Source organism: Talpa europaea, assembly GCF_964194135.1.
Source record: "Talpa europaea genome assembly, chromosome: 8".
Taxonomy (NCBI): domain Eukaryota; kingdom Metazoa; phylum Chordata; class Mammalia; order Eulipotyphla; family Talpidae; genus Talpa; species Talpa europaea.
Window position 1 is genome coordinate 71,344,555 of NC_140075.1, and position 121,896 is coordinate 71,466,450.

Here is a 121,896-nt window from a genome sequence, read left to right on the forward strand (position 1 = left end):
AATAGTTCTGTATTTTTATTATGGTAGTGGTTACACAAATCTATCAAGGTATGATAAAATTGTGTAGATTTTTGTACACACATACACGCAAATGCTTGTAAAACTGGTAAAAGCTGAATAAGTCTGTGAATTGTACCAAAGTCAATTTCCTGGTTTTGATATTATACTACAGTTATGTAAGATGCTACCGCATTGGGGGAAACTGGGTGGAACATCTCTGTACTAATTTTTCAACTTCCTGTAAGCCTATATTTCAAAAAAAAAGGGCAATTGCATAAAGTATTACTTTAGTAGTGTGAACATCTGTCGTATTTTCTACTTATATCCCTTTTCTGGAAATTTCCTTCTCCCCCTCCTCAGGACAGAGGTGGAAGTTAAGGTCTTTCTAAGTGGTCCCAAACTTAGATGACGGTTGATTATCCGGGGTGAGTATTTGTCCTGATGTGAGTGAATTAAAGTCTTTTCCTAGGAATGTGTCATTTGGATTGAGGGAGAAATGTCTCTTTTCATAGGCTATACCTTGTAAATTTAAGAACTTCCAGGATGTCCTGCTTTCCATCATGTTGTTTAGGAAAGCAGAAGAACCAGGCCTGTGGAGAAAAGGTGGAATAAAGTCGATGTACAAAGGAAGGGAGAGACAGGAGAGGTTCCTTATGTGTAGCTGAATTCCTGTCTTTGGATTCTGTAAAATACTTCTGTAGTCTTAAAATAAATCCACTTTCTTACCAAAGCAGGATCTATTTAGATTTCTTTTACTTGCAACCATAAAAAGAATACTAATTAATGTATCTAAGAAGATGCACCATGTTTACCTTGAGGCTTACATTTAGAATATGTTTTCTTTTTCAATTAAAGAAATATAACTTTACAGTATCTAACACAAAGATTTTCCACTTCCCCGCAGTACATTCACACAGGATGTACTAAAGAGCATTTAAAGACCACTTAAACTACCTCTGTTGTTTTCAGGTGAGAAAACTGAAACCAGAGAGGTTAAGGGAATTAGCCAAATTCATGTAGTCAGTTACTAGAACAGCCAGAACAACCACCCTGTCTGTCACCTTCCTGACTTCAGTATTACATGTCATGTCCTGGAGGGTAACTCCAGGATACTCCATTGAGGATTTTATTTGCTTGTTTTTAGTCGTACTAACTGTATAATAATGAATCAGAATGTGGTTAACAAGGACCTGCTGGAGAGATCAAATGAATAAGGCATAGGGAATAAGGATATAGTTATAATTATAGGCACTCAATACTAAAAAAAACTTTAATATTTTCATAATTAGTCACAGACATTCCATTTGTCACTTAAAACAGATATACATATATTTTTTGAGAATAAAAGGAAACAATTTCATGACTGGTTACTCAAACACCTTAAATAGTGAGTACCTAAAATTGAGGGAAAACTTTAAGACTTTATTAAACAGGATGTCAATACTCCGTTTGACGTAAACTTCCTGAGAGGTGGAGGTTTGCTCTGAAACTTCCTGCTTGGTCATAAAGGGGAACAAGGTAACTGGAACACATTAGTCTTTCTCTCTCAATCTTGTCCCATGTGGTTGATTAACAATGCTGATTTGGGATTATTGTTAAATAACCAAAGTCTTCAAGCACAGCATTGTGCTGATTGTATTTCAGGAAGAACCTATAAGGTGAGAAAGAAGTTATGTTGTTAAATAAAGAGAAGTCTGATAAACACGTGATTTGCTGGAAGACAAAGCACGGAATAACAAAAGTGTAATTTTCAGTTTTCAGTTTTATGTTCCCTTAGTGGAAGTAACCGCTCTTATCACTGCACGCACACCAGCCACCCAAACCTGTAGCTGTTTACTTTTTGAGGAAAGTTTTCTGCCACTGTCCATTGTGTCCCAACTCTCTATTAGTGCTTTGGATAACACAGCTCTGTGTTATGTGTACATGTAACTCGCACTACTCTTATTTTCCCCTAAGGTGACAGACTGTCTTTTTTTTTTTTTTTTCAGTGACTTTTCTGTAGAGGGCATTTTAATATTTGATTCCCCACATTTGGGGAATCCAGCTCTATCACCAATTGAGGTATGTATGCCCTTGTCCTTGGTCTTCATTTCCTAGAGGTGAATTCTCTAGGAGTGAAGACACCCAACCCCTCTTTCACATATTTGAGACCTCAAACCTTTTGGAATAGGGCAAAGAAACATATTTTCTCATCAGACAGTTATCAAAAATAAATGAATACCTAAAATAAATCTAAAAAAAGAAGGAAGGGGGCCTCCCTGGTGGCGCAGTGGTTGAGCGCTGGGTTGCGAAGCCGCCGGCGACCTCTGAGGCGCCGGTTCGATCCCCGGCTGCTCCCCGGCCACTGGCGGAGGGTCCCACATGGCGCGCAGACCTCTCCTGCCGCCCGCTGCTCCCCTCAGCAGTGTACTTCGGTCCTTCTGCCTGCTCTGCTCCCCGCTCTGGTTCTGGTGAATTCTCTCACCCTCCCACGCTTCTGATTGTACCCAGTGCATGTATAAACAAACAAACAAATAAATAAATAAAACATGCCTCTATTAAAAAATAAATAAATAAATAAATAAAAATAAAATAAAAAAATAAAAAAAGAAGGAAGGAATTAGGAGGTACTTAAAGAAAAGAAGGGTGAAAGGAAAGAAGGGAAGGAGGAAGGGGAAAAAGGGAGGGAAGAAAGGATAAAAAATAAAGACTTCTCAGTCCCTTAAAATGTTCTTTAGGGAAAAGGGGACCAATAGGGTAGGAAAGACTTCATTGACCTTTATCTCAAGTATATTTCTTCTAGAGTACAGCCCTGGTACTTTCAATTCAGTTGACTTCCCAAAGTCCCCACTCCTTTTTAGAACATTTTTCTTTCTTTCTGGCCTTTTAGCATTGCATCTCTGTAATACTGTTTTTGCAAAGAATTATATCATACCCATGGTTTTGATATTAATATCTGGCATACTATTAATTTACACCCCTATCCAAATATGCAGAATTACACCCTGCCAACTCTGTCATAGAGGCTAATGAAGGATAAATGCATTTAATTTAATTTAGCAAACACTTGTTAAATAGGAAACTATACTGATTGGAAGTTCAATCCTGGTACTTGTGAAACTATAGTAAATATCAGACATTGACAGCTGATATTGAAGAGATAGAGACAATAAGTAGATGCTCAAAAAGTGATGACAGGAGAGATTATATCCAAAAAAGAATGATGGGATTCTAGCAAAATAGCATTTCTTTTATTAATTATTTTTTTTTGATTTGGCAAAGTGAACTTCATTTGGAAGAAAAATTACTGTTATTTTCTTTGATGACACAATGAATACCAGGTTTTCAATCTTAAAAGTTTGATAAACACAGAAAAGCAGAAAGAAAATAAATCTACCTCTGAGGTACTATATATTTTGGCATATGCCATTTAACATTTTCATTCACATATGTATTTACATACATGCAAATAACACACACAATTAGGATCCTATTCTACGGGACACTACGGCCTCATTTTTTAACCTTTAAGAATCTTAGTGAATATTTGTTCACATTTTAAAATATTCTATATGGGGCCTCCCTGGTGGCGCAGAGGTTGAGCGCTGGGTTGTGAAGCTGCCTGCAGCCTCTGTGGCGCCGGTTCAATCCCCGGCTGCTCCCCGGCCACCGGAGGAGGGTCCCACATGGTGCGCAGATCTCTCCTGCCGCCCACTGCTCCCCTCAGCAGTGTGCTTTGGTCCTTCTGCCTGCTCTGCTTCCCGCTCTGGCTCTGGTGAATTCTCTCACCCTCCCGCACTTCTGACTGTACCCAGTGTTTGTATAAATAAAATAAATAATAAAAATAAAATATTCTATATGTTGCTATCAATTCCAAAGTATGGATGCTGTACTTAATCAATCTTAGTTATTAGACATTTGTTTCCAATTTTTGACCATTATAAACATCACTCATACTTAAATTGTTTTGTAAATATCAGTTATTTTCTTTTTTTTTTTTTGAAAAATTGAACTGCTTAGTCAAGGTATGTAAATTTTTTAAGGTTTTCATAATACTCATCACCATCACATGAGGATTTCCTATTCTGATGGGAAGGACTTTTCTAAGGGTAAAAATATCTCTTATTTGAAGGCCTGGTTTGTTTTGAAGATGCAGAAAATTATAGAACAGAGATTTTCCTCCCTGGTATACCATCCCAGGAAAGAGACACTGTGCTCAACCCTGACTACCTGTCAGTTTGACTGGGAAAAGGTAATTCATGTGAGACACAACATGTAGATCAAAGACAAGAAAAGTTTTTGGCAATTCTTTTCGAGTCCAGTATGCTTTTGCTAAATGCCTTCCATGAAAAATTCAACAGGCTACTACAGGTGGATAACATAAGACCTGCTTATTCAAATTTCCCCTTCCAAAGTAATAACTAATTTTGTCATTTGCATTTGATATTTAAACAGAAAGACCAGGTCTACTCAAAGAGTTTCTTTTTGTACTTAATAGTAAACTATATAACATTTATTAAAAGAAAGAATAAGAAGGACCTCCCTGGTGCCGCAGGGTGTTAAGACGCAACCTATGAAGCTATCTGCAGCCACTGCAGTGCAAGTTCGATCCCTGGCCAAGGAGATACCCATATGACACAGCAGACCCCTCCTGACTTGCCTGCTGCTCCCCTCAGAAGTGTATTTCAGTAGATTTGCCTGTTCTGCTACCCACTCTTTCTCTGGTGAATCTCTCACCCCCCTGAACCTCTGGCCTGTACCCCAGTTCTTATATGCATAAATAAATAAATCTTAAAAAAATGCTTTTAAAAACATAATAAGAATAAGAAAAGAAAGTGGCATTAACTTTGAGTGTATGCAGGAGAGTTAATCCTGTCCTGTTTCAATGAGGCTGGCACAGAGAATATGTCTCCATCTTTAGTGTAGTGCACCCTATCATTGAGAAATTTCAAAGCTGTTATGTAAGATGCTGATTTTATAATATACAGATATCACAGCTATATTGTCTAATTTGGTAAGACTCAAAAAAAGGGATAAGAAAAAAAAAGGGAATAAGAGTATATTGTCATTTTATTATAAAACTGTATTAGGTGATAGAAAGTAACACATAGATACAGTATTATAATAATCTTTGGTTAATAATAATAGGTCATGTGTTTTTTTTTAAGATTCATTCATTCATTCATTCATTCATTCATTCATTTATTTCTTTATTTCTTTATATATGCACTGGGAACAATCAGAAGGACAGGAGGGCGAGAGAATTCACCAGAGCCAGAGCGGGGAGCAGAACAGGCAGAAGGGCTGAAGTACATGCTGAGGGGAGCAGCGGGCGGCAGGAGAGGTCTGCGCGACACGTGGGACCCGCCTCTGGCCAGGGAGCAGCTGGGGATTGAACCGGCGCTGCAGAGGCTGCGGGCAGCTTCGTAACCCAGCGCTCAACCACTGCGCCACCGGGGAGGCCCTAGGTCATGTGTTTTTGAAAAATATTATGTCAAGCAAAATTTCAGTTGATAAGATATTTTTACTTGCCAACCTCCCATCCCTTTTCTCCCCCCGCCATGGAATGTATACTTCATAAAATCTACTAGTTACTGGTTTGTCAGTCTTATTCATTGCTGCATTCCAATCCTAAATAGTTCCAGATATGTGGTAAAAGTTCTATAGATATTTTCTGAATGAATGAGAAATAGGGACATAACGAAAAAAAGTAAAAAATGGCACAAGTTCTAAAAGTATCCAGCTCTAAAAGAAACCAGATTTGTCAATAGAGTTGCAATCAAACTCCAAATTTTAAAGTGGTAGCATGAATTACTGATTCATTGAATAGATATAATTAGATATTGATAGTAATAATTAAAGCTTGGAATGAGTAATAAAGGCAAAATGGGGTTCATAATACCAGTGTCAATGGTAGCTCTTGGGATGCTGACTGAATCTTTGAAAAAGGGCAGACCATCAATTCATGTGGACAGCCATTTAAACCTAAGGAGAACAGAAAAGGTAGTAACCACAGGAACAATTTCTCTTTTCTGATTTTGTGGACTTCTTTTGAACTTTTGTTTTTTCACCTTTATGATCTCAAATGTAAAATCTCACTCTGGAGGGCCTGAATTACAGATCTTTGATAAATGACTTACAAAGTTTTAGGAAAATTAATTATAGTTAATTAATTACAGTTAGACTTAATGGAAGCTTAGAAAACACTCCTTTTTTTTTCAGATGACTACTCTATACACCTTTTAAAACTTGAAATATTTTCCAAAGTCTTAAATATCAAAACAAGACAGAAGGACTTGGTTTTTCAAGCCTCATTGTTATTATGAAATATACACAGCTGAAAGTTTATAAGGTATAGATATAAGCTTTGAGGAATAATAACAAAGGAAATATCTATATGCCCACCAACTTGAGAATAATTTCTTGAATTAACTATTTATGAGAATTGTCAAATTGGCTTGTCTCCAAACTTCCCACAAAATGGTGGTATTTGAATAAATAGATAGGCCTGTTTAAATCCATAGCTCTCATAGTTTCTACTATAGAATACTTGTTTCCAGAAGTGACTACAGGTACTACAGAGCTAGGAATATGTGATTTTTCAGAAAAATGAGAATGAATCAGGTACTTATGGCTTGTAAAATTAGAACTGCATAGTTTTTAAATGGAAGAGTATCACTGGAAATAGTTCAAGATTAATTTCTTTTTTTCTTTTTTTTTCTTTTTCAAAGATTTATTTATTTATTTATACAAGCACTGGGTACAGTCAGAAGTGCAGGAGGGTGAGAGAATTCACCAGAGCCAGAGCGGGGAACAGAACAGGCAGACTGACAAAGTACACTGCTGAGGGGAGCAGTGGGTGCAGCAGGAGAGATCTGTCGAGCCATGTGGGACCCTTGCCGGCAGCCAGGGATTGAACCGGCGCTGCACAGGCTGCGGGCAGCTTCACAGCCCAGCGCTCAACCGCTGTGCCACCAGGGAAGGCCCTAAGATTAATTTCTTAACTCAGAAGTGAGATCATAACACAATGTCTTGGCAAATATCTGAACTTGACTGTGTAAGGCATAAATCTCAGATGAATATTAATGTCTTCTTTAGTTGAGTGAATTTTGAGTTAAGGATAAGTTAATATTTAGCAAATAGAATCTGTATCAGTTATCTATTGCTGCATAAAAAATGACCACTTAGTGGCTAAAAGGAATAAAATTTTTATAATTTTATTTATAATTTATAATCTCACAGAATCTATATGTAAGGATACTGGGCACGGCCAACTTGGATCTTTTGGCACCAAAGGGTTCACTGTCTTTACTGTCTTTTGAATACCTGACTGGAACGGTGGACTCACTTCGACCTCACTCAAGAGGATTTTGGTAGCACTTAGTTCCTGTCAGTGTGTGGCTCTGAGGGACTCAGTTCCTCATTGGTTGTTGACTGGAAGCCACCCTCTGTTTTTGCTAGGTAGACCTATCTCTTGGGCCATTCACAACATGGCAGTCTTCTGCATCAAAACAAGCAAGCGAGAGAGCAAGCTAGAGAGGAAGGTGGAAGTCTTAGTCTTTAGTTACGTAATCTCAGCTATGACATTCCATCACTTTTGCTATATTCTTTTCATTAGACACAAGTCTCTAGGCCCAGTTCACACACAACGAAGATGTGAAAGTCAAGATGTGGGCATCATTGAGAGCTTCAAAAGAGTCTCAAAAAATTGCTTCTGGTGGCGCAGCGTTTGAGCGCTGGGTTGTGAAGCTGCCTGCAGCCTCTGCAGCACCGGTTCAATCCCTGGCCACAGGGTGAGGGTCCCACATGGCGCCCAGACCTCTCTTGCCCCACCCGCTGCTCCCTTCAGCAGTGTACTTCGGTCCTTCTGCCTGCTCTGCTCCCCGTTCTGGCTCTGGTGAATTCTCTCACCCTCCCGCGCTTCTGACTGTACCCACTGCTTGTATAAATAAATAAATAAATCTAAAAGAAAAAAAAAAAGAAAAAAATTGCTCCTGGGCAATTTGCACCCTTACATAGTAACATTTTTGTTGTGCCTTCCTTTTTTTCAGAGGAAGCCTTTTGGATTCTTTTCAATCATTGACATGAATGCTGACAATATAGCTTTCAGGTGGTCCAGGTCCAAGCAGGCTATTGGGGAGAGTGCTGTATAACAGCCCCTTTTCAGTTTCCTCCCTCTTGTGAAACTGCTGTGTTTGAAGTGTTCTACATCTTTTGTTGATCCAAAGTGATTATTTTCACTTTTGAAAAATGTAAGATAACTAATCTGAGGCGATTTAAAAAATATTTTGGAGGAAATATATTTATTTTCTTTTAAAATTAATTTCTTCTGATTTTCCTTCTCTGCCCTGTCATTCTGTGACTCTTGCTGGAAAATATACTTCTTTTTAGCTTCATTAGCATAATAACTGACAACTTGAAAATTAAGTTTTGTGTCCAACATCTTTGTAGGGTACGGAAAAAAGTCAGGCTTTTCTGCCCTCCTGCCATCAGGATAGATGACGGATCCTTGCGGTCCTGAATGCATGCCTGATGGCGGGCACCTGGAGTAGGGTGTGGGCATAGGTAGATGGGATTCACCTGGGCTGAGACTGGGCTTTTAAGGCGGTGACACGGGGACGCCAGCAGAACTCAAAAGAGAAGCGGAGAAAGAAGTGGCAGAAGCCGAGAGAGAAGCAGAGAGAAGGCCCAGATAGAGTGAAGACTTGCTGGGGGCTGGGAGGCCTGCCAGCCTCCCGGCCCCCCAGTACCCCTGCCTCCTGTGTACCTGGTAATCTAAATAAAAGACCTGTAAAAGCCACTGAGGACTCTGACTCCTTTACCCGATCTGCTGGATCTGAAAACCTGCACTGTGGTCTTCCTGACCTCTACAATCTTCTATAAGTTTAAGCAGAATTTTCAAATTTTACTATGAGCAGATTTTAGGCAGAAGGGTAGGTTTTTAAGAAGTTGCTGGTATTAGAATCTTCTCAGTACCTACAGCTGTGAAATAAAGACACAATAAATGATTTAAACATTTTTAACAAATTTTCTAAGTCCTTGAGGTGATACTTAAGTTGTTTAATTATCAGCTAGTGCTACATTTGATTGTTTTTCTCATATTTCAATCTTTCATTTGAGGCTTTTTTCCTTTTCCACTTTTCAGCTTTCTCTTGTGAAATGATTTTAAAAGCTTAAATGTTGACTGTTTAACTAAGAATATATAGGGAAATAAAAAATTTATGGTATGACTACCAACAGAGATAGTGTAACAGGGAACAAAATTTGTCTTTCACCTAAAATTATCTTAGAACTGGGCAAAATACATGCAGTAATAGTCTTCAGATATCAGACTACAGCCAGTGTAGGAGTGTCAGACAGTGATTTTTCAGAGAAAGAATCCCACAATTGCCCCTGGCTGCAGGAGGTTTTCCAGGCTTCAGCATAAAGAGGAGAAACCCAAAGAGAGCTCAGTGGCCTCTCCTTGTTGAGGAACAAGTTTAAAGATCTGCAAGTGAAACCATCAGAATCTCCTTTGGTGAAAACCAAGGAGAGAGGCCTACAAAAGAACCCTGAAGAGTTCCTCTTGAGGAAATGCAAACGGCCAACAGGCATATGAAAAAATGTTCAACATCACTTGTAATCAGGGAAATGCAAATCAAAACTACAACGAGATACCATCTCACACCAGTGAGAATGGCACATACTAAAAAAACTAGCAACAACAAATGTTAGCGAGGATGTGGAGTAAAAGGATCTCTTCTGCACTGCTGGTGGGAGTGCAAACTGGTCCAACCACTATGGAGAGCTGTGTGGACATTCCTCAATCTGCTAAAGATGGAGCTTCCATATGATCCAGCAATTCCACTCCTAGGTATTTACCCAAAGGACACAGAAACATTAATTCAAAAGGCACCTGCACCCCTATATTTATTGCAGCACTATTTACAATAGGTAAGCTATGGAAACAACCCAAATGCCCAAAAATAGATGACTGAATCAAGATGTGGTACATATACACAATGGAATATTACTCAGCAATCAAAAAAAGATAAACTCATGCAATTTGCAGCAACATGGATGGAGCTGGAAGGGATCATGCTCAGTGAAATAAGCCAGAAAGAAAAAGAAAAATACCAATGGTCTTACTCAAAGCAGGAATTTAGAAAACTTAAATAAGGGACGAGGAAAAAGACTAATTATAATAAAGTAAAAATCAAAATCAACAAGCAACTATAAACCAGGGACACACTACAAGGGGGAGAGAAGGAAGTAGGATCAAAACAAGAGTGGTGGGAATAGTATGGGGACTATAACCAAGATGAAAATGCATATATTGTGCAAAAATGAAAAATGATGTAAGAAATACATAAAACAAAAAAAAATTAAAATAAGAGTACCTGTTGAGTCTTCAAGAGTAGACTGATCAGTACAGGTATGTGAGAAAACTACCAAATCTGGAGAAAGAATCACTGTGAAAGAATAAGCAAAACAAAACTTGGAGTCACACAGGGTCAGGAATAATTTGTGTTTCAGCTAGATTTAATGGAAAGACCACCTAACATGTAGGACATGATACTTCCCTCCAATATATATGCAGATAGCATGAAAAGAGACTCAACATCATTAGTTACTAGGAAAATTAAAAACAAAAGTGAGATACTTCTACATATCCCCTGAAATGCTTAACATGAATAAGACTGACCATGTGAGAACTGGTGAGGATGTGGAAGAACTGAAACATGCAAATGCTATTGTTTGAAGTATAAAGTGATACATCTACCTTGGAAAGCAGTCAGTTATTAAAAAATTTAAACAGGGCCTCCCCGGTGGCACAGCGGTTGAGCGCTGGGTTGCGAAGCTGCCCGCGGCATCTGCGGCGCTGGTTCGATCCCCGGCTGCTCCCCGGCCACCGGAGGAGGGTCCCACATGGCGCGCAGACCTCTCCTGCCGCCCGCTGCTCCCCTCAGCAGTGTACTTCGGTCCTTCTGCCTGCTCTGCTCCCCGCTCTGGCTCGGGTGAATTCTCTCACCCTCCCGCGCTTCTGACTGTACCCAGTGCATGTATAAACAAACAAACAAAAACTAAATAAATAAATAAAAACATGCCTCTATAAAAAAAAAAAAAAAAAATTTAAACATACTTCTCATAGGACACAGCCATTCCAGTCCTTAGTTTTTACTCAAGAGAAATGAAGGCCTATAACTACATAAAACCTTATACACAAATGTTCATAGAAGCTTTATTTGTCAAAACTGTAAACAACTCAGCTTATCAGCTAGTAGAATGGATTTGAAGGACATGTAGTATGTTTATACCATGGACTTCTTACTATTCATCAATAAAAGGGAATAAACTATCGAGATATGCAAAAATGAGTGTATATTAAAATCCTTATGTTGAATGAGAAAAGTTAAAAAAGTATATATGGTATGATTCCATTTATATAAAGCAAACTGCTGTCATGACAGATCAGATCAGTGATATCTCACCATAGCTGAGTGAATGCAGGGGTCAAGAGAGCGATGGATGACAAAGATAAAACTCTAGAGGCGATGGAGATGTTTATCATTTTGTTTGTGGAAATAGTTTCAAAATATATCTTGGTTCCCTGATTACAGCTTGTTGTATATTGATTATACCTTGAAAAAGCTATATAGTTTGATATCAATATTAACATAAGATACAGTACTTGGAAGAATTGTTTAGGTTCTAAATGTATATATTAATAAAACCCAACACATTCACTTCTTCCAGCTGTTTCCCCTGCAAAAATTGTAATCCTTTTGCAGTGACCAAAGATAGATTCATTTTATCAGTGACACCTTTTTCCTAAGAGTCATTCTGACCCTTCAATTTGATGTATATACGCACCTACTAATTATAAATACCTATAATTAAGTTTCCCAGCAAACTCTTATTAAATGTAGAGAAAAAAGGTCAGCATACTCCATTGCTTTTAGGTCTGCAGGCTTACTGGTTATTTTATGCAACAGATATTGTTTATGATATAACTTACTTTTTTAAACCTCATTAAAAAACTATCATCATTGATTTTGAGGCAGCCTTCTATCTTTTAGATGTTGGCTAGCCAGACATGTTCCTGATCTTCCTTCATGTTTACAATCAAATGTAAAAGTTATCTTTAGTGAAAAAAAAAAAAAAGTGCATGAAAATTGTGGGCATCCATCCATGGTCCCCAAAGGGCTTGTATGGCAGAAGGCAGAAGACCACTGGTTTACAGTGTTTTCAGAATTATAACATTTTGACAAGGGTGATAAGGGGGGAGGTGCAATTGTATGGGGAATATAACCAAAATGAAAACGCATACATTGTGCAAAGATGAAAAATGATGTAACAATTATATAAAACAAAATATTAAAGAGTTATTTTTGGATGTAATGCACATACCATAAAATACAAATTTTCAAACATTTAAAGTGTACAATGCAATGATTCTTAATATATTCACAGACTTGTGTAACTATTACCATAATCAGATTTTATACCTTTCATGACCCCACCCCCAAAAAGACCCCTGTAACTATTAGTAGTAATTTCCCATCTTCCTTCTCCCCTCCCAGCTCTAAGCAACCACAAATGTCTCTATAGGTTTGCCATGGTGTAGTATGTATCAACACTTCATTTCTTTTTATTTTGAATAAAATTCCCCTGTATGGAATTTTACATTATTTATTCTTTTTGTTTATCTATTCATCAGTTGGTGGACATTTGTATCCTTGGCCCCCTTTTTTTTCGTGGTTTTATAAATAATGTGTTATGGATATTGTGAACATTCTTTTTTTTTTTAAGATTTATTTATTTATTTATACATGACTGGGTACAGTCAGAAGCGCAGGAGGGTAAGAGAATTCACCAGATCCAGAGCGAGGAACAGAACAGGCAGATGGACGAAGTACACTGCTGAGGGGAGCCGTGGGTGTGGCAGGAGAGGTCTGTGGTGCCATGTGGGACCCTCGCCGGCGGCGGGGGAGCGAACGGGTGCTGCAGATGCCGCGGACAGCTTCCCAGTACAGTGTTCAACCGCTGCACCACCAGGGGAGGCCCCTGAACAGGTTCTTTATTGGATGTGTTTTCTTTTCTTTTGGGTACATATCTAGAAGTGGAAATGCTAGGTCATATGGTAACTCTAACATTTTGATGAACTGAAAAATGTTTTCCAAGACACCCGTTCTCAACATAAACCTGAGGTACTTTTCAAGCTTCATTTTGTCCCATAAATTATGAGTCCGCGTTGCCAGAATGCAGAAATGTGTGTGTGTGTCGGGGGGGGGGGGCACTTTATGCTCCGTATATAAAGTGCTCCATTTGGATGCACCAAATATAATTTTTCTTTCTCTAAGAAAAGAGTTGGGCTAATTTATCCTAAACTATCTTTTAACACCAAAAGTCTGTACTCCTCTGAACTCTTTCATCTGACAACAGAAAGAATGGCTCTCATTATTTGCACCTTGCCGTTGGACACAAATAATGATGTCTATTTGCCAAGGAAAAATAAACAAAGCTGGAATCCAAAAACTGAGTCATTGTTTTAAGTAAATCATTTATAGTCTCTACTAGTTGCTCTTTTTCCTGTAAGCCAAAACTTTGACATATTTTCTTTGCTTTCAGTTGTTTATGAAAAGTTCAGATATTATTTTACAATGCATGAGCAACTTAGTAAATGAGGAGGGAAAAGGGAAGAGATTCTATATAGATTACTTTCAATGTAAAAATAGAATGATGCTAATAATTTCCACTTATGATATTTTATTCATTGCATTAACCAATAGTTACAATATTAAAGTTATGTTGTCCATCTCTTTTTATTTAAAAGTCACAAAGTTTGAACAATGACATGATAGTCATTTTCCCCCTTGGGTAAGTGCCCAACAGATTTACAATCACAACTGTAGTTCCTACTTTTGACAGTTGGTCAAGCAATTCTCACATTGATGAGGAAAGCAAAGGCAAGAGGTTTCTCTCCATTAAGATCTGTTGATTTTGTGGCTAATATTAGGCTATGAATTAAAAATAAAAAGGCAGCATAACAAAAGAGCACAGGCTTTGGAGTTCAGATAGAAAATATGTTTGAATCTTGGTTCTGCCATTTATAAGCTGTACAACTTCTGGAAAATTTCTTACCTTCATGGAAATGTAGTTTACTAATTTGTTAAATGGGATTAATAACTCCTACTTCATTGGGTTGCTGTCAAAATTGCCTCATGTACAGAATGTCAATAAATGGCAAGGTTTGTTTTTTTTTTCCTTGAGGGCTCAGGATTAAATACATATCTTCCCAGCTTAGAGATCTGTCTGATTTAGGTCTGTATGGAAGAATTTTAGTAGAGCCTATTTAAGAACTGATTTCATAGCTTGTGATCTTTTCCTACCATTAGATTCAGCTAAGATTTTCCCTATATATCTTTTTCTTCATCTACACAAATACATTTTAATTAATCCAAAATCATTTTACTTCTAGAAGTAAACTGGGCATTTTTTTTTCTTCATCTCTCTCAACAAAAGTAGAAATTTGAAAACACTAAGGTGTTTTAGAAAATTTAACAGATGGTCATTATTGTTAACAAAGAACAACTTGAATTTGAATGCTCTTGAAAATGAGGATCCTTGATACAATGATGATGATTCTGTCAACTTTCTTGGGACAATTTTCTTAAGAGGAGAAAACTAAAAACAATTCCAATTTAGATTCTATTGATGCCTTTTTTCCATTTGTGTACCTCAAAGTGTTTATCATTCAGTTAATGTACAAAATAATCCTGTGAAACTCATGGTCAGAAAACATTAACTTATTTTATAAGTGGGTAAACTCTAGCCTAAGGTGGTTGAGTTGCTTTAGGCATCTGGACAAGTCTAGGGAAGTTAGCAGCAGTCCAAGTTCCAAGTACTGTTTAATTAATGTTGTATCCAGGAAATGAGTGCCTCTTGAAGTAATCTTTTACTGTACTAGCATGTCCCCAGTGAAATCCTAAAGTCCTATCTCCCCCCGCCCCCAGATTCTTATTTACATGAAAAATGTTTGGAACTATATGCCCCTTCCATTCTTTTCTTCAATGCTAATATCCTTGTCTTGTATGTACGTGTGTGCGCGTGTGTGTGCACACGTGTGAGAGAGAAAGAGGGAGAATCTCACGCTTGGCAGGTTTTTTTTTCCCCCCCCGAGTGATGGGTTATTGTCCTAATTTTTGCCTCCTAGCATTCCTTCTTTGACTATATGCTTAATACTTACCTATTTTATGCTGATATTTTAAGATTCAATCAGTGGGTTTCTTGCTATTATCTTTTAACATAATGAATTTGTGGTAAGGCCTCATTTATTTTTTTATTTCTTCAAAAAATGTAATGAAAAGAACCTATTCACGTTGAATTTCCCAATCCTCTTAAATCTTGACTCCTTTCACCCTCTCTCCCGTTAGTTTATTCCTATTGGCTCACCGGACCACTACACATTGATTTGCCTCTTGTCTTCTGCCTTTAATCAACTTAGACTGTTTCCAGAATTTTATCCTGACCATATCAGTATGCTGCTTAAAATCTTTTCATGGCTCAACTCTGACCCTCAGAACAAAATGTGACCTCCTTTGGTTGGCATATCATGCCTTCCTGATCTGGCATGTGCTGCTTCACCAGCCTCATGTAACCCTACCCTGGACTCCAATCATACTAAAATACTTACTATCCCCTATGCCTCTGCACATCCTGTTCTCTCTACCAGGAACATCTTCCCTTACCCTGTATCTAAACTAATGTATCCTTTACCCTCATTAAAGTTGTAAGTCCCTTCAGGGTGGAACAAAGTGTTCCATTTTTGTATTTGCAGAGGCTGGTTGGGCTAGATTGCCAGAGAGAAGAGTAATAGATGTTTGTGTAATTACTGCAATAATTGAATGGCTCTGAAATTCACCATCAACAGAAAATAACATGTCTAATGATGATAAAGTTTCCATGAAATATTGAAATGTTTAAGCTCTGGTATCCCAATGTGGGAGCTGGTTGGGAACTCAAGGGCATGTGAATTAGTAGAGGGGTTTGGAGGTTGGATGAGGTGATGAGGTGACAAAGAGAAGCTCTATGAAGTTAATTAATTTTAACATAACATTGGTAGAATAAAGTCCGAAAGACCTAATAATCAATTTTGTTTTGTTTTCTATCAGTTTAACTCTTTCATCAAATCAGTCATGTTTTTTATTAGGTAAAGAGCTAAATAATTTGGATATTTACTGTAATCTATGTTCTTAGTTACTTGAGTACCATTAATATGAAAAATGTTTTTCTTTTCCTGTAGTTTTTATTTGGTGCTGAAATATGAAAATATCTACCCTCCTTCCCTTCTAGCCTTCTGAGAAACTCTGCATGGTCACTGGTGGGTAGAGAGTGAGGTTGAGGCCAATTTCTCCTAAAGAAAGAAAGTAGCCTTTTTTATGGCTAATGATTATCACCAGACAAGCATATATGTATTTTAAAATTAGGTTAAATTATTCCACACACAGAATACTAATCCTGGTGTACAATTTCTCAAAATCCTATAGTTGCAATTTTGCCTCAGGTGTTTATTTAAAAATGTGTTAGGCATATACATGTGTTTATCACAAAATATTTTAGACATTTTTTCTACTCCAAGTGAAGAGCTGTAGTTTATTTTAGTATGTCTAAAATCATACCAGTGACAACAGCAAACTATTATTTTTTTCTCTAACTTTAAAAGCACATCTATGGAAACCACTTATATTGTACTCTGGGCTATATTCTACTAATGAAAGCTAAATATTTTTACTTTATAGGTAAGGGGCTGAATGATTTGAAATTTGGTTTACAAATAGACTTCTCCCCTCAAGTGTTCTCACTCCTTCTGTCCTGTCCAGGGCATTCTAGAATGGGAATTTTGGCATTCAACCAGAGCCGTAGCAGCAGATTTTCCTTTAGAGGTTTACGTTTCTAAGCGGCGGTCAATAAACAGTAAGCGGCGGTCAATAAACAGTTAAGGCAACTAGTATTCAGAATTTAGGATAATTTTTCAAGGATATGTACAGCATACAATGAAATTCATTAAGTGTTACATGTTTGTAATTATGTGCCATAGTGCTAATGAACTTTTTTTTTCATGGATGACTACTATTTTTGTCTTATATAATGCTCTATATACTAGTTGGCACTATTTACTGTGTTTGAAACTTAGATGTCTAAATCTACAATAAACCAACAAATATGCTTTTTTATGGGTAAAGTTATCACACAAATAACAGCTACAGATGATTTAAAAACATTTAATTTTCTCTTGTATATCTTTCCAAAATCTCAGAAAATAGGCATAGCCTTCTGGAAATGTCCATTGTTATGAGAGAGGCTACCAGGTGATACTGACTTGCTAACTCTGCTCTAGCTTCTTTTCAGGTGACTAGAATGATAAGAATGTTTAATAATTTAGTAGGAATGCATAATATGTAACAAGGAATACGTAATAAGGAATTAGTGAAATGATAGCATTTATTGTGATATTTAATATTATACCAGATCCAAAAGTTCAGATCCTTTCCATATGTTCTCACAAAATATGCTTTTCTGAGTGGAGTAGCTTTCTCATTTTCATCTGATCATTTTCTTTCACATGTTTCAGAAAGCTATCTTGGCTCCTTAAGAGTGCTGAATATGCTTGATATGAATATTCTCTTTTTCTTTTAATTTTTATTTATGCATTTAAGAGCTGGGGCACAGGCCAGAGATGTGGGGGAAGTGAGGGTGAGAGGATTCACCAGAGACAGTGGGGGACAGAACAGGCAGATTGACAGGAGTACACTGCTAAGGGGAGCAGCGGGTGAGTCAGGAGAGGTCTGCTGCGCCATGTGGGTTGCTCCCTGGCTAGCTGGGGATAGAACTCATGCTGCAGAGGCTGCGGATTGGTTCACAGTGTGGTGCTTAACCCCTTGTGCCACCAGGGAAGCCCAAATATTAATTCTTTTAGCAAGAAATTTGCCCTTTGCAATTTATTTATAATAATGCCAATTGTATAGTGAGTAACATTATGGAATATTCTAGCTTTGCCATGGTAATAATAGCAGGGCACTCTTTTTTTTAAGTGTATATCCTCTTGATGTCTACAATATGGTGAATATTCTTGTAGTTCCCCATGTATGTGGTCAAAGGAATAGCTTCATGTTTTTTAGAAGGCCTAGAGTAGTCAGTGGGTACCTCTTCAGTTTCCCTTGTATTTGGAGTTTTGCTGAAAAATGGCGGTTCCAGCAGAAAGGAACTGTCACTACAAATTCTTCATAAGCATTCATAAGCAAAATGACAAAAAATACATTCAAAAGATACGTCTCCAAAAGATTTTGCCATCCTTCAAAATGTGGTTTAGTTTTATTTTAAAAAGTAATTTAAGGGCCACCCTGGTGGCGCAAGGGGTTAAATCTCAGCCCTATGACACCATCAGCAGCCATTGCAGCACGAATTTGATCCCTGGCCAGGGAGCTAACCCACATGGCCCAGAAGACCTCTCCTGTCTTGCCCGCTGTTCCCCTCAGCAGTGTATTTCAGTCCGTCTGCCTGTTTTGTTCCCTGCTCTGTCTCTGGTGAATCCTCTGGTCCTCCGCACCTCTGACCTGTATCCCAGCTCTTGCATGCATGCATAAATAAATCTTAAAAAAAAAAAGTAATTTAAGTATAATACACTAAACATGAGATTACTGGAAGCAGTCAAGTGCTTGAGTTTTCATGTTACATTGTATTCTTTAAAATGATTTGTTTTTCCTGATTTCAAAAGAAAATCTTTATTAAAAGATGGAAAACATGGAAAAGAAAAACCACCAGTAACTGTTACACCTAGATATAATTTCCATTCATATTTTGGAGGTTATCCTTTAGTTTTTTTTTTCCTAGCAAGTACAATTATTTTTTATTTTAGTCCTTGAGCTGACCTATTCACATATAGTTGTGTACAAGGAATCCTAGAGAATAAAGATCTAATCAATGGGATACAATGTAAGCCTCCTCCACCCTTCTTCACAGAAGATGCTACTTCTGGTCTTTTTAAAAAATCTATCTGGACTTAATATATATATAGTGTGTGACTAAATTAAGACACATATTTCTATTTTAAACAGAATAAAGGAAACCCAATTTTTTTCAGATAAATATTTTAATTAAATTATCACACAAAGCAAACAGAGTTGTATATATACATATACAACTACTTAGAAATATGTAAGCACATGTACAAAGATTAGAAAGGAATACATAGAAAAATATGAATAGAGCATTTGGGTTATAGCTCTTTTTTGTTATTTTGTAATATACTCAAACAAAACATTATACGGCTATTTTCCGTGCTAGAGAATCTTATATAAATGTATTTGTTCGAGAGCTTCCCTGTCAATATCCTTTTCTGAGTATACATCATAGTTCAGAGGTAACTCTTCAACCCATGGAGATAACTGTATATTAATCTGTGGGGGAAAAAAGATTGTAAACAAATATGAAAACTGCAGTGATCTTATTTTCTGAAATTTCAAGAAATCATGACTAAGTAATTGAACAAAACAGATTTGTAATGCAATGAGAAGGACTAAGTGCTACATAGTGCCACATGATTAGTTCTTTGTTGTACTAAATGGAAGGTCTGTGGATTCAGTGATTTGAAAGAATAAAGAAAATAGGAAATAATTGTCTTTAATGTAACTCATTTTATAATTATGTAAATAATAAAAACAACTAAATAACTGGAATACATATACTATAGAAAAACTGTTCATATGTGCATAAAAATGGTGCTAAGGGGTTACATGAGAGGGGCTGATAACTTTCCAAATCTTCATCAGACTCATCCCCTCTTAACAAACTTGAGTCTCTATGCCACAGAAATTCTGGAGCCACCAACGTATAAATCTTTTTAAAGTTTCCTTAAATAGGAATGCAATAAAGTTCTTTAAGAGCTTATGTGTAAGGACTTTTTTCATTATATTCATTCCAAAGGTTAACTACAAAGATTTATTTATTTAGTATGAAAACTGTTATTTTGCTAAGTAAAAATGACTAATATTATTTCAATATATATATATAGAAATTATAAGTTAGATACCACATATTTAAAAAGATATTTTTTTAAGTGAGCTTTAGCTAATTGAAGAGATTTTTTTCTTACCATGTAGTTTCAAACTTAAATAGCTATATATAGTTATAACCGTTTATATTCCTTACATGACTATTTTGTATTGTGCTCCTGGGGCTTGTGGTATTTATGTGCTAAGTTTAAAATGCATTTCAAATTGAAATGGATTTCTTATACATGTAGGAAATAGCAATAAGGCTGCTTTAAAAGGTAAGCTTTTAAAAATATGGAAAAGTAAGGTAAAATCATATCACTTATAGAGTGAGAATTTCACAAGGAAACAATTAATTGAGGAGACGAACATCTTTTTCTTTATATATCTCTGGATTATTTCTCTTACGACAAATGTGACTTACTTTTGTGTGACTGATGTAAATTTTTTAAAGGTATTATTGATGATTGCTTAAAGGAAGAAATAGATACTTAAAGTTGACAGTGCTTCTACATAAGAAAAGACTACTACAGAAAATTATAATAATACTTAATACATTAAGAAATACAACAATATCTTTCATGTAGGGATATCAAAAAGCTTTACCAATACAATTAAACTTTATGTGAGGATCAGTTTATTAGATAGAATCTGATTATTAAATATTAGCCTTATTTTCTATTTAGAATCTAAGGAACAAGGAAATGGTTTGTGCAGATTCCAAACTGATCTAGAAGCTAAACTGGGCACAGTACCTGGGTTTCTAGTCTACTAACTTGAAGTCTTAAAGTTTGTTCCTTTTGTTCAAAGGAGAAAGGATACAATGTGGATATTCTAGGCCTCTTACAAACATTTAATAGCATTTGTTAACCTGAAGTATAACCCCAGAGTTGGAAAAATTGGATGAATTAAAGGAACCTATCTATATCAAGAGAAGAATCACAATTTCAGAGCTCTTACGATGACTGAACAAACCAATTCTTAAGTCACAAAGTGTAGTTATTCATTTTATTATTTGTTACTACATTCAGATTAAACATTTCTAGAATATTGCACTAGCTGCCAGAAAAAAGCAAAGTTTTAACAACAGAAATGCTGGAAAAGAGGTTTACATACCTTTAGACCTGAAAGAGAATCTTCAAGGCTTGGTACTGTCACTAATAATGACCCTTGTTTTCGTACATTATGGCTGATATATTCCCAGGCTCTAAAATGCATTAAAAACTTGTATGTTAGGTTTTTCCAGACACCAGAATTTTTTATGCGTGAGATGCCTTTTTTATGGTCTACCACATTCAGAAAAAAAAAAAAAATCGTAATCCCCAGTTTGTGAGAGCACTGCTTATATGATGCTTTTAACAACATTTATTCTTCTCACTGAGACATTAAGTCATCCTATTAAAGGGAGAGTGGGAACCCTTCACCTTTTAAAAAATGTATGTTTATTGAAGTAACAGTTTACCTCGCTGTGTATGTTTTAGAGGCACAGGTTCACACCTCTACAAATGGATGTTACAACACCCATCACCCAAAGCCCCAATAATCCTCCCCCATACTCCATGAGCCTTCCCACCAGCCCCTGCCACTTTCTGGTAGTCTAAGTTCTGCAGTCAGGTTTTAAGATTTTGTTTTGATTTGGTTCTGACTGTTCCTTTGCTTTGTTTCTGTATAATCTACATATGAGATAAATCGTACACCACAATTTTTTAAAAATGAGGATGACAAAAGAAAATACAGCATAGGTGGTGTTCTAGAAACCTAATTGAACAAAAAGTCTCCCTGTTAGAAACAGAACAGCAGGAACATACTAGAAATTGGTAAATTGGTCCCTGTACGGGTAATGACAAAATTATGAAGTGACAGTATTGAAAAGATTTAACAGGATGGGAATTTTGGTTACTACAAGGTTATCATGAGTAAGGTCAAAACTCAGTTTTTAGAGTCAAAACACAAAGAAAGCTGGATCAGCATTTAAAGCTCCTTAAATTCTTTACGAAGTGTGTCAAAACTGATTCAAGAGAAAGGGTGGGGGGGAGAGGCAGAAACTGCAAAGGATGGAGATGGGGAAGACCCTGGAAATAGGTCATGGAAGCCAGAAACCAAGCACAGACCTACAATAAGAATATAATATGTAGATTAGATCTTTATAAATAACATAAGGAGTGAAATCATGCTTTATCTGAATGTCAGAAATATTCAACAGAAAGATTTCTGGATAATATAGGCACTTGAGAAGTTTAGGGACTCAGCTAGGTTTAAAATGCAATGGAATGCCATGTGTGTGTATGTATGTTAGTGGGCAGCGTCTATCTAACCATCTCTGATTAACCTTCAGTGCATACATGCACTGGATTTTTACCCTGTGCATGAGTCTCAATAGTGCCCCACTACTGGGGAACAACGGTCAAGCAAAGCAGGAATGTGCATCCCCTGCAGTGCAGCTGGTGGACTGTAAACTCATATGCGCTGATTTAAGTTATAGCAATGGCTACTTAAGTTGTATACATTTTGCTGTTTATTAGGAGAAATGATGAAAATGTTCTTTTTCTCAGGCTAGATTTAAAATCATGCATCCATGTTAAAAAGTTTAAGTGTCACTGAGCATGATCCCTTCCAGCTCCACCCATGATGCTGCAAATGGCATGAGTTTATCTTTTTGATTGCTGAGTAATAGTCCATTGTGTATATGTACCACATCACATCTTCCTGACCATTCATCTTTTTTTGGGCATTTAGGTTGTTTCCATAGCTTACTATTGTAAATAGTGCTGCAATAAACATAAGGGTGCAGGTTTCCTTTTGAATTAATGTTTTTGTGTCCTTTGGGTAGATTCCTAGTAGTGGAATTACTGGATCATATGGAAGCTCCATTTTTTAGCAGATTGAGGAACATCCACACAGCTTTCCATAGTGCCAAAAAGAAAAAGAAAAATACTGGATGGTCTCAATCATAGTAGGAATTTAGAAAACCCAAATAAGGGCTCAGGAAAAAGACTAATTATAATAAAGTAAAAATCAAAATCAACAGGCAACTATAAACCAGAGACACACTACGGGGGGGGGGGGGAGGGAAGGGGGGAGAAGGGAGTGGGATCAAAACAAGGGTGGTAAGAATTTTACGGGGACTATAACCAAGATGAAAATGCATACATTATTGTACAAAAATGAAAAATGATGTAAAAAACACACATATACACATATAAAAAAAGTGTCACAGGGCCTCCCTGGTGGCACAAGGGGTTAAGCAATGCATTACGAAGCAATCTGCAGCCTCTGCAGCACAAGTTTGATCCCTGGCCGGCCAGGGAGCAACACACATGGCATAGCAGACCTCTCCTGTCTCGCCCGCTGCTCCCCTCAGCAGTGTATTTTAGTCACTCTGCCTGTTCTGTTCCCCACTCTGTCTCTGGTGATCCCTCTCACCCCCCGCATCTCTGGCCTGTACCCCAGCTGTTGTATGCATAAACAAATAAATCTTTAAAAAAAAAAGTGTCACTATATTTGGGCTAGAGCTGTTTGTTGTTTTGATGTGGTTTCTTAAAAATGACATACAAGTTTATTTAATAAGAATGAAGCTGAGTTCATTGGCATAGCACTTGTTCTTTATGTTGTAAACTGCAGTAATTATATCTGTTTTAGCTACCTACTAAAAAAATATAGAGGGTCCTTTTTAAAAAAAAAAAAAAAAAGATTTATTTATTTATTTATTTATACAAGCACTGGGTACAGTCAGAAGTGTGGGAGGGTGAGAGAATGCACCAGAGCCAGAGCGGGGAGCAGAGCAGGCAGAAGGACCAAAGTACACTGCTGAGGGGAGCAGCAGGCGGCAGGAGAGGTCTGTGTGCCATGTGGGACCCTCCTCCAGTGGCCAGGGAGCAGCCGGGGATCGAACCGGTGCTTCAGAGGCAGCGGGCAGCTTCGCAACCCAGTGCTCAACCACTGCACCACTGGAGAGGCCCCTAGAGGGTCCTTTTCAACTAACAATAACTCTGCGAATATAAGGTGTCAACCCATAGTGAGATCTATCTTTTCTGAGTACACATTTTCTATTATGGTTAAATATCTCAGGTTTTATTTATATAATAACTCCTTTAGTAGTATCACTTTATTTGTCCTCAGATTCTGATTAAGATTATACATCTCTGGAGGTATGAGCTGTGCCTTCTATCTTTTTTCACTTACTACAATATAAAATTAATATAAGCAAATGATTGGTTTTGTCAGGATTCCAATATCAGAATGCTTTACTACATCTTCTAAACTTTCTTCTGTATATTGTCATTCATGATGAAGATATCTATGAGAAACTAACCTATCTATATTTAGAGTTCATTGCCCTAGGTTAATTTAGGTAAAGTGACTAAGCTAAAACATGTGGGCAATACCTATTCAGTGAATCATGTAGAGTTCAAGAATGAATTTACCAAAAAGTTTTTATAACTAAACAAGCAGTATTTCCAGTATCAGCTTTACCCGTAGCTGTCAACATTGTTTAGCAATCAAAATCTTTCTATTATGAACCTCTGAAGAGTTTAATGTTTTATCTTTTAATTTCATATTCAACATAAACTTGGTAATATTTCACTCTTCAACAATTATGTAATGTTTTGGCTACTGGTCATAACTTAAAAAGATAAAGAGCTGGGCCTCTATGGTGGCCTAGGGGTTAAGACTCAGTGCGGTCACTACTGCAGCCTGAGTTTGATCCCTGGTCGGGGGGCTAACCCACATACAGTGCAGCAGACCTCTCCTGTCTCCCCCGCTGCTCCCCCCAGCAGTGCTTTCGATCTGTCTGCCTGTTCTGCTCCCCACACTGTCTCTGGTGAATCCTCTCACCCCACACCCTGCACCCGTGGTCTACACCTGAGTTGTTTTACACATACATACACACAAAAGATAAAGAACTAATCATATATTGTCTACAGAAAATTAACCTTAAAAGGCTACTATGATGGGGGCCTCCCCGGTGGCGCAGCGGTTGAGCGCTGGGTTGCGAAGCTGCCTGCGGCCTTTGCAGTGCCGGTTCGATCCCCGGCTGCTCCCCGGCCACCAGAGGAGGGTCCCACATGGCGCGCAGACCTCTCCTGCCGCCGGCTATTCCCCTCTGAAGTGTACCTTGGTCCTTCTGCCTGCTCTTCTCCCTGCTCTGGCTCTGGTGAATTCTCTCACCCTCCCGCTTTTCTGACTGTACCCAGTGCATGTATACACAAAACGAACAAACAAACAAATAAATAAATAAACATGCCTCTATTTAAAAAAAAAAAAAAGGCTACTATGATGAAAACAACTTTGTTCATGTATTTACTTCGTGACCAAAAATCATCAGCTATTCTGGTTAAGTTCTGACTACATATGATTACTTTCTCTTAAATCAATTTCCTTTTAACTACTTAAATTGTTAATTTCATAGTGACCTTACCCTGGTAATTGTGTGTGTGTGTGTGTGTGTGTGTGTGTGTGTGTGTGTGTGTGTGTGAATGTCTGTAAAGAGAGAGAGAGAATATAGAAGATGAAGGTGGGCAGAATAAAGAGATTTAGCTATTCAAATTACATAGCTTTCAGGTTAATATTTTTATACTTTGTTTTATATTCATTCACAGGCATCTTTTCTATCATTTTGTGATAGGATAACATATGACTTTTTTTTAGAGAAAAGAAAACTGGAGCAGAAAAGAGTAAGTACAAAGGAACTGTTACTGCATCCCTGACTGCTAAGCAAATGGCTGTGTCATGATATCATTTTATATCTGCCCCAAATTAGATGCAATATTTTTAAAAGTTAGACAAAGTTTATTTTTGTATTTGTTTTATACAGAACACATTTCCTGATTAATGTAATTTCATAGTTGAAGTAGTTTTTAAAAAGTTTAATATGAATACATTTTTACCTTACCAATCCCTTTTCACACTTTGCTGGATATATTCTAACAAGATTTATTGCTTGAAAAAATAACATACCTGGCCTGTTCCGCCTCATCAAGAAAATATTCAAAGACATTATTCATTATAATAACATCAGCATTTTGCAGCAGAGAACCCTGGGTACAGATGTCTGCATGAAGCACCTAAAGAAGAATGAGTTCACATAAGATAACAAAGAGTATATTACATAACCACATAAGAAATATCTATTGGTTTAATGATGTTGTGAGATTATGTGAGAAGACAGCACATCTTAAAGTGGGAGAAAAAACAGAATATGGGAGATGCTTAATATCTATTTAAAAACATAAACTTGGTAAGATTTGTTTCAGAAGACTGTTTTGGGCTATTTATTTAGATAGCCATCACTTTATTTTTTGCCTATCAGTTCAGCTTTTTCTACTATCATACTACTTATATGAGTCAAAGGACCTAGGCTTAAATTCCGGTTCATCATCAACTATGATGAACTATGAGAACACTTAGGTAATCAGTATTCTCATAAATAATATATCTGATTCACAGGATCAAATAGGACCACATAAAAATTTAAAAAGTAGGGCCTCCCCGGTGGCGCAGCGGTTGAGCGCTGGGTTACGAAGCTTCCCGCAGCCTCTGCAGTGCCGGTTCGATCCCCGGCTGCTCCCCGGCCACCGGAGGAGGGTCCCACATGGCCCGCAGCCCTCTCCTGCCGCCCGCTGCTCCCCTCAGCAGTGTACTTCGGTCCTTCTGCCTGCTCTGCTCCCCGCTCTGGCTCTGGTGAATTCTCTCACCCTCCCGCGCTTCTGACTGTACCCAGTGCTTGTATAAATAAATAAATAAAAATAAATCTTTAAAAAAAAAAATTTAAAAAGTAACTAATAAATTACAAAACTATGCAGAGTTAACTAGCCTTGTCCAACTCTTCATGTAAAATTCACTGATTATCTATCCAACAAAGAAAAAATAATTTATTTAAAAACTGTACTCAGGGCCTCCCCGGTGGCGCAGCGGTTGAGCGCTGGGTTGCGAAGTTGCCCGCAGCCTCTGCGGCGCCGGTTCGATCCCCGGCTGCTCCCCGGCCACCGGAGGAGGGTCCCACATGGCCCGCAGACCTCTCCTGCCGCCCGCTGCTCCCCTCAGCAGTGTACTTCGGTCCTTCTGCCTGCTCTGCTCCCCGCTCTGGCTCTGGTGAATTCTCTCACCCTCCCGCGCTTCTGACTGTACCCAGTGCATGTATAAACAAAACAAACAAACAAACAAACAAACAAATAAATAAATAAACATGCCTCTAAAAAAAATAAATAAATAAAAAATAAAAACTGTACTCAAAACAATAACTTAGGCTACTATTCCCAAGTCTTGCAGACCACATGAAAGATAACAGGAGGAATCATTTGCTCAAAAGCAAATCAAACAACTTTTATTTAAAAAAAAGTTGGGGCCACTCCTGGTGGCGCAGTGGTTGAGCGCTGGGCTGCGAAGCTGCCTGCAGCCTTTGCAGCGCGGTTCGCCACCGGCGAGGGTCCCACATGGCGCGACAGACCTCTCCTGCCATGCCCGCTGCTCCCTTCAGCAGTGTATTTTGTCAGTCTGCCTGTTCTGTTCCCCGTTCTGGCTCTGGTGAGTTCTCTCACCCTCCCGCGCTTCTGACTGTACCCAGTGCTTGTATAAATAAATAAATAAATCTTTAAAAAAAAAATAAATAAATAAAATAAAAAAAGTTGACCTTGTGTTATAAGATTACTTTCTAAATAAGCAGTTTGTTCTTATACACATATAATATTCAGATTGTTTGAAGTCTGAATTTTAAAATATTTTCTTTTTTTAAAAGTAATAATTTAAGTTGGCTTGGAACCTCTGAGAAACAGCTTTGACATGTTCCTGAACACAAAGAGAAACGAGTCTAATCAGTTTGGACTTTCCAAACATATAGCTTAAATATGAAATAGGAATGCAAATTAACCTACTGATAACCAAGAAAGCGTTCACACAGTTTCCACTTCTGTTCACTACTCCCTGGACCCCCACCATAGAATAAAAAGAATTAGGTGGATCAATTAATTATGACAACCAACACAGGTACCTTAGAGGTCTCAGGGAATCCAAGGCATGGCCCTGGACAAACTAGAATGCAGACAATGCAGAAGCCACTAAGAAACCAAAATCTATTTAATCAGTTTTTAACTGGCACTACCTATGTACAATATACTGTGCAGGGAAACATACCATGACAAATGATATATAGTATCTGCTCTCAAATATGTTATAATCTAGTAATGGGATCAAACATTGTTTGATATGTGGAGAACTCTATATAAGTGCCATCAAAGGAATAAGCAAATATGAATGAGGGAAAGATTACCTTTAGCTTGAAGGAAGGAAGGATTTAAATCAATGGACCTTCTATGTAACAAAGTGGATAAGACACATGCACATACACTTGTACTCTCCTGAAACCCCATTATATTAACAGCATAGGGGTTTTAAAAAGGCAGCATATACCCACAGCGAGAATGTGAAGGAAAATAAAAGACCTAAAAGTTTGTAAGCCAGAAACAAGGTCATTCAACAGTGAAGCCCACTGTGCATAGAATCCTCTAATCAAAACTCCAATCGGTTTTTTTGTTGCTCACTCTTAAGCATAAGCAAATAATTAAGGATTCTTAGACTTCTGAGGAAAACCCTGTTAAAAAAGACCAAACAAGAATAAAAACAAACAAATCAAACAAAAACAAAATAAAAAACAATCCCATTTACACTTGCATCAAAAGCATAAAAAAACTTAGGACTAAATTTAACCAATGAGATGAAAGGCTTATCACTAAAAACTATCACTAAAAACTATATGAAAAAAAATATGCAAATAAATAGAAAGATATTCTGTGTTCATGGATCAGAAATGATATTGTTGACATTTCCATACTTTCCAAGAAATCCATAGATTTAATGCAATCTTTACCAACATTGTAATGGCATTTTTCAAAAAAATAGAACAAACAATACTAAAATTTGTATGGAACCACTCAAGACTGAGAATAGTCAAAGCAATCTAAAGAAAGAAGAACAAAGCTAGAGGCATATACCCTGACTTCAATCTATAATACAGAGCTATAAAAATCAAAATAGTATGGCACTGGCATTAAAAAACAGATACATAAATCAATGGAACAAAATAGAGCCTAGAAATAAATCCACACAAATATGATCAACTGTCTAATAACAAGGAACCAAAAATAAACAGTGGGGAAAGGATGGTCTCTTCAATAAATGGTATTGAGAAAATTGTCCAGTCATATACAAAAGAATGAAACTAGAATCCTACTGATAACATTCACAAAAAATTAGCACAAAATGGATTAAAGACTTGAACATCAGCCCTGAACTAAAACTCCTAGAAAAAAATAAAGGTGATATAAGTTGTTGACATCAGTCTTGGCAACGATTTTTTGGGTTTGACACCAAAAGCAAAAATGTGGGACCACATTATATTAAATTACTTCTTAGCAAAGAAAACCTTCAACAAAATAAAATAGCAACTTATTGAACAGGACTAAATATTAAATCCTGTATCTAATAAAGGGTTAATAACCAAAAATATAAATGCCTACAACTCAACAGCAAAAAAGCACAAAGCAATCTGATTAAAAAATGGGCAGAGGGCCTCCCTAGTGGTGCAGACGGTTGAGCGCAGCACTGTGAAGCTGTCTGCAGCCTCTGCAGTATCAGTTCGATTCCCCGTTGGCTGCGGAGCAACCCACATGGTGAGCAGACCTCTCCTGTCTCGACCGCTGCTCCCCTCAGCAGTGTATTTCATCAGTCTGCCTGTTCTGTTCCTCACTCTGTCTCTGGTGAATCTTTATTAATGTTTAAAAAATATTAAATCAATTCAATCTGTTTCTATAAATAGCAACCAGGAATTGATTTGAAGATTTTCAAGTCCAATGCAGAACAGATTTGGCTAAGCTGTACTATACAATGGATAACAGAATATAAATTTAAAGGGGTACCTTTATTCTGTCAGTGAATTGGTATTTTTTTATGACCATTTCCTGCAACTGGCAAAAGTCTCCATTCAATTCTACTCCATATAGTTGCAATGCTGAACTGTAAAGGTAACCCTAAAATATGAAGATATATTATGATATGAATGAATGAACTTTAATTGTAGCTTTATTTTTATTTGAAAATTTAAGTCAAGCAAAAATAGAATTCAATAAAGTAAAAATAAGATGAAAGATAAATATGTCACCTTGTAATTTACGTAAAACTTATAACATCAAAACCTTAAAGACTAAAGAATCAATATCTTGATTGTACTTTAATTTCCCTTATTTACAAATAGTTATGTTTTTAAAAATTGATTTCTTATTCTTCCTGATAAAGCTGTGCAGTCAACAAAGTTGGAAATGAGAAAAGTGATCACGTAGATTCTCACATATTCTCTTTCTGTAATTTGTTAGGAAGTTACATGAAAGGACAGCAAGAAGGTAGTTAAGCTATGGGGAATATAATGGAAAATCATACAGAGTCTGACACTAGTGGAAGGTGACCAGAGGTATATGCTTTTTGGCTTAGGGAAGTCAATCTGGTTATCTGTCAAAGTTAACCAACCAATTAGGTATCAAGCACAATCGAGAATTGATTATATATGTTATGCAGCTATTTTTAGTGGCAGTAACAACAACGACGACAAAAATCTGGAAGGAAACCAGAGTCTGCAGCTCATTTTACATTAACTAATACCTGTGTGAAAACCAAATTTGTAATTATAACTTATCAAGGATTTTAAAAATATGTTTAACAGATTATATGTAGGTATTCACAAAAAATATACTGACTAAATCAGTGATATAAAATAGAGAAAAATGGTAGTATGTTTAAATTTATTAATGCTGCCACTATAACTGCATAGCCACAAATATTTCAGCTTTATACATTTCTAACAAATCAGAAAACTGACAAGAGCAAACAAAATATGGAAAACAATCAATCTGCCAATATTCTCCAAAGACCATTTGGCAGACTTTATTTTCTATTGTGGTTATTTTTTCCTAATTGTGGAATAAAAGTCTTAACACTGAAAAATAAACTAAGCATTAAAGAGTTAACTGTTTCTGTTTAGAGCAGGCAATGATGCTGGGAATTGTTTCTGGCATGAGCCTCTACTGCTGCTGGCCACATGTCTTTAACAAGTCTACTAATGACAACCAGAGACATTATAGTTTTTTTGATAAAACCATTTAACAACTTTGATCCAGAATAATGGAGCAAGATGTGTATTTGGATATCATTGAATTTGCTCATTTACAGGTGAGGAACCTGAGGTCCAGAAGTATTAGGTGAATTGGTTATGTCCATACAGTAATTTCCTTGTTGAAGTAAAATTTGCCAGTTATGACAGTTCTTATCCAAGTTCAGTATATACTATTTTAGGATAGTACAAAGAAAAAGGAGTTAGAAGGATAGTAGTGACTGACAAAATAGTAAAGTATTATGAGGGGTCACTTGCTTCTGTTCTATTGCTATCCCTTCTTTTGTGTTGTAGAGAAAAACTAGTAAGGAAAATCAGAGCATTGGTCTTTGAAATTTCAAATGTAATTATTACCATCAAATAAAACTTAAATGCTTATCTATGCTATATTATTTTACCCTTAGTATTCTTTCACTCTAATAAATAAAGCCAAGCTGTCACCTTGGATGGTGGCAGGCAAAACTGTTGCTAGCAGGAGAAGAAAGTATTTTCCAAATGTTGAGTATGTCCGCAAGCTGGACTTTACCCCATAAAGGACTGTGCCAAGCCTGGAGCCAACGTCAACCAAGACCTTTCCCGACAGATCAGGGAGTACATGGTGATAAATGAACTTCAACTCCATGAGAGAGAAGGAATGAGAAATAAATCCTGGAGGATTAGAACAGAGTGAACATCATATTTTGCCTAGGTATTAATAATTCCATTCTGTATTTCTAATTCTTTCACTCATATTATATAAAGCATATTTCATGTGTTCTTTTCTTAATGAAGTCATTCAAAGGTTATTTAGAAAAAAATTAATGTGATAAATTGACATTCATTCATTATGAGCTGAATTACAGAATAAATGCAAAGTCTCTGACATTTAAAAGACCTTTAGGGAACAGCCACCCAGATGCCTATCCCTACCTCTGGGCCTCTAATTTCCTCTTGCTGACAATGTCTTTAGTTTTTCCCTTCTCCTCTTCCCTATGACCAGTTGTTCCTTGGGACTGCTACCTAACTCCCATACCATCTGGCTTTCTCATCTTACCCCAGAGCCAGCCTTACAACTGCCACATATTGCTGCATAGACTGTAGCATAGGATACGAATCCTCACTTTTGGAGGTGTGCGATGTGGCAGTCAAGGCCAACCTAGAATTTGCTTTCTTGTGGCGTCCAGGAAAGGGGTTAAGGTTCTTCCATAAATTGCTCTTATATCCCTTAGTTTAATGGCTAAAATTCCTAACATAGTATCTGTGATAAACTATCTAGAAAAGGCAGAGTATGTTTTTTTTCCCTTTTTTTTTTTTCCTGATTTGGAGTTAACCCAAAGACTTAACTATTTTGTGAGGAAGGAGGAAAACTTCAGTCATACTATAAGGAAGCAAGCTGGTTAATCCTTTGGAAGAAAATAAAGGATGTGACTAGGCTTCAGAGGTAATTCTTGAGTGGTGGGATATAACTATCAGTCCTCATCTACTTTGGAGCCTCTTTGTGAAACTAGTGTCTTGGGTTGGATTCCCCACGTGGATTTTGTACTAGACAGGCCTGTCCCACAGGGAGGGAGTACCTCACATAGGGTTTGTTCAGATTCATTATATTCATCATCTGGGTTGGCCTAGATATCCAATCACTATTTACAACCTGATTTTTATGGGAAAACACATCCTAATCTTCACAATTTTTTATTTAGCAAATATAGTTCTTCTTTAAATTTCTCTATATTAGATCTGATATGGCATTATAATACACTTTTTAGTTTTCTATTATTCTTGTCTTAGTCCTTCTATTTTGTGAATTTCACCTATTTCAAATGGAAATCATTTAGTATTACCTAGAAATAAAATCTTAAACCAGCAAATCAGAGACATTTAACCCTAAATTATAATATAGGTACAATATATTTGTGTTAGCAACATGTTACAATTTGGTAGTATCTAATTCTTAAGACTGATGTCACCTAAGATGAGTAATATGAGCACAAGATTACTTAAATGGAGGGGTAGCCCACCCGAAGCATTAACTATAAATCTAAGTGAGCAGGGAGACTGAAATAACATGTCTAAAGCAATAGTCTAGACAGTCATATCCAGTTTGAACAAAGTATATGTTTGCAGAAGAGTTAATGTATTAGCTGTATGGGAGTCCAATTTCCTACTTGGGATAGAGGTGCAACATCTGAGGGGCAGAGATACAGGAGACTTTCTGTCACAAGAATTGTTTTCTGTTATGTACTAGAGATGCTGCAGTGGGTAGAATCATGGCATGAAAACGCTCTTTCTCAAGATGATCCATCTCTATTCTCTGAGTTCATGCTCATCCAATAATAGATATTACTATTTAACTTCTCAAGTAGAAGTTTTTATAGGGAGAAGTTTCAGCATCCTGAACAGTTACAGTTCTCATTGTTAATACACCACAGGCATTGTGGTTTATATATCAATCTCTTTTGAGGATGGGAAAATATGAGTCAGTTTCCCAGAACTCAGTCATTTCTGATTAGTTTCTGGACCTGAAAAGTCACCTCTGATGAAATGGTTTCTGTGAGAAGCAGAGATGTGCCCTAGAGACATCAAGTGGCCTACTTTTCCTAGAAATATTTCTATTTAGTCTCCCTAATTGTATTATTTGATAACAGCCATGCATAAGATTGGCCTTTTGCTTTCAAAAAACATTAAATGACTTGGTCAAGAATTTGCATACTCATGAAAAGTAAGGAAAAGTACACACAGAGTCATCAGCTCTGCAGCCTTGAACACCTACCTAAAGGTGCCGTCTGGTGGGAGCCACACACCATGCAGTAGTTTCTGCTCATTTTTCCTTCCTCACATAATGAATCAATAAAGTCTTCATCATAAAGGAATGCATCCACGTGAACTGTGGGTTCTGGCTGTTGCTGTATCTAGTGGAGAAAAGAAAAACATCAAAAGAAAAAGTACAAAGAGCTCTCTTTTTATTGCTAAATAAGGCAAAACATCAGTGGTTCACATGCTAAAATTCTGAAGCAACAAGGCACAGAAACTCAAGTTTTGTTTATTGAAGTCAGCAACTTTGCTGTTCCTTCATTTTATTTCTGAGACACTAGCGACTTTTTGATCTGTGATGATGTGAAATATGGCTATAAACTATATATTAAACCTTTGTTGAAAGGAGAATTTTGATATGATCTTGTCCATCTTTACAAACAAAGAAACTAATACCCAGAGAAATAGCTCCAAAGAAATGACACTATTTAGTAAAAGGGGGAAGAACTGATACTAATAACCATCTTTTGAGTCCTACATGCAATGACTTACTCATCAAAATACTTATCTTTACCCAGAGGAAATGTTTTCAAACAATAAAATATTAGTAAAACTTCAAGTTTACAAATAGTAATAGCCCTTTATAAATATTGGTGGCACATGATTTGCAAGTGGCTACAATGAAAAAAAAAGTCTGATTCCTTCTTCTGTAACTACAATAAAGAATCAAATTAACCATGTGGAAAAATTACATTTACAGCCACATTTTTTTTTTTAAATTCATTCTTTTTTTTTCTTTTCTTTTTTTTTTTAAAGATTTATTTATTTATACAAGCACTGGGTACAGTCAGAAGCGCGGGAGGGTGAGAGAACTCACCAGAGCCAGAGCAGGGAGCAGAGCAGGCAGAAGGACCGGGAGCAGCGGGCGGCAGGAGAGGTCTGCGCACCATGTGGGACCCTCCTCCGGTGGCTGGGGAGCAGCCGGGGATCGAACCAGCGCTGCAGAGGCTGTGGGCAACTTCGCAACCCAGCGCTCAACCGCTGCGCCACCGGGAAGGCCCACATTTACATCCACATTTAAAAAAATTTATATTAGGTCTCCCTGGTAGTGCAGGGGGTTGAGCTCAGCGGTGCGAAGCTGTCCGCAGCCTCTGCAGCACTGGTTCGATTCCCGGCTGGCCAGGGAGATACCCACATGGCGCAGCAGACCTCTCCTGTCTAGCCCGCTGCTCCCCTCATCAGTGCTTCCGGTCTGTCTGCCTGTTCTGCTTCCAGCTCTGTCTCTGATGAATCTTCTCACCCTCCCAAGCCTCTGGCCTGTACCCCAGCTCTTGTATAAATAAATAAATCTTTAAAAAAATAAAAAATAAAAAATTTAAAAAATTGTTATAAGCTTGTAAAAATCAGGTATGGATGTAGACAAAGACCAGAAGAAATTGAGGAAGATAAAAATAGCTTATTAGGATAGGGAATTATGGGCTGACTATTAACATACAATGAATACTTTTTCCTCATTTCATATTGGTGGTCTTTCATGGTAGAGAAGACTGATTTATTAGTAACTTCCAAGCTGAATTACAACTATTTCTTTCATTTTTTACTCCATGCATTATTTTCCTTTGAGAATCCACTCTAAATGACTAAATGTTTATTACTAAGATTTGCTAACTATTCACAATATGCATAGCATTATTAAAAATGTACAGTATTTAGCTCTCTGCGCAGGAGTTTACAGGCTTAAAAAAAAAAAAAAAACCCACATTGAGGGCCTCCCCGGTGGTGCAGCGGTTGAGCGCTGGGTTGCGAAGCTGCCCGCGGCCTCTGCGGCGCCAGTTCGATCCCTGGCTGCTCCCCGGCCACCGGAGGAGGGTCCCACATGGCGCGCAGACCTCTCCTGCCACCCGCTGCTCCCCTCTGCAGTGTACTTCGGTCCTTCTGCCTGCTCTGCTCCCCGCTCTGGCTCTGGTGAATTCTCTTACTCTCCCGCTCTTCTGACTGTACCCAGTGCATGTATAAATCAAACAAACAAATAAATAAATAAATAAAAATATGCCTCTATTAAAAAAAAAAATTAAAAAAAAAAACCAAACCCACATTGAGGGTTGCTGTTTCCAGATTAATGAAGATTATTAACTTTGTCTTCATAAGCAACACTCATAGCATATATATCCCATAAGAGTTGCAATTTAAAGGGACCTGAATGAGGGGGTTGTCTGGAGAAGAAACATGAGAACTAATTTTAGAAATAAAGGAATAAAATAAGCAATTCAATAAAATATGTGATTCAAAAATAGGAGGAAATAAAAAGATGATGAAAGTGCAGTAAATGAAACAGGAAAGAGAACACCAGGACAATGATGTGGGCAGGTCTTAAGTGGTGTTGCTTTTTGAGTACTTGGAAAATAAGATGCCCTCAAAGAATATTTGTTGAATGAATGGTACAAGGGAGCCAGAAAATTAAAGTCTCAAAAGAATTGGGGACATGGTTGGAACACCAAATGAAAAATGGTTTGGAAGCAGAAGTTAGGACTAATTATACTAGAGCTGCTAAGGGGTTATGAAAGAATAGGAGAATCCCCAAAGATAAGCACTAATAGTAAATTAATTTAATGTACTTACTTTTTGGAGGGCTAGATGTTCTGAGGAAAGCATGGTTTCCAGAGGTAAGCAATTCCGAAGATCTTCTGCTATATTTTTCAACATAATGTCATTATTATCTTGAGTGAATTCATCAAAATCTCCTGGGGAAAGAAAGGAAAGGAACAGCTTTTATGGTTGTAGTTATATCTAGGTGAAGCGATTACAACAGACATATTTTCCATCAGATAGCATCAATTTATAACAATAATAAACCTTCTAAGCAATGACAGATTTAAATTCTAACAGATGTTCCATTTAAAATGAGTTTTTCCTTTTTCCAACAGCTTGAAAATATAAAACTTTACTACTTCAGCCTGTTGTATAAAAACAAAGGCATTAAAAGTATGTAGTATTCTAGCTACTTTTACTCAAGAAAAGCACTGCCACTAACTTGTAGGGATTTAGACTCATCAATAAGTAGTCTAATATTCCTTCTCTGACAATACAGATCTTAGAAGTTAGGTATCATTTATGCAGTAATTACTAAAATAATCTTAATCTGAGTATTCTGGCTCAAATAAAATGTACCGGGGCTTCAGAAAATAAGCTTTACCAGCTGGTGCCAACTATATAACAAACTTCTCAGTAATTGTTTTGCTCTATTTGAGCAGCAGACAAAATGATCATGATTATAGCATCCTTCTGATGACCTGTATGTACTTTTGGATGACATGGCAAAAGATTTAAGTGTGTGAACAGTAATAAAATTGGAAAAGGCATAGGAAGAGACTGATGGTGTATCTAGGTGAGGGTATTAAAAGGGTGTTCATTTCTCAGTTGTTCCAACTTTTCTGTGTTAAAATTTTTTTTTAAAGATTTATTTATTTATACAAGAACCAGGGTACAGACCAGATGTGTGGGAGGGTAAGAGGACTTACCAGAGACACAGTGGGGAGCAGAACAGGCAGACTGACAAAATACACTGCTGAGGGGAGCAGAGAGCAAGACAGGAGAGGTCTGTCACACCATGTGGGTATCTCTGCAGCAGGCGGGGATCAAACCGGCACTGCAGAGTCTGTAGGCAGCTTCACAGCGCTGCACTCAACCGCCTGCGCCACCAGGGAGGCCCCAAATTTTTTTTAATTGGCTAAGCATTTTTTCTAAGCATGAATTTTACATAGAATATGACTTACTGAAAGCAAAATACTCTTAAAAAGTTAGCTACTGTTTGGGATGTCAAATGTAGACTGGGGAGGACTTACTAATGAAGGGGTAGAGGAAATATTTTAACTTTCTCTTAAAAGACTTTGATATATTGGGCCTCCCCTGGTGGCACAGCGGTTGAGCGCTGGGCTGCGAGGCTGCCCGCAGCCTCTGCAGCGCCGGTTCGTTCCCTGGCTGCCGGCAAGGGTCCCACAAAACAAAAAAACTCTGATATATTAAATTTTTGTGAGAGTAAATGGATTTCAAGGGGACTGTGTATGTCCTACTGTTTTAAAAGTTTTAGAAGGAAAACAAGATTACAGAGAAATATCAATCATCTCTATATCCCCTGACCTTCAAATCTTTGGCTCAAGAGTAAGTACGTCAAGCTCAAGATCTCTTTCTTAAACATAAAATAATTCTTGGCTGGTTCAGAATGCTATTTTCATGCGACAGATAACATTACAATTTGGATAATATTTTACAGTTTACAAAGTTTTTTCATATAGAAATTCGGTAATTTAACTCTTATGACATCCATAAGGTAACAGTTTTTAAGGTTAAAAGAATTGTGAAAAGTTACAAAGCAGATCAGCAGCAAAAGGACAGAAACCTATGTCTTCTGCCTCTTAATACAAAAAGTACTAGTCTTTTTCACTATATCACTCTGCATCCCTATATATATAAGGGTTTTTTCTCTAACTTCCCTTTGATTTACAGTAGTCAATATATAGATAATTTGGCTCTCTAAACTCAAGTGGGAGTGCCTCTTGACTCTATACCTTTCTCACTTACCAAGAATAATGTTCTAAGCTGTTGCTTCAAATTATTTCCAGGAGATAGAATATAAATTATAAAGAAACAAACTGACTATTAAGATTTATTACAATTCGTTTCAGGTGGAACATAAAGAGCATTGTCATCCACTATTTTTTTTTAAAGTTTTTTTTTAATTTTTTTATTTTTAATAGAGGCATGTTTAATTTATTTATTTGTTTGTTTGTTTTGTTTATACAAGCACTGGGTACAGTCAGAAGCGCGGGAGGGTAAGAGAATTCACCAGAGCCAGAACGGGAAACAGAACAGGCAGAAGGACCAAGGTACACTGCTGAGGGGAGCAGCGGGCGGCAGGAGAGGTCTGCGCGCCATGTGGGACCCTCCTCTGGTGGCCGGGGAGCAGCCGGGGATCGAACTGGCGCTGCAGAGGCCGCGGGCAGCTTCGCAACCCAGCACTCAACCGCTGCGCCACCGGGGAGGCCCCTGTCATCCACTATTTTTAAAACTGATTTTTTTATTATATTTTAAAATCTAATTAAATTTTCTCAAGGAGCTAATTAATACCTAACAGCTGCTTAGTTCCTCTTAAGGAGGATGGTTGAAAGAGGATGCATTTCCCAAAGAAACCACTGAGCTAAAGCCAATCGCAGCTTAGCTTCCCTTCATAGAACATCATAGAACCCTGTCTGAAAGCCTGTATGATTCACATATAATTCAAATAATATCACTCACATCAGTGATCTTTAGTAAGTTCTCTCATTTGTAAGTGGTGTCAATAAAAGTCTCATTACATTAAACTAAGATATTTCATACTTTTAATTCCTAGAAGGCTAAGTTTCTTTTCTCAGGGTAAGCTGGGATATGAATGCAGGTTTAACTCTGAACTCTTCATTACTATACACCATACTGTCGCTAAAGTGGTAAAGAAGGTGGCTAGCTAGTGACAGTTCTCCTATCACACTTTAGTCCTCTCTTCCCCCTAGCTCTGGCAAAGGTTCTTCACATGATACGATAGCTAATTCTTTGCCATCTTGTTGCTGTCTTCTAGACTTGTCCAATACTGCCTTCATTATTTATTATTTTTCAACAGTCCCTTGAAATGTGGCCTTGTAACTAACTAAACACAATCTGGAAATCCAGTTCTCCAATCCATAACTACCTTAGGTGATTCTCCTCTTCTAACATTTGTAGAATCTAGGGCCCTCATGGCTACTAAGTTGTTGATAGATTTGGAGAAGGGTAGTGGTGACAGTAGAGGCCAAATGTCTTTAACAGTTATTATGTGAAGACCTAGGAAATTAGAGAAATGAAGGATTGGATTGACTGCAAATTCCAAACTATCACAGTGGATTTCCAGCTGTCTTTCTGCCCCAATAAATCTCAGTATTAGTCAAGAATAGAGATGAAACTGTGCATGAAATTACTTAAAAGCAGCATTCAATGAAGACTGCATTTGTTTTACCTCAATACCAAGGATACCGGTGAAAATGAGAATTACCCTGTTTCAACCACACTGAAGGGTAATAAATTTCCTCAGTTAAAGCACGGATTCCTTATCATGGCCCTAGAAGAGGATCCACATACAGGCTTTGTGTGCCCTAAAGTTGTACACTTGGTTGTATATTTGAATGTATATACACTGCAAGGAAGAAAGTTCTTAAGAGATGCTTAACAACAAAGGCTTTACTGAGGACTCTGTGTATGATAATGTGGACATTTTTAGCTCAAGGGGACTAAAATTATTATTATTTGCAGTGGTTGGCAAATAACTTCTGAAAAGAATAGCAAGATAGCCTTTGCCCTAATAATGTTTATAAAACGGATAAAAATGGCAAGTTCTAATAGGATATTACTTAAGCATTTAAAACTAGAATTCAATTAATATCATAAGCATTTACGCTGTCATTAAAATTAAACTCCTTAAAACATTAATTTAAAGGCTACTCTATTATATGTATTTATAGCCATTCACTCTTACTACTAGACAACTACATATCATCTTAATTGTGAAAAATCGGGAACCCTGTAACTAACATTCTGGTCCAAAAAGTTTCTTGGCATTTCTGATTATTTCCTTACTATAAATTTTTAGAAATGGTACTTAAACATCTTAAAGGGTTTTGCTACATAGTGTCAAATTTCTTTCTCAAAAGATTATACCAAATTTTTTAAGATCATACTAATTTACTCTAATAGAAAAGAATGTCTCATTAACTCTCACAGCATTGAATATTACCATAAAAACAACCTTTGTTATTTTAATTTGCATTTCTTTAATTACTAGGAAGGCTGAAAATCTTTCAACATGTATAATAGTTATTTCAGAATGTGTGGTAACTGTAGGTTGCTTGGAGAAAGATTAAAGAAAGGTATTAACCAGTTGCCTAAGGCAATAAAGTTTCTCCCAAATTACCTATGTAGGTGAGAAGAGAGTAGAGAAAGAAGAGCTTCTCTAAAGGACAAAATTGGTTCTTTAAAACCTTCCTATTTTGGGCCTCCCTTGGTGGTGCAGGCAGTTGAGAGCCGCACTATGAAGCTGTCCGCAGCCTCTGCAGCGCTGGTTGGATCCCGGCCGGCTGGCGAGGGGCCCACATGGTGCGGCAGACCTCTCCTGTCTCGCCCGCTGCTCCCCTCAGCAGTGTATTTCTTTAGTCTGCCTGTTCTGTTCCCCACTCTGTCTCTGGTGAATTCTCTTATCCTCCCGTGCATCTGGCCTGTACCCTGGTTCTTGTATAAATAAATAAATAAATCTTAAAAACAGAACAAAACAAAACTTTCCTATTTATATTTGATTAGATGTCTGGGGAAAGAAGTCTTCAAAGTTAGCAATATGAATCAAACTACACTTTTTATATTTAGTCAGGTATCAAATCCCACCATTTTTCCTTTTGAATCCTATTTCCTCTTTATTCCTCTTCAATTACTCTCTCTCACTTAAAATGCCATTCCAAATTCAACTAGTTTCTTGATAACAGGTTCTCCCCACTATAAAACAGCTTGTACTATTTTAAACTAATGTTGCTTAAACCTCACTTTCATGTCACTTTCTCACCTTACAGTTTTTGGGTTTTCAATTTTTCAATATATCAATTTGCACTCTAGAAGGCCTTCTATCTCACCAGAGTCTAACCATCTTATTTTATATCCTTATTATTCTCTAACACAATTTTTGCTCTAGACAGTTAAAATCTCCTCAGTTGTCTTCCATATTCCATGCTATTCATACTGTTTCTTTCAACTGTATGTCTTTGTGGTCTGCAGTAAGGCTGTTATTTCAGTTGTCCAAGTTACTTCATCTCTAATGAAGCCTTAACCTGGGCCTCTAGCTTTCATGCCTCATCCATATCTCTAAGGACTTACAAAGCATAATGAAGCACTGGGTTATGTATTACCTACTATTCATATGTAGTCATATCATATATTACTCCAGGGTCCCTATTCAAATTTTAAAAATGTACTGAGGGAACTTCTATCTCCAGAAAAAAAGGCAATTTTTCTCATTTTCTCCTATGTCTCTCCTCTAAATACAACTATCCTAAAACTACCAGCAAACAATCATAAAGGTTCTGAAGCCTGAACTATTAATATCTACTAATATATCAGGACTTAAGGATGGTCACCTGGGTTTTCTTTTTATCCTATATAATACCATAGACTGGGCAAAAAACAACAAAATATCATACTTAAGCATGAATATATCAATAATTACTTTAAATGTAAATGGTCTAAGACATAGTTAAAAGGCAGATTTGCAAAATAGAACCAAAAAAACTTAATTAAATGCTGTCAATAGAAACTCACTTCAAACAAAATGACACCAGAAGACTGAATGCTAGAGGATGGAAAAATATATTGTGCAAACATTAGTTAAAAAAAAAAAAAAAAACACGAGAAGCTACAGTAACACGAGACAAAACAGACTTTACAGCTGATGAAATTATCAGCGACAAAGAAAAAATTATATAATAAAACGATCAATCTATCAAGAAGACATATCAATCCTCTAAATGTGCACATAACAAACTACAGAGCATCAAAATACATGAAACGAAATTGACAGAGCTGAAAAGAGAAATAGACAAATCCACAAGTATAGCTGGAGACTTCAACACTCTACTCTTAGCAACTGACAGTTCAAGACAGAAAATCAGCAGACACAGAACTGAAATCACCAACCAACAAGAACAGATGCTTATAGAACAACTCTGCTTAAACCACAAAAGAAGCAATTTTTTCAAGAACCCATAGAACATTCACCAACATAAACTATATCATGGGTGATCAAATTAATAAATTTGAAAGAACTGCAATATAGTGTCTTCTCTGACCATAATGGAGTTAAGCTAAAAATCAGTAACAGAAAAAAAAAAACAGCAAATCTACAAACGCTTGGACATTAAATAACTCTTTTAAGTAATAATAGTTACAGTAATCAGGGCACTGTACCACTGGTTAGGGAGAGATATATAAATCAATGGAAAAGAATAGAGGCTCAGAAATAGATTCATACAAAAATGCTAGGCTGATTTTCAAATATATAAAATCAATTCAAAAGAGAAAGGATAGCTTTTTAACAAATGGTGCCAGAGCAAATGAATATGGTGGGAAAGAATGAATTTCAACCTAAATCTCACCTATTACTATACAGTAACTTGGATCAGAGAATTAAATGTAAAAACAAATCTAAATCTCTTAGAAAAAAATAGAATATTTTTGGGATCTAGGACTTAACAAAGAATTCTTAGAGTCCATATCAGAAGCACAATCTATAAAAAGAAAATGACATGAGCTGAAACTCATCAAAATGATGAGCTTTTGCTTTGCAAACACTCTGTTAGGAGGAATAAACTGACAAATTATAAACTGGGAGAAAATATTAGCAAACCACAGATCTGACGAAGGCCTATATTTAGAATATACAAACCACAAAAAAAATTAGAAAATGGGCAAAAGACATGAGCAGACATTTCACTGAAGAGGATAAACAACAAACAGCAAATAAAGAGATGAAAAGATGTTCAACATTGTTAGGGAACTGGAAAATTGAAACCCAAAGGTATATCACTACACAATTATCAGAATGGGTAAAATAAAAAAAAATTACTAGTAATGGGACCTGCACCCTGTGAACCCCACAACACTTCTTGTACAAGCCTAGTTGGCTTTAAAACTTTTCTCCCTTGTCTCATAAGCATGTCCCCCAATGACAATGCTAATTCACCAGCTGCCCACTTAACAGATTCAAGAGCAAGGGGAAGGCAGTACAGAAATGAGGCTGAGCAGAATAGAAGTTACTGTGGAACTGAGCAAAGCAAAGCAAACCAGATGCTGAAAGGAGAAATATAAGTTCATTTCCTGATAATGCTCTTTCTACACAGCAGGAAAACAGAAACAATTAGAGCACTGTAAATTGGTCTGTTAATATTATCAAAGGGACAAAGAGTAACAATTTGGAATGTCAGCTCCAAGCTACACAAGCTGCCAGGAAACTACTTTCTAGGCAAAAACAGACACCCATAGACAACATAATTGAGACCAGTTTGATTCCAAAATTTGTCTTTGAGCAGAAGTGATTGTAGTCCCATTCAGTTGAATATGCTTGGGGACTCACTACCATTGCTTCTGGAACATCGGAACAGATGAAGGCTGTGGTAGATAGAGGTGCTAGTCCAGCACTCATTTCTCTGTTGGCACCTCCCCATGCTCGCAGTAGTGAGCAAGCTGTATGGGCTTTAAAAAAACAATGCAGGTGATGGCTCATTTTCTGAGGCTCAGTTATCAAGTATAGTGCAGTTGAGCCACTGTTGGCTCTTCTTGCAGTTCCGGATATGTCATCTTTAGCATGTTATTACTTGCATCATCTTATGTGGTCACTCTCAAATCTTTGTCACAACAAGAATCCTGTACCCCCAATTAGATGCTGTTGAGCAAATTTTTTCTACTTTAGTTCTTCTCCTGCATCACGATGATCCAGAAGTATTAGTAGATACCTACTGGGTCATTTCCTATCTACTGATGGTTCAAATGAACAGATTGAAATGGCTGTGAAAAGGGGAGTTGTGCCCCAACTTGTGAAGCTCTTAGAGATACTGAATTGCCAATTGTGACTCCTATTCTAACAGCCACAGAAAATATTGCCACTGGGACAAACAGCCTCAGGTTATAGTAGATTCAAGAGCACTTGCTCTCTTTCCCAATCTGCTAATGAACTTCAAAACTAACATTCAGAAGGAAGCTTCATGGACAATGTCAAACATCATAGCTGGCTGTCAAGACCAAATACAGCAAGCTGTGAATCATGGATTAGTCCCATTTTTCATTGCCATTCTCTCTAAGGAAGACTTTAAGACACAAAAGAAGCTGTATGCGCTCTTACCAACTATGCAAGTGGTGGGACAGTTGAACAGATTTTATACCTTGTTCACTGTGGCATAACAGAACCAATGATGAACCTCTTAACTACACAAGACACCAAAATTATTCCGGATGCCATACAAATATCTTCTAGGTTGAAAAAGCTAAAAGCTAGGTGAACTGAGAAACTTAGTACAATGATTAAAGAATGTGGAGATATGGACAAAATTGAAGCTCTACAAAACCATGAAAAAGAACCTGTGTACAAAGTTTCATTAAGCTTGATTGACAAGTATTTCTCTGTAGAGGAAGATTAAAATGCTGTGCCAGAAATTACTTCTGAAGGCTCTATGTTCCAAATTCAGGATGGCATTCCTGGGACCTTTAACTTTTAGATTGGACAGCTGAGACATAAAGTTTTTGTTGTACATTATGTTTGGTATAAGTTTGTCCTACTGTTTCTCTACTAAGAATTTTTTATATCTTTAAAGATTAATTTATTTATGCATACAAGAACTGGGGTACAGGCCTGAGGTGGGGGGGTTGAGAGGATTCACCAGAAACAGAATGGGGAACAGAACAGGTAGATTGACTGAAATACACTGCTGAGGGGAGCAAAGGGAGAGTCATGAGAGGTCTGCTGCGCCATGTGGGTAGCTCCTTGGCCAGGGATCAAACTCGTGCTGCAGTGGCTGCGGAGAGCTTCATAGGTTGTGTCTTAACCCCTTACACCACCAGGGAGGCCTACTGGTGAATTTTTTAAATGAGGTTTGTTATTGCAGCACTTTTTTTTTGTTTACAACAAAAACTATACTTGAACAGTTCCAAACTGAACATACTGTATGAAGAATCTTCTTTCATATCTGTAAATAATGATTATGTTCCACCCTTTAAAAACAAAATACTGATAATTCCAAATACTTCTGAGGATACAGAGAAAACTTTATTATTCACATATTGCTGATGAAAATATAAAGTTTTTGTTAAAAAAAATATTTACTTACCATACCACAGGAATTGTACTCTTGGACATTTATCACTGAGAAATTAAAACTTAACACAAAAACCCCGCATGAATACTCATAGAAACACTATTTTTGACAATGGTCTGAGTGGGCTATCTCTGATAGCTCCTTTACTCACGTGTCCAGTGGCTAGTCTAGGATGACAGAAACAGCTACAGGCTGGCTAGGCATCTTGCTCTCCTTAGGGTTGTGATTTCCTGACAGTATGACATGATGGCTAGCCTCCCCAAAACAAGCTTTCCCAGAGCCAGGAAGCAGAGAGTTGTCAGTTTCTTAAGTCTTGGATCTGAAACTGGCATAATGTAATTTCTGCCATATACTATTGACCAAATCTGTCACAGAGACCACCCGGATTCAGGGGAGAGAATATAGACTTGACCGTTCATGGACTGAGAATGAGGTCATGTGGCTATTTTTAAAAAGGTAGAATTGACTTTATACTTTAAAGAGGCAGAACTGACATTCAAAAACTGTACATATATGTGTACAACTATCTAGTTTTGATATAGCTATGAAATCATTACAATTAAGACAGTGAATATAACTGTCATTCCCATTTCCTGATGCCCATTTGCAATCCCTCCTTTCCCCCTCTAATCCCTCTACCCCCCCCAGTCACCAGAGATCTATTTTTTACTTCATAATTTGCATTTCCTAAGAGTTTTATAGAAATGAAATCACATAGCAGGCAGTCTACATCTACATATAGCATATATAGATGCTTCATTCCATTTACTTGCTGAATGATACTCTATTATAAAGATATAAAACAATGTTTATGCTTGGCTTATTCCTAGTTCTTGCCTCCTACAAATAAAGCTGCTATGAACACTTGTGCATAAGTCTTTGAATGAGTATCTATTTTTCTTTTGGGCAAATACAGAGGAATAGAGCGGCTGGATCTATTGTAGGTGTGTTTGGATTTTTAAGAAAACATCAACTGTTTTCCAAAGCAATTACATTATTTTACATGCCCATCAGCAGTGGATGTGCTCCATTTTCTTGGCATTTTTGCGATCACCTGGGCTGATCCCTCTTTTTAATTTAACTATAATAGGACTGTTATATGATATTTCATTGTGGTTTACTTTACATTTCTCTAATAACTAGTCATGATGAGCACCTTTTCAAGTATCTATTTACAATTCAAGTATATTCTTCGTTAAAGTATTAAAAATCTTCTGCCCTGGGGCCTCCCCGCTGGCACACGGGGTTAAGCACAGCACTAGGAAGCAATCCGCAGTCTCTACGGCATAAGTTTGATCCCCCAGCTGGCCAGGAACAACCCACAAGGCCCAGCAGACCTCTCTTGTTGTGCCCGCTGCTCCCCTCAGCAGTGTGTTTCGGTCAGTCTGCCTGTTCTGTTTCCTGCTCTGTCTCTGGTGAATCTTCTCAGTCCCCACACCTCTGGCCTGTACACCAGCTGTTGTATGTGTAAATAAATAAAATCTTTAAAAAAAAATAGGGCCTCCCTGGTGGTGCAGGCGGTTGAGCGCTGCACTGTGAAGCTGTCAGCAGCCTCTGCAGTGCCGGTTCGATCTCAGCTGGCCAGCGAGGGTCCCACATGGCGCGACAGACCTCTACTGTCTTGCCCGCTGCTCCCCTCAGCACTGTATTTCGGTTAGTCTGCCTGTTCTGCTCCCCGCTGTCTCTGGTGAATCCTCTCAACCTCCCACACATCTGGCCTGTATCCCGGTTCTTGCATAAATAAATAAATCTTTAAAAAAAAATCTTCTGCCCATTTTAAAACTGAACTGTTTTCTAGTTACTTTGAAAGTTCATCACTTATAATGGATACAAGTCCTATATCAGATAATGTGTTGCAAAGACTTTTTTCCTTGGTGTGGGAATTTTAAATACTTTAACAGTTCCATAGCTATTGTTCAGCAACATGTCCAATTCTGTTTAGTAAAAAGATGTAAGTAGAAAAACTTGCAAAAGCTTTTACTCACCTATTATCTTCTTTAAGCATTTACGTAGTTTCTTCAATATTTTGTTAATTTCCTAATAGCAAACCCCAGTTCTCTAACTTGATTAACTGTATGGTCTGGTGGTTTATCTTATTTTTGTATATTCCAGGAAAAACTCAGAGGCTTCAGAATAGCATTTGTTAACAGATAGCTGTTTCTAGTATGTTTTTTATATGCTTATTGGAGATCCCACTTGCAGTTCTGGCTCTTCGCTCACTTCACCTAAACTTTAGGTAATAGTATTTTAAAATAACTATTTTAAAAAATAGTGTATGGCAGGACTGCACTCTCCTATACTTTAAAATATAGATCAAGAGCCCACTTCATACACATTTAGGAAACAGAAGAGAAGAGATGCTCTACCTCAGGATCACAATCAGTGCGTTGAAGTCCTGCTATATTATTATTTTGTGTGTATTATCCTGTGTGCTTTGATTTTCAGGGATGGTTCATCTTTCCTATATTGGAGCTTATTTGTTTCCTAGATCTTTGGCCTAAGCTGTACCAACATGAAATCTAGGATCTTATTTTTTTTCTTCCACATTTTTAGTTTTATTTCAGACACTTACATCAAGATTCTCCCTTTTGTATATTTAAAATTATTACCTGCTAGCAAAGTCATATTCACACCTATTATTCTCTTGCTAGTCCATTAAATGGAATAAAAATTGAGAGAGCTGTAATTATTAAATATCTAGGTAAAAGTCACACAAATAAGATTTTTTTTTAAAAGATTTATTTATTTATTTATACAAGCACTGGGTACAGTCAGAAGCGCAGGAGGGCGAGAGAATTCACCAGAGCCAGAGCGGGGAGTAGAGCAGACAGAGGGACCGAAGTACACTGCTGGGGGGAGCAGCGGGCGGCAGGAGAGGTCTGCGTGCCTTGTGGGACCCTTCTCAGGTGGCCGGGGTGCAGCCGGGGATCGAACTGGCGCTGCAGAGGCTGCCGGCAGCTTCGCAACCCAGCGCTCAACCGCTGCGCCACAGGAGAGGCCCCACAAATAAGATATTTTTAAAGTGATAGTATTAGAGATAACTTTTTTCCCCAGAAAAAAAATAGGAAAATGAAAAATGGTTGGCTAGAAGAATGCATTTTAGAGTCACTTAATAAAAAGGTATACTCAGTTTCAGTCTACGAAGATGAGAAGATGTTGGAAATGAACAGTGATGACTGTATACTGTGAATGTACTTAATGCGAGTCAACTGTACACTAAAATGTTTAAAATGGTAAATTTTATGTAAGTATATTTATCACCTAAAAATAATAAAGTACTTTTTAAGTTTTATATTAAGGGCCTCCCTGTTGGCGCAGGCAGTTGAGCACAGCGATGTGAAGCTGTCCACAGAGCAACCCACGTAGGGCGGCAGACCTCTCCTGTCTCGACGCTGCTCCCCTCAGCAGTGTATTTCGGTCAGTCTGCCTGTTCTGTTCCCTGCTCTGTCTCTGGTGAATCCTTTCATTCTCCCGTGAGTCTGGCCTGCACGCCCCTGTTCTTGTGCAAATAAATAAATCTTAAAAAAAAAAAGTTTTATATTAAAACACACTATTTTAACTTGTGGCACTCTCAAAATATTCACCTCGTAATAAACATTCTTCAGAAACACAAGTTGTTGGGTCTCCCTGATAGAGCAAGCGGTTGAATGCAGCGCTGTGAAGCTGTCCGGCAGCTGGCCAGGGAAATTCCCACATGGTGCATAGCAGACTTCTCCTGTCTCGCCCGCTGCTCCCCTCAGCAGTGTATTTCATCAGCCTGCCCGTTCTGTTCCCCGCTCTGTCTCTGGTGAGTCCTCTCTCACCCTCCTGCATCTGGCCTATACCCCGGTTCTTGTATAAATAAACCAAATCTTAAAATATATATATAAAAAAAAAGAAACACAAGTTGTTTTCTAAATTGTTTGATAAATTGCTTCAGCTTCTCTGACTACACAGCCTACTGAAGAAAAGCAGATAAAGTGCTTTCTAAAACATAAAAATCATTTAGTCAGTGATATTGATTCTTGCTTACAAAATTATCATCCAAAACAAGCTTTTAAGGGTTTTATTTTGAATATAGCAATTCAATTGCTGCCTCTAAAACTGGAGATTTATTTAACATATGGCTGCACAAAACAAATCTCAAGGTTGAGGATATTTTAGTAATCATACAATTGTCAGAACCAGGCTGCAAGTGGCATCATTGTAGACAATGCTTTTGGAATAAATAATCTTGCACTTAAGAATGTGTATAAAAAAATAGACACTGAATCAACTGGGATATGAAGAACAAAAATGGCATAACAGGGTTTAAATGATAGGACAGGAAACTGAGCATATTCCGCAAAATCCTGTCTTGAATCTTATGTAAATAAGATGTCTGGTTTTCTCTACTTTCCAAGTTAAACCTATTAGATGTCCCAAGTTAATTTTAGTTTGGCATCTTATCTAAAACGGACTTCCCCAATGCTTAACAATAACACTCAAACCTACTGATTGACTCTGATATCAAAAGATAATTCTAGGAAGGTCAGGGTTGGAAATCTCAAAATTGGAAGTCTTTAGCAAATGTGAATATTTCAAGTCATGAGAACAGATGAAAATAACCGCCGGAAGCAACATTTAGGGGTATAAAGGCAGAGTTTTTCACAGCTATCAAACAACGAATATCTTATTTCTTAGGTTTCCCTAAGCTTCCCTTTGCCAGATTTGGCAAAGTATTCAATACTCGACCTAATTACATTTCCCCGAGTCTAGCTTGCGCTTTTTATTACTATAATTAATTTTGTTAAAGGTTCAAAATCAAAATCTTTCCTCCCTTTTGATCTTCCCTGGAAAATAATGCTATTAAAATGATTGATCCATTTTATAGTTGAGAAAATAAACGCAATAGGTACAGGTGATTTTAGCTCCAGCGTAAAAGCTTTACAGCTTAACACTTCTCTTGCAAGGTTCTTTTTCAGGTACTATCCTATTGGTCATCGCAAGTTTGTGGAGTAATGGGGGGACTACCCTCCCCTCGCCCTTTTTTCTTTCAGAAAAGGAAATAGGCACAAGGAGGATCTAGCGGTTTGTCTTAGGTCTGCAGCACAATCACAAACCACCCAGAGCCAGAAGTTCCTGCACCCAGTCCCAAGGAGTCCGAACCTTTCAAGGTCAGACAGGGGCCCCGCGGCAGAGCAAGAGACCAGCAGAGACCCCATGGAAGGCCTCACCCAGTTTAAGCAGTTTAAGTCCCCAAGGTCAACGCCCATAGCATATTCTTCCCCAACCGCCTGCATCTGGCTGTGGTGGCTTACGGGTAGTTCGCATCCACTCGAGCAGCGCTGGGAGGTCGGCCGGAGCCACCGTACGGAGCAGCTGCAAGATCGCTCGCCTCGCCGAGCAGAATTCCATGTCGGAGCCCAAGCTGCGCCGAGAAAGGCTCGCAATGCGCACGCGCAAGTAGACCCGGGCCCGACCCTCGGTGGAACCCGGTCTCCCAGGGCAGCGGAAGCCCTAAGCCCCGCCCCTTTCGGGGAGTTCTCACGTGAGCCCAAGACCCTCACCCTCTCTTGAGGCCCGTCCCCCATCTCTCAACGTTCCCCCGCTCAGCGGGCGGCGCGAAACCTAGTCACCTTTTCTTAAGGTGACTCCTCTACCCGGCCTTCTTTCCTGAGGGCGCCTTCCTAAAGAGCTTTCTGTGTTACCATTAACGTCGCTACCAGTGTCAGTCAGAGACTGAAAACAAACAGTAAAAGCAGGTGCAAGCCAAGAAACGGCTCAATAAACCGGTACGGGGCCTGCAGGAACGCGGCCGGTGCCCCGGAAGCGGAAGTGCGTCCCCGAGTGAAAGGCTGGACTATGCTGAGTGGTGACGTTTCCCCATTGGGCGGAAGGTTCGGGGCCGTAGTCGGGCTTCCAGCTGGTGGGAGTTGGCGTCGCGGTGCTGGGCGCTGGGACCTCGGTGGATAGAGTTCTGGAAGCGGGTCTCTGCTCCGCGGTGGCGTCGCCCCTGTCCGTCTGATCCCCGCTCTCCTTGGTTCTCTCCCACGGCGTGGGGCTTCGCGAGGGAATCCCCGGCCCCTTTGGGCCACGGCGGTAGCGGTGCCTTTTGAGGTAAGTTTCTGCTTTTTCCTGCCCGGAACACGAACTGGTAAGCTCGGAGCTGCCCCGGCCCTGCTAAGGGGTGTAGGGACTCCAGAGGGAGAGGGCTACCCTGGCCACACGCTGTCACCGAAATTGAGGTGTTCTGGCCCTTTTTCATCGAGTGCCCTCCCCAAAAGTTTTATTAAAAGATGCAGTGTGACCCTTTTAAGTTGCCTTCAGATTTACCCGAATTAAAGTAGGTACAGGCAGTTGCAGGCCTGACTCTGCTTTGCTGTTCTGATCAAGAATTTAGATGTTCTGCTTGCCCCGAAACATTTTGATTTGTACCAGATTTTATTTCTCCGTGTTCATTGTGCTAACACATTGTCCTGCTTATAGTGGGCGTTCGGTACATGGATGAGGAAATCAGTTCAATGCCAGTGATGAGTTAAGCTATAATGATGGCTTTCTCTGTAGCCTTTGACTTTACTGACCATTTCTTTAAACTCTTTCTTGTATTGGCTTACTTGATGCTATTCTCACCTAGTTCTTAATTCTACAAAATATTTACTTATTCTTAACTATAGGAATACAGAAATAAATGACAAAACCCTATTGTTGACCAGTTAACAGTAGAGTGAGAGAGGGGCGCACAAATATACATTATATCAATATGAGTAATGATAAACTCTAATAAGGTTTAAAGGGTCAAGAGAGCTATGGGAACACAGGTGAGTTAGTGTTCCTTAGGAGATTTGTAACCCTGAGCAAATTGCTAGTCCATTCTAGCCGGTTTCCTCATCTACCTAGTAAGTTTATTATGATCATGAGAGATTAGGTAATATGTTTGAAACAGTACTTGGTGTATAGCAATGGTAGTGCCATAAGGAAGGGGAAATATTTCCCTCAAACCTCTTTCTCTCCATTTTTTTAATACGACCAATTAGTATTTTCCAGACTAATACAAGATACTGTGCCAAAGCCTCTTCTAATCCTCCTTCCAAACAGGTTACCCCTCTAATTCCACCTACCTGGGAAATCTGCACCTGCCTCTGGAATGTAGTAGGATAACCATAAACAGCTTTTTTTTTTTTTTTTTAATGGTTTTCTTCTGTATGCCTTTGGAGAAGAAGTAGGAATCAGTAAAGGTTTCCATCCCTTTGATTATTCTCAGTCTTAACTTGATGCTCTCCTTTAATCTGTGCCCTATTACTGTAACCTAGATGGTCTTCTACAGGTGCTCCAGGAGAGTTCTCATCTACATGTCTTATTTCCAGGGTATTATCCTTGTATGCCAGTCGTTTCCAAACCTTTTTCTCTGGCCTTTGTCTTATGAATTATTAGTACTTTAATTTTCTGCAAATTAATTAGATTCAAAACCAAATTTTCTATGTTTACCATTCTTTTCTTTTTTATTATTACATATAATAAAATATATGTAAAAGTGTGCAGTGATTCCCAGTATGTTTTGAGCATTGACCCATTGTTTCTTATATTTTATATTTGTAAGTTCAATTAAAAAAGGATAATAAAACACCAGTGTACTCATTATCCAACTTTACAAATAACCTTTAAAGTCTCTAAACCTTTTCTTTATTAACTCCTTAACTTTCAAATTAGCTTCCCCTTTTGCTTTCTATTTATTGACTAACGGCATTGGTAGCTATTTGGTTTTTCAAATAGAGCCCTGGGAGTCATTTTGCCTTCCGTTTTACCTTAATTTTTCACAACCATTTTGTCACTAGGTCCTATATGTTCTGCTTCAATTAACCCTTGACTTGAGCTGGTTCTCTCCATTTTGTCTTCTGCTTCCTTACTTCAAGCCCCTATCACTAGATTAGATTTTTGGAGTGTAAATAATGTATATAGTTTTCTTGCTATCAGTTTTTCCACCTCCAATGTGTTTACTACTTTGTCTCAAACTTTAAAAATATAAACAAGTTTTTTATTCCTTTGTTCCTTTTTTATTCCTTTGTAGTGATTATTAATCCTGGCTGCACACCAAAATATAGCAGTGAAAAATATAAATATTTTTCTCTCCTTGTCAAGAATTTAGATGAAGCTGCTTCCCCTGCCCAAACCTTTTGATGTTATTTATCCACAGAGATTTTGATGATCTGATTTTTAGCCTATAGGTATTAGCTAAATTAGCTATATTAAATACAGGCATATTTAAACATATGCGTCTTATCCCTCCTTTTCCGTATTTTTGGACTATGTTCTTTTCAACTTCAAGGCAGATTACTTCAAAGGAATTGTTTTGATTTTGTTTTAACTTTCTTCTTGGTGACAAGTTTACATAGGATTCTTTTGTAATTGAGCTGACTGTTAAAAAGTAATGATTTCCATTATTTTTGAGTTATTACTCTTCTGCTAATGGAAATGGAACATTTAGCTTACCTTTTTTTTTTTTTTTTTGCTGTTAACCTATGAGGTGTGGCAGCGGTTTTATTTTTATTTATTTATTTTTTTAATATGAAAATAAGTTTTAAACTTTGAAAACAATATTTTTAAAAAATTTTATTTTATTTATGCATAAAAGAACTGGGATGTAGGCCAGAGGTGCCAGATAGGGGTGAGAAGACTCATCAGATATAGAGTAGGAAGCAGAATAGGCAGATCTTCTGAAATACACTGCTGAGGGGAACAGCAGGCAAGACAGCAGAGATCTGCTGTGCCATGGGGGTTAATTCCCTGGCTGGGGATTGAACTCGTGATACAGTGGCTGGCCATAGCTTAATAGCTCTGAGACTTTAACCCCTGCGCCACCACAGAGGCCCCCAAAAACAGAATTATTTTAATGAAAAGAGAATTTCCCAATACTTTTGACATATTGAATAATATCTTTGATGCAAAACTAAGACATAGAAGTTGGTGGTCTGATGCATAATTTATCCTCAAAAGTTAACAGAGCAATCTTAATGTGTGTTAAATTGATATGATTTATTGATTTGGATTGGAGCTTTTCTTTTTTTTTTTTTTTTTTTATAGAGGCATGCTTTATTTATTTGTTTGCTGGTTTGTTTGTTTGTTTTGTTTATACATGCACTGGGTACAGTCAGAAGCGCGGGAGGGTGAGAGAATTCACCAGAGCCAGAGCGGGGAGCAGAGCAGGCAGAAGGACCGAAGTACACTGCTGAGGGGAGCAGCGGGCGGCAGGAGAGGTCTGCACGCCATGTGGGACCCTCCTCTGGTGGCCGGGGAGCAGCCGGGGATTGAACCGGCGCCGCAGAGGCCGCGCGCAGTTTCGCAACCCAGCGCTCAACCGCTGCGCCACCGGGGAGGCCCTGGATTGGAGCTTTTCTCAAGCTAGGACATTTCCTAAAGTACTGGATAGGTATTTAATGAATGAATAACTGGATGAATACAAGTGGCAACTCCATTTTAACCTTTAGTATAATATCACTCTGATCTCACAAGGAGTGTGTGAAAATAATTAATTTTCCTTTTGACCTAAAAAAAAAAATACTCTTAGTCATTGCAAAAAAATTGGAAATTATGAAAAGATACATAAGAAATTAAAAATTACTAGGTATTCCCTATCTAGAGATTACAAATGTTATTTTCTAACAGTTTAATTGAAAGAAAATTCATAGAACATTTTTATCACTCCTTGAAGAAATCCCATACTCATTAACAGTCACTCATTTTTTCTCAAGTTCTAGCAACTATTAATACAATTTCTGTCTCTATAGATTTGCCTCTTCTAAACATTTCATATAGTATGTGGTCTTTTGTTACTGGTTTCATTCATTCACTTATCGTAGTATTTTCAAGATTTAGCAGGTATCACTAAATTTCTTTTTATTATCAACTAATAGTGCATTTTATGGATATGCTACATTTATCCAGTTATTAGTTGAAGTTGTGTTCACTATTCAGCTAGTATGAATAATGCTGTCAAATTATTATTCATGTACAAGTTTTTATGTGAATGTATGTCTTTTCTTGGAGGAACACAGGACTAGAATTGCTTGATTATATAGTAACTATGTTTAATATTTTGAAGAATTGTTGAACTGTTTTCAAGCGACTGCATAATTTTACATTCCAACCAGCAGTTCGTGAGGGTTCTCATTTTTCCACATTCCCATCAACATTTGTTATTATCTGTCTCTTTGAGTATAACTATCCCATGTATATAAAGTGGTATCTGATTGAGCCTGTTATTTACATTTTCTTGGTGGCTAATATCATTTTTTGGATTTCTTTATAGGAAAAATATGAGTTATACAACTTATGCAGTTTGTATTCTTTTTGCATTTAAACATTTTTAGTATTAACAAACATATTTGCAAAAGAATTTCCACTTCTACTTACTTGTTCATTTCCCCCCAAAATCATAATTCTTGTGAAACCTTTCCTACATTATATGCATAAAAAATACAATTTATAGGAATGTATGTATATAAAATTATTATTGATGGTTATCAAGGAACAAGTAGGGGTAAGATTAGAGAAATATTTTCTATCTTCAATTTTTCTGTAATGTTTGATTTTTACAGTGAACATATATCTTCTTGTGATCATACAGCATAAATGTAATTTATTTCCTTGGAGGACTACGCAGACTCAGAAAGAAAAAACATCCTAAGCTTAAAATTAGCATAATTATATTACTTATTCAAATATAATATTTTTACCATATAAAAATGCCTTTAGACTATTTTTCTAAATATATTTTCCTGTGGTCCCAGACTATGAATACAAATGCTATACAGAACTTTAAAAAATATTACTTAGCATTATTGTCAGGATATCAAGAATTGGTTATGGGCTGGTGATTAGTTTATAGAAAAGTATGTAATATAGAAGTAATTTTTCTAAAAATATTTACTAAATGTAATACATTTAGTTCTTTAGTTTAATATTGATCCAGTAAGTTAGTTCTGAGTAGGGCTTTGAAGACCTTTTTAATAGAGATTTTTGTTATAAGATTTGAAATCTGTAATCATTTGGATCTGTTTATATAATCTCAGATCAGGCATAGTTCCTGCAGGAATATTTATAATTTCTTATGTAGAAAAAAGTCACTGTTTGGACACTGCAGCTTCTGTTGAATAATAACCAGGTATTTATAGTTGCCTTTAAATGTTAAAGATTCTAGGGGTTGTTCCTGAGTAATGGGACAGGGACTTTAGCAGAAAATTTCAGAAATATTCCAATATACGCACACTGAAAACTTAAGAAAATTTCCAGTATACTCACACTTCATTCAGATAATACTATAAGCAAGTTGGTATTATTCAACAAAGGGAAAAAGTGAATAGTTAACTTGCTAGGCACTTGCAGTTTATACTTATTGTCTCATTTAATCCTCACAACATCCCTTCAGGGTAATTTCTTTGATAATGGTATTATCTCCATTTTGCAGGTAAGGAAAGTGAGGCTCAGAGAGATTAAGTAACATGCCCAAAGTAACACAGCCAGTATGTAGCAGAGCTGGGATTTGAATCCAGGTCTGTCAGACTCCAAAGCCCATGCTCTTTCCAGTACTTCACACTGCAGCAGGTAAGTATGCTACTTGGCCCATGATTGCTTTACTTAGGGCACCCAGACATGAGCCTCTTTCCTTCACCTCACTATCCAACTCCTGTTAGAACATATGATCAGATCTTATACATCCTGATTGCAGTGGTAATTTATCAGTTCTTTCTGGACATTGTAGTTAGTTACTCTTTCCTGAAGAGGAATGTATGCCTTTGCTTTCAAAATGATTTCTTGTAGTATAATAGCAAAATTTGTTCCTGGGGTTTGCCAGCAGAAATATCCAACTCTTGTTTAAGGTATTCATACTCGAGCACCTAACGCTGTATAGCCAAGGGACTGTGGGAAATCATTTTGCGTTTTTGTCCTAGTCCTGGCTTTTTTATATCATGAAATTGTTGTGAGGGTGAAATGAGATAATAGATGTTAGACTGTACGAAGTGCTATATAGTAATTCTTTAAACAACCCCCTCTAAGTAGATTCCCCTTTTTTGAAATTTGAGTGTACACAGATTTACTTCTATAAATGTTTTTAGTAAGCCAAGAGAGTTATCAGTATGCTTGAATTATAAATTACTCCAATTTGAGATACAGTGTTAGCTATTAAACATTAAAATATATATTTTGTATTTTAGTGTGCACATCAGAGTAAGGTGAAGTTGTTTTTTAAGACTTGTTGGAAATGCTTTCTGAGGAAATTCTGAAAAGTTATAATAAGTAATAGCAAATGAATATTAATTTTATAGTATCAGTTACCTAGGTCATTGATTTTCTTCTGTCACATTATTTTCACTGTTTTAGGGTATTATGGAATATATGTAAGGCTTTTTATGACTTTGGTTCCTTAGTCTTGTGTTTTCGTTAAGGTCTTAAATACATCATTCATTCATACAGGCTTACTAAATATACAACTGAAGATGTAGTGAGACCATAGGAGAGCGCAGAAGAGGCAAAAATTCCTGCCATCGTGCTCCATACATTTCAGTTGGGGAATAGAGACCATGAACAATATAAGTAAATCATAAGTTATTTGGTAACAGAAAAGGAAGGGGGTTTGTAATTTTAAACATGTGATCAGGGAAGGCCTCATTGAGAAATTGCATTTGTACAACTATCTGAAGGAGATGAGGGAGGGAGCTATGTTAGCCAGAGAAAGAACATGCCAGCTAGTAAATAGTCAGTCCATGCCTTGAGGTAGAAATGTGCTGTAGGAACAGCAAAGAGATCAGTGTGATAAAGAGAGGGGGAGAGGAGAGGAGAGAGAGAAGAGGCAGAGAAGAAGGAAGGGGTGGGGTGGGGGAAGAGAATGAGAAAGAGAGAATATTAATTTGGGAGTGCCTTATAGTCCAGAATTGAGAATTAGGAAGTCTTTGAGATTTTAAGCAAAATTCTAACATCAAGGCTTTCCTTGAAATTGTAGAGGAAGCACTGTATAAATAAAAGGTGTTACTAGATACTGTTCCACTACTGAAATGGAGATTTGCTAATCAGGCAAATATATTTTAAAAAATAAGCTGCAAGAAAGTACTTACATAAGTATAATATATTGGAAAACTTCACAAAGTTTTTTTCATAACAGCTAGTCAACTTTGGAGATAGGTATATTTTTTTGAAAAGATTTATTTATTTATGCATAGAAGAACTGGGGTAAAGGCCAGAGGTGTGGGGGGTGAGAGGATTCACCAGAGACAGAGTGGGGAACAGAACAAATGAATTGACTGAAATACTCTGCTGAGGGGAGCAGCGGGTGAGACAGGAGAGGTCTGCTGCACCATGTGGACAACTCCCTGGCCGGAGATCAAACTCGTGCTGCAATGGCTGAGGATAGCTTCAGAGGTTGAACCCCTTGTGCCACCAGGGAGGCCCGAGATAGGTTTATTTTTAAGACTTAAGTAATATAACTTTAAAAAGCATTATTTGTTTATGACATGATCTCTAAAAAAGTTAATTGTGGTGTCATAATTAGGATTATATTGCTACTGGTAACACATTGGTAAAGGAGGTGAACTGAAACATCTGAATCTTAGTTCTTACCTGAGGAGTATTTACTTAAGCTATAATAATTTAGTATGATGAATATGGGTTAAGAAATAAAAAGTTCTGCATTTTATGAAGTAGTTCTTTTTTCAAGTAAAATGACCATGTAATCACAAAAAAATTAACGGTAAGCACATTTTTTTCAATTCTAGCAAGTGCTGTTAGTAATTTTTTAGGTTCTGAATTACCCAGTTTTACTTAAATGAAAGTGTTGTGTTTAATATAGAGTTTAACCTGGAGTATCTCTGCGAGGGCTAGGTTCTTAAGTATATTCCCACTCCTATTTCTTTGACTGCCCTCATCTCTCCACTTAACCTATGTTAAATGAGCCCAATCTTTGGTTCTCCTTTTTCTTTTACTTTTAATTCCTGTATATAAGGAGGAGGCTTGAGTGTAGATAATCTTGGTTGACTAAATTAGACCATTTTAGCATGGTGGAGTTGTCTAAACAGTTGTTTTGAACAGCGAACCTTTCTGCCACTCCTATTTATATTGGACATTTGCTATTTCTTAACTAGGTTTTTTAGAATCCTTTGCAATCTATATCTCCTTCTGCCCTGATCAGAATATTTTATTTAATGTCCTCCAAATAATACTCAATAATCTAAAGTAATAATGCAGCCATAAGGCATAAAATCCCCTAAGCTTTTCCATGTCTCCATTTCTGCTTCTGCCATTTTGCCTTCTTCAGATTCCCTTTTGTCTTCTCTACCTGTTCAAAATTCTACCTTTATTTCTGAATCAGTTCATGTTCAACCTTAACAATAAGGCTTATTATTCTGTCCATTTGAGCTTGTTTGAATTTTTTCCCTTTGAATTTTTACAGAAATAGCCATTGGCAGTTGACCATAAATTTTTATTGCTAGCTTTGAACTAGTACTCAATGGTATTAGTCAGGGTTTTCCACAGAAACAGAACCAATAATGGGTGTGTGGGGGAAGGGTAGAGAGGGAGAGGGAGGGAGAGAGGGAGACAGAGACGGACACAGAGACGGAGGCAGACACAGAGAGACAGACACGGAGACAGAGATTATTATAAGCAATTGACTTGAGTGATCGTGGAGCCTGAGAAAATTGCAAGAGCCATAGGGTGAGTTGGTAAACTGGAAACCTCTGGAGAACTGAGCTGGTGATAATATAGTCCCTGTCCAAAGACTTGCAACTTTAGACCCCAGAGGAGCTAGAAGAGCTGATGTTCCAGTTTGAGTCTGGAGGCAGAATTAAACTGAAGTCTCCTATATATAGGAGACAATTTGAAGGCAATCAGGCAGGAGGATTTCTCTTACAGTATTTATTTGCTATTCTTTGTTTTTTAAAAAAAAATTTTTTTTTTGAAGATTTATTTCTGTATACAAGAACTGGAGTACAGGCTAGATGTGTGGGAGGGTGAGAGGATTCACCAGAGACAGAGTGGGGAACAGAACAGGCAGACTGACTGAAATACACTGCTGAGGGGAGCAGCGGGCGCGACAGGAGAGGTCTGCTGAGCCATGTGGGACCCTCGCCGGCCGACCAGGATTGAACTGGCGCTGCAGAGGCTGTGGACAGCTTCACAGCGCTGCACTCAACTGCCTGCGCCACCAGGGGAGGCCCTACAGAGTCTTTTAATGTAGTAAATTAGACGGTATTCCTGGTGGAGATTTTATCTTTTCCCTTTTCAGTCTTTTTATTTAAAAATGTACATGATACATCAGTTTCTCATATTCACAAGTATGTCCAAAGTAAGAACAAATTTAATTTGTGATATCATTTTCTTAAAGCATACTATCTTACATGTTAAATTTTCTGATTGATACAGAATATTCCAATTAGGTATTCAAACATAAGGCATCATAACCAAGCAGTAGATTTGGCATTTGGACCTGTTGGGAACCTGCAGATTGAAGATACAGAATCAGAAGTTAAACTAAATACTTTTATTAAACTTTTTAATTATGCAAACTGGTATTGATTGTTTTCTAATGTTTTTATTTAATTTTCTTCCTTCCTAGATTTTCTTGTAATCACGTTTTAAAGCCTTCAAGATGGTACTAGCAGATCTTGGAAGAAAAATAACATCAGCATTACGCTCACTGAGCAATGCCACCATCATCAATGAAGAGGTATGTAAAATATGTGAAACGTGATTACATACCATCACTAGCATTAGGGAGTTTTTAGATAGATTATTAGTAATCTATATGTTTATATTTATCTCAATGTAGATTTAATATCTGTAGATGAAAACCAAAAACTGGGTATAACTAGTGTTTTTTATTGAGACGACTATTTTACTATTCATTGGAACTTTCTGTAATAAGTTACCAAAAAAAATCGAAACAATGCTTTACTTTATAAGTGCAAATAATAAACATTTTATTTCTGAAAATAGCTAAGATCTGGAAATATTCTTTGACTTTCTCTCTTGGTATAGGCTTAAAACTTCAATATTTTGCTTCTTGGTTAAGCATGTGCATACTTGACCTTTGTTCCTTAACTTTTATGATTCATTTTCTGTGAAATTCTCATGCAGTTTTTTGGACATATTATAAGCTGATTCCTTATATGGTACCTGAAGTATTCTTCCTCCTAATTCTTGTTTTAGGTTTTCTTTTTTCATTTTTCACCATACAGTGTACCCTAATGGTTGTCAATTGAAAAAGATGGTTATAGTCCACAAGTATACTTTATATTTTGTGGTACCAATGGAAATGTATTGAATTTGATTTTGGAAGACCTTGTTTAGCATTCCACTTAGTAACTGTGATATGAATTTGGCCAAGTCACCTTCAGATTCCTTAATGTATACAATGAGAAGATGTCATTTACTTTATAAATGGCTTTAAGGATAAATGAAATGATAGATGAAAAGTACTTTCTAACTTAGAAGTCTGAAAACAAATTCTATTGAATTTAATATCAACATTTTAATAATCCAATGGAATCAAATAATTTGGGGACCATCTTTGAACTTATTTAGTCCAGCCTCTCATTCAACAATACAGAAAATAAGTTTTACATGTTTGTTTATTGGAAGAACCAGCATTAGAATAGTTTTTCTAGTTCCTCATCTAGGGTTTTTCCAAATAATTATTTTTAATAATAAATGATAACTTAAACTATTGTTTACTCTTTGGAATTTAGAATAAATAAGACATCAGTTTTCTAAACAGTTTTCCCTGTTGTGTAACCTTTTTATGCTCTTGTGTTTATGGCAGAGAAAAAAGAAACCAGGGAGAAGAGCTTGGTGGGAAGTAAAAGTAGCTGTTGGTTGAATTGGCAGCTTCTCTGTTCTTGGTATTGTGCTGCTGAGCAATTAACTAGGAGAAATTCCTCTAATTAAAGGACACTTTAGTTTTTACGAGACCCTTTTAGTGATGGATAGAGAAATCTGATAAGCCTCTGTAGGACTTATGAGGAGAGTTGAAGATGGAAATTAATTCAGGAAGTATTTGAGGGCCCAAGTTTTTGCAGACATTCTTAGTGACACTGGAAAGATGTAGCAGTGAATAAAGTAGACTAAAATCCTGCCCTTGTGGAACTTACATTCTAGTGTACAAACACTTATTTACTTGAGCAGTTAAGGCCTCATCTTTCCTTAAGACTTTATGGCTTGTCACCTTTTAACCATAGTGTTTGGCACCTCAACAAATAAGTGATGATAACGAGTTATTAATGGAGGATAGTTTCCTTTGCAACTTTGTTCCTCTGCTCTCAGTGGAAATAGTCTACTAACGTCAGATTTGGTCACTCTTTTGGTCACATTTTCCTTATGGTAATGCAGTTAAGCAGATATGAATTAAACTGCTATGTATCAGCAACAGGAGCTGTTTGATGCCGTAGAAGACTTCGATGGCAACATCCATTGTTCAGCTACTTTCTTTGGTTTTTGAATAGTCTTTACTATTATTGCTTTAATATAGTAGTAAAATAATGGTAATTTGTATTTGTTGGAGAAAAGTAAATGGAATGTCTTATTTTGACAGACTGGCTAGTCATTTAATAAGATTTTCTCTCTAAGGTTAACTGAAAAATACTTCCTCTCCAATAGTGTAGAATTGTTTTTATTAGGCTATGGTAGTATATAATGACTGATAACTACTCTTATTATGTGATTGAAATGATATACTGGACATTTTATTATTTGCAGGTATTAAATGCTATGCTAAAAGAAGTATGTACAGCATTATTGGAAGCAGACGTTAATATTAAACTAGTGAAACAACTAAGAGAAAATGTGAAGTAAGTAAAATCAATCAGGTAAATAACAAGAGGAATTCAGTACAGAGTTGAGTTAACTAAAAAAGCCTGCTATATCATGAAACACTTCTGCTATACAGCACTGGAAAAGAATAAAACTCCTATGTTGAAAGAATTCATGTATAGTATGTTTCCATAATGATGGTTCAAAGAATAAATTGCATGTGGCTTTCATTTAATTGCAGATTTCTTTCCATTTTACTACTCCTTTATTAGGATGGATTTAATCGTATGCTATGTAGTATTTTAGTATGAAAACCTTTTAACAATTCAGATTCTTTTTTTTTTTTTTTGTGGGACCCTTGCCGGTGGCCGGGAATCGAACTGGCACTGCAGAGGCTGCGGGCAGCCTCGCAACCCAGCGCTTAACCGCTGCGCCATCAGGGGAGGCCCTTAACAATTCAGATTCTTTACAAAAAAGTGGTGTCATTTTACCCTCTTCAAAGTTAAGATGACATTAATCAGCATCCTTCATTATTGGAGAATTGTATTCTTTTTTCTCCTCCTTTTGGCTTCTCTTTTCATACTTGAATGCAGGAATGATGTGTGTAGTCTCAGTTATTGTGTTTACTGGGAGAGGCACTGACTAGGGCAAGGCATATAGACTAATACAGGAACCTCAATTAATTGTTTGAATCCTTGTCTTGCTCAGGCTATCCCTCCTTTTTGTACTATCAAACTGGGTAATGATAGAACTAACAGCCTTTAAGCATTTCATACTAGAGAAAGTGGCTGTATTTTCTGCTAAGTATAACAATATTTAAAGTATATAAGCTGCTAGAAAGAGAAATAACATTAATACTTTGTAGTGATATTAGGACAAATATTTAGACTGAAGGAACAAAGCCTTGAAAAACTAACCAGTCTTACTCTAATATTTAGTAAATTCTTATGATATAGACTTTTGAATCTGTAGTAATTATATTCCTGTTAGTTAAAAGGCTGTTGATATGAGTGATTGAATATTCTTACATTCTTTGGTGCTGCAGCTGTTTTTTTAAAGAGTGTATTAACTGGCTTTTCTTCCTCCTCCCTCCAAATATCACCATCATGAAGGTCTGCTATTGATCTGGAAGAGATGGCGTCTGGTCTAAACAAAAGAAAAATGATTCAGCATGCTGTATTTAAAGAACTTGTAAAGGTAAAAGTGTATCAGAAATTCTATTTTTTTCTTCAGAATAGCACATGTTTACTAATAATCTCCTAGTATTTTTTCCTGTATTGTGTGAATGATTTCGTTTATTCTTTTGGTTCCATACAGAGTTGTGTTTTGAAGAAGTCCGTTATCTTGGATGGTTATGTCTTTTCGGTTTTGTCTTGTAGACTAATTTAAAAAAAATACAGATCTAAAAGAGATTGAAGAAATTATCCAGTCATAGATTGTAGTTAAAGTGAGACAGCTAGTTACCGGAAGGACCCATTTTGATATCCAAATTCTTTATGTGGGCCTCCTCTTATTATTTCCAGATTGCTTTTCATCTGGTGCCTGAGGTCAGCACAGGATGAGTGAAAATCTTTATTTGTAGATGTTGGCATATATAGGCAATTATGGAGCATCAGATTTTTGATAAGGAACCTTTATTGAGTATCACCTTTATTCTAGCTAAATGCTGCTGATAACAGATGAATAAGACCAGCCCTCATACTCAGAAACTTATGTTCAAGAGCAGTTTGGAATTATTTGTAATAATACTAAGACAGTAAATGCCCAACACTCTCTTTACTGTATTGATATTTGCACCAATAATGAAAAAGCAATATAAACAAAACCATTGGGTAAAACTCCCTAGCATGAATCCAGGCAGTGGTTCCAAACTATACAAGTAGTTATTGTATTTCTTACTACTACACACTTGCTGTAAAAAAAAAAACAAAAAACAAAAAAACACTTTTACTTAATGTCCTTGATAGAGTAGGGTTATCATTTATACTATATTTTGACCCTTGAGTTTACATGTTCTATAAAATTTTATATATTTTTTTTCATTTTGTTTATTTTATGGCAGCTAATAGTCTCAAAAATCTTTGTCTTCATCAGATGTTTGATCTCCCTGCAAAGCTTTTGGTTTTTGAGCTTGAACATGGAGCTTTACTCCATCAGTAACATGATTTTCCTGTTGTAGTTCATTATGAAGTTACTCTTCTGAAGAAAACTGTATCCACCCAATACTTCAGTGAAAGCCAGTCTCTTTGTCAAAAGAGCACTTTCATACATGGCCAAACTGTGCAAAGTGTTCTCTTAATTCATTTAACTTAGCATTCCAGGGTATTTTTCTCATAAAAGCAATGTATCAGCCCGTACTGGTATGTAATGCCATGGCACCTCTTACTGCAGAGGCCCCCATTTTTAGGTTGCTATAAGATTTTATGTGATGAGATGGGAAGAAATCCCTTTTGCTGAATATTGAAATTTGATGTTTGTCTTGAGGAAAGCACATGTGTGATTGATTGCAAGCTGAACTAGCTTCTTTCATAAAATACCGTTTTTACAATAAAGAACCATGATGTGTATTTGCTATATTTATGATGATTATAAAGGAGTCTAGAGACTAAAAAGATCAGCACTGCTGTTCTAGGGTGCATGATGGATCCTGCAAGAGAAGATGGATTTATAAAATCATTATTCAGCAAAGCATCTATGTTCCAAATAGTAGGTTTGTAAAGGGTCAAATGGTTCAGTTCTCAGATAAAGGGAAGTGGAGGTGGATGTAGGGTAACATCAGTGTTCTAAAAGGATTCAGGAAAAAGGTTTTGTTCAGGAAAAAGGTTTTGCCTATTTCAGAAGGCCTGTGTGTGGGGAAGAGATAACAAAATTAGTTTTCTTTTCTCTGTTCTCTACCACATTCCTCAAAATTCAGGTCTTTTGTGTATCATAAGACTTGTATGATATCATCATGGACTCAGCAAGCTATCGCTCTCTTTTTTTTTTAAAGATTTATTTATTTATGCATGCAAGAACTGGGGTACAGGCCAGAAGTGTGGGTGGTGAGAGGATTCACCAGAGACAGAGTGGGGAACAGAACAGGCAGACTGACTGAAACACACTCCTTAGGGGAGCAGCACGTGAGACAGGAGAGTTCTGCTGTGCCATGTGGGTTCCTCCCTGGCCTGCCTGGGGTCGAACTCATGCCCTCAGAGGCTATGGATTGATTCAAAGTGCTGTGTTTAACCCCTTGCATCACCAGGGAAGCGCAGCAAGCTATCTCTTAAAAACTGTATAGTTTAGGTTTTGTGGGTGGTTCATTTGGCTTTTGTTGCAACAATTCAGCTCTGCTGCTATAGCCCACAAGCAGTAAATGAATGGTGTGGCTGTAGTTTCATTAAAACTTTATTTATATGTAGTTTGCCAACCTTTGGCCTAAGATATTAACTATTATGGCTTTATGGAGAAACATCTGATCTTTAAATATTTAGTTCAAAGTCATTCCTTGTAGCATTGATGAGAAAAAAAAAAACCACTAACCTTCATTGAATTGAATGAAACAATGTTATTTGAGGACATGCTTTACTTACATATTTCTCTTTAAGAACCTATCCTTGTTGTTAAATGAGGACTTACTGTACATGTTTCAAACTCTAAACAACTTACTGGTTAATGAATTGTTTTTTAAAATGAACTTTTAAAAAGCAGCATGCTTATTAATTTAAATATTGCCCTAATTTCCCATTGGTCATTATAAAATTGGTGTTTATTTTTTACTAGCCTTAAAATAGAGAACTTTATAGAGCAGCCAGTGGTTGAAATTGGATAATTTAACATTTGAATTACCTAGAAAATATTCCACATGTAATTTGTAAACATATTAAATTGAACACAAAAATAGGTGCTACCCAATATGGTAGCCATTCACCACATATGGTTATTGAATACTAATAATATGTCTACCCCAAATTGAGAGGTGATGTAAATATGAAATACATGCCAAATTTGGAGACCTAGTATGGGAAAAAGGAATATGAAATATTTCATTAATTTTAAAATAGAGATTACATTTGGTAATAACATTTTGGATATATCAGGGAAGTAAAATATTACTGAGGGATCCAGGGGTCCCTCAGTCCCATACCACCCTCCAGCAAGGTGGAGGAGCTGGCAGCAAACCAACTGTTGTCCACTACTTGACCCATTGGAAATTAGAGGGATGGACCAGATGGCCTTGCTCTCTCCAGGAAAGGACTCTTGAGGCCTCTGGTCAAGATTGAAAAGAGTACGCCACAGGTAGCAGTGAGGACAGGCAAGGAGTCAGCATTTATTGATTAGCAAAAACAAGAAAGAACACTCTTGGAAGACCCTCTGGGCATGAGAGACTCTAAGGTGCTAGACTGGTGGCCTATGTAAATGTCACAACTAGTTTTAGGACTGGTTTTGGGAACAAAGGAATTGAACTTCACTCACTGAGAAAGCAAGGAGAGTGGACTTAGCTAACCTCCATGTGGTGTTGCTGTTTGTGGGCACCAATCAACATGGTGGTTGTGCAGGTCTTGTGACCAAGGTGAACCTCTCATGGAGGCTGTGTGCCCACAGCACTAGACTTATCTCAAGTCTGTGACTCTTCCATAATGGTCAATTTGATAAGCTGTAAAAAGATAGCTCAGGAATGCCTGGGCTGGCGAAAATTATAATAAAAACCATGGGCCAAGGAACTTGATGATAGCAGGTGCCTAGGCCTAGACTCAGAAAGCTTTTTTAACTTCCATTTTACCAACCTGTGGGAACAGCAAATTTTTTTCCCTTGAGTCCTGTTCTGACCTTATTCTGGGACTGTTCTTGTCCCAATATCACTTTTTTTTTTTTTTTTAATGTCACTACTAGAAATTTTAAGATTCATTTGTGGTCTGTACATATATTTTTATGTTCTATTTCTGCAGTGTTGATACAGATTGCTTCTTTGGTTCAGACTTGGCATCACTTTTTATTTACACCTCAGCTTCTTTTAAAAGTTTTGAGATCCTTACCTCTGATTTGGTTTGGGAGAATACGTTGCTTACAGCTTCACAATACATTATTTTAGATTCTTAAATTTCACTATGTGTATACAAGGGAAATTGTAGAATTGTGTTAGAATGGTAAGATTATGGGTAACTTTTATACCAAAAATGTCCTTAAGTTATTTTTACAATTTAAAAGTTGTCATGAGAGGGGTTTTAAATGCAAGCATATGCTTACTTGATTTTATTCTTATTTTATTTTTGGTACATAGCTTGTAGACCCTGGAGTTAAAGCATGGACACCCACTAAAGGAAAACAGAATGTGATCATGTTTGTTGGATTGCAAGGGAGTGGTAAAACAACTACATGTTCAAAGGTAAATTATACTTAATTTTTAACAAGTTATGAAAAATATATATTTGCATGAATCAAATTTTATGTTAAAGCCAGACTTTTTTAGAATGGTTGTTTTACAATTTGTGTAGGATAAAAGCTTTTTGTAGGATAAAAAGAATCTCATCATCTTTGATTGCTTTTAATGAGAATGGTAGACTTTTCTGGAACTATACTATTTCTTTCATCATTGAATTTGATCCTATCCTTTAAGGAAGTGAGTATGTGATTTTTGAAGAAGAAAAGATGGGAAATTCATTTTTATCTCCTTTGAAGCAAGACTTCCTTTTCAGAGAATCTTACCAAGCATAATAATCGGCATACCTTGTTTTTTGTTTTTAAAGATTTATTTTTTATATATACAATAGCTGGGGTACAGGCCAGAGGCGTGGAAGGTGAGAGGATTCACCAGAGACAGAGTGGGGAGCAGAATAGGCAGACAGACCGAAATATGCTGCTGAGGGGAGCAGCTGGCGCCACAGGAGAGGTCTGCTGTGCCGTGTGGGACACTCCCTGGCTGGCTGGGAATCGAACCCGTGCTGCAGAGGCTGTGGACAGCTTCACAGCACTGTGCTCAACCACTGTGCCACCAGGGAGGCCTCGGCATACTTTGTTTTATTGCACTTTGCTTTGTTGTGCTTTGCAGCTAATTCTTTACAAACTGTGCCTGTGTGGCAAAAAGATTACAATTCACTGAAGGCTCAGATAATGGTTAACATTTTTAATAATAAAGTATTTTTTAATTAAGGTATGTACATTGTATTTTTAGACATAATGCTATTTCACACCTAAAAGATTATAGTGTAAAGATAACTTCTGTATGCTCTGGAAAACAAAAAATTAATGTGACTTTACTGAGCTTTATTATTGTTCATCTAAAACTGAATTCAGTGTCTGTGAGGTATGCCTGCACCTTTGTTTTGCATATCCATACACTAAATTTTAATTCACTATTGAATGCCAGATTTTGTTTCGTAAGACTCAACTGTGTTGTAGTTTGGGGAGGGAAAGGATTATTTTTTAGAGATTTATGTTATTATTTGCTTATACTTAATTAACAATAGTCGTTACACTTTACTGTAGTCATTTGTTGTTTGATCATTTTATAGTCATTGAATATAACAATTTAAACTGTTTAGGAAATTCACTGTATTAAAGAATTTAATATAAATTTAGGAGAATGAGCAGTTTTACTTTACTCCTTAAGTAAATGACAGTAAGCAGAAAAATTATGTTTCATTATTTGTGTATATTGATATATTTTTAATCTTTCTTTCTCAGCTAGCATATTATTACCAGAGGAAAGGGTGGAAGACCTGTTTGATATGTGCAGACACATTCAGAGCAGGTAATGCATTCAAATTTGAAAATTATTTTCTGTAGTTTTAATTTCCAAGTTTGAGGATACATTAATTCTTTATCTTGTAGGGGCTTTTGACCAACTAAAACAGAATGCTACCAAAGCAAGAATTCCATTCTATGGAAGGTGGGTTTCTGTTTTTTATTTTGATACTCATATGGTTTATCTTTCTTGTCTCACTTTATTAAAATGCAACCAGATAGCATTAAAAAATCTTTAACCCTTTCTGTAACAAAGCAGGGGTATAATTAATAAATAGTTATCTTTTATTACTATAACATTAACTCTTCTCATCCAGCCTGATAGATCAGAGTGGACATCATTTATTTTATAACTGCCTATATTTATCCTGCCTTGCATACTTTCTTCTTCTCCTTCTCAATTCCTGTTGGTTTTTTAACCACTTTTCAGAAGCATTACTCCCCGCACATACTGTTGAATTCTGTATTGTTTCTTTGTATTACATTTAAAAGTTTTTATGTTTGGTCATCCTGAAAGGTTTTATAGCTGTTTTTGTCTCAGGTAGAAATTCTGGTCATTGCTATACTTTACATGATATATTGTAGTTCAGTTAGGTAGTTTGTACCTTTTAGAATGATTAATTTTAAAAAATCGAGTGTAGATTGAATTTAGGACTTGTTTGAGGGACTGGTAATGTTTTTCTTCTCAAATTTTATTGATTTCCCATTCATTTACATAGCTATATAATTTTTCAAGTACAACTTTACACCGCCCAAGTACACATGCTTTATTCACCCTCCATCAAATCTCCATTGCCAGTACCCTGTCATCTTCCCTTCCATACCCCCTCCTTCCTCCCTCCCACACCTGCTCTGGTAATTACTATCGTTTTCAGAGTCTAAGAGTTTTTTGTTGTATTTTGCCATTTTGTTTTCTTTGGTTATTGATATTCCACAAATATAAATAAACCAGTAACTGTCACTTTCTGGCTTATTTCACATAGCATAGTCACCTCATAATCCATCCATTTTGTCCCAGAAGGCATTATTAAATATTTTTAATGGCTGAGTAGTATTCCATTGAGTCTATGTACCACACTTTCTTTATCTAGTCATCTGTCAGTGGGCATTTAGGTTGGTTTTATGTCTTGGCTATAATGCTATAAACATGGAGTGCATAAATCTTTTTATATTAGTATTTTCATATTTGGGGGTATATCTCTAAAGATGGTATTGATGGATCATATCGTATTTCCACTTTTAGTTGTTTGCAGAGTCTCCATACTATTTTCTGTAACAGCTGCCTCAGTTTACATTTCCATCAACAGTAAATGAATGTTCCTTTTTCTCCACACCCTATCAGTTTTTGTTGTTTCATTCTTTTTGAAGTAGGTCATTCTTAAAGGGCTGAGGTGATATCTCATTGTGGTTTTGTTTTTGCATTTCTCTTATAATAAGTGATGTTGCTCATTTTCTCATGTGCAAAGGCCATCACTATGTGTTCTTAGGAGAAGTAGCTGTTTAGGTCTTTTGCCCATTTTCTGATTGGGTTGTTTATTTTTTTGTTGTTGAGTTGTATGAGTTCTCTTTATATTTTAAAATTAATCTCTTATTGCACATGTGACATGCATCTCCCAGTTCATACAGAGTTTGCCTTTTTGTTTTTGTGGTGGTTTCTTTTTTTTTTTTTTTAATAATAAATTTTATTTTTATATTTCCCATACAATTGCAACCCCGCCATTTTGACCCCAATCCCTCCCCTCCCGCCCCCCACTCCCCAAAAAGTGTCTCTGGTTCATAGTTTTTTGTTGATTTTGATTTTCACTTTCTTAGTTATTCATTTCCCTGGTCCCTTATTTAAGTTTTCTAGATTCCTGCTATGAGTGAGACCATCCGGTATTTTTCTTTTTCTTTCTGGCTTATTTCGTTGAGCAGGATCCCTTCCAGCTCCATCCATGTTGCTGCAAATTGCATGTGTTTATCTTTTTTGAATGCTGAGTAATATTCCATGGTGTATATGTATGTGGTGGTTTCTTTCAAGGTGCAAAAAAGCCTTTTAGTTTGATGTAGTCCATTTGTTTATTTTTGCTTTTGTTTCCTTTCATGTTGGAGTTGAGTATCCAACTATGTGATTAATGTCCAGGAATACGTCATCTGTACTTTCTTTTATGTATTTTATGGTTTCAGGTCTTACATACAGGTCTTTAATCCATTTTGAATTACTGTTTTGTGTATGGATTTAAATGATGGTCTAGTTTCACTTATTTGCATGTAACTCTCCAAGCTAGGAATTTTTTTTTTTGGATAAGAACTACCTTTTTTTTTATGCATACAAGAAAATGGGGTACAAGCCAGAGGTGTGGGGGAGGATTCACCAGAGCCAGACTGGGAAGCAGAACAGGCAAATCTACTGAAATACACTGCTGAGAGAAGCAGCGGGTGCAACAGGAAAGGTCTGCTGTGCTATGTGGGTATCTCCCTGGCTGGGGATTGAACTGGTACTACAGTGGCAGCGGATAGCTTCATAGGTTGCTTCTTAACCCCTTGCGCCACCAGGGAGGCCCTGGACAAGAACTACTTCTAATAAAAGTTTAAAAATCAAGGAATATACCTTTAGGATGAACAATTTGCAATGATAAAATTTAGCTTATAATTACTTGAATTATTAACCAAAGCCAGACCATTAGATTTTATTAGTCTTCTTAATACTTCTCTTTCATGCCTGTAAATTTAAAAATGTACTCTATTTGGAGTAAAGTATTAGTGGTCATTATTATTTTGGGAAAGGAATGGGACGGGTGAAGGACTTAACTATATCTCCGGTGTTAAGTTTACAAATCTGGAATACATGTTAATATACTATTATTTATTTGGAGGTGGTAGATACAGGGATTTATTATATTTTCATATGTCCTGTTATGTTAAAAAGCACTTTATAAATGTAATTTTATATAATTAAAAATTCTAAACTAAAGAAAAAGTGAAAGTATTCACAGTTTACTGCCCCATTATCAGTTTTTAGTATGTCCAGCTGTGCATTTTTCAATGTCTATGCAAATAAACACAGAGATACATATGTTTATATAAACTGTTTTAAATTAGAATGGAATCTCACAGCACTTTGTACCTCGATTACTGTGTAGTGGTTATATGTGTTGTATAAATTTGTCAAAACTCATCAAAGTGAACACTTAACACAGTGCATTTAATTTTATGTAAATTTATCTCTATAGAGTTGATTTAAGTGAGATTTAATAATTTTAGACTAGTCTACATAATGTTTAATTCTTTCTTAGGTGACATCATTGTATATTCCATTGTGTGAATGTATATAAATAACCAGTGCCCTTATGAACATCTTTGATCATATTTCTTTGTAAATTTGTAAATTTTATTTTAATTGTATCTTTACCATATATAAAAATCTCCAATAATGATCAATCTCTGTCTTCATTTTTTTTTTTTAAAGATTTATTTATTTATTCATACAAGCACTGGGTACAGTCAGAAGTGCGGGAGGGTGAGAGAATTCATCAGAGCCAGAGCAGGGAACAGAACAGGCAGAATGACGAAATACACTGCTGAGGGGAGCAGCAGGCCGCGGCAGGAGAGGTCTGTCACGCCATGTGGGACCCTTACCGGTGGCCAGGGATTGAACTGGTGCTGCAGAGGCTGCGGGCAGCTTTGCAGCCCAGGGCTCAACCGCTGCACCACTAGGGGAGGCCTCCCGCGCTTCATTTTTACTAGCTTATTCTCATCTGCTTATTTTTCTGCATAAGTTTCAGAATTCCTTATCAAGTTTCAAAAAGAAGTATCTCCCTAGAATTTTGGTTTGAACTATATTGAAATCAATTAATTTACTATATTCTTATAGTCATTTTTACTATATTCATTTTTACTATATTCATGTAGTCATTTGGCTATCTGCAATGCCTTTTTTTGTTAAAATTTTTTTTTTTTTAAAGATTTATTTATTTATTTATACAAGATTGATTGATTGATTTATACAAGCACTGGGTACAGTCAGAAGCGCGGGAGGGTGAGAGAATTCACCAGAGCCAGAGCGGGGAGCAGAACAGGCAGGAGGACCGAAGTACACTGCTGAGGGGAGCAGCGGGCGGCAGGAGAGGTCTGCGCGCCATGCGGGACCCTCCTCCGGTGGCCAGGGAGCAGCCGGGGATCGAACCGGCGCTGCAGAGGCAGTGGGCAGCTTCGCAACCCAGCGCTCAACCACTGCGCCACCAGGGAGGCCCTTGTTAAAAATTTTTATGTCCTTAAGTATAGCAATTTTTTAATTTAAATCTCATGATAGTCTTATTAAATTCATTCCTGATTTTTGTTGTTAATTTAGGGGGAAATATTTTTTACATGGTATGTCTTTTCATTTGACAGTATTTATCTTTATAAAAAGTTGCCACTCACCTGCTCCCCTGTGTTTATAGCAGCACTATTTACAATAGCTAAGCTATGGAAACAACCCAGATGCCCCAAAATAGATGACTAGATCAAGAAGATGTGGTACATATCAAATGGAATATTACTTAGCAATCAAAAAAGATAAACATGCAGTTTGCTGCAACATAGATGGAGCTAGAAGGGATCATGCTCAGTGGATGGTGTCACTCATATAAGGAATTTAGAAAACTTAAATAAGGGACCAGGAAAAAGATTAATTAATACAAAGTAAAAAATCAAAATCAACAAGCAACTATAAATCAGAGACACACTACCGGGGGATAGGGAAGAACAGAGAGAAGAAGGATTAGGGTCAAAATAAGGGGGGTGCAATTGTATGGGGAATATAACTAAAATGAAAATGCATACATTGTGCAAAAATGAAAATGACATAAGAATTATATGAAATAAAATATTTTAAAAAGTTGCCACTAATCAAAAGGATGAAAATTAAAGTGTGATGTCATTTCTTGATTTTTCAAGTTTACAAATGTTTTTGAGGATTATGAAAATGAAATTGAGATAGGAATGAAAACAAACTTTAAAAAACAAAAAGCATAAGTGTTCAAACCATTTGATCCAAATTCAACTTGTAGGAGTGTATCAACAGTTTCAAAGAAAAATTATGAACTTTCATTTTGGCTATGTTTAATACCATGAAATTGGAAAAATCCTAAGTGGCCAAACAGGGCATTTATTTTATGCAAATAACATGATGGTATGCTGTGTAGCCTAATAGTCATATTTTATAAGAATATTTAATGGTTATAAAATGCTTATTGAAGTGTTAAATAGAAAAGCAAGTGTAAAACATTATGTAACCTAAGTTTAATTATTAAAGAAAATGTAAAAAAAAATTGAGGGAAACAGCTCATTTAGAAAAGACATATAGCATAATCATAATCATACAGGATTTTGTAGTTGGAAAACTGGACAGTACTGGGTGCTGCTCCAGAAATAGATGTTTTATTTAATACCTCTTTGATTTTGTTCTTATAAATGAAAATTGTCATCATCATGACTTTTTCAGAATAAAGTTACAATTTTCAAATGATTAGTATTTGAAAGTTTTGCTGTCTGATTATGAAGTCATTTGTCCATGTGAAATAGCTATACAGAAATGGATCCTGTTATCATTGCCTCTGAAGGAGTGGAAAAATTCAAAAATGAAAATTTTGAAATTATTATTGTTGATACAAGTGGCCGCCATAAACAAGAAGACTCTTTGTTTGAAGAAATGCTTCAAGTTGCTAATGCTATAGTAAGTAGCTTTCAGTTTAAAAACATTATAAGGACTTTGTTTAATTTAACTGCAAATGCTGATTAAGTTTATGACCCATATAAATTATGTTTCTGCCTATAAGACAGATTCTAAGTATATTATTTCTATTTTGGGCACCTGTATCTGTATGATAAGGACGTAATCTTCTCAGTGTTAGATATAAATTTTCATTAGTAAATATCAAAAGTTTCCTTTCTCAATCATTCTATTAGTATATATAAGAAAAATAAAATATTAAAAATTAACCTTAATATTGGTTGGATTTCTTTCTGTAAATTATTTAAATTGAAAACATACTTTAGATGAATGTTTAAAGATTGTAAAAATGAAATATTTAAAAATATTAATCATCATTTAGTGTCTTTAAAATTATGATGGAAATCTGGGGAGAAGAAGCAGTTTATAGATATTCTGTAGCATGTGCTAGGATCAGATGTTTGCAGTGGGGGTATTGGCTTTAATTCTTTGGTGACTGATTAATGCTAGCAAGTTTCTTTTCATCTATTCTGTATTGGATGAGTTGAGCAGAGCTAAAGGAAATGACCTCATCACTATTCATTTTGGTGTCAGTGCACACACACTTCTACTTTTAATTTTTCTAAAATTATTTCTGCTATTCCCTTTGCCTAGAATACGATTCCTCTAGATATTTCATAACTTTTCTCTCTTTATGCAGGCCTCAGCTCAAATGTCACCACTAGAGAGGTCTTTCCTGATTACTCTACCTAAAGAACCCTCTCCCCAATCTCAAACCTGATATTTTCTATCCCATTTTAACTATACATCTGTAAAGTTTGTTTGCCTTTTTGTTATGTGTCTCCTCTGGCTAGACTGTAAGTGCCACACAGGCAAAGATTTTCTTATTTTTGCTTTTTTCCCCAGGACCTAAATGCTACCTACTATGTGGTACTCTGTCAATAAATATTCATTGATTGAATAACTATTTAAAATAACTTTTTCTATTTTATCTTCTAATGGTGATATTTGCCACAATCAATGAAAATATGCATCTTTTTTATTTAAATTTTCTAGCAACCTGATAACATTGTTTATGTGATGGATGCCTCGATTGGACAGGCTTGTGAAGCCCAGGCTAAGGCTTTTAAAGATAAAGTAGATGTAGCCTCAGTAATAGTGACAAAACTTGACGGCCATGCAAAAGGAGGTGGTGCACTTAGTGCGTAAGTATTATTGATGCCATTGTCGGTCCTGTATCTTGGATTTTGAGTGTGTTTATGACTCTTGTAGATATTTTGTAAGAAAGATCTTTCACAACATATTCCAATAGTGACCTAATATGGGCCATAAGAGAAATTTTAATAGAAACAGTATTTTGGAGCCTCTCTGTGGAGTTCTATTTTAACTAGTGAAAAGAAACTGGTGCTATGTACCTTTATTTAATTAACTTTGAAATCTGCTGAGAACTTGCTTTCTTTTTTGAGATTATGTTTTCTTTTTATTATAGAGTTGCTGCGACAAAAAGTCCAATTATTTTCATTGGCACAGGGGAACATATAGATGACTTTGAACCTTTCAAAACACAACCTTTCATCAGCAAACTTCTTGGTGTGTATTGTGGTGATGATTTAGATTAACCTCCAAGAAATATTACGGATTTTTAAGACAGATTAAGATTTTTTTTTTTTAAAGATTTATTTATTTATGCATACAAGAACTGGGCCATAGGTGTGGGAGGTGAGAGGATTCACCAGAGACACAGTGGGGAACAGAACAGGCAGATAGACTGAAGTATAAGTGCTGAGGGGAGCAGCGGGCAAGTCACGAGAGGTCTGTTGTGCCATGTGGGTAGCTCCCTGGCCAGGGATCAGACTCGTGCTGCAGAGGCTGCGGACAGCTTCATAGCACTGCACTCAACCCCATGTGCCACCAGGGAGGCCCCAGATTAAGATTCTTATACTGCCCTCTCACTAACTAGGAAAATTACTTCCTTCTTTGACTCTCTCCTGTAAAATAGGAATGATGGTTATCTATTTCCTATGGTTAGAGTAGTAAAATGAACTCTCAGATGGAGAGTTCTTTGGAAAAGTTTTAGAGCAGCCCAATATAGAAATGTGTGGTTGTGGTTATGGCAGTAAAATTCATAATGTCTCCAGATGGTATTGTTATAGAGCATGGAATTTGGAATTAAACTTGGATCTGGAGTCCCTGCTTTATCACTTAACCTGTCTAGCTTCATTTTTCTCCTCTATATATTGTAGTAAGAATGCCTGACCTGCCTACCTCACAGGGCTTTGGTTTTTATAAAGCAGGGTATATTATTTACTTGTTAATTTTTTCTTTTTTGGGTTTTATAGGCATGGGTGACATTGAAGGACTGATAGATAAAGTCAACGAGTTGAAGTTGGATGACAATGAAGCACTTATAGAAAAGTTGAAACATGGTATACATGTGGCAAAAAACATTTAATCTCAGATGTCTTCTTTTTGTTTTTATTATTTTTATCCTTGATTTCTTTTTGATAAGGCTACTATTTGTTTGATATGGTAAATCGATTAATAGCTAATTCTTCAGATGTTTATTATTTTAGGTTCTATGTACAAATCGTTTGAAATTGCAGACATCTGAATAGTCACAAATTCTAGAATCTTACTTTCTTTTTTCTAATCAAATTGTCTTAAAGTTAAAATAGAGATTTTCATTGGTTTCTTTGAAGTAAAACAGATTAAAACTAAATTAGAACATGTTCTTCTAGGCTGTGTACTTATAAATTATATGTATGTGTGTATGCATATGTTATGTATATAATACATAAAATAGTTTTAGAAGATGAGTTTAAATATACTGCATATATCCACACAGTGAAGATCATTGCTAGAGAGAAGTATGTCATTGTGATTAAGAGCTTGGGTTCTTAAATATGACTTAGCTGAATTTGTATTTGTCTATTTTTAGCCATGTAACTTTTTAAAATTAATCCCAGTTTTTCAGATTACTTAACCTTGATTTCCTTATTTGTAATAAGTAGATCATACTAACTTATTCACAGAAATATGAAGGTTAAATTAGCTAGTTTACATAACCTGCCCAGTATGTAAGCACTCAGCGTATATTATTATTAAACATTTCTGTTTTTCTCAAAATTATCTTATCCCATCATTTCCAGGGCATCATCCTTTTCTTCCTCTTTGCTCCTCTTATCTCATTAGCTACCTCTCTTAAATGTTGGTGTTTTTCAGGGGTCATTCTAGGTCATAGTCTTTCCCTGGTGCTTCTGTCACATGGTTCTATGTTTGCTAGACCATTCTTGGATATTCCATAGACATCTTAAATTCAGCACATTCTTATTATCTTCCTATCCTAATCTCCTACCCTGTTGTTATTATTAATGAATGTTAACATCATTCCTCTTACTGCCAGAGTTAGATACTTGGGTATTAACCAACTCCTAGCTCTTTCCCAGTCTGCCCACACCTTTTCCCATCAGTCAATCAGTCCTAATGATTCTACTTCCTAAGTGTCCATTCCATCTTCTTCTCTTCAACTGCCCTCAATTATGTAAGTTCACCTCTTGCCTAAATTGTTTCTTTTTTTAAAAAAAAAGATTTATTATGCATATAGGAGCTAGGGTACAGGCCAGAGGTATGTGGGAGGGGGGCGGTTTGAGAGGATTTACCAGAGACAGTGGGGAACACAACAGGCGGATTGACTGAAATACACTGCTGAGGGGAGCAGCGGGCGAGTCAGGAGAGGTCTGTTGCTCCATGTAGGTTAGGTTAGCTCCCTGGCTGTGGATAGTTTCATAGTGCTGAGACTTAACCCCTTATGCCTCCAAGGAGGCCCCAAAATTGTTAGTCTTTTAAGGGGTCTGCTTCATAGACTCTTCCCCTTGCATCTATTTTATATAGTATAGCCAAAATATTTCACAAATGACAATCTGACCCCATTAATTCCTTTATATAAATACTTCAGTGGCGTCCCTTTACCCTTAGAATGTTTTTAAATCACCCCACCATGTAGCCCACATCTTCTGTGTCTTGTTTCAGCAGTTTTTGGTTTCTGGTTTTATTTATTTATTTTCTTTTTTAACCATTATGTACCAGTCATGCTGAACTTCTTTCAGTTTCTCAAATGTGCATTGCTGTGTCTCACTTCTGGGCCTTTGCCCTTTTTCAGTTTTTTCACCTGTAGATAGGTATCATCTCTTCCTATTTCTACAATCCTCTTCCCAGCTAAACTAGCTAACTCCTAATCATACTTCGGGTTTCTCCTTAATTTTCCTTCTTCAGGCATATTTTACCTGATCTCTAGACTAAATTAGACCCTTCTGCCATATCTTTCCATTGTACTCTATAATTATATTTACAAATATTTGTTGTCTGTCCTCCTCAAAGATGAAGGTAAGGTTTATAGCTGTTCTCTTCTAGTAGTTCTCCAGTAAATATTTGCCGAGTAATGAATCTATTCCCCATTGCCTAGTTTGCCCCTGTCTTCCTTTAATTTTGAGTATCTTTATAACTGCTTCCACTACTACATCAAACTGAGCATTGTTTTCCTAGTCAGTCTAATTACTGACTCCTGTTTCTTTTCCACTGTTTAATTCTGCGTTTCTAATCGCATTTCTATTAAAATATTTTACTGATACTTTAAATTCAGAATGTCTGAAACCAAATACATTTTCTTTAGGATACAAATAGAAAATACTTCATCCTTTGTCTTATTTCTTTTCTGTTTGTTTTTTTTTAATTGCAGTTAATTTACCTATAATGAAGTACTCAGTATCATTCCATCACTTTGACCAATGCAGAGGAATTATAAAATTTTCATTATTCTGGAAAATTTGCTTATTCTCCTTTCCAATAATACCTAATATTATTAGAATCCTAAAACATGTCCTTTATTTTCCATCTGGTTTCACTCAGAATATTTTTTTATTCTCATTCATGTAGTTATACTTACCTATAGTGTGTTCTCTTTATTGCTGATTAGTATTTCATCCATAGTCCATCCATTTTCCTATTGATGGGCAGGTAAGCTGTATAAGAAACTCCAAGTAATCTACTAAAGTGTTTTTGCCATTTTACACTCTTACCACTAATACATGACAGTTTTGCTTGCTATGTATCCTCTTTAACTTTTAGTGTTACCAGGCTTTTAAATTTTAGTCATCCTACTATAGTTTATGTTTTGTTTTCAAGTATCTTGTGTCTTTGTACATGTCCCACATTTCTGTGTTAAAATGTAAGTTTCTCTAGGATGGGATCTGTATATTCTTGACTGTATTCATCCTGTGATCTTGCACATAGTAACAGCTAAGCAAATATTTATTGATTGGGTATTTTGTAAGTGTGCTTTGGGATAAATGCATGATTAGGGACATATTGGTTTTAATGAATGACAAGATTGTTTCTCTTATATATCTGAATCATTTATGTTGTATTTCAGGTCAATTTACATTGCGAGACATGTATGAACAATTTCAAAACATCATGAAAATGGGCCCCTTCAGTCAGATCTTGGTTAGTAATCCTGAAGTTTCTGTCTCCTTTGGTTTTCCATTAGAATTTCTAAGAACCAGTTCACTTGATTTAATTGTTTTTTATTGAAATAATGCTGCATTATAACATATAAGTTTCAGGTGTACGTCATTGAGAATCAGTATGTTTATATACTACATTAAGTTCACTGATAGAAGTCCAAATCTATTCATCACCATACTGTTGTCCCCTTTTTCCTGATTTATCCACCTCTTCCCCCTTTCTTTCTGGTAACTACTAATCGGTCTTAGAGCCCAAAGTTAATTTTGTTTTATTTATTTTTTAGATTTATTTATTTATGCATACAAGAACTAGGATACAGGCCAGAGGTGCGGGGTGGGGGGGGTGATTGGATTCACCAGAGTCAGAGCAGGGAACAGAACAGGCAGATCTACTGAAATACACTGTTGTGGGTAGCAGCAGGAGTGTCAGGAGAGGTCTGCTGGACCATGTGAGTAGCTCCCTGGCCGGGAATCAAACTCATGCTGCAGTGGCTGCGGAGAGACTCACGGGCTGCCTCTTAACTCCTTGCACCACCAGGGAGGCCCTATTTTGTTTTATATAGTTCATCTGTTTCTTTTCTCTGTTTACCACATGTAAGTGAAATTAATTTTAAGAACTATTTTGGTAAAAAATATTTTAGGACTTAAGTGTCAAAATTAAGCCAATAATTAAATGAGACCAATTAATCTTTTTTGGGAACAGTTAATCTTAAACTATTATTGATTGTATGTTTAAATCTTTCAGGGGATGATCCCTGGTTTCGGGACAGATTTTATGAGCAAAGGAAATGAACAAGAGTCAATGGCAAGGCTAAAGAAATTAATGACCATAATGGATAGTATGAATGATCAAGGTAAGATGGCACATTACTTGACTTAGACAACAATGTTCTGAATATCACTAAATTTAGAGTTTCACTGTTTTTTTGTGGATGAACTGGGGAAAAAATTTGACTATAAAGTTACTGTTAGGTAGATTTGTTGCTGCTTGAAAGCTCTTAGTCAAAGGATTATGATTATTGTATTGGCTTTATTATTGAGAGAAATGTCTAGTATAGTGCTTCTCTCAATGTACTCCATAGAAAAAATACTAGTTCTTTATGATGTTCATAGAAATAACTTAAAAGCGGAATTCTGTAATCAAATAAATTTGAGGGACTCTGAGTTAAAAAAGCTTGTAAGTTTTTTTTTTTTATTTTAAAAATTAATTTATTTATGTATACAAGAGCTGGGGTACAGGCCAGAGATGTGGGGGAGGGTAGGGGTAAGAGGATTCACCTGAGACAGAGTGGGGAACAGAACTGGCAGATCGACCGAAGTATACTGCTGAAGGTAGCAGCGGGCGAGTCAGGAGAGGTCTGCTGCGCCATGTGGGTTGCTTCCTGGCTGGCCAGGGATCGAACTCGTGCTTCAGAGGCTGCGGATTGCTTCATAGTGCAGTGCTTAACAACCCTTGTGCCACCAGGGATGCCCCCAAGCTTGTAAGTTTGAAGTCTTATAGCCTTAATACATTAATATGAGTCTGTAAGAGAGGGATAGTTTAAGCGGTGTTTACAAACTTGTTTTGCTCTGAACTCTTAAACTTTCCACCTTCTCAGAAGTATATTGCTCTGCCTCTATATTCCTGTATCATCACTGTGTCCTATATTTCCAGGTTCTTTATCTGGTCCTTAGCCCATTAGCATTTCTAGACTCTTGACCCCTTCATCTTTTCTCCAGTTTTTTTTTAGCACCCTTCTGATTCCATTCAGCAGGTATGTCAACCATTTATCACCCATTTTTAAACCTTCTGCATTGCTACTTGACCTCATTTACAAAGAAAATACAGATTTTTGGCATTGAATTCCCTAAACCTTTGGCTAGCTTACTTGTAAGGTTACAACAGCCACAAACCATACATTAAACTTTTTCCAGGATGTTTGTTGATCAATAAAATCTTTTATCGTTGATCTGTCTTTACTGACTCCTCACTCCATTCTCATTCACATATAAACATTCATGAGCTCATATTTTCTGTTTTACTCCCCATCTCTTTTCAGTCCAGCTTCTTAAAAAACTATTTAGTATTCTTCTCAAACTACTGAAATCTAACTTTGTCTCTACCATTACTCTGAGATAGATCTTAGAAAGATTTCCAATAACCTTCTACTAGCCTCCTCCAGGGGAGAATTATTAGGTTTTTTCTTGCTCTTTACAACATTGGCTATTGTTGATCAACTTTTTTTTCTTGGTTTCCATTATGTCATCTCCCTTTTCTGTTTCCATTATGAATTTCAAACTGCTAAACCCAGCATACAAATTCTGATATAATCTTACTCTTACCTAGTTTTGCAACCTCTTATCTCTCTCAGCTCTTTTTTTTTTTTTAAAGATATATTTATTTATTTATACAAGCACTGGGTACAGTCAGAAGTGCGGGAAGGTGAGAGAACTCACCAGAGACAGAGCGGAGAGCAGAACAGGCAGACTGATGAAGTACACTGCTGAGGGGAGCAGCGGGCGCAGCAGGAGAGGTCTGCGCGCCATGTGGGACCCTTGCCGGAGGGCGGGGATTGAACCAGCGCTGCAGAGGCTGCAGGCAGCTTCGCAGCCCAGCGCTCAACCACTGCGCCACCAGAGGAGGCCCCTCTCTCAGCTCTTAACCCTGCTTGGTTCCTTCCACACAAACCTATTTGTATTTATTCTAGGAATCCATGTTCTGCTTACTAGAATGTCCCTGACTCCTTTCTCATCTTAACTCATACTTGTCCCTCAGGAGTATTCAGTTAAGAGAAACCTCCAGCCTGGGACCTCTTACTATCTTCTTTAAATTATGCCTCATCCTGCTGTTTTCTTAACTCTGTCATACTGTTTACCATGACATGCTGTTATTAGTTTATCTTCTTTCTCTCACTCCATTTCAACTTTTGGGAAGAATCTGATATATATTCCTAAATTTTTTTGTTAAGATTTTATTTTTGTGTAGAAGAACTGGGATCTAGGCCAGAGGTGGGGGTGTGTGTGTGAGAGGATTCACCCGAGACAGAGGGGAACAGAACAGGTGGATTTACTGAAATACACTGCTAAGGGGAACAATGGGCAAGACAGGAGAGGTCTGCAGTGCCATATGTGGGTTAGTGTCATGACAGGGATCGAATTCAGGCCTTGGAGTGGAAACGCTGAGATTTAATCCCTAAGCCACAAGGGAGACCCAATTTCCTAAATATTTTATAGTGAAGATGTGGTATAAAAGTTGCATTTATGAAATGGCTCTAGAGATCTTAACTATTAATTTATTTTGAGATAATTTGCTCTTTGTGTTGCATTGGTAATCAAACTTCACCTGGGTTTCAGATCAGTTCTGAACAATATAATTAGAGGACATAGACTGATTAGATGTAGTTAGGAAGTCATGATGATAAATGGAGTTCTAAACCATTTATAAGAGGAATAATCAAAAGAATTGAATATTTTTCACCTGAGAAAATTCACAGGAGACATAATAGTACTTAAACATTTGAAAGTCTTATTCTTTGTGCCTGACAAGGATGCATTTATGTTAGTAGAAGTAGTACCAGGAAAACATTTCTTTTCATTGTGTGAAAAGATTTTTCATAATTACTGATATAATAGAATGGCATAGATTTCTTTATTTTATTTTTTTATATTACTTTTTTTTTAAAGATTTATTTATTTATGCATACATACGAAAACTGAGACACAGGCTAGAGGTGTGTTGGGGTGGGGGTGAGAGGATTCACCAGAGACAGAGTGGGTAACACAACAGGTGAACCAACTGAAATACACTGCTGAGGGGAGCAGCGGGCGAGCCAGGAGAGGTCTGCTGTGCCATGTGGGCTGCTTTACTTTAGATAATGGGTCATCTCTCCTGGAGCTATTGAGGTGGAGGCAAGATCTCCACTTATTGAGGCATCCTGTAGAAAGAATATAGACATTTTGACTAAAGTCTGTCCCATTGGTGAGATTGTATAAAATGAAAGCCAAAAGAAGGGCTTTTCATATTCTAAGCAATACCAAAATACTGGAGGGAATTAACTCATTCTTTATGTTCCAGAAAGGATTAAAATACTACAGATAGGGCTTCCCCGGTGGCGCAGCGGTTGAGCGCTGGGTTGCGAAGCTGCCTCCGGCCTCTGCCGCGCCGGTTCGATCCCCGGCTGCTCCCCGGCCACAGGAGGAGGGTCCCACATGGCGCGCAGACCTCTCCTGCCGCCCGCTGCTCCCCTCAGCAGTGTACTTCGGTCCTTCTGCCTGCTCTGCTCCCCGCTCTGGCTCTGGTGGATTCTCTCACCCTCCCGCGCTTCTGACTGTACCCAGTGCATGTATAAACAAACAAATAAATAAATGAAACATACCTCTGTTAAAAATAAATAAATCATTTAAAAAAAAAATACTACAGATAGTAATTACGTGATTGTAAGAAATAAGCAGGGTCTGTGATTACAGATTGAACATCATCCTTCTGCTTGCTTATATGCTTAAATTTATGATTTAAAGGTAAAAAGCTAAATAGGATTGAGCTAAGATGAGCACATTTGTCTTTTTGAAATATACCATATACCTCTGCTGTATGCTTCAGAAGTATTGGATATGAGATATGGAAAGAGTAGACATGGGTTTTGAAAGTTGAGAATATTCTCTACTCATGAGTACATGAGCATTTTATTTTATTGTTTTTATAGCCTATATATTAATATATCCTTTTGGATACAGTCCTTGTTTAATTTTTAAAACAGAAGTAAGCATGGCAAATGATAACATTTGTTAAGTCTGGTAGTGCATTCAACTGTTATATTTGGTTTTCTGTAAGATACTTGCACACAATTGCTTTGAATGATAAATGTTAATTGTAGTAATTGAAAGTAATTGACCTTTGTTCACAGAACTTGATAGTACTGATGGTGCCAAGGTTTTTAGTAAGCAACCAGGAAGAATCCAGAGGGTAGCAAGAGGATCAGGTGTGTCAACAAGAGATGTTCAAGAACTTTTGACACAATATACCAAATTTGCACAGATGGTAAAAAAGATGGGAGGTATCAAAGGACTTTTCAAAGGTAAGAAAAACAAACTCACCATTAGTTAGCACACTGAAAGAAAGAAGTTGAGAAATTAAGATTTAAAACCAGAGTGTACTGCCAGTATTGTAAAATATATTGTTTAATTTAATGTTATATTCAGGTGCTTCCAGAATTTATAATGTGATATGATTTATGTTTTCAGACTCAAGGTAATAAACACTAAAATTTTTAGAAATCCAAATTTTATGATTTTATTTTCATGAAAATGAGGTACATACTAAAGAAAATTAAGAGAATATATGAAAAAATAAAAAACAACTTCATATTCCTAATACTTTAACTTCCCTGTTATGAATCTCAAGCATCCTCCTGGAAATGACGTTTGATACAACTAGTGTTTTCTTCTGATACATCATGACCAATTTTCCATATTGTCAAATATTTTTCAAAATATAACTTGTTTATATGTAAATAGTCTAAGTGCTCCAGAACAGATGTGTGGATCAAGAAGATATAGTATATATACATACTGGAATACTGTTCAATGATCAAAAAGATAAACTCATGCCATTTGCAGCAACATGGATGGAGCTTGAAAGGATAATGCTAAGTGAGATAAGTCAGAAGGAGAAAGATAAATACCGATGTGTCACTAATATGTGGAATATAAAGTAACTCAATAATAGATAAAGACAAGCTGAAAAACTAACCCTTGATAGCTGACTATAGAACTTAAGCACTGAGGTGGGGAGGGGTTGGGACTGGGGTTAGGGTACGAATGAAGAGGGAAGGAAGCACAGTGGTCTGTGGTAGTGGAATATGGGTGAGTTGGTGGTGGTTGCATTATGGTGATAATACCTGATAGGTATTTTACCTCAGTTAAATATAAATTAATTAAAAAACAAAAAAATAACTTTTAAAACACTGAATACTATTCCAGTTATGAGTGTATATTTATTTAACATAATACCATTTTGTTGGATCTTTAGACTGATTAATCCTCTTTATCAGTATCAGTTCTAATATCGGTTTTCTGTAGTCTTCTATGAGGCCAGGGATTTTGTCTGTTTTGATCATAAACAGTGGATGACAAATAAATTCCATAATTTAATATTTCCAATTTCATGGTCAGTTGTTATTTTCAATATATGTTTTGTAGAATACTAATCTTTTTTTTTTTTTTTTAAAGATTTTATTTGTTTATGCATACAAGAGCTGGGGTACAGGCCAGAGATGCCAAGGGTGAGAGGATTCACCAGAGACAGAGTGGGGAACTGAACAGGCAGATTGACTGAAGTGCACTGCTGAGGGGAGCAGCGGGAGAGTCAGGAGAGGTCTGCTGCTCCATGTGGGTTGCTCCCTGGCCAGCTGGGGATCAAACTCATGCTGCAGAGGCTGCCGATTGCTTCACAGTGGAGTGCTTAACCCCGTCCGCCACATAATCTTTTTTTTTTTTTTTAGATTTATTTACTTATGCATACAAGATTTGGTGTGTAAGCCAGAGGTGCAAGGGGGCGAGGGGTGAAAGGATTCGCCAGAGAGTGTGGGGAGCAGAACAGGCAGATCTACTGAAATACACTGCTGAGGGGAGCAGTGGTTGAGGCAGGAGAGGTCTGCTGTGCCATGTGGGTTTCTCCCTGGCAGGCAGGTAGATGGAACTCATGCTGCAGTGGCTGGCGATAGCTTGATGGCACTGTCTTTAAACCCCTGCACCACCAGGGAGGCCCTACAATACTAATCTTAACATTTCTTCATATAGTTACTGGTTTGAGTCTTCTTTGTGAATCACCTCAAGTGTTCCTTATTCATTTGTTCATTTCCCTCTTTGCTTTTTAATGACTTTAAAATTCTTGGCTTGTGTCTGCAAATATTTTTTCTGAGTTTTTCATTGGTCTCTTTTTATTATATTTTTTAATGACCAGAAATTTTTATTTTTAATGCACTTGAGCCCATCAATCATTTCCTTTTGTGTCTTTTATGCTTACAAAAGCCTTCCCTGTTTAGCTATCATAATAGTCACATATATTTTTTCTACTCATCTTGGTTTTATAGGTTTCTTTTTTTTTATATCTGGAATTTATTTTGTACTATATTGTGTAAGGTAAAAAGATAAGTTTGTTTTTTCCAAAGAGTTCATCAACTATCTAGTCCTCATTTACATTTTTTCCCTATATTGTAAACAGCTAACAGTGAGTTTATTATTTTTTAAAATGTTGATTAGGCAAGCTACAAAAATGAACATTATGCCATGACTAGCTTTCTGAAAAAGATTAGCGTTTACTAAAAAAAAAAAAAAAGGATTAGTATTTACAGAAGTTTCTATAATATATTGTCTTGACACTTTATTATCCTGCCTTACGATAGCCTGCGTGGGTGGGTGAGTGGGTGTGTGTGTGTGAAATAGAAAGAAGACCAGGGAGAAAAGACAAATATGTTTAAAATTAGTTATAATTCCTATAATCACATGACAGTTATTAATAAACACATTATATCAGGTTAACAACTTTTCCAAATGACCCTGACTTTTCTTGATAGAATTACTGCAGATTTATTCATTAGATCCTGTCTAGACATTGATTACTCAATAAAGGCATAATCAAGATGGAATGGGCAGTGGATATAACACACATCATTGTCAAACCAAACTCTTAATATTTTTTAGACATTTTAAGTTCTTAAAAATGTACTCTTATGATAATCACCAATGGATAAGAAATTCATGTTTTATACAGATTTTTCAATCATGAAAATTTTTTTCACAGATTGTATCATGTTTTTAGACATCTTTTTTATTCATAGCTCTTAATTCACATAACTTATTCAGATTAGCCAGCATTGATCAGAAAACTGGGGAGAGGCTGCTTTTTCATTTTCATTAATATTCCAGACAAGTACGATAGTTAATATTTTTTTGAAATAGATAATTTTGCTGAATCAGCTCTACATAGTCATTGTCGATGATCTCTTTTGCTTCCTGTTCTCAACAACTGTTCTCTATAGGATGCTCTTATATCTTCTGCCCCAAAGTACTTCTATTATTTTTTTTTAAGATTTATTTATTTATGCATACAAGAGCTGGGGTACAGGCCAGAGATGTGGGGGTGAGAGGATTCACCAGAGACAAAGTGGGAAACAGAAGAGTCAGACTGACTGAAATACACTGCTGAGGGGAGCAGCGGGCGAGGCAGGAGAGGTCTGCTTCACCATGTGGGTTTCTCCCTGGCCAGCTGGGGATCGAACTCATGCTGCTGCAGAGGCTGTGGATTGCTTCATAGTGCGGTGCTTAACCCCTTGCGCCACCGGGGAGACCCATATTATTGACTGCCTTTTTTACTGTGGAGTATTGACTAAGTATAGAAATTCATTGATAGAGTTGCATTATTGTTGTTTCTAATCTATGAAGGCTTTCCTTATCCTATAATAGCTTAGATATATTCTGATCTTCAGATTTTCTCTGACTTATTCTTTGATATTCATTTACCAGCAATCTAGTCTTTTTCCCAGTTATATGTATAGAGTTTTTTGTTTAGCATTCTTCCATGCCACTATTAAACAATTGTTAAAACTTACTGTTAATAATCACTGAAAGTAGTTTTGCTTATAGTGACTCATTTACAGATATAAATTAAAGTATTATCAACAACTATAGACCTTAAGAAAGTCCCTTAAATATTTTTAATATCACTTGATCTTTCTCAAAAATATGTATATAATTGAGTTAAAGATTAAAATAATTGTTAAGAGTAATAAAATTATAGGTGATTTTTTCTTATTCACTTCAATCAATTCAATTTTACTTATCCAGTTTTTATTTATTACATTTATTTTTTGGCGGCCTCCCCAGTGGCACAGCGGGTTGAGCACAGCACTGTGACGCTGTCCACAGCTTCTGCAATGTGGGTTCGATCCTGGCCGGCCAGGGAGATTCCACATGGTGCAGCAGACCTCTTCTGTTATGCCTGCTGCTCCCCTCAGCAGTGCTTTCAGTCCACCTGCCTGTTCTGCTCCCCGCTCTGTCTCTGGTGAATCCTCTCACCCTCCCGCACCTCTGGCCTGTACCCCAGCTCTTGTATAAATAAAATCTTTTAAAAATTTTTTTATTTTTTATTCATTTTATTCAATTCAATAACATATCGTTCTAGGTTATCCTATTACATTCTATATTGAATCAGAACTTTTTTTTCAGGTGGTGATATGTCTAAGAATGTGAGCCAGTCGCAGATGGCAAAATTGAATCAACAGATGGCCAAAATGATGGATCCAAGAGTTCTTCATCACATGGGTAAATGCAAAGTTGTTGCCATTTGCTAATACACGGTTTATTTTAAAAGGGTTTGAGTTTTAGTAAGTCGCTGTTGTGTATTATGAAAATCTGGTCAAAAGATGTGTGCTTTAAGGCAGATGTCCATCTGGATTCACTCTATATAATCTGCTATATATAAACTGAGATTTTATTCACTCTTTTACTGCCATGTTTGATTTTTGAGCAAGATACTTGATCACTTTTTGTTAATGTTTTCTAGTAACTTTTTGCCCTAGTTTGGAACCCTAATATTTTTAGTGATGAAACTTTGAAATTATCTAAGAATTTTGAAACCCAGTTGCACTTTTACTGTGTAACCTATGAAAAGTTCCTTAACATTTCTAAATTTCACTTTCCCTTTCTATAGTATCACAGATAACAGCTCATTAAGAAATTATGATAATTAAATGGTTTAATATACATGAAAGCATTTACTACAGTTTTGGGCATATAGTAGATATTCAATTAAGGGGTGATTTTTTTTCTTCCTATGAGTCCTCTGAAATTACTCCTTCTACTCTCCTCCCCACTGCCCACCCCACAATTAATTACTATTTACAGCAAGACTCTTCAGATTTCTCAGAAAAAATATTTTGTTTAGATATACTAACTCTACTGTGTGCAGGTACTATTTATTCTAAGATCTTTTCATGTATTATCTCATTTATCCTCACAACTTGACAAGGTAGGTTATTCTCTTATAAAGGTGAGGATACCATTGATAATATAAATTTTTAATTGGTATGTTCTTTAACGCTAATGACCAGATTGTAGTCAGACCCAGTTTATTTCTTGGACGTTAAAGTACTTATTAGGCAAAACTAATATTTCAAATCTGCTTAATAATTATCTGATTTTATTCTACTTTTGCTCTAGGTGGTATGGCAGGACTTCAGTCAATGATGAGGCAGTTTCAACAGGGTGCTGCTGGCAATATGAAAGGCATGATGGGATTCAATAATATGTAAAAGAAGATGCCTTAATATAAACTGACTTAGTTGATCACACTCTTTGCTGAGACCTCAGAGTTTCCCTCCTTTTTTGCAAATGGGGAAAAAAAGTATTTTTCTTGCCTGTCTTGCCCTTATTTTTCTTGTCTTCCCCACTTCTCTTTTTCCTTTCCTTACTCCTGCCTTCCCTTTGATGTAGGGAAGAATATATGGTTTTTGTGGAAATCATTATATTTTTGCTTTAGATTTTTTTTTGTTAGTTTTCACCATCATTAACACTTAAGTTAAAAAAAAATCATGATGTAAAATTTTAGTACTTAAAAGTTTTTAATTATCTCAAAGGCCAAGCATTACATTTGTAAATGGTCCTGGTCAGTAGTTACATGATGTCTCAATAAAAGTGCTGTAAAATAAACTTCAAAGTCGTTAATAAGTTAAGGGTTTGTTAACTTTCTTTATGGTTCAAAATTATCTATGTATCAATCAAAAGGCAGACAGAAAAGCCAATAGCTATATGTCACTTAAAACTTTTCATAGAGGTATACCTTTAATGGAAAATATAGTAGAGTAACTTAATTTTTGTTTAACTTAGAGTAATTAAAACAATTTTGCCAGAGAAAATCTTAGGTCTGCCATTTAAATAGACATTGTGAATTTGGTTACAGTTCACAATGTAATGTTTTGTATATAACTTGCATTTTTTACCTCATATTTTTAAAGCCTTAAGGGCAGTATTTGATTTTTTTGAAAAACCAATTTTGTTGTTTCTTACATATCAAAAATCTGCTTGAAAAAATTGATATACTTTGAAGATAATAGCTAATGTATAGCCCTCCAAATGGGAAAATAAATGAAAATGTTAGGGCTGTCACTACTATATATTAAAAATAATGAGACCATGACAAGGTTGATTTGGTTATTGATTACTTTGGATTGCTGCATAATTCACTTAGGAAAATGGCTTTTAAATAACTTACAGAATTAAAAACACTTAGGATAGTTATACCTATTCATTATTGACATCATGAAATAATAGATATGGTATAGCAATGTATTTTGAGCTAGGATGAACTGATCTCCAGCAAAGAATTGATTTGTAGTAGAAGGAGAGTGAAAGAAATAGCTAGCTTTTATAGTATTAATTTTTTATGACTCAAGTGTTTTAAAAAGGTCTTATAAGCCAAAGCATCTGTAAAAAATAATTGCATAAAGAATGCACCTGATTTTCATGTTTACTTGGGCAAAGATTTTATATCCCATTAAATTATTTTCACCAGCTAAAACCCAGAATATCTATAAAGCATTGTATACCCTGTAAAAATGTTGTATCTTGTTTTCTGCAGAAATGTTTTCTGCAAGGTCCAGCTTTAGAAAATTGATAAGAGAAAATATTGTTCTCCAGATTAGTTTCTAATTAAAGTTATGCAAACCACCTTTTCTGGGCATGCATTTTTGTGACTTCTATCCTTGGGGTACTACTTCTGCATTTTGACCAAAAAGGAAATGAAACATTTGGCCATAGTTAATGACTTTAGGCTAGTTTTTAGTATTTTTATATCTTATGCAAATTGTATTTTCCAGAAGCAAAAGAAAGGTGGCAAAGGACAACTAAAGGTCCAGTATTCCTGGCTTCCATTTCTCTTACCTCTTTTGTAAAATGAGGATACTAGAGATGCTCTAAAATCCTGATTCTATTAAATCCTCAATGGCATCTTCAGTTAAAAAAGCTACCCTTCAATTCTCGCAGTTTTTATCAAGGTATTGATACTATATACCAAATACTATATACCAAATCAAACCCTTTACTAATTTGAACAACTTTCCTTTTATTTTTCACTTTCAAAATAATTTCTGTAGCTTTTTTTTTCTTATTTTTTTTAAAGATTTATTTATTTGTTTATTTATACAAGCACTGGGTACAGTCAGAAGCTTGTAAGGGTGAGAGAATTCACCAGAGCCAGAGGTAGAGCGGAGCAGGCAGATTTACTGAAATACACTGCTGAGGGGAGCAGCGGGCGGCAGGAGAGGTCTGCGCGCCATATGGGACCCTCGACGGTGGCCGGGGATTGAACCGGTGCTGCAGAGGCTGCGGGCAGCTTCGCAGCCCAGCGCTCAACCGCTGCACCAAAAGGGGAGGCCCAATTTCTGTAGCTTTTTGACATCTATTATATTTCCAACTTAGACCATCAGCTAGATGTAATATCATACAAGATTGGATTCTTCCTGAATTTTATTGATGTTACTCTAGTGTTGCAAACATAAACTAGACTTCCTTAAGCTTATAAGGCTTATTTAAATTAGAAACAAACTTAGAAATTTATTATCAACAAACTATAATACCAAAAAAGAACAAATTAAATAATCTAATATTCTCCTGGAAGTATATTTTGGGGGGTGTGAGATATAAGGTGTGTATATATACACAACACATTGCAATTTTTTTTAAAAGACTTTTTTAATTTATTTATACAAGAACTGAGGTACAGGCCAGAGGTGCGGGAAGGCAAGAGAATTCACCAAAGACAGAGCAGAGTGCAGAACAGGCAGATGAACTGAAAACACTGCTGAGGGGAGCAGTGGGCGAGAGAGGAGAGGTCTGCTGCGCCATGTGGGTTTCTCCCTTGCCAGCTGGGAATTGAACCTGTGCGGCAGAGGCTGCGGACAGCTTCACAGCACTGCGCTCAACCTGCTGCGCTACCAGGGAGGCCCTGCATTGCAATTTTATGAGAATTTTTTTCAGGGGAAAAATTAAGTATACATCATATAGTAAAAGTGATTTTAAAATACATTACATAAGCTATTATCTGGTACAAATAAATACAGCATATTATAGTGTGAGAGGAAGCCCTAAGTTCTCATAAGTTATGATATGCTAGCTTTGTATAGAATATAATGTCTCAGAGCTAAAAAGAAATGTAATGTTAACAACATGACAAAACCAGGAAATTTACTAATTTCAGATAAAATTAATAATACTGTTATACCTTAGTTCAGTAACTATAGGGGGATCTAAAAAAAGTAAATCATAGTGTAAAATAAAATTGAGTTTCTTTTATGGTTAACTCTAGTACATGTAAACATATTTGGTGAAAAAAATGGAACAAAGCATTAAAATAAATGTGAAGGTGTTTCAGCTATCAAAATCCTCAATGAACAGAGATGCAACAAAATACTCACAAATTGAATTCAATAGTATATCACAAGATTATATACCATGATCAAGTGGGACTTATCCAGGGATGCAAATTTGGCTTATTACATACAAATCAATTAATGTAATACATTCTAGCAACAAAAGTAAGGGAAAAAATCATACACTAGCAATAGGGGCAGAGAAAGCATTTGATAAGACTCAGTACCCATTTATGATAAAGACTCTAAACAAGATGGGAATAGAAGGAAACTATCTCAGTGTAATAAAGGCCATATATCACTAACCAACAGCCAATAGTGTAAACGTAAAAAAGCTTTCCCGTTAAGATTGCGAACAGGAGAATGGTGTCCATCGTCATCTCTTCCGTTTAACTTAGTATTAGAGGTTTTGGCCAGTGCTATCAGAAAAACAGGAAATAAAGGAGGTCCAGTTGGAAGAGCAGTGAAACTATCACTATTCACAGACAATATTATATATAGAAATTTCTAAAGACTCCATCAAAAAAGTTATTAGAAACAAAACAGCAGGTTACAAAATCAACACGTAAAAATCCATAGCCTTTGGCCTCCCTGGTGGCAGGGGTTAAAGTCATGTACTATCAAGCTATTGAAGCCACTGTGGCATGAATTCCATCCCAGGCCAGGAAGCAACGCACATGCCACAGCAGACTTCTCCTGTCTTGCCCGCTGCTCCCCTCATCTGTGTGTTTCAGTCAATCTGCCTGTTCTGCTCCCAACTCTGTCTCTGGTGAATCCTCTCACCCACTGCATCTCTGGCCTGTATCCCAGCTTTTGTATACATAAATAAATAAATCTTTAAAAAAAAAAAGAAAAAGAAAAAGACCTCAGAATCAACGTAATGAAGTAAAAGGCCTATACAAGAACTACAAGATGTTACATAAGGATTTAGTGACTAAGAGTTGAAAGGCTATCCCGTGCTCATGGAAGGGGAGAATCAATATATTCAAAATGATTGTCTTGCTTACAAAAATAATAAATTTAACATAATCCCCATCAAAATCAATAGTTTTCAAAGAAACAATAATAATGAAATTCAATGTGGAACCACAAAAGTTCTTAAATTGAAAAAGCAACCCCAGGGCCTCCCCAGTGGCACAGCGGTTGAGCACTGGGTTGAGAAGCTGCCCACAGCCTATGTGGCGCCGGTTCGATCCCCGGCTGCTCCCCGGCCACAGGAGGAGGGTCCCACATGGCACGCAGACCTCTCCTGCCGCCCGCTGCTCCCCTCAGCAGTGTGCTTTGGTCCTTCTGCCTGCTCTGCTCCCTGCTCTGGCTCTGGTGAATTCTCTCACCCTCCAGTGCTTCTGACTGTATCCAGTGCTTGTATGTATAAACAAACAAACAAACAAATAAATAAATAAATCTTTACAAAAGAAAAAGCAACCCTGTATCATGTTACCTGACTTCAAACTTTAAAGCACTATTTAAAACAAAGTGGTATAGGAACAAAATCATACATAATCCAGGGATAAGAATTGAAAGCCTGGAAATAAATCCACATACATAGTAGCACCTAGTCTATGACAAAACAACTATGACCATAAAATGGGGAAAAGATGATCTTTTTAATAAACAGTGCTAGGAAAATTGGAAAGTCATACAAAAGAATGAAATTGAATTACTAATACCATACACAAAAACTAAAAATGGATTAAAGGTTTAGAAGACCTACAACAATAAAATACATAGAAGAAAACATTAGCCATACATTCCGTGACATCAACAGTAAAGAAATATTTGGTGGCCCAACCCCTATGGCAAGAAAATTAAAAAACAAAAATAATTGGAATTATCTCAAGTTAAAAAGCTTCAATGAAAGAAAAGACAAGGCAATTAAACACCTTATTGTATGGAAGAAAATATTTTAAAAATATATAACTGATAAGGGATTAATATCCAAGATATATAAACTCATATAATTCAACAACAACAAACAACCCATCTAACAATGGGCAACAGATATAAAGACAATTCACGAAACAAGATATCCAGAAGACCATAAACCATGAAAGAATGTTCATTATCACTTCTAATAAGAAAGATGCAGAGCAAACCTACAATGAGGTACCATCTCACATCTGTGAGAATGGCACATAGTAAAAAAAAACCAAAACCCTACAACAAGTGTTGAAGATGCGAAAAAAAAGAAAGGAACCCTAGCACACTGTTGGTGAGAACATAAACTGATGCAACCATTACGGAAAACAAGATAAATTTACCTTAAAAAACAAAAATGGAAATACCATGCAACCCAGCAATTCCATTCTTGGGCATATATCAACAGAACATGAAGCCACCAACAAAAAAACCCATATGTTCCACAATGCTCATAACAGCATTACTTACAATAGGACATGGAAGCAGCCTAAAGGTTCATCAACAGATGATTGGATCAAGAAGATGTGGTATAGACACACTGCAAAGTATTATATTGCCAAAAGAAAGGATGAAAGGCAGCCATTTTCAACAAATGAGAGAATCTGAAAGGATTATGTGCGGCACACAGTAAGATCAAAACATTCTGGGCATTTACAAGGCAGATAATTCAATAACATAAATTTTTTAAAAACAGGGCATACTAATAAACATCCTGAGGGCTCAGGTTAAGAGAGAGGAGAGGGAAAGGGGAAAAAAAAGGACAGAAAGGAAAGGAAGGGAAGGAGAGGGGAGAGAGGAATCCACCCCCTGAACAGCCCCCTCAAAAGAAAGGAGGAAAGAAAAAGAAAAACTATGTCAAAAATAAATAAAATAAATAAAAACTATGTCAGTAAACATTATGGCTAAATAAGAAGTAAATGTAATTAAGTTTTGATTTTCCTTAAAACCTACCAGAAATTATTATTTTTTTAAAGATTTATTTTTATTTATACAAGAGCTGGGTACAGGCCAGAGTCATGGGAGGATGAGACAGAGTGGAGAGCAAAACAGGCAGACCGACTGAAGGCACTGCTGAGGGGAGCAACAGGTGAGACAGGAGAGGTCTGCCTCGCCATGTGAGAATCTCCCTGGCGGGCCAGGAATTGAACCGGAGCTGTGGAGGCTGCAGATAGCTTCACAGCGCAGCGCTCAACCCACTGCACCACAGGGGAGGCCCCCTACCAGTAATTATTAATAAGGCCAAATAAGTAAGTTAAAACTAGAAAGCCATCATCACAGCTCAAATCTAGGATTCTCTTCATTGCTCGTATTCACTAAATTAGAAACTGAGACATCATCTTCAGAATGATAAATTCCAATTATAATGTTGGAATGTTAAGGTATTGTTTCAAGGTTGAATCTAACACCCTGTTTGCTTTTGAGCCAAGAGTTGCAGGAATGATGGATTTATATTTCAAATGTTGCGGGGTTAATTTAGATTTGACTTCTAGATCAGTTATGTAGTCTGTGGTTTATTATATGTGTAAAGTACTGATGTGAAATTTTGCTTGCAGATTTTTCTTCACACTTTGCCATTAGGGTAGTTAACAGTTAATTTGCTCTCAGTGTTGAGTAGTGCTAACCCAAGACTCTAGGCCTATCTCCTCTACTGACATCTTTTATGTAATATGGACATTTTGAGTACAAGGTTATTTTCAGATACTTTTAAAGTAAACTGGTAGTAATGGCAACACTTCCTTTGATAATAAATACTAATGTGCTACACAAGTTCTTTTGGTTTTGGCATGCATACACAACTATTAGCAATTCTCTTATTAATTTTCTCTCTACTTGAGAACAATTTGAAGAGCACATTATATCTTTCAGCTTCACTTAGCTTAAAAGGTTCTCTCATTAGCCTAAAATAATGGATCATAAATGCAAGCACAATAGAAAAGTTGCACAGCAGGATCTGCTTATAAGAGATCTTTCATATCCCCTAGAGCCTTACATTAGAAAATCTCACTAGCTGGGCCTTAGACTGTCTGATACAGCTGCATAAACAATTTCCTTCTCATTGGAAGCAAAATAGAGTAATATTAGTGTCCATGGTCTATTTTTTCAAGCAACATATGCTAACATTTTGTGTCTCTTTCCAGAGAAATGTCCCATAGCTGCATCAGTGAGGAAAACATGTAATGTCTGCCTATCTTCCGAATTTAGGAATCATGCTTGCTTTTTATAATTTTACAAAAGAATGAGGGAAATTTGCTTCCCCAGTGACCCAAAAGTAGTAAGAATCGTTATTAGGTATATTCATAGGCATATAATTTCCAACTTTGGAAAATCAATAGAGGGGTTCAGATTTTCATTTATGACAGAGGTAATGCAAGGATTACCCTCCTGTTTCTTGTCACTCTATGTTTTAAAGTAAATTCTAGTGACAACTGAATTTATTTTTCATATACCTTAAATACTACAAGGTGAAGGCAATATTTAACATGCTGTTTTGTTGCTCACTTTTTTTAAAATTTATTTTATTGAGGTGGCACTGGTTTACAACACTGTATGTTTTAGGACTATAGATTAACATTTCTTTAAATGTGTCACCGCACCACACCACACCCACTACCAGACCACCAATAATCTGCCACCATCGCCCACTGTGTTGCCTGCTTTCAGTTGAGCCTTGACAGTCTGGAAATAACAAAAATGTACATGCCCAAAATAAAACCATTTGAATGTCTACGCTTTTCTATTGCTATTATTTGTTTGCAGTAAACCTTCAATTTCATATTTATGTTAAAAATAACCTTTTAGAAAATACTTAGTTCATGTTGAATTTTCAGTAAACTAGGAGATATATTTGTCGACTATGAATATAGGTTCTGTTTTAGCAGTGAAAGCTGTAATTTTTGGACTTTCACTTCCAAATAGTTTAGTTGCCAATTTGGAAAATAAGACCATGCCTATACTGTTGTTACCCTTTTTTGCCAGCAAGAGCAAAGAGATTTTGAATACATGTAATGTAGAGCTGTCTTGTTTATGAGAGCCAATTCATGGCTTCCTTAATATTGAATAATTGGCTTTTTTTTCTTTTTAATTTAATGCAGTTTGTTTTTGCTATTGTGTACTGTCTCAATTCTTTGCTAATGCCTTTAAACAGCATTAGCTCATGTTACTAACTTGTTTACCTCAGCAACAAGCTAACTTGATTTTATTACCAGAATACAGATTGTGACTCCAATTTTTAAGTGGTAAATGTTTTTCAAATGATCAGCTTTTGTTTTTAAGGTTTATGGTTTGCTGTTTATCATAGTTATATTCAGGATAGAAAGTATACAAAAATATTAAGCAGACAGTAGGGAAAAAGAACTTTGGACAGGAGAAAAAGGAATATATAAGGGGTATCAGGCTTGCTGATGCTATGCTGAGTAAGAGAGTAGGTGATAACCTTCAGGAGCATTTCTGAATTTTAAGTGGCATGAAAATGGAATTTAAAGTACCAAATGAAGGCCCCTTCTAGCCAAAATAATGCATTTTACTTCTTACCTCTACAATCTGTGGGAAAATTGACCAGAAATTTTCATACTAAAACTACAATAAAAAAGCATTTATCCGGACATGGTCCTACTAATTTAAGGTAAAGCAGCAATTACTGCTATCATGATTTTTAAATTTGGTTTAATTTCCCTCTTGGGAAATTTGGGGACTGTCTAGGGTACCCCCTCTTAACTCACAAATGCCACTAAAACGAAGTATTCCTATACTTGTCAAAAATGGGAGCTTGCTTACTGCTATCCTTTGCTTACCTTCGGGTCTCACTTAACTTTTCCAGTTATACTGAAGTATTTCAGCCAAGTGTAAGCAAAATTCACCTTTGAGGTTCTTATTTCGAAGGTATTTCAGCTAGACTGTCACCCGTGTTAGGAACAGAATAGGTAGCATGAGCCGTACATCTAAAAATATATTTTCAGCAGCCATCTCTCATCACAAGCCTTGGAAGCACACTAGGAAACTGCTCTCGTCTTACAAGTGCGGAAAACCAAAGTGTGGGAGGGCGACTGTGCAACAAGCAGCCGCGAGGCGCTGCCCAGTCCTCGAAGCCGGGCGCCAGGTACAGGTACGAGCATGACGTCACGGTGGTGCCAGGCGGCGGCGACTCGCGCCGGGCCGGGCCGGAAGCGCCGCTGCAGAGGCCCCGCCCTGCACGGCTCGGTAGTCGCGCCTCCCCGGCGGCGTCGGCCGACTGGGGTTGCGGAGCCTGGTGGGTGCGGCGCCAGCCGGCCCCGCCCCTCAGGGCCGCGGGGTCCCTCCCGCTGTGGCGCGGCCGGGAGTGGCCGAGGCGGGCGCTGCGGGTGAGTCCCCTTCCGACGGCCGGCTGGGCCAGCCCCCGGGCGGGGAGGCGGGGGATGGAAGCGGGCTTATCGGCCACGACGTTCTGTCTCGCCAGCGCCGGCAGCTCTGTGGCGGCGACGACCATGGAGCGGGAGCCAGGGAGCCGTGCGGAAGGCGGAGACGCGCTCACAGCCTCGGGAGCCGCGGCCGCCGCGGCGTTCAGGGAACCAGCGCCGCAGGTAGGTTCGGCCCCTGAGGGAGGTGGCGGCGTCACCTGGCTGAGGCCGGAGAGCCCGGGCGCCTCTCCGCCGCGTCTGCCGGCTGCTCCCTTGGCCTGCCCGGCCTTCCTCGGAGCAGGCCGCCCGCGGGAGGCGCGTCGCGGGGCTCCTCTTCGCAGTATCCCGGCCTCGACTCCAGAGACACCCGCCGGCAGGGGGGCGAGGGGCGGGAGCCTCCCTCCAAGCCGGGCGCCCAGCACAGCCCCCCACTCTTTCGACCGCCGCAGCCTCGGGTTTCCTGAGGCGAGACTCCAGTTTCAGACTTGGGAAAAGGAAGGCGTGTCCGGGAAAGGTGGTCCTTAAAGTAGCTGGTGGTCTGCTCCTTGACATCTGCCATTAAGTTAACTAATAGCAATTTTGTGCCAAGCGTTTCCATACTATTTCACTTAAACCTTGAAAGTGCTGAATGAGGTGAGTTTTATTCGTATTTCGCTGCGGAGGTAACTAAGGCATAGGGCTGCGCTGTCCAATTAGAGATGTAATACGAGCTGCATTGTAAATTATGCATTTTCTAATGGCCATATTAGAAATGTGAAAAGCCAGGGTGAAATTAATTTTAATATATTTTATTTAACTATCAAGCAATTCAACAGGTAATTAATGTGAAAATTATCAACATCATATTTTACATGCTTTTTTTGGTACGAAGTCTTGGTAATTCTGTGTAGGTTTTACACCCGCTGCACGGCTCATTTGGAATCACCCACATTTCAAGTGAGCATTAACCTGTGGTTAGTGGTTAATGTATTGAACGGGTAAGGTTGGGAGGTTTGTTTGGTTTTGGATTTGGTGATCTTAAGTAGTAGTGTAGGATCTTTGACCAAGTAAGACTAATGTAGAATCGCTTTAATTAAAATCAGCTCAGGAGTGTACGGTTTGACCATTCAAAACCTCCAATTGCTTCTGTGTAGAAGTCTTCTCACCTTCATTGTAAATGAGGCTTTTAAGTAGCTTCACTTTTGAGACTACCTGGATTATTAGACATTTTCTCCAAACTGCAGATTCCTAGAAAATGATGCCCGAATGTGAGTGTAGCTTTTACAGTACAAGATGTAGTTTGCTTTAACAAAAACTTTTCTACATACTAGTTTTTCTATGGAATTTCTGTTGTTTTTTCCCTCCTACTTCAGAAGGAAGAAGGTAACCTGCAAGAAGGTATCCAAAACAGCACTAATTAATTCGGGAGCCACATTTCATTTTCAGTTGAGTTGAGGCCTGAACTGAGGCCTTGAACTGAGCCTTTAATTCCACAATGCTTGATGTGTTTTCTATTTCATTTTCTTCCTCTTTCCATATTTGTTTTCATCACTACTGCAGCTTTGAATTTCAGCAGCAGCATAGTAAGCTTATCTGTACTGATTTACCAGATAAATGTTTGAAGAGAGGGTCTTTGTTTTGGTTTAGTGGTGTAATGTTATTTTCACATTCTAGCTTAAAAATAATAGATATTTAAACAGCAGAGCAAAAAAGCAAAAAGTCCTAGGAATACCCTTATCACCAATTCCTCATATTCACATTCCCCAAAAGTAACTATTGACTTTTTGGTATATTCTTTCTGGAATTTCCTGTGTGTTTATAATTGTTCCTCCTTAAACTGGAGTGGGTTCATCCTATAGAAACTGAGCTCTAACTTTTCTTTTTTGCTCTTTCATTCACATTCCTGAAGCAGAAGCATATCAGGGATGCCTTGGGGTTTGAACACACTAAGAGGGAAGAGGCCTGTGAGGTGGATATTTGAGGGGAAGGAGACTGCAGTTCTAAATTCTTCATTGATTTGTTACCACTGAGAAATCCCACATGCCTTGTAGGAAAAGGTGTAAGAGCCATGTAGTTTAAAATTAGGTCTCAAACCAGGCCATACAGTACCTGTTGGGACAGTCTATCCAGCTTCTCGGACCAGGCTTTTAATCAAAATCTTAGCCTTAATATTATTAAAGAAGTTAAAATTTCAGTGCTAATCATTCATTTATTGAGCACCTCTGCTACCTACCACTGAAGATGTACTAGGAACAGTAGGCTAAAGGATATAACAAGTGAGGTTACACACTGCTACTCCTACCTGGGGAAGGTCACAGAATAAGTTCGAAGTATAGTACACATTTTGAAGAGATTCTGGGTGCTATGAGAGTATATAAAAAAGAAAACTGACATTTAAATCAGTTCCTGAGGTGCATGATAAGCAGAGCTACAGTCCAATTTATCATAAAATGTAATGACATTTTATTGACATCAGACCTCATAATTTCCTGATGTTACGAAACTATCAAATTTTGTCTCGGATTTGGATTTGGAGTTTGTTAAAAATGGAATTTGTGTAATTGGCAGTGAAATTTTTCTTACTTGCAGTTTACTGTTCATCTGTAAAAATGAAATGCTTGGAAAATTCAAAGAAAAACTTGCATTTGTAATTGTTGGAAATTATGTACCAAATAATTTTCTGGTTGGTTATTAACCATCATTACTTTCCTTCATTGTCTCCTTCACCTTTGCATGCCCAGGTAGAAGTTGAAATCACATATTGTAGATTGTCTTTCACAGATTTTTTTCTTTCTGGTTCTTGTTATGAGGGGATGATGAATTATAGCCTATGGGCCAGATCCTGCCAACCACCCATTTGTATAAAATTTTATTGGAACATAGCTGTACCCATTTATTATGTATTATCCATGACTGCTTTCACAGAGTTCAGGGCTCTCAGAATGTAAATATTAAACTCTGACCTTTATAAGTTTGCTCACTTGTTCAGATGATAAACCTAAAACCTGGGTTTTATTTTATCAAAAATGATTAAATTTATAAAAGATGACTAGTCTTAAATAAAAATCTCTTTAGTAATAGTAAAATTTTTGTATGACATGTGATTAGAGCAAATAAAATATCATTTTTAATTACATGTTATGTATAGAGAATATTAATCTAAGTTCTGTTTATAGTTATTAGAATGAAAAATATGAGCCATATTTTAGCTTTTTCCTTTGTAATTTATTTTTAACCTTTTGGAAAGGGTAGCCAAGACTCAGAGTTAATGGAGATAGTAGCTAAGTTTATATTGGTTGTTATGACTAGCCAGAATGTTTTGGCTTGTTAAAATTGTCTAAGGAAAATACAGTACTTGAACCAATGAAAATATACCTCTTCTCTTTTGCCTGTATTTGAGAAAGGAAAAATTAAACCAATAAGAAGCTGCTTCTGCTCTGCTGTGGTGGGTTGGAGTGAGGATAGAATGCAGTAGGGGTGGAATGGGGAATGGTGATGTACTGTGAAGGTCTTAGCTCTATTCACTGATTGAAACTGTTTCCTTGACAGTGACATCCATCCAGTTAGTGTGATGTCGGGTGTTCTAACCCAGCTCCTCTGACTTTCTCTTGCCTATAAAAAGAGATTGAAAAAGCTGACTCATGTTTCAAATAAAACATTACTGTCAGGACAATCATAAACCAAATCTTATTTCAAGGGGATAAATGAGATTGTGGCAAAATGACTCCCTGTGCCTAGAGATGAGGAGGGGAAGAAAGGGGGCTTGGGTGGACTATTTTTTTTATGGACACAATAAATGAACTGTCATCTTTTATTAAAGCTTGGGGTTTGTTTGAACTCTCAGGACAAGCTAGGGAGAATTGTATTCTTTTTTTTTTTTTTTTCAGGTTAATCCATAAGTAGCCCATTCCATCCAGATCTTAGTTCACTGTACAGCAGTTACATTGTAACTGACAATGTCTACCCATGCTATGGATAAGTGCATGCATTCTTTGGGTTGACTGTAACTGAGTTCATATCCTGACTAAAGATTAAACTTGCCTTTGGGAAGTAAAGGACAGAGAGGAACCACATCTATCGATATTTTCTAAGAAGAATCATAGAGAACTAAGAGGAACAATGCATGAAAATAAAGTTACTTATGCTTGTATCATTAGGCAATTTTGGTTCACTAAGTTTTTATCAGTTTAATTCCATCTCTGCAACTGCAGTTCAAAAACTTTGCTAGTGGTTGAACAATAATCAGGTTTAAACTATGTTTGGGGGCCTCCCTGGTGGCGCAGCAGTTGAGCGCTGGGTTGCGAAGCTGCCCGCAGCCTCTGCAGCACCAGTTTGATCCCCAGCCTCCGGGTGAGGGTCCCACATGGCTTGCAGACCTCTCCTGCCGCCCGCTGCTCCCCTCAACAGTATACTTCGTTACTCTGCCTGTTCTACTCTCTGCTCTGGCTCTGGTGAATTCTCTCACCCTCCCATGTCTCTGACTGTACCCAGTGCTTGTATAAATAAATAAATAAATAAATCTTTAAAAAAAAAAACAAAAAACAACTATGTTTGGTCCTATCTATAAGAATTCTTTGTAGGAAACTTTTGGACCGTGGACTGTCCCAGGTAATCCTAGACATGGTCTCCATTCATGACAGTTCTGTGGTCCTGTATCACTTTGCTTTCGTTTAGTTTTAAAATTCTACCAGGTATACATGAGTATATTCTCATCACAATAACAAAATAAACCACAAAATACAAAAAGAATAAAAGCCACCTTTGCTACTCCCTTGCTGGTACCTCTTCCCTCATCTTTATACCTGTTCTTAAGAGTAACCACTGTTGCCAGATTGTCATAATTACTTGTGCTGTTCCTTTTTGAAATCTCGTAGTAAGAAAATCCATAAAGGCTTTCTTAGATGTTTAAATTTGAGGCAAGATGTCAGTGAAAAGCTCTTCATCCTCCTGTACGATATGTATTTACTCTGATGAATATTGGAACAAGGCTATATGTATGGAGTAAAATTAGTATTCCCCTAGGAATGAAATTCGTGTGTAATTAGAATTCCATAAGCAATTATAGTTTTAAAATTAATAAAATATTATTACCATCAGGAAAACTTTGTTGTCACCTATATATTGTTGACTAAGGAAACTGTTTAGATAGAATACCGATGACCTGCTTTCTGGATTTGATTTACAGGCAGCACTCCACCTGTGACTATGCAGGTGCTTCTTTTCACCAACTCTCTCCCTCTGCAGGGCAGCAGCTTCCTGCCTGTCCATGACCTGTGCCATGCTGACTTCTCTTCACTGTCTTCCTTCAGTGGAGGCAGCTCTCCTCAAGGCTGCCCGCCTGCAACTATGCAGGCCTCTCTTAGCAACCTGTCCCTTTCCCTTTCCCTAATAAACCTGCCCTTTAAATATTAAAAAAAAAACAGATTTGATTTACAAAAAAAGAGTTTTATTTGGCCTGCGTAGTGCTTTTAAATATTTTTTAGTTGGGACATGCTTTTCCATAAGGTCCACCCTTCTCTATGTAACTTGTACTCATATTTGATACCTGTTTTGTCCTAAAAAACATTTGAATTTTGTACTCCTGTTTTTGTTTTTTTTTTTTAAGATTTATCTTTTTTCTTTATTTATGCATAGAAGAACTGGGGTATAGGACAGAGGTGTTGGGGCAGGAGGGTGATTCACCAGAGACCAAGAGGGGAGTAGAACAGGCGGATCTACTGACATACACTGCTGAGGGGATCAGCGGGCAAGACAGGTGAGGTCCTTGGGTTAGCTCCCTAGCCAGGGATTGAACACATGCTGCAGTGGCTAAGGGTAGCTTGATAGCACTGAGACTTTATCCATTGTGCCACCAGGGAGGCCCCGTGTACTCCTGTTTTGAGAAAAGGAGAGGTTCAGAGTTAAGCTGAACTGATTTTGTTCTGCTCACACATAATTAAGATCAGATCCAAGACTTAGAAGAGAGTCCTTTGATAAAAATTTTTATTTAGGGCCTCCCCGGTGGAGCGCTGGGTTGCGAAGCTGCCCTCTGCGGCGCCGGTTCGATCCCCGGCTGCTCCCCGGCTACCGGAGGAGGGTCCCACATGGAGGAGGGTCCCACATGGCGCGCAGACCTCTCCTGCCGCCCACTGCTCCCCTCAGCAGTGTACTTCGGTCCTTCTGCCTGCTCTGCTCCCCGCTCTGGCTCTGGTGAATTCTCTCACCCTCCTGCGCTTCTGACTGTACCCAGTGCATGTATAAACAAAAACAAACAAAAACAAATAAATAAATAAATAAATAATTTTATTTAATGAATCTAACATAGGTATATGTGTGTCTGTGTGATTTTTCTTTGATATTATACACAGATCCTTCCATAATTACCGTTATTCATTAAGATAATTGATGTCCATCATCTCTTTACATATACAACATTGGAATTGCCATGACTTGAAGTATAGTGCTTGGTTTCTTAGCTGTTGACTTAAACAAAAAGTTTAATTGCTTAGATTCTATCTTTTAATCTTGGTGATGAGTATGTAGATGTTTACTTTATTATTAAACTAAGTATATAACATTTATACACTTGTATAGGTTTACAAGAAAATCTCACTTAAAACTCTCCATTTTCTTAATTTTTATTGACATTAGATGAGTAATGAAAGAGGCTTTGAGACTGTAGAGCTGGGAGTCATAGGAAAAAAGAAGAAAGTTCCAAGGAGAGTCATCCACTTTGTTAGTGGTGAAACAATGGAAGAATATAGCACAGATGAAGATGAAGTTGACAGCGTGGAGAAGAAAGATGTTTTACCCACTGTTGATCCGGTAGGTTTAATACACATGATCCTTTTGTGAGTGGGTTTTGTTTAATTTGTTTTCCCTTAAACATTGAATGGAAGGGGCCTTTTGAGCTTTAAATCAACTGTATTCTGATTATAAAACTATGTATTGTGCATAGTTTTGCTTATGCATTATGATTGCATAGGCATATGAAAAAAATCTTATAATATGAATGGAAATTTTCCTGCATTACAGTAGTCAGAAATAGTTTTGTTTTTTGAGAATTAGAGTTTTTTCTCAGTGTGGATAGGTTTCCTTAAGATTTAACTTACTCGGGGCCTCTCCTGGTGGCGCAGCGGTTGAGGGCTGGATTGTGAGGCTGCCTGCAGCCTCTGCAGCACCGGTTCGTTCCCCGGCCACCGGCGAGGGTCCAACAACAAAAAAAAAGATTTAACTTACTTGATAGAGGGCCTGAATTCCAGTTCCTTTGTTGTTGTTGTTGTTTTTTTTTTTAAGATTTATTTATTTTTATACAAGAGCTGGGGTATAGGCCAGAGGCGCAGGAGGGTGAGAGGATTCACCAGAGACAGAGCAGGGAGCAGAACAGGCAAAAGGACTGAAATACACTGCTGAGGGGAGCAGTGGGCACATCAGGAGAGGTCTGCTTTGCCATGTTGGAATCTCCCTGGCCGGCTGGGAATTGAACCCCTGATGCAGATGTGGCAGACAACTTCACAGCACTGCGCTCAACCCCCTGCGCCACTGGGGAGGCCCCAGGTTCCTTTGCATTAAAGTCTATACTGCCATGATAGTTACTACCCAAAACTTAGGAGTTGTCAGTTTTGGGGTTTTTTTTTAATTGCCTCTAGTTTTGAACAGAAGATAGGCGTGTTTAGTTGTTAACTTTATGTGCCTCTCCAGCTACATATAGAATTTATAAATTACATGTGACAATAAAATTATAAAAGATAAGCCATACGTTTTTTGAGAAGGAATGTTACCATTCTAGGTAATCATTTTGAAAGTTCAATTGATCAAATATTTACTAACTTTCTAACAGGTGCTGTTTTAGCACTGGTTATATGCAGCAATGGATAATATAAATTTCTTCCTTTATACGCAAGGGGACGGACAGGCAATAAGCAAATATGTACTGTAATTACCAGACTATGTAAGTGCTATGAAGGAAAAAAGCACAGTAGAATAGAAAATTATTAAATTTTTTTGATTAAAAAAAAATGTTATTACTAGGTTTTTTTGCAATCAGATTTGACTAAATAAATTTTGGTTATTTTAAAAAATCAGATCAGGTTCTCTTCTATAGAATATATTCAAAGCACTGTGCAACATATTCTGAAGCAATTCCAGATGCATATAGAATATTGCAGAGGTGTTTCACCAATGGAAGAAGTTGGATAAATATCATTATTTTCACTTAGTTTGAAGGGGTTAGTTCTTATTTGTATAAATTTTTGTATGTCGGTATGTCTTTACAAATCATTGTCTCCAAAGTTGCCCTCTGTTTACATAGAAACTGACAATAAAGGCATTGCATAGAAAAAAATGTATTCTTTCCTAATGCTTTATTCTTTTTTAAAGCTTTATTGAGAAAGTTCACACAACAGACAATTCACCAATTTAAAGATTGTACTGTTCAGTGGTTTTTAGTGTATACAATGATATGAGAATCTTGAGTATAGTATATTTGCATTACTTCAGAAAGAAACACAGTACCCATTAATTATCATTCCCTATCCTCCCACTTCCCCAGGCCCCTATAACCACCAATCTATATTCTATCTATAGGTTTTCCTATTATGAACATGGTTTCATATAGATTAATGCTTTCATATAGATTAACATCCTTTCATATAGATTAATGATTTTTTTGTTACTGGCTTCTTTCGCCTAGCATGTTTTCATCCTTGTCATATTAATATGTGTCAAAACTTCAATCCCTTTTTGATATACCACATTTGATAGTTTATGGATATTTAGGTTGTTACCTTTTGGCTATTAAGAATAATGCTGCTATGAACATTTGTGTATAGGTTTTTGTTCAAATACGTGTTTTCATTTCTCTTGCCTGGGTACCTAATTGTGGAATTGCTGGGTCATCTGGTGACTCCATATTAATTACTTGAGAAACTGCCAAACTCTTCTCCAAAGTGGCTGCACCATTTTATATTCTTGCCACCATTCTATGAGGGTTCTGTTTTCTCCACATACTCATTCAGTACTTTCTATTACCTCTTATTTAGTCTCACATCCTAGTGGATGTGAAATGGTATCTTATTGTGTTTTCTTTTTAAGATTTTCTGATTTATGCATGCAAGAGCTGAGGTGTAGGCCAGAGGTGTGGGGGGAGGGGGGTGAGAGGATTAACCAGAGACAAAGTGGGGAACAGAATAGGTGGATCTACTGAAATACACTGCTGAGGGGAGCGGTGGGCAAGACAGGAGAGGTCTGCTGTACCATGTGGATTAGCTCCCTGGCTGGGGATTGAACTCATGCTGCAATGGCTGCTGATAGCTTCATGGTGCTGAGATTTAACCCCTTGTGCCACCAGGGAGGCCCTCTTATTGTGCTTTTGATTTGCATTTCTCTGATGACCAATAATGAGCATCTTTCATCTGCTTTTTGGCCATTTGTGTATCATTCTTAGAGAAATCTTTATTCACATCCTTTGCCCATCTTTATGTTGCATTATTTGTACTTTTATTGAATTGTAAAAATTCATAAATTCTGAATTTAATTCTTTTTTAAAATTTTATTTATTTATTTATTTATTTATAGAGGCATGTTTTATTTATTTGTTTCCTTGTTTTGTTTTGGTTTGGTCATACATGCACTGGGTACAGTCAGAAGCGCGGGAGGGCGAGAGAATTCACCAGAGCCAGAGCGGGCAGCAGAGCAGGCAGAAGGACCGAAGTACACTGCTGAGGGGAGCAGCGGGTGGCAGGAGAGGTCTGCGCGCCATGTGGGATCCTCCTCCGGTGGCCGGGGAGCAGCCGGGGATCGAACCGGCGTCGCAGAGGCCGCGGGCAGCTTCGCAACCCAGCGCTCAACCGCTGCGCCACCGTGGAGGCCCTGAATTTAATTCTTTATTCAGATAGGTCGCTTGCATATATTTTCTCTGTGGTTTACCCTTCACTTTCTTGATGTTACCTTTTGAAGTATAGAAGTTTTAAATTTTGATAAACTACTAGTTACCCATTTCTCTTTTGTCAAATCTAAAAATCCCTTGCCAAATATGAGATCATTAAGATTAATCCCTGTTTTCTTTCAAGAATTTCATAATTTTAGCTCTTATGTTTAGGTCTTAGATTTATTTTAACTTTTGTATACTGTGAGATTGAAGGAAAGATGCCACCTCATTCTTTTGCATGTGGTTTTCCAGCTGTCCCATTCTTTTCCCCTTAGGTGAATTTTGTACTCTTTTCAAAAATCATTTCACCATAGAGCATGGTTTTTCTTCTAGATCTTCTCTTCTGCGTCAGTGTATTTATATGTGTTTATCCTTATGTCAGTACTACACTACCTTGATTACTGTTGCTTTGTAGTACACTTTGAAATTGGGAAGGAGGACTCCTACATTTTCCTCCTACATTGTGTTTTAGCTCTTAGGGGCCCTTGCAGTTGCATATGAATTTTAGAATCCTCGTGTCAATTTCTGCAAAGAAACAAGCTGGGATTGTGTTGAACTAGATAAATTTGGAATATTGCCATCTTAATAAATCAAGTCTTGATTCATGAATCTTTTATTAGGGTTTCCTTTAATTTTTCTATAGTATTTTATAATTTTCAGAGGATAAGTTATGTTCTTCTTAAATTTATTTCTATGTATTTTATTCTTTTTGATGTTATTGTGAGTGAATTGTTTTTTTAATATTATTTTCAGATTATTCATTGCCAGTGTATAGAACTGCCTTTTATTTCATTTTCTTGTCTAGTTTCCCTAACTGGAACCTTCATTACAGTGTTGAATAGAAGTGGTAAGAGTGGACATCATCCTTGTTTTGTTCTAAATCTTATGGGGAAACTGTTAAGTCTTACATCATTAAGTATGATGTAGCTATGGGTAGTCTATAGATGACCTCTGTTTGAAAAACTTCTCTATTTTCATAGGTTGAGATTGTTTTTTAATCATGATGAGTTGTTGAATTTTGTCAATTACACTTTGTACCTTACTTGAGATGATCATGTGATTTTTTGTTCTTTATAAAGAGTATCTTATCTACTTCGCTCATATTTGTGAGTTTCCCCCATTTTTTCCACTGTGGTTGAGGACATACTTTAGATTATTTCTATCCTTTAAAATTTATTGACAGGGCCTCCCCGGTGGCGCAGCAGGTTGAGCGCCGTGCTGTGAAGCTGCCTGTAGCCTCTGTAGCGGGGATTTGATTCCTGGCTGGCCAGGGAGAAACCCACATGGCGCCGCAGACCTCTCCTGCCTTGCCCGCTGCTCCCCTCAGCAGTGTCTTTGGTCTGTCTGCCTGTTTTGCTCCCCACTCTGTCTCTGGTGAATTCTCTCACCCTCCCACGCCTCTGACTATACCCCAGTTCTTGTATAAATAAATAAATCTTTAAAAAAAATTATTGACATTTGTTTTATGACCTAAAATATGATCTGTTTTTGAGGAGTACCGGAGGAAAATGTATATTTTTTTGTTGTTAGGTGGGGAATTCTATAGATTTTAATTGGGTCTGGCCAGGGATTGAACTCATGCCTTGGCAGTAATAGCACTGAAACTTCACCCCAGGCCACCAGGGAGACCCTGTTTTTAATTTTTTGAGGACCTTCCATAGGGTCTCTGCTAGTTTTACATTACTACCAACTGTGTACAGAGGTTCCATTTTTTTCTACATCTTTGTCAGCATGTTTATATGTTGTTTTTATTTCATAAAAGCCATCTTAATGGGGGTTAATAACTAAAGGCAATTCTGGCTTTGCTTAATGTGAAGAGCTGACTTTTTATTTTCTATTTGCTTCCAATGTGTCATAAATCTGATGTGACAAAAGAATTTGGAAGATATTATTCTGTATTTACATAGTAGATTTATAAAATAGACCCAATTGGAGGAAAAAAGCATGATATTTAAAATAAAGATCTAAGAATAATACTATTGGCATATGATAATAGAAAATAAGAAATGGAGAGCTAGATCTTTTTACAATCTTATGGTAAATATTTTCTTAGGTGTACATTAAAAATAAATATATGTCCTCTAATTCCTTTAACCGTTGATTTAGTTTCTAGTAGGGTCCTCAAATAAGTGTATATCTGTGTGTGTGTATATATGTGTGTATGTGTGTATATATATATATATTTATATATATATAAATTTTGGTTATGTATGTAATGTACATATGTAAATGGACCAGTAGCTTTTGAAATAGTCAGAAATCAATCATCTGAGCTCATTTTTTGCCTGTCAAGTTCTTAAAAAGAAAAAGAATAGGCAATATGCTGTTGTGAGAATAAAAAGGAATGGACAGTCTCATCCATTGTTATTGAATATTGGTAAATTTTCTGGTGTGAAGTTTCACGGTGTGAGGAAAAGCTTTTCAAATGATAATATTTTTGGCCTAGTAATTCTGCCCTTAGGAATTTAAACATCTGGGAACTATGCTTAATTAATTTCAGTATAGTAAATGGGAAAAACTATAGACTAGAGAAAGTACAATGTTGTTAAAAACTATGTTTAGGAAAAGACTGGGAAAATACACTAAAATGTTAAAGATATTTATTTGTGGGTGATAGAAAAATGAATTTGTTGTTTTTATACTTTGCTCCATATTCTAAACATTCCAAAATAAATAAACATTACTGTTACAATCTAAAAAGTAAACTGTTTAAAAACAAAATCCAGCAAGTCTGTCTTTCTTTATTTATGCATATAAGACCTGGGGCGTAGGCCAGAGGTGTGGGGAGGGTGAGAGGATTCACCAGAGACAGAGTGGGGAGTAGAACAGATGAAAATCCATTTAGTTTTAATAGTTGTCTACTAAGAAAGAGATGGATACTTAAATTTTTGGAGAAAAGAATGAATCAACTTATTTTGCACCGTAAGCTGGGAGTCTTAAAGACCCAAAATCTTGTTCTGTTTCTCCTGTTGCTGGGATGGTGGTGGTGTAGTGACTGGCATTGGTGGGATTCTAGCATAGGTGTTTGAGTCACCTGTTGATTGTATGGTCAGTGTCTAAATAACGAGTCCTATAAATTCATTCTGTATAATTATGTATGATAATGATAGATGTTACTCAGGAATCCTTATCCATTTTCTTACCTCTGGAACAGATTTCACTCTGGTAGTCACAGTCTGGATATTAGCAATTATTTTCTCTTAGAAGGAACCCCAGGAGAAATGGTCTACTGAGAAATAAAAGCTTTCCACTGAAAGCTTCTTATTCCTTTTCTAAGTGGCTTCTTGGCTCTGTAAGCCATGTGTTACAAAAATTGGTTCTACTCCTTACATTTCTGCAGTCCTATTTGCTATTAAAAACTATAAACACTGAGGTTGGAGAATCTTAAACAGAACCCCTAAAGTAACCCATCTCTCTACATGAGAGATGCCTCTTGCTCTTAATATAGAAAATAGAGCAGATTTGGTTTAGGAAATCAGAAATAAACAGTATTTTCTTAGTTAAATGCATTTGTTTACTTGGACATTTATAGAAATTAGCATGTATGTCTCCTCTCTGCTTTATTCTTGCAGATATATTTTTTGATATTTAGAATACGTGACTTAATTTTTTTCATTAACTTGGGAAATAAAGTTGACATACACAGTGGCCACTCAAAATGACTTTGAAAACCCTCAGGTAAAAAAAATTAGCCTTAACCAGGAAGAAAAGGAAATAACACTGAAACTGTCCATCTCATCATTTTTAGATATCAGAAAAAGCAGAAACTTCTATTTCACCAACAGAAGAGTTGTTTTTAGTATGTACACTTTTCAGTGTTACAGATATTTTTGTGTTTTTTTTTTAATGCTCATATAGTCATTAACATGTCTTAGCTGAAAAGATTGTAAGTTCACCTTTTCTGCCCGCCCTGAGAAGAGAATCAGTGTTAAAACAATTACAATGTATTTGAGTGCAGGCTCTATACTATGTTTGATAAACAAATATTGGTACAATGACACATGCTTATATTACTGATTACAGAGACAAACTACTATTTATCTGGCAAGCTTCCAAATATATTCTATGGGAATGATGGCACCAAGATTTACTACGTAGTTGTGCAGTGTGGATTTCATTCAGCCACTGGTTTTGGTCTATAAATGTACTCTGAATGTGTCTTATGTTTTATGGCCTAATCCCTTTTTAATCTTTATTTTTTTTTTTTTTTTATAGAGGCATGCTTTATTTATTTGTTTGCTGGTTTGTTTGTTTGTTTTGTTTATACATGCACTGGGTACAGTCAGAAGCGCGGGAGGGTGAGAGAATTCACCAGAGCCAGAGCGGGGAGCAGAGCAGGCAGAAGGACCGAAGTACACTGCTGAGGGGAGCAGCGGGCGGCAGGAGAGGTCTGCACGCCATGTGGGACCCTCCTCCAGTGGCCTGGGAGCAGCCGGGGATCGAACCGGCGCCGCAGAGGCTGCGCGCAGTTTCGCAACCCAGCGCTCAACCGCTGCGCCACCGGGGAGGCCCCCCTTTTTAATCTTTAAAGAAACAAAACTAATGTTGCTACTTATTAGTCACTTATTTCCCTTACTATTGAAAGTTAATTTGCTATGCCCTTACTTATCCTGCTTAATTCTCTGAATCTTAATATCCACATTATAGCACTAGTGTGTTGTGTTATACGATTTCTTAAGTTCCCTTTCCACTGATTGAATATTCTCTTTAATGTGCTATGAACAATGAAGAAAAAAAGAAGCAGGATAGTAGAAAGGAGAGCTCTGGGTTATCAGCTCATAAATAATCAACTATGATATTGTAATTCTTTCTCAGTGACTGCTGCTTTTTTGGTTATTCCATGTTTAAGGTGGTTGGAGTTATAAGGTAGTTGTAAGAGTGAATGTAAAATGTTTTTTGTGGAATATTGCCTATAGAACTTTAACTTTGGATTAGATTATATAGTCTCCTTGCAGTCCTGTTTCTAGAATACCTTAGGTGCCCACAAAGTTTCTGACTGCTTCATTCTTTCCTAAATATATGGACTGAGCTTAGGTATGAATGTTGCTAACTTGACTTCTTGTTGCAGACAAAACTTACCTGGGGCCCTTACTTATGGTTTTACATGCTTCGTGCTGCAACATCAACCCTCTCAGGTATTGCTTTCCTGTTTGAATATTAATGTATAACTACTTACTGTAATGTGCTTGAAGAACGGAAGCTCTGCCAAATGAATATTTCCAAAGAGAATTAATCACTTTGTTCTCAATCTCTAGCTAACATTGGAAGATATTAATCGAGCTTGTGCTTTACCCTAAAATATTTTTCACCTTCCAGCTGTGTTTTTTTAGTACTAAAAAATGGCTTTATTAATGTAGACAAGATTTTTACATTCTTGAATCTTTCGTTCACTGTTTGATCATTTGGTTCCTTATTGATACCATTCTTGTTCTTTGACTAGTTATTCTGAAGTGTGTAATTATAATTCATTTATTTTTTATTTCATTAATATTTCATTTCTTAAGTTGAGATATCACTAAGTGATATTTGAAGGAAATTATTAACTGATTACTTAAATATACTAACTTTAAACATAGGTTTTTATTTATTTATTTTTTTAAAGTTTTATTTATTTATGCATATAAGAACTGGGATACAGGCCAGAGGTGTGGGGGCTGATAGGATTCACCAGAGACAGAGTGGGTAACAGAAAAGGCAGATGTACCGAAATACACTGCTGAGGGGAGCAGCGGGCGAGTCAGGAGAGGTCTACTGCGCCATATGGGTAGCTTCCTGGCCAGGGATTGAACTTGTGCTGCAATGGCTGCAAATAGCTTCACAGATTGCATCCTAACCCTTGCACTACCAGGGAGGTCCTAAACATAGGTTTTTATTTTTATTATTGATTTATTTATTTATTTTTTTATATAGAGGCATGTTTTCTTTCTTTCTTCCTTCCTTCCTTCCTTCCCTCCTCCCCTCCCTCCTTCCCTCCTTCCCTCCTTCCCTCCTTCCCTACCTCCTTCCCTCCTTCCCTCCTTCCCTACCTCCTTCCCTCCTTCCCTCCTTCCCTCCTTCCCTCCTTCCCTCCTTCCCTCCTTCCTTCCTTCCTTTTTTTTTGTTTATACATGCACTGGGTACAGTCAGAAGCGCAGGAGGGTGAGAGAATTCACCAGAGCCAGAGCGGGGAGCAGAGCAGGCAGAAGGACCGAAGTACACTGCTGAGGGGAGCAGTGGGCAGCAGGAGAGGTCTGCGCTCCATGTGGGACCCTCCTCCGGTGGCCAGGGAGCAGCGGGCAGCTTCGCAACCCAGCTCTCAACCGCTGTCCGGGGAGGCCCCTAAACATAGGTTTTTAATTATAAAGCTTTCTTTTGTTTTCAATTTTAACTTCTTCATAACTACTATTTTTGTTTTTATTAGATCTAATTTTGAATAGTAATTCATTCAACATTTCCTGAACACTCAATATATGCTATATAGTCTGAGGGTAATGAAAAGAACATGAGATTTATATTAAAACTTGGACTGGATTTTGAATCTGCTTTGTCAACTTGGGCAAATTCTGTAATCTCTCTATTCATAGTGCCTGGCACATGGCAAGCAGTCATTGAGGTTAATAATACAAGTTCCTCTCCTCCAGCCCAGTGACATCCTACCCCTTTTTTAAGAGTAACTAAGGGTATATACATTTTTCTTGAAGAAAGACATGTAACAGATTATTATAATACCTTGTGATAAATTGTAGTAAGAGATATGAGCAGTGCTGGGCTTTGGGAGCCCAAAAGGAGTCACTGTTGCTTCTTGGGGGAAATCAGAGAAAGTAGATGGACCAGATACACTAAGTGTACATAAGTTCCTTGAGGGCAGGAAGTAGCATTTTGCATTCGTATAATGTCTTGCACATTGGAAGTGCTCAAGAAATGTTTATGGAACTGTGTAAGCCATTTAACTTTTGTATCTTTAGTGTGTGACTTTCTTGGAGAGAAGATTGCATCTGTTTTGGGCATCAGCACCCCAAAATACCAGTATGCCATTGATGAGTATTACCGGATGAAGAAGGAGGTGTGTCTCCTTTTTATATTTTCATGAATCCGTTTGGTTTATAACCTCATGCATTGCATAATGAATACACAGGATCCTTCTAGCTGCCTAAATTAACGCCCTCACGCTACACATTTTATTCTAGTCATTTATGTATCAAATTAGCACACCTTTTAGAATTTTTAATACAAAATTGCCTTAGGGTCTATGTGTAAAAGTAAGATTTCATTTGTATTAAGTGCTTTGAGTTCCCATATACATTATTTAATCTTCACAAACCTCTCTTTGGATTGTAATTCCAATTTTAAGATAAAGAACTAGTCTCTGTACTTAGGACAGAGACTGGATGTAGGAGAATTAGAGTAGATGTGATGCACAGAAAATTATTAGAAATGTGTAAGTGTCAGTGTTAAAGCACAAAATGCTGTTTGCAGATGTGTTGTACTTAGATCTTAGGGTGGAGCTGAAATGAGTTTAGCCTTAAAGAGTGAGAATGCTTTAGTGCTTAAGATCCAAGGGTTTGAAACTATATTCTAGTTCTAGAGCTTTAACTTTATCACCATGGGCAATATACATAACCTCTATAAACCTCAATTTCCTATTATAATCAGAAGAATAGCAGCATGTATGCTTAGGGTTGTTCTAAGTGTGAAATGAGTTAATAGATAAAATTCTTACTACAACTCTTTGTATTACTGAGTGTGAAAATAAATCTTAGAATCTTTTATTATTCTTCAAGAAAATGAAGTGGGCAAATCAGGTAAAGCTAGAATATATAGACCTAATGATATGTTGCATTTTTTGAGAAATGGCAAGACTAATACTTTGTCACTGGGAACAGAGTACAATGGGGGAAAATGGCTGAAGATGAATCTGGAACTGTCAGTGGTTGATGTGGTTTAAAAATTATTTTGTGAACAAATGAGTGTTTTTTTAAAACTACCAGCCTTATTTAGAAGAGCCTTATTACCTCATCTTACCTATTTGTAAAAGTCTCCTAAATGGTCTCTCTCTCTTGTTTTGTCAAACACTAGATTAATCTTCCTGACAGGTTAGTCTCTCTGTACTGACTATACATACAGCAGGGACCAACACAAATACTACCTCATCTCTGAATTTAATTGTTCTAGAGGTTATTAATTCTTTCTTACTCTCTATGGTGCTTAGTCCTTTCTTTATTAATACTGTTTTTACATGTCTTAATTTCCCTCCTGGATTGTAAACTTCTTGAGAACAGCTTAATTGTATAGTAGGTGATTATGAGAACATTAATTATGCTTACCATTTAGTTTATAGGCCACATTGAGATGATGTAATACAGTTTGCTAGTTTTTATTTAGGTTAGAATTAAACTGAAAAGAAATAGCCCCTGTCAGAGTTAATTCATTCTCATCTTTGCTTAGCAGTGCTGCATCGTGTTTTAAAAAAATCTTTGCTTTTTCTTAACATGCATACAGAAGTTTTTATTCCAACTTGGGAACAGGAGAGAGGGAGACATGTCTTGGCTTTAATTAGACCAAACTAAATTGGACATGACACTCTTTCGGTTTATAAAAAGGCACAGCTAAAAGGGGGGGACAAATACTATTCCTTTTGGACATTTATATTTCACCTATCTTTGATATTTCCTATCTTAAGGAAGAAGAAGAAGAAGAAGAAAACAGGATGTCTGAAGAAGCAGAAAGACAGTACCAGCAGAATAAGCTGCAAGCTGATTCCATTATTCAAACAGATCAGCCAGAAACCATGGTATCCAGTTCATTTGTGAATCTCAATTTTGAAATGGAGGGAGACTGTGAAGTAATTATGGAAGGCAAACAAAATCCAGTCTCTGTCCCACCATAAAATGAAATGACTACCAAACTTTTAACTTTATTGTTTTTATACCACGAACTTTCACATTCTGTAGTCAGTGGGATTTAATACAGTTATTTATATTTTAAATTATTATCTGGAAAGGGAAAAATGTTTATTTGTAAACTCTTATATAGCAAAAGCCAGATCTGAAATTTGGGTATTTGTACTGTGCTTTTACTGTATGTCAAATTAATGCTTTGTTTTCAAAATGATCTTTAAAAAAAGTTAAGAACTTTGTAGAGTCCTAAGCACCAATTAAGAAGAGTTAGATTACCAAGCTTGTCTGTTACTTGTATAAAAGAAAAAAAGTTGCTGATTACGGCTAATTGGAGTTTATATTTGTCTCAAATCAAAATGAGGATTCCCCCTTGCCAGGTTTTCTCGTCTTACACATTTGTATATCTAACCATTAATTTCATACTAAGGATGGCTTACTGTGTGTGCAATAAAAGCAACATAAAAGCACTTTGAATTTTCTTTCCTTGAGATTAACATAATTTTTTGGAAAGGTGGTTAAGTTTATAGCACCAAATATTAAGATGGGTTTTAATTTTTTTATGCAGTTTAATCTTACATTCTTTTTCTGTTATTTAAATAACTAGCTATGAGTGTTAAAAACACTAGATGTGGAATGGTTTTAGTATTTGTATTCAAGTGGGAACACCTAATAATTATTCACATGACTTTGTCACTCATTCAGTCCCTTATGTCTCCTGTGGGCCAAGTAGTTGCAGAGAGCGGGGTGAGACTAGGAGACAGATGAAAACTTACCCTTTAGAGGCTTAAATATTGTACAGTGGTAGCATAATGAAACTACCTCTCTTTCACCACTTTGAAGTAATAGTGAACAGTTTATCTGACCCAGGTTGGCTTATTTTTATCTGACCCCTCTACCTATTGTGCTGTTTGCAAAGCCTTACAAAAGTATAATGTAAGAAACTAAAAGTACTCCTAATTTTTTTTAGAATCTTGAGGTATCTATATATGTTGATTTATAACTAAACATGGGTAAGGAAGATTATGTGAAGTATTTCATAAATGTTGCTCTTAAAGCCTCTTCATAAACTTAAAGAGCTTTTATAGGTTGATTGTAAGTAAGCATCTACTTAGCACTAAGTTCTCAATCTTAAATATATGTATATGTAAAATACGGCTTCAAAGAAACTCAACATAGATACAAGATGGCCTGTTACGGAAATGTATTATGAATAGAATATGAATATCTAGCCCCTAAGTTCAACTGAAATTGGAAGGATTTAGGAAAGACTCATTAGGAATCTTGAATTACGTGGATTCATAATATAGTAGTTTATTTTAGTCCTGTGTATGAATTATCACTTAGGATTAATCCAGATTATGTAATTATTATTATAAAATTAGTTTACCAGTAACTCTACAACATACTAACCTGCCATCTTTCCTCTAATTTGCTTTTAATTTCAAAATAGTACCTCCAACTTAACTTGGTTATCCAGTGAAGGCATGCCTATCTAAAGGTGATCTGAATCCTCTCTCCCTGGATTGATTTTGAAACTTTTCTAATTGTAGTAAAAGATAGGCAACAACTTAGGAAAGTTTTGTTTCTTGAATTTTACATTCTCTTATTGTCCAACAGTGGTCAGTTTAATGTTCATATATTAAGTTATTCACTGTGCCTTAAATTTTTATACTTTATGCAAGCTCTAAAATTTCCCACAAATGCATTAAATAATTTTGTCTTATTTTTAAGCCTCTTTTACTTTTTCTTCCTTTTCAAACTTCAAGCCCTTTTAATAATTTTTTTTAAGATTTATTTTATTAATTTATGCATACGAGAGCTGGATGTAGGCCAGAGATGTGGGGGGTGGGGGGGAGAGGATGTGTGTGAGAGGATTCACCAGAGACAGAGTGCGGAGCAGAACAGGCAGGTCTACTGAAATACACTGCTGAGGGGAGCAGCGTGTGAGAC

The 121,896-nt window shown here is 36.9% G+C and overlaps 3 protein-coding genes and 1 pseudogene across 7 annotated transcripts; 3 read left to right on the plus strand and 1 right to left on the minus strand.

Moving 5' to 3' along the window:
- Positions 1–19,132: 19,132 nt before the first annotated feature.
- LOC311174892 (uncharacterized protein) lies at positions 19,133–51,176 on the minus strand (the record flags this gene model as incomplete). Its single annotated transcript, XM_084239680.1, has 8 exons — positions 19,133–19,418; positions 21,129–21,219; positions 25,971–26,077; positions 29,924–30,034; positions 31,694–31,815; positions 33,914–34,052; positions 36,514–36,635; positions 51,080–51,176. The coding sequence occupies 8 exons, from the start codon at positions 51,174–51,176 to the stop codon at positions 19,302–19,304; spliced, it is 906 nt and encodes a 301-aa protein (XP_084095806.1). The 3' UTR covers positions 19,133–19,301.
- Positions 43,648–45,203, plus strand: LOC311174817 (importin subunit alpha-1-like; annotated as a pseudogene). The gene has a single exon. The product of its transcript is annotated as an importin subunit alpha-1-like (transcript).
- A 10,219-nt stretch (positions 51,177–61,395) lies between the features above and the next one.
- Positions 61,396–91,777, plus strand: SRP54 (signal recognition particle 54; the record flags this gene model as incomplete). Of its 4 annotated transcripts, none has more annotated exons than XM_084240023.1 (15): positions 61,396–61,473; positions 63,501–63,592; positions 64,667–64,757; positions 68,812–68,916; positions 70,215–70,281; positions 70,362–70,419; positions 75,819–75,969; positions 77,023–77,171; positions 77,456–77,556; positions 78,306–78,392; positions 81,395–81,468; positions 82,234–82,342; positions 86,372–86,542; positions 90,693–90,788; positions 91,686–91,777. In XM_084240023.1, the coding sequence occupies 15 exons, from the start codon at positions 61,396–61,398 to the stop codon at positions 91,775–91,777; spliced, it is 1,521 nt and encodes a 506-aa protein (XP_084096149.1). The 4 variants fall into 4 exon arrangements, with proteins under 4 accessions (XP_084096149.1, XP_084096150.1, XP_084096151.1 ...); XM_084240024.1 differs by having other exon boundaries at positions 64,667–64,751; XM_084240025.1 differs by having other exon boundaries at positions 64,667–64,751; positions 86,372–86,446.
- Positions 91,778–101,202: 9,425 nt separating this feature from the next.
- On the plus strand, positions 101,203–119,936 carry FAM177A1 (family with sequence similarity 177 member A1; the record flags this gene model as incomplete). The annotated part of the gene is made up of 5 exons (XM_084241021.1): positions 101,203–101,367; positions 107,794–107,967; positions 116,139–116,205; positions 118,015–118,112; positions 119,730–119,936. The coding sequence occupies 5 exons, from the start codon at positions 101,203–101,205 to the stop codon at positions 119,934–119,936; spliced, it is 711 nt and encodes a 236-aa protein (XP_084097147.1).
- Positions 119,937–121,896: the final 1,960 nt, after the last annotated feature.